The 142,528-nt window shown below is 38.1% G+C and overlaps 13 protein-coding genes across 15 annotated transcripts in view; 8 read left to right on the top strand and 5 right to left on the bottom strand.

The window, feature by feature from the left end:
- Positions 1–24,963, top strand: part of lrfn2b (leucine rich repeat and fibronectin type III domain containing 2b) — a 51,151-nt gene extending 26,188 nt beyond the window's left edge. Inside the window, exons 2-5 of one of the 2 annotated variants that reach the window (XM_087813215.1) lie at positions 6,165–6,260; positions 8,797–8,891; positions 18,416–19,806; positions 22,955–24,963. In XM_087813215.1, the coding sequence (XP_087669341.1) occupies positions 18,422–19,806; positions 22,955–23,918 (2,349 nt within the window). In that variant the 5' untranslated portion in view covers positions 6,165–6,260; positions 8,797–8,891; positions 18,416–18,421 and the 3' untranslated portion in view covers positions 23,919–24,963. Of the gene's footprint in view, positions 1–6,164; positions 6,287–8,796; positions 8,892–18,415; positions 19,807–22,954 lie in introns of both variants that reach the window. The other variant, XM_087813214.1, reaches the window with a different exon arrangement.
- Positions 24,964–32,255: 7,292 nt separating this feature from the next.
- Positions 32,256–35,049, top strand: LOC148062086 (ankyrin repeat domain-containing protein 9). The gene has a single exon (XM_087812656.1). It carries the CDS (start codon positions 32,750–32,752, stop codon positions 33,596–33,598), a length of 849 nt encoding a protein of 282 aa, XP_087668782.1. The 5' UTR covers positions 32,256–32,749; the 3' UTR covers positions 33,599–35,049.
- A 5,017-nt stretch (positions 35,050–40,066) lies between these two features.
- olfcb1 (olfactory receptor C family, b1) lies at positions 40,067–43,001 on the top strand. Its single transcript, XM_087812829.1, has 5 exons — positions 40,067–40,271; positions 40,456–40,747; positions 40,858–41,703; positions 42,153–42,368; positions 42,638–43,001. The coding sequence occupies exons 1-5, from the start codon at positions 40,072–40,074 to the stop codon at positions 42,767–42,769; spliced, it is 1,686 nt and encodes a 561-aa protein (XP_087668955.1). The 5' UTR covers positions 40,067–40,071; the 3' UTR covers positions 42,770–43,001.
- Positions 43,002–47,812: 4,811 nt separating this feature from the next.
- Positions 47,813–51,900, top strand: pcare2 (photoreceptor cilium actin regulator 2). Its single transcript, XM_087779064.1, has 2 exons — positions 47,813–49,068; positions 51,804–51,900. The coding sequence occupies exons 1-2, from the start codon at positions 47,813–47,815 to the stop codon at positions 51,898–51,900; spliced, it is 1,353 nt and encodes a 450-aa protein (XP_087635190.1).
- A 10,728-nt stretch (positions 51,901–62,628) lies between these two features.
- znf292b (zinc finger protein 292b) lies at positions 62,629–78,039 on the top strand. Its single transcript, XM_087812380.1, has 8 exons — positions 62,629–62,847; positions 65,052–65,206; positions 65,306–65,387; positions 65,478–65,613; positions 67,285–67,487; positions 68,638–68,774; positions 70,497–70,638; positions 70,730–78,039. Exons 1-8 carry the CDS (start codon positions 62,683–62,685, stop codon positions 77,738–77,740), a joined length of 8,031 nt encoding a protein of 2,676 aa, XP_087668506.1. The 5' UTR covers positions 62,629–62,682; the 3' UTR covers positions 77,741–78,039.
- A 1,960-nt stretch (positions 78,040–79,999) lies between these two features.
- On the bottom strand, positions 80,000–84,386 carry gjb7 (gap junction protein beta 7). The gene is made up of 2 exons (XM_087813152.1): positions 83,875–84,386; positions 80,000–82,994 (listed from the first exon to the last, which is right to left on the bottom strand). The coding sequence occupies exon 2, from the start codon at positions 82,976–82,978 to the stop codon at positions 82,175–82,177; it is 804 nt and encodes a 267-aa protein (XP_087669278.1). The 5' UTR covers positions 82,979–82,994; positions 83,875–84,386; the 3' UTR covers positions 80,000–82,174.
- A 1,375-nt stretch (positions 84,387–85,761) lies between these two features.
- Positions 85,762–86,474, top strand: smim8 (small integral membrane protein 8). The gene is made up of 2 exons (XM_087813205.1): positions 85,762–86,002; positions 86,083–86,474. Exons 1-2 carry the CDS (start codon positions 85,871–85,873, stop codon positions 86,239–86,241), a joined length of 291 nt encoding a protein of 96 aa, XP_087669331.1. The 5' UTR covers positions 85,762–85,870; the 3' UTR covers positions 86,242–86,474.
- A 506-nt stretch (positions 86,475–86,980) lies between these two features.
- Positions 86,981–93,536, bottom strand: LOC148062080 (regulator of microtubule dynamics protein 3-like). Its single transcript, XM_087813204.1, has 12 exons — positions 93,009–93,536; positions 91,582–91,771; positions 90,824–90,967; positions 90,099–90,423; positions 89,913–90,015; positions 89,225–89,285; positions 89,078–89,153; positions 88,268–88,342; positions 88,101–88,199; positions 87,967–88,020; positions 87,824–87,901; positions 86,981–87,241 (listed from the first exon to the last, which is right to left on the bottom strand). Exons 1-12 carry the CDS (start codon positions 93,193–93,195, stop codon positions 87,191–87,193), a joined length of 1,443 nt encoding a protein of 480 aa, XP_087669330.1. The 5' UTR covers positions 93,196–93,536; the 3' UTR covers positions 86,981–87,190.
- A 2,075-nt stretch (positions 93,537–95,611) lies between these two features.
- Positions 95,612–99,111, top strand: LOC148062079 (regulator of microtubule dynamics protein 3-like). The gene is made up of 4 exons (XM_087812308.1): positions 95,612–95,880; positions 96,742–96,925; positions 97,008–97,151; positions 98,295–99,111. Exons 1-4 carry the CDS (start codon positions 95,694–95,696, stop codon positions 98,653–98,655), a joined length of 876 nt encoding a protein of 291 aa, XP_087668434.1. The 5' UTR covers positions 95,612–95,693; the 3' UTR covers positions 98,656–99,111.
- A 112-nt stretch (positions 99,112–99,223) lies between these two features.
- On the bottom strand, positions 99,224–106,147 carry rad51 (RAD51 recombinase). Its single transcript, XM_087812307.1, has 10 exons — positions 106,099–106,147; positions 105,647–105,731; positions 104,862–104,999; positions 104,688–104,805; positions 104,517–104,608; positions 103,209–103,303; positions 102,456–102,569; positions 102,250–102,379; positions 102,058–102,179; positions 99,224–99,641 (listed from the first exon to the last, which is right to left on the bottom strand). Exons 2-10 carry the CDS (start codon positions 105,722–105,724, stop codon positions 99,518–99,520), a joined length of 1,011 nt encoding a protein of 336 aa, XP_087668433.1. The 5' UTR covers positions 105,725–105,731; positions 106,099–106,147; the 3' UTR covers positions 99,224–99,517.
- Positions 106,148–106,394: 247 nt separating this feature from the next.
- ddx51 (DEAD (Asp-Glu-Ala-Asp) box polypeptide 51) lies at positions 106,395–114,715 on the top strand. Its single transcript, XM_087812508.1, has 16 exons — positions 106,395–106,521; positions 107,227–107,540; positions 107,646–107,776; positions 109,081–109,231; positions 109,302–109,447; positions 110,143–110,214; positions 110,280–110,386; positions 110,702–110,819; positions 111,896–112,041; positions 112,636–112,819; positions 112,943–113,058; positions 113,125–113,241; positions 114,087–114,188; positions 114,253–114,316; positions 114,401–114,535; positions 114,595–114,715. The coding sequence occupies exons 1-16, from the start codon at positions 106,499–106,501 to the stop codon at positions 114,613–114,615; spliced, it is 1,947 nt and encodes a 648-aa protein (XP_087668634.1). The 5' UTR covers positions 106,395–106,498; the 3' UTR covers positions 114,616–114,715.
- A 322-nt stretch (positions 114,716–115,037) lies between these two features.
- On the bottom strand, positions 115,038–120,310 carry LOC148062076 (cilia- and flagella-associated protein 206-like). 2 transcript variants are annotated; one of them, XM_087812944.1, is made up of 12 exons: positions 120,221–120,310; positions 120,029–120,103; positions 119,245–119,335; positions 118,994–119,182; positions 118,561–118,728; positions 118,260–118,459; positions 118,079–118,198; positions 117,819–118,014; positions 116,877–117,017; positions 115,576–115,769; positions 115,409–115,519; positions 115,038–115,341 (listed from the first exon to the last, which is right to left on the bottom strand). In XM_087812944.1, exons 1-12 carry the CDS (start codon positions 120,308–120,310, stop codon positions 115,120–115,122), a joined length of 1,797 nt encoding a protein of 598 aa, XP_087669070.1. In that variant the 3' UTR covers positions 115,038–115,119. The 2 variants fall into 2 exon arrangements, with proteins under 2 accessions (XP_087669070.1, XP_087669071.1); XM_087812945.1 differs by lacking the exon at positions 120,221–120,310 and having other exon boundaries at positions 115,409–115,531; positions 120,029–120,098.
- A 719-nt stretch (positions 120,311–121,029) lies between these two features.
- On the bottom strand, positions 121,030–140,080 carry LOC148062075 (uncharacterized). The gene is made up of 23 exons (XM_087813200.1): positions 139,886–140,080; positions 139,663–139,749; positions 138,166–138,289; positions 137,986–138,088; positions 136,404–136,508; positions 136,206–136,322; positions 134,898–135,062; positions 133,092–133,234; positions 131,878–131,980; positions 131,146–131,274; positions 130,894–131,073; positions 129,779–130,032; positions 128,795–129,637; positions 128,641–128,737; positions 128,347–128,448; positions 126,698–128,146; positions 125,740–125,862; positions 125,529–125,657; positions 124,537–124,729; positions 124,348–124,472; positions 123,890–124,071; positions 122,428–122,561; positions 121,030–122,213 (listed from the first exon to the last, which is right to left on the bottom strand). Exons 1-23 carry the CDS (start codon positions 139,902–139,904, stop codon positions 121,981–121,983), a joined length of 5,139 nt encoding a protein of 1,712 aa, XP_087669326.1. The 5' UTR covers positions 139,905–140,080; the 3' UTR covers positions 121,030–121,980.
- Between the last annotated feature and the right edge of the window lie 2,448 nt (positions 140,081–142,528).

Raw genomic sequence — 142,528 nt, 5'->3', positions numbered from 1 at the left:
GAGGATCATGCATGCCAAACACATGATGTGCACATTGCCAAAGTCAATTCCCCTGCTCAGGCACTGAATTTGAATGGGCTCAATTGGTTCACTTTTGTGGAAGACAATATGCTAAACATACAGAAGGACCCAACGTTTGTCAATTCGTGCGACACGAGTATTATCTTAACTTGGGCTGAACGATTTACGGCATTTGCGATATAATTGCGATTTAAAAAAATGCGATTACTATATCGTAAAGGTTGAGATTTTATTTAATTTCATTAACACACAAATAACTAATATGATGATGGCAGCTCAGATGAATGAAAGAACCAGACTTGAATGTTTTCAACACATTGTGATATCGGTTCGTAAGTTTGAATTGAGACGAGTGCTGCTAGCGTTTGTATGTGCGCTCACTTCTGGCGTCCCTGCGTATGTGCGCGTGTGCGCAGTGTTTGTGTGCTTATCCAAAGTTTGTTACCTTGTACAATCACACAATTCCAATTGTATAAATTACAATATATTAATGTGTATCACAGGAGATGCACTTAAATATAACAGAGTAATATGATCAAATGTGCTGTAAGAAAAGGGAGAATGACTGACCAGTGCTTGCACTTTTCTTTACTCTTACTTAAGTTTGGATGATTTATTATTGACTCATAAATATAAATATTTACATCACACATTTTTAGCACCTTTTTGCAGGAGTTTTTAAAGTATTTGCAGCTTATATATTATGTCTGTGTACAAGTGTCATAAAAGTAACTAAATAAACCTCAATTTATTTCAATGAATGCTTAATTTGCCTTTATCTTAAAATGGCTAAATAACTTTATCTTAACAATCACAAAGACATACATTTTACTGTGAAGTGAATAATGTATTGCATTGGAGAAAAAATGAATTAAAAAAAAGCGAACATTGTAAAAGATAGTTGCAATATTTAGGAAAATTATCGCAATAATATTATTTTCAATCATCGTTCAACCCTAATCTTGACAAATGTTTTTCTTGTTGTAATAATCCATTTCTCCGCAACAACTAGTCAAAGGATTCCAGAATTAAGCCCGCATCATAACTCGTCTACCACATCACTCCTGTCCTCCAACAGCTCCGCTGTCTTACAGTTCAGTACCGTATCAAATTCAAAATCCTCTGGTTAACATTCAAGGCCATCCTCAACCTCGGCCGCCCATATCTGTTTAAATATTCGGAATATCTATCCGACCTCCTCCGTGTTACCTCCCGCTCTCTCGGCTCTTCTTCCTCCTTACACTTGTCTGTCCCCTCCGCCCATTTAACTACCGTGGGGAGCAGAGCATTCAGCCGCTCTGCTCCCCTCTCCGGAATTCATTAACACTCCAGCTCAGTCCATGGATACATTCCCCCTTTTAAAGTACTAACTCAAAACACCCCTATTTAAGACTGCCTACTCTATCGGATGCCTTGCTTTTTAAGTATATTGATTTATTGAAATTGAGCTTAACATACACGATATATATATAATTCGTTTTAATACCTGTAATGATACTGATGATCGACTGTGATCAGTTGGATGGTGGAAAAAGACAGCCAAGGATTCAACTTGAATCCAGACCTTCATAGCAAAATGATGGAATACTTGCAATTGCAAAGTCAATTGGCCAAAAGTCAGAGGCCTGCAGACCTTCCCTTTAAAACAAGAGTAATCCTATTGTTCTAGTAGCTGCACCTTAACAATATTAAAAAGCAGTGGCAGGCCGTGCATTTCACACATAGGCCTTCAGTGGCACACTTTTGAATCAATCCATCCCTCAATAATACTTTAAGGTTCTTTATACACCACAGGGATCTAAGCATGTACTGTTATAGGTCAAGACGGTTATCATCAAATGAAAACATCAGTGCATTATATCAAAATATCTCTCCCACTAGTCTGTTCGGTTTCCATGCCCACACTTGCTCTGCATTCATTCTTTTTGTTTCATGCATTGTTCTTTCTTTCATGTTAACGAACAACATTAATGAAACAAAACTTGATCGTACAGGAGACAGCAAGAGTACACTAAAATGCCTCAGCATCTGTAAAAGACCAAAAAAGTAGATTTATGTTTGAGATAAAGGGCTGTTAATGAACATCCGGAGCAAGTACCGTAAGGGTGGAAAGATTAATCATATTTCTTACAGGATCCTACACCTAACCTTCTTTCAGCTCTGATCTAAGAAGAAAATATTTTCCATTATAATCTGTCAGTTGACACAATTATGTTATATATATGTTGCCAGATTCCTTGTTTATTCTTTCCTGTCATGTATGAAACATGGGTAGGGAACGTGTCCCACATTCTATTGACAAAGATTGGCCCATATAAATTGTTTTATTGGCGCATAAAACAAATTGTCCCTAATCTTGGTCCTAAGTGAGTTGGAGCAATGTAAAATAATAGCCTTGCAGATGTCAGTAATGTGTAGTTGATGTTATTTCAGTCAATAAATCTGTCTTTAAATGGGTCAGCGGGCCATCACTACTCAACTTCCTCCCACAGTCCAAAAACATACAGGGAAGCTTTTGTAGCCGTCAGCTGCGGATGTTTCCGATCAGTTCTAGCTGGGTGTCTGTCGCTGACGGACAGACACAGGATGGAGTGGCAGAGACATCATGTTATTGACAAAAATGTGTCAAAAAGTATTATAAAATTGAAATAAACACTGTTTTAATAGGAAAATGCTTTAGAATAGAATAGAATAGAAAAGCTTTATCCATCCCCAGAGGGGAAACACACTTTCACAACAGCGCAGTTGAAAAAAATAAAGTGCAAGGAAAAAAGAAATATTTGTATAGTTTGCAACAGAAACCTAAATGCATCCAATCCACATCCAGAAAGACGTCCAATAACCATGTGTGTTTGTTCCTGAAATGGTGGAATGGAATATTCAAATATATTATATTAGAACATTTGAATACCGATGGAGCTCAAACCTTAACATTGTTCATTGTAGGCCATTGTAGTGCAAGAGGACAGCTAGCATATGATAAAATGCAGCATTAATACCCTGTAATGGACACAATGATGGGTTTCCAAGCTCTGCTAATGAAGGCTCTCAGTTATTTATGTGCAAAGTAAAGTATAATATGCAGGGATGATGAAGACATGAAACAACAGGAGGCTGACCTATGAAGCTAATACACTTATAACAGACCTGCCATGGTGCAGCAGTGAGTAGGATTAAGGCTTATCACATGTGCTCACATTTATATAAAGTTAAGCCCCCTGACTCAGGAGTCATACACCCTCTGCTGGTGCTGGACTAAATCTCAAAGTTACTCTGTACTAATGCTGCTCTGTATTTATGCTATTTACCAGTACCTAAGTAAAACTGCTTGTGATTCTGCGATTATTATTCATTTGTTTTATGACCACTAGCTTTTCTATATCACTTCTTTTCCTGACAAGATTCTGATCCTACTTTTTGTTCAATGTGTTGTGACTTGTTTAAAAAATGTTTAGTTTCATAACATGAAAAGAAGAATAAAAAAGCTCCATGAGCTCAATTTCACAGAGCAGGTTTAGAAAAACCCTGAATTTGTTTTTTTTCTGCAAATGAGCTTCAACTCAGTCTTTTCAATTTCACAAAGCATGTTCATTATACAATGGAGTCGGTTAACATGGCCAGAAAAAAACCCTCATTGCTTTCAGTAGTAGTTAGCAAAAAATATCAATCAGGAGAAGTTAATATGATCCTGGATGTTTGTTTTCTATTACCTGATGTGTTGCTTTACTGTATATTTCACAAAATATGGTTTAAATGATGAAAGTTCATCTTGTCTCACTGTATTGATAGACAACCTTAGTGGGGTTGGGACAAAGATGCGCCGACCAATTGACGTTGCTCACATAAGCTGCAATAAAACAATGATTACACCTGTCAATAATGTTTATTTCTCATTTACTAGCAGCATCAGGGGTCGTTTTTAATGGCTGCAGCAAAGCTTTAATTAAATCGCAACTTTCTCAGATTATATTTTTTTTAATTTTACACTATTTAGGAAATAATATTACTGTGCTATAACTGTTTTGTTCTTGTAAACAAAAACAAAAACATTTTCTGCAAATTTGTTGACTTTGTTTTTACATATTATCACTTTCTGCATTCTTGTACTTATGTAAATGTTTTATTTCCAGTAGAAGTTGAGGGGGTGTGACGCTTTTTAATGGTTGCACAGGTTAACCTGTTGATGAGGGATGGCATGTAAAATTCCATGCTCTGTAGCTTTACGTCAGGAATGATTAAAACCCATTTTCTGAAATCAAAAAAAATCTTGAAATGAGAGTTTTAAGTTGGTCAACCCACAGGCTTGTTAAACATGCTTGAAGCAGACCATTACACTCAAAATGACAAATTCATTGATTGTTGTTGAATTAAATGTTAACTTGATAAACAACTGTAAAAACATAGCATCCTGCTAAATTATGAATAAGTGCTAGTAAATTCTAAGAAATATTTAAAAACATGCTTTACATGGTAAAAGGCATTACAAAAAGAAAATTGTAAATGGAAATATTCTCTTGAAATGTTATTTAAATTAAAAATTGAAACTATTCAATATTCAAGGGACCTGCTCAGGATTGACTGGTGTGATTACTTTTTGTTGTAAGATATCGTGGTGTAAAGCTAGGAGATAAATAGGTCAATTCTATTGATTAATCCTTCTACAGTACAAGAGCCAGTACGTTGTGAAAGTAAGAGGAGTCAAAGGAAAGGTCACATTGCATCCGACCATTTTTCTGCATTACTTTTTCATTGTTTTTTTTATTTTATACACAATTGTTCATGGGGTTATCTAAGTTGACAAACATTCACATACTGTGATTTTAGATTTATTTTTGTAGGCAACTACTCAGCAGTCTTCAAACAACAGCCTCCCGACTATAACATCCTGTTCAAATGATTATGGCCACTGTTTGTCATTTTCTGATGCTGACAGCAAACATGCTTTGATTCCGCAAATCAAAGTTTGATGAAAATTGAAAGGGAAAGCTACTTTGCGATGACATGACAAAAACCATTATGAATGCCTAAATAAATTGTGTTTCCCCCAAGCAATCAAAACTGCTTCAGATGTGGCATGTTCCTAGTCTGTTGTAGTCAGCATCAAAAGAAAAATAGAAAAGTAGAAAGAAGGGTGATAATTTGTAAAGTGCAAAAGGGTAAATGAAGATTTATTCTTCACAGTCCACTGACTTGGCTTGCCCAAAGTCGTTCTTACTATATTTGACTCACCAGCATTGTAAAATACACATTTCTGAAATTATAATTGCGGGTAAAAACAACAACGTGTGAAACATCACATTAAATTGCAAAAAAAAAAACAGCAGAAAAAGGGTCTCTCTAAAAAAAACACTCTCCCCTAGCATCATCTTCCTCCTTCAACATCCCCACTTCTCTTGCTCGTATGGCCAACTGCAGTCTGCCCCGAGAACTCCTTCCTACCTAATATCTGTAACATCGACACACCGATTGTTATTAAATGTCACCTGCTCATAGCTTTTCTATTTTCCTATTTAAAATTAATAATTTTAGCGTATTGTATCTTTTCTAACTTATTAGCTTGTGTCATATTATTTTACAATTTACCTAATATTATTGCTATTATAAAATGGCATCTTTCTTTATGCTTCTGAAACCAGGGACTGCGTGTCCCGTGAAGAAGCAATTGTTTTCAATGTGTGTCGATCCAACCAGTTTGAAGTGCCCTGATGTAGCTCTGTAGAAAGTCAATTATAATACAACAAATACAAAAAACATTGCATGTAATCTACCTGAAGAACTAGAGAAGCTTCCTGGGGGAAGAAAAGTGTTGAAAATGTGTTTAAATGCATTAGTTACATTTCAGCAGAATGCTATTGTCGACTTTATCACTTTTAACTCACCTGTGGATCTAACAGTGGAGTTGAAAATAGATATGATGGATTTTCTTAATAGGTTGTATTTGTTTTCTCCTTTGATTCTTGAAACAACAGATTTATCAATGCTCATTAAAATTTAAAAAAAAGTGGAGATGCTTTTTGATCAATGAACAATGATGTGAACTTCTTTTTTTACTATTATGGTCATCGATTTTGAGACTATTGATGCAGACAATCATGTTTGCTGTTCATGTCTTTATAATGTTCTCACTGTCTCTACTTCCACAGCTGCACTGCAATGAGGAAAATTCCAGAGCTGATGACCCAGCAAATGTATGCAGATGGAGTCCAGACCTCCCTCTCCTAGTGGTCACCCTGCCTATTGTGAGTTTTCTACACACATGGAACAGGTGAGGAAAATATGTCAGTGGGAAATGTACCTGCTATCCTGTGTATTCCTTGTTTACCACCATCCAACACCCTGCTGTGATGGGCTATACTGTCTCAGGGGCTGCTCTGCACAGTCTGCAACGCAGGTTCTTCCTGTTGTGATAGACCCCAGTTTCTATTGAGCTTGGTGGTGGTCATGTGCAGCCTCTGTGCTGTCTTCAGTCCTGCCTTTATCAGCCAGTGGTGTGTTTCTGGGTGCCATCTTGATGATATACTCAATAACTTTTTTCTCAGTGACAAAAGTTTCTTTATGTGCTACATCATGTAATAGGCTTTCTTGGAATCAATGTAGGCGGTGCACAAATTCGTGTTACCGGACTTGTTAACAATTAATAATTGCTTGGCTCCTCTCATGTCATTTCCCTTGTATGCTCTGAAGGTATTGATCCACATTCTCATCCATCTTAGCTACCATGGTGCCGGATAAGAGCTCTTATGTGGTTATGAGGCAGCTAATTTATGCTTTCCCTCTAGTACCAAACCCGTACCTGCCTTGAAGAAAACTACTTTTTGCAAATGTATTAATAGAAAATTAAAAAAAGAAAACTTTTCAAAGCCTTTGCCATGAAGCACAAATAAACCTGGGTCCACTTATCATCCTTTGGATGTTTCTATGGCTTAATGGGAGTCCTCATTTAGTCAATTTAGTTGATTGGACATGATTTCAAAAGGCAGAAAATGTATTATATAAGGCTTCTCTGGTTACAGGGCATGTCAGAGTACAAGTCATAGCCCCAGTGAAGGGGAAGTGAAGTCAGTCGGAAATACATATCACTGCAAGGCCCTCCAGCAGAGCTTTGCTGATGGTTTATCTCCAGGGACAATGCACTCAACACACAGCAGGTGGCAGGCTCCTCTTACCCTTAAAAAAGGGTCTTTCCCGTAATATAGCCTTCAAAAGACCTCTGCCACGAGGGGTGAAACTAGGTGGCGTGGCTGATGGACCTTACATTCATTTGTATGAACAAGGTTACGTTAGGTATTCAGGATTTTTACTTCATGCATACTTCAGCTCTCCAGTAGAGCATTGATGATGGGTTCTTTACTAAGCCAATGACAACAGGCGAACATGAACATGGCAGGCCCACAAGCGTCAATGAGGAAGAAGGATCTGTAGCCTGGAGATAGGCCTTGTTAAGGCGGAGGACCAAGGAGGAGCATTGCAGGTCTTATTCACCTTAAACTCGTGGTGGGCACAAAGACCCATCTCTGGTTTGCCACCAATTGGTGCATATCCAAGCAATTGGCTGACATGACCCAAAATTAAAAGCACTGAGTAGCCAGTGCCTTTTCACATATACTTCTACCATTGAAAACAAACAGTCTGTCCATGCGACTGAACCCCTCCAGTGGCCTAAGATAGGTAGAAAGTTCCATCACCGCACACAAATGATGGAAATGAGCTAGGCTGAATCTCTGATAGGCCGCAGTTATAAAGCTCCATACAGAGGTACATTAACAGTCTGCAGGTGTAAAACCCGATTTGGATGCCACTGGCTGAATCACACCTACTGGTGGAAACAACCAACCACAATACCGTGTTGAGTTTTTCTGACTTGTCTAAGAAACCATCTGAATACAATATTCTCTTCATATACCTACGCTATATGCCTGCTCTTTGAAGTATCAAAAAAGGATCTACTGAGAATATCTCAAATGCGCCTAAATTCTTCTCCAGCCTTTTTAGTAAATGTGTGCTCTTGAAAGGCTAAGCATTCAAAACCACCAAATACTTTAATTTCCCCCGTGAAAGAGGTGCTTGATGAATCAGAAGTATGCCGTTTATATTCCATACAGATATGCAGATATACAGATACAGATATCATGACTCAGCTAAATGTGCATAAGAGAGTGAGGAGTCTAACAGCTGCACATTTATTTATTCATGAGATCTACCAACTATCAATGTCTCTTTAGCAGCAGCAGCTGAAAGGTTCATCAGAAGAGAGGGAATATAAATGATCTGGAGATATGGGCGGGGGGGACTTTCAACTTGAAGATTTACTCTTGTTTAGGATTTATTTCGTAGGGAATTCCTTTATGTTCCCAACCTGGCAAATACCAAGCCAGCTAGGATAATCTTGGGTGTAAAAATAATGGGTCATATTTTTATATGTGTTGTGAAAAAAAATATTGCCAAAAGTAGCTTTTTAATTGTTGAACAATATGTGACCAGTTCAATCATTTAATTCTTGAAAATGTGAAAATATGAACAATTAATGCATATTTAATTATTTAATATTGTTGTTTTTTTGTGTGAATGTTGGACCTAATCTGGCAAAAAGGAAGTTCTCTGATTGTATGTCAAACGCCTTCCCAAAACTCTATATAGTCCAGTTGACGTGCTTTGGAACCATTTGGATAACACTGCTTCATGTGCAGCTATTGGACACCCTTTTTTTCAGAGCAGCATTAGTCTATTAATTTATTTGTCTCAACCTGATGGCGTCTTTCTGTTCTCTCTTGTCAGGTTATCCAGTTCTGTTGCCGCGATGGGAGTACAAACATGAAGACTGTGATAAGCAGGGTGAACCTTGAGTAAGCCTATGGCAGACCGCAGTACAGGTGAGAAACTTGAAACTAATAATTCTAAATAATAATTTCTCATTCATGGTTGATGCCACTTTTTGTCAGTCCATCCCAGATGAGCTCAGAACTTGCTGCTTGCGTGTGGGGATCTCATGAAATTGTTGGTCTGAAAAATTCTTACTTTAAATTATTCATTTTTTACTCATGCAGTTATTCACTTAGTGGAGAACCTTGACCAATCCTTGCCTATTAACAACTAAGTCTATCAGGAATGCTCTTTTATACCTCGCCAGATTTTAATAACCTTTGCATTTGTTGAAATTGTGTTGTTGTTTTATGTAGATGACATAAATGTAACCACTGATTAGGGCCTTTTCAATACTCTGTTGCATCAGATCATTTAAATGGTTAAATGTTACACCTTGTGGATCACAAGTACATATTTAAGTTTAACACAACTATACAAGAAAAATGTAATGGATGCATTGGGACGCATCCTCAGCCATGTATACTGGGATCATTGTTTTTTTTCAGGTAAGCAGACCATGGATCAGCCTTCTTAATCCAAAGACACCTTGTGTATTTTTCTGCGGCTTTGCTTTCAGATTGAATGGCCCTCTTCTTGGTCACCCCTGTCACACCCTAGGATTCATTATTATCATAAATTATCATGCCATTGCTGATATGGCGATTATTATTTCTATGATTTAAACAGTGATTGTAAGCATAAAGATTGATTGACTGAACACAGTGGCCACCATGAAGCAAATAGCTGGGCCTGAGAGCCTCAAAGGGTCAGTTTATATAATAGATATGAATAACTATCCTGAGGAACAAAGAGAACACACAATCCCTCCATGCAGCTCAGCACTTCTTTTCACTTCAAGGATTTTTATTTTGTTAACTTTGCGTTCTTCGCTACCTTCAGCACGATTGTAACCCATTTAAGGATGGTACAACAATATTTGTCTCTGTTAAAAACATCAATCTTACACTGTTTTTTAAAGTTTAAACAACATTGCACAAGTGAAGTTGTGCCTCACCTACATAATGAGTATAATAACTAATTAGTATATTCCCAATGGAAGGATTTCATTTATGTAACACAATCTGAACAACTGTCGTTTATACTGATTTAAAGTTTTGAAAAAATTTGGCTCTTCAAAAGATTTATGTATATATACATTTTTATTGAAAACCATTTTTATTTTTCATATAACATTTGTTACAGTGTATTGCTGCTCACTGGAAATATATTTATATTATTATGTGTTTTTCTTCTCCTCGAACAATCCTTCATCTCACTCATTAGGTTACAATGCCTCTGTATAAAATTAACTTGGACAATCTTCAAGGAATACAGGTTTTAATTGTATTGTATACAGTGGTTCTGCACATTATTCCTACCCTTCCATTGTTTGGGTGTTTAAGTTGCTTATGATTGACATTAAACGATACCTAAGGATCTCTCTTTTGAAACCCATTTGTTTGACACTGACACATTATATACCTTTATGATTGTTAAATTATACATATTTTTGTCATACCGTCAACTTGTTAACATTTGAATTTTTTCACAAGTACATTTGGAAGAATTTAAGATGTTCTCCTCTCTGGTCCATTATGTTATTAATCTTGATAGGAGTATTGCTGTACCAGCTTCGGCTCTTTCATTTTCAAACCATTTCTAAACCCATTTCTGCAGAGTGTAAACAAAAGGTGTACACATTTTGCTAATGAAATTGCTTTTTCGCATTGTTTGGAAACTAAACATTCTTTGAATATGAGGCCAGGGGTGTTCTTCGTCTGCATTGCTGACTATTGATTTGCAATTTCCTTCATCCAAAGATGGTAGATATAGACCACAATTGCCACAAAGCTAACCAATGTAGAAAACCTTTTTAAATAAATTAAGTTGAGATACTGTTATGGCTTAAAGTGGTATCATCTCTGATAAAGGGAACAAGCTAAGTACAGCCTGATGCAGTAGGAGTATTGTTTCTTCTTAAATGGTTATACTACTATACTTTTTTTATATTTACTCAGGTAAATGTAACAGAGATCATTTAACTTGTTACAACCCATTTCTGACAGTCGCTAATATTGCCTCCACCTTCCAGGCTTTCTTTAGCTCTTCTTTGAGCCCATGGTATTTTTATTGTTTTCATGTTACTTTTTATATCACCCTATGGTCTCTCTATCACAACAAATTTCCTCTGTTGCTTTTCCATGATCACAATGTCCGTTTTTTTCAGTCTATATCTGATAGTCCCAAAGGATCTTGACTCAGACGTTCTTCATCACCTTGGGAGGTGCTTCCCATCTTGACCTCTGGGTTTCCTATCAGTCCAGTCCAGGGACATCAGTTCTGCACAGATGTCCCTGGAGACTATACTTGTTACCTGGTAATGATATTATATTAACGCTTTACCTGCCTCTTACATCCTACCGTTGGTGGGATTGGTAAGTGATGGAGGGTTTCAGAGCCCTCTTTTTAAATCCTATACTGATCTTTCCTAGTGTGCTAGATCTGGGTCTCTACTGCTCTGTTGTTCATATCAGCCACTTCAGCCATCTGTCACTTGGAACATGTGGAGGTTTTTTCTCTGATGCTGGGTCATCTGGTTTCACCTTTATCAGTTTCCATTGTCTGAGACTAGTATCGGCTCTAATATTCATCCACTCTCTGCTTCCTATTGCACAATGTCTATAGTCTCTGTGCACTGGGCTTAGGGTGGATCCCTTCATGTAACTGGAGCAACTAGTTTTAACATCTGTTGCCTTCATTTTTACTTCTTTGGCCAGTTAACTATTCCAGAGGGAAATATGATCTGGCTATAGCTGTTATTTGACCAAATAATTTTTCTGTAATTGATTACACTCTAAGACTACCTTACTATATTCATATATTTGGCTGTTGCTGTTTCCTAGTGACATTTGCCTGTGGTATGTTAATGTATGTTTAGCTCTTCTCCATACAGGCGATTTAGCATAATAATAAGTGTAATTCCCTCCAAATATACAACCTTCCCTTTTTCCACCATTTGGCCAAACTCATCCAACCCAAACGACTTTTTGATGTCACTACCCTAGATCCTAAAACGTTCCTGATCTCTGCGATACAGCCCTTGATATTTCCTGAAAACATTAGTGTAGAGTTGACACGGTTAAGCAAAGATCATAGAAGAATAATGAATCATCAGCAGACCTACATATAACAAGGGTATATTGGATACAATAATGTTGGATGTACAAAAATGTTAACAGTTCCATCAAGAACAGATTATATGAAACTGAAAAAAAAATCACAGTGATATTCCAGTTCCATTTAGTAAAACAAAGAAATCCAAAATTTAAGTACAAATTACAGGGAAGATGAAAAACCTATTGGGCATCTTATATATGTGACGTATGCTTTTAAAATAATGAGGTAGATTTTTTTTCATTTTTATTTGTTTATTATGTATATGATGACTGACGAATAGTCATGCTTTTTAGTTCTACACTTGACAATTCACACTAGATACTGATCAGCATATTCCATCTGGGTCTACATCAATTCATCTCAAACATTAAACTCCATTGTAGCACAAAACTTCCATTTAATGGCAGACAGTAAATTAATCTCAGTGAGCAGTTACACTGTAAGACCGTGGTGTTCCTGAGCCCCACTGTTCTGCTGTCACAACAGGAAGGAGTCCACACTGCTATTTTCAGCACATAGAACTAAGTTTCATTAACAACACAATAGAAAAGCAATTTCATAATGTCACTTTTTCCAACCAGGATGATTAATCTTTAAGAGGTTCTGACCTGTTTCTCCAAAGAGAAGATGAGAGAGAGGAGGGTGTAAGGGTAAAAGCCGGAGGTGGGACCCATACGTGAAGGGAGAGAAAGGGCTATAATAGAGTGCAGCGGAGCTATACGTCCAATATATTTTCCTCACTTCTTTCTGTTAGTTAGGAAAATAGGTTGGTCTTATCCCAAGCGGCTCACATGAAACCCCCTCTCTGTCACTGTTGATGAATGAGAAAGAGGAAAAATAAATCAAGTCTCACTGGAACCGAAATCGGCACTGAATCAGAGGGACACTTTGTGTGCTACTTTGCTGATAAAGCGACTGTAGGTGAACGTGAGTTAAATGCCAACCCCCTATTTATATTTGTAGATGTAACTTGAAAGACTTCCATAACTAACTTTTATCATGGAAATGTATCAGAAACTTTGATCTCCTATCTAAAGAAGAACCATCCAACTTATTCATAGGATTTAAGGGTTCATTTTTATTTGCATTCTATTCACTAATAGGAAAGTGAAATTTGTTGTTGTCAAAAGTTAAAAATGGAGCAAGAGAAAACACCAATCTGCTTGGGTCCAGAAGGGAAAACTGTATTATCAGAGTTTGACATTGAGAATGTTACACCAGTTTGAAAATGACAGCGGTTTTGAGTAAGAAGCACAGAAAGCCCTATTTCCCATGATTCCCATGAGTCTGGTTTCTGTGTAGAGAGGGAGGTTTCAGTAGGGGGAGAAAAGGATGTTGTTTTTGCATTATTTAGATGCAGCCTCATAAGAGACATCATTGTTTTCTGATTCAGTGTGATTAAGTTAAAGCAGGCCTGTCAAGAGTGATTTTCTTTTTCCAATTTTTCGTCCTTGTGTTACCATTTTCCTCTTCACACCCACCGTACCACTAGCCTTAGTTTCTTGTTTCCTTTTTGAAGCACTAAATTACAAAAGCGTTTCATGAAAATTCATGAAAATTCGCAAAGAGAAAGTCCTCCCTTAAGCTTGTGAGTGTCAGAACCTTCTGACAATCACCATTTCATTCCCAGTTTTACTTTTGTTTACTTTAATAAATATGTGTAAGTTTAATAATGAGTTTGAGGGTAAGTGTAATAAACAAGACCCTGTCCTCGGTTTTGTCTGGCAGGAACTTGACCAGGTCAGAATATTCTGAAAGATTGTGTTTTATATTTAGCACATTAATAAGAGGGTTGTTTTTTAATGTTTTCAATGAATAGCGGTGAATATTAAAGCTAGTCATGAAACTCTAACCTAATACCTATTTTAATGGCAGAAACTGCAGCCTACTTAACCACGGTGAGGTTACTAATTCCTCTCAGGGGTTTGTGTTGAGTGTGCATGTGCATATTCCTCTATGATGTATTTATACATTTAAATATAGATAATCATAAATAAACAGACATAATCTAACCCTTATCTTATAGAATTGAATATGACTCATAGTAATGTACTTTTTTCTATAAATCGTACACATGAATTGTAGATCTTTCAACTATAATTGGTCCTTTCCAGCTCTAGTCAAATAATTTATGAAGAAAAATGAAACAGCTTCATCTGTGTTCAAACAATTTTTAACTAAAAATAACAATTTTCAGCTGATCAGGCAAGATGTATTCAGATTGTACTTGATTTAGAAGAACAAAAAGAGGGGCTTCAGGTCTCCTGACAACATGCTGCCATAGTGCATACAAAATTAATGACGAGAAAGAAAATGGATGAGAATATGGAGCAGCGTCAGTGGGCGTGAGATAATATTCACTGAAGCTGTTCCCAAACAAGCACACGTGATCATAAATTCTCTCTATTACCAATGTGTTTATTTTACCGTTCATTTATGCTTATAATAAGACAAACAAAAGTCTCCCAAAAAATAAGACAAGGATATATGAAGAAGTGTTTGTAGCGGTTGGCTTCCCTGTGACAATTATGGAAGACTTGAAAAGACCGGTGTTTACTGGGTTTGATTCAGGAAGCCTGAGTAAAACCCTGCGTATATTAGCTCATAAAGGTCCCTGCTTCGAAAAACTTTCTCCATATTCATGAAGTACACGGAACACTTAGATAGATCTGATAGTAAACACGTGAGATTTTGATGAATTTAAAAGTTAAAGCAGCCCATGGTAATGAATAATTAGCATAAACCTTCGCCAATGAATAGACAATGATGACCATATAAAGAAGTGAAGTTGATCCTGACATTCAAACTTATTTTTCTGAAGCAAATATTGAAATAATTTTGGGTAAAGTTTATAAAAACATGTTATTGTCTTAAGTTAGAAGTGGGGTTAAAAATATACATTTTATTTCTCTTCTGTCCATTGTGAAGCTCAGGGATTTCACAGATGTTGTCCTAACCGTAACTGTCATATCAGTTTTAAATATACGCACAATCCAATTAAATCCTTTACAGACAAACCGCTGTAGCTAACATCTGGCATTGTCGACGAAGACTCAGCAGAATACTCCATATGAAACTAACTTTCACCGCCCATAATCTTGCCTCTGTAGAACAGAGAACATATTTCAGGATAAACATAAATGATTTGAGATGAAATAAACACACAAAAAACACATCAAGTCACAGGAGGAGGGATCTCACAGTCCAAAATATCACCTACTAGAGAACATTGTTGCATTATTGAGGAAACCTGTCAAGAAACTACCTAACCATTGTTAAGATATTTTATTATTATTATTTTATAAACAATCCTTATTAAGAAATTAAAGAGATATATCACAATTATAAACATAATCTGGATTTTAATCTGTTAATTGTCAACTAATTTAACCAAATATGTTTTATTTTTTGTTTCGATCATATTTTTCAAACGCATCTGCGTATTGTTCACCTAACAAAGCGCAATGTGAATTGAATTGTCAATTTCTAATAGTGACAAATTATTATTTTGCACATGCTCAAGAACAAGCTTAGATTGTTCAAGTATCTAACACAGATCAAAATACAGTAAATTTCCATATATACATTTTATACACAAATCCGTTCTGCTCCCGCTTTATTAATGAGACCCAATGTTTTTTTTAAACGATGTCAATGGACAGAATGAAGCCAAATAAATCAAATGTGTCAATCCTCCTCCTTTTACCTTACAAAGCTTGCAAAGTTTTCAATAAATTAACAGTACTGTTTTTGTGAAAATTCAGTATGAAGACATAAAAGATGCTCTATACTGGAGGTAGGTAATAGTGCAAACAGATGAACAGTGACTGATAAATCTAAAGCTGCTATGTCCTCCCCACCATCGGGGCCTGACAAAGGCTTGGGGTTTCACAGTTTGTGAAAGTGAGAGAGAGAGAGAGAGAGAGAGAGAGAGAGAGAAGAGGAAGTTAGAAAATAGATTTGAGAGAAAAATAGGAAAAGCATCAAGATTCTCCAGGGGTGCGTGTTACATCATGTGGGTGTTTCCGTGACTGTGACAGCTTTATTTGCAGGCAAGGATATTGTTAAGTGTCCCCAGGGTTTCTACCTTCAAACACACAACCTTCGTCTAGAAGTAGACGCTTCCTTTGAATTACAGGACTTATTACTGACATGGGATCATGTTCTGATTTACTAAAAATGGCACCACAGTCTTTTATAGAAATGAATAGGGTGACAATAGGTTACCTCCACTACACAATGTTGCCAGACGGATGAGGACCTGGTCAGACAGCCATCTTAACCTACACTTGGCACTTAACAGGTCTGTGAACTAAAGAACTGACAAACATTTACCGGGATGACAAGTGTCTGTGACAGCTCTTTAATCTAATCTTGGTGTCCAGCTGCGGAATTTTTTGCAAGCAGGGGTAATGTTCAGTGTCCTTTGTGTCTACCCATGCTTCAAACAGACAATCTTCCTCTGGGAGTAAATGCCTTGCAATCTTCTCGGGCTTCTGCTGATTTGTAGTTTACCCAGATGCACTCATGTTTAGGTTTACAGGTTCCCCACGCCGTCAAGTTTCCGGATAGTCCTTGCGTGTGAGTAGTTCTGATTGTGATTTGGTCCCTCTCCAGAACTGTGAATACAGTGAATACAGATATAAGACCAAGCCCACTCATCGCCCTTTTTGGTTTCACTGGAGAGATAAAAAACATAACGTCTAACAATCAGCGTCTGATTTTCTTCTGCTCTGTCTTGGCCCAGAGGGCAATCTTGCTCAGGTGAAAGGACACTGCCCCGCCCACACACACTCAGAGACGTCATGTCGTGCCTTGAAATAGAAAAAATACGATATGCTTCAAAAAAATTACAGAAAGCATTCCATGACACGTAGGACTCTCTTGTTGAATTATTTAAGACCTTGTAAATATTTGCAGATGCAAAAACACTATAGCATACACTTCATAAATCCACCTGCAAATTAAATCTGATACACCTTGTATCTACTGAAGCTTCTGCATTTTACATATTCGTATTGATGCATCTCAACATTCCAAGTATTTAGACATTTGCCATATGAATTTGTTTGAATAAATATTTATTTTCTAACAATCATGTATCGGTGATTAAAATAAATAAAAAAATTACAAAACGCAAAGTGTATCTTTAAAAATTTTTTATCAAATATATATATTAATTATATATAAATATTTTTAAATTAATTTATTATTTAAACACTCAATCATAGAATACTTTTTCTACATCTCAAACTTGATGGTTCAGCACTAGCTTCTTATGAGTACGTCTCCTGCTCCTCTTCCACTCAATGTTCTTGTGTAAATTATTCATCTACTTTCTCTTCATCAGCTCTTTCTGTCTTCTCACTTCCATTCTGTCGAACCTTCTCCGGCTCACCTGGCTCTCCCTCTTCCTGCTCTTCCTGTGCTATGAGAGAAACCGTCCAGGCTGTTGCTCCTAAGCTTTGGAACGATCTTCCTCTCCCTCTACACTTGATGGATCTACTGACTCCTTCAAGAAACATCTAAAGACATTTTTATTTGTGCGGACTTTTCCTTGATTTTCTGGAACTCCTGTGTCGTTCTCTGCGTTATCTTGACCTTTTAAGTATATGTTGTATTGAGTATTGTTTTGATTGTTTAAGCGCTTTGTGACCCTGGTCTATAAATATAAATTACTTACTTCCTTACTTACTTGTCGTTTTTATCAACTGGGGTTCATGTTCACCTATAGAGACCTATAGGGAAATAACATTTACAGCATAGTAATCTTCTCTATTTAGCAGACACAAATGTCACGTTGCTAATCCTAATCAACTGTAAAACGTGTCATGTTGTCAATGTGGGTGGAAAACAGCATAACATTGTGTGAGAGTAAATCATTTGGTTTACCTTATATTTTTAGGGACTATCACAGCAGCCTGAAGACTAGTTAGAGACCTGGCATCTCCTCGACACAAGTCAAGTCGGCAGAAAGTTGCAGGGGATTCAAACATGTCGACGTTTTCAAGTCTCTATCGGGTCTTGATGTCGCCTTAATGAGCGTGCAGGTCTGGTTTCGTCGCTCCCTTATTCTGAATTCGGTGATTTAAAATAGTTCTAATTAAAGCGCAAGTGCATAAAATCGTACCGTAATCATTTACATTCTCAGAAGCTTCAGAGGAGATACAAAAAGTTTGTTGCATGAGAACCGTAAGGTACACGGATGCACGCAGTGATACAACAAAAAATACAAAAAGGTTTTTGCCATGCGTCTGCATTACCTGTGCACTTATGATTTTGTGGACATTCTATGTCATCTACTCATCAAGCTTGAAACTGCAACAACTGACATGCTTTTCTCTTCCTCCCTCAGGTTTCAATGTCTGACTCTACCATGGACCGCATCATCTGCTACCTGCTGGTCCTGGTAGCCACAGTGATGATCACCCATGCCTGTCCCAAGTACTGTGCATGCCAGAATCTGTCAGAGTCCCTGGGAACGCTATGTCCCTCCAAAGGCCTTCTTTATGTACCAGCAGACATAGACCGCAGCACGGTAGAACTTCGACTTGGGGGAAACTACATACTCCGCATCACACAGCAGGATTTTGCCAACATGAGTGACCTGGTAGACCTAACCCTGTCCAGAAATACGATTAGCTATATTCAGCCTTTCTCTTTTGGTGACTTAGAAACACTGCGATCACTTCATCTGGACAACAATCGCCTGTCTGAGATTGGACCTGATGACCTTAGAGGTTTGGTCAATCTGCAGCACCTCATCTTCAATAACAACCAGCTAGGGTACATTAATGACAAAGCCTTTTGGGACGTGGCTCCTGCCTTAGAGGACCTCGACCTTTCCTACAACAATTTAAAGTCTTTGCCCTGGTACTCGGTCAAACAAATGATCAACCTGCACCAACTCAGTCTGGATCATAATCTGTTGGATTTTATTCCAGAGGGCACCTTCACCGATTTGGAAAGATTAGCTAGACTGGATCTGACCTCTAATCGACTACAGAAGCTACCCCCTGACCCAACCTTTGCACGTGCCCAAGACTCAATCATTTTGACAACACCCTCTGGCCCCCAACTCTCTCTGAGTCTGGGTGGTAACCCACTACACTGCAACTGTGAAATGCTGTGGCTAAGAAGACTTGACCGGGATGACGACCTGGAGACCTGCGCCTCACCTACAGCACTGAAAGGTCGTTACTTTTGGAATATAAAAGACGATGAGTTTTTGTGTGAACCACCTTTGATCACGCAGCACACTCACAGAATGCTAGTGTTGGAGGGCCAGACTGCAAGTCTACGTTGTGAGGCTACAGGGGACCCATCCCCAACTATCCATTGGATCTCTCCTGATGACAAGCTGCTTGGAAACTCCTCGCGCACTGTGGTCTTCAGTAATGGGACTCTTAGTATCACTATCACCACCACCAAAGACTATGGCACCTTCACCTGTATTGCTGCTAATGTAGCCGGGGAGTCAATGGCTTCTGTGGAGGTCTCTATTGTCCAGCTTCCTCACCTCAATAACCCCACCGGGCAACCAACTCAACCCAAGTCCCGTCTTTCTGATATAACAGGTACCTCAAGAGTCAGCAAAGGAGTTTCTCAACCTGAAAAGACTGTGTCAGTCTCAGAAGTGACAACTATGTCAGTGCTTGTCAGGTGGACAGTGAGCGAATCAGCACCCAAAGTTAAGATGTACCAACTCCAGTATAACTGCTCTGATGACGAGGTGCTGATCTACAGGTAAAGCCCCTCGGATTATCTTTCCTTTTTTGTTTATAAACTCATTGTTGTAATTGGAAATATGCTATATATATTGGAATAATGTAAGTCAGTAAGCGTAATTATACGTCACACTTCAGGCAGTTGTGAATACTCTTTAAACATACAATGTGTCACCAAAGAATCCCCAAATATTCATGGAAATACAAATTTAGAAGGGGACCTGTCTTGTAGAAGTGCTCGAATTTCCCATACCTTAAACGGTCTGTTTTTAACAAGATTCTTAGTCACACTTATGGGCCCAGTTCCACCACGTAGGCTTGATCAGTACAATGGGGAAGGATTGATCGACAGGATTATCAGTTTACCAAACAGATAGCAGCAATGATTCTACATTCATTCACAAGCAAAAAAGAAAATTAACTTTTTTGAGTTTTACCCTCAAAAATTCCCCCAAATCCTTATTTTAATTTCTTTTTTTTAACCATCATGGCTCATAGTCATGATGTTGACATTATTGCAAAGTAGTAAAGTAAGTTTTCTTTTGAATTTGTTGACTGGATGTCACTTGCGAATACTTTGAAATATCTATTCAACTGTGGCCTGTTTTTACTGACGACCTTTACTCTGTTTCCATATACTGTATAGCCATTTCAATAAGAATATTAATACAAGACCACTAAGTTATTTTTACATTTGCACAAACCATTGCCATGGCCTGTCTGAAATAGGTGTTGTAGGCATTGATTTCTTTCTCTTTTCATAATATTGCATAAATAAGCAAAGCCCATGGTCTGCAATGAATTTAAAATCCTTTAAAAACTATTTATACAGCCTGAAAATGGAGGTTCTTACAGTATATAGCACACGTGTTATTACCAAGGTTGGTCATAAATATATTATTGGATAGTTCAGGACAACTACATCCTCCTCCCAAGGGACATGTCCTCCTCACGTCACATGAATTACCCAGATCTTGTGCTTGGCTGAAACTTGCTGGTTAAATATTGTATTACTCCGGATGTATTGTAAGAGTTGACCTAGTGACTAATAGATCCAGGTCTTCCAGAGCATCAGAGAGTCCTCCAGTAAAATCTAGTGTCTACATTGGCTTTGCCAACATATAAACTAAGAAGATGTCCTGAAGCTAGTTAGGATCTAATGAAAAGATACTGGATAAAATGAGTGTGTTAGTTTCAAAATATAATTAAAACATGTCTTCATTCTGTTAAAGTATACTTTGAATAATGAAACCGAAAAAGATAGTATAAATCAATTTAGTATTACCATGGGTCTTTTCCACTGATTCATGTGCATGACTCAAAAAGTATATATAATTCATAGGCAAAAGAAGCGTATTAAGCAGATTTTTATTTGGAATTCAAATGAAACAAGCATGATCACATTTCCCAGCAGGCATTCAATATTACAGAAGAAAACCAATAAATCAATGGTGTGGCCTGGTGAAAAAGAAAGTCTGAAAAATCTATAGAGATAATGCTCATCCCCCATTTGCACTTCAGCAAAAGACAGTCAATGCCTCTAAGTATAAAGTCCACAGACATTAACAGAACCGTGTAATGGGATAAGATGTTTGTGATGGGAGCTCTTTCTTTTAATTCTATTACCTTGCTTAGATTAATGACATTGATCAGCATTTTCTGGTAAACACAACTAAACTTAATTTGGGTGTACAAAGGTGTGAGTTCAAGATTTTATTATTTTTATGAATTAAAATGAACAATTTCCTGAATCTGTAATTAATGAATAACCCTTGAACAGCGAAATAATGCGCATATAGAAAAAGGTTCCCGAGGCTGAATAACTGTTGTCCCATATCCCAGGAATCTAATTATAATTGTGTAATGAAGTGTAGTAGAAGCTGAGAGATGAAACATTTTTTGAAGAAAGCTGCCTCTCTTGTTGTACCCCTGCATGACTAATTTGTATCCCACCAGACAAAGATTTTTCAGGTTCAGACAGATCCTTATAAAACTACAGTAACTTGAAATTAATACAATCTTTCTTTGAATTCCATTTTAACACGTTAACACAATTATTTAAATTAATTCATTTTTGCAATTACATTTATGAATAATTTTATGAGTGTAGAATTGTTAGGAATATACAATGAGTTTGTGCTTTTTGTCTTTTTTCCAAGATCATTCCTAAAGTGATAGTTTCATCCAAAATTCAAACTTCTCTAATTTTCTACTCACCCTCATGTCGACTAAGGGTTGGGATTATTTTCATTGCTGCTCAAAGTAATGTTTTCTTTTTTAGAGTTATAGACAAAAATGTATATCCATTGGAATGAAGGAATTGACAAGCGATATAAATAGGATGTACTCCTGGTAAATATCGTAAGCACTTCCAGAGCGCATACATTCTATTGTCTACACTGGAAGCGCTCACAATATTTATGTATCGCTTTTTATTCTTCAAACATCATAAATGGTCTTAAATTAAAGGCTAATTTAATTTTTCCGGAACAATTTGTCCTCTTGTCAATACAAGATGGACATTACAGACAAGGATCATGGAGGTATTTGGATGTTTTTAAACGTCTTTTCCGAGGAGATGAAGATGAAGACAACTGAACATTTGCTTAATTGAAATAGATTTTTGTCTATAACTCTTAAAAGGAAAAGATAAGACTAAAAAGAATCCCAGCCTTTAGACAAAATAAGTGTGAGTTTGTTTGCTATAAAAAGAGACAAATGATTTATTTTTTAGATTTAGTTCTGTTGTTCTGAACATATTCACAGAAATGTTGTTCTGTAAAACCTTAATGAAATTACTCTTACCTGGTCCAAACATCTGTGAGAGGGACCATAAAGTTTGGTTGCCGTGGAGACCAGCCAGAGGTAAAAGATTAGGTAGTCAGGTCCCTGGATTCCTTTTCCAGCTTTTGGGACATGGAATGTCTTTTCTGGAATTGCCCAGGGTGAAAGCGGCAAGCTATAACTTTGCTGTACATTAGAATTTTACCCCAGTAGGTGATAGAGTAGCTTTCTTATTAAGCAGGTATAGGTCTTTACTTTCTGCACCTACACACTGAACAGCATTGTTCCCAACCATTTGCTTGTTTTTTTAAGTTATATGCTATTATTGTACTGGATTCAATGCCTCAATTTATATTATTTTAATGACTACTCTCTACCTGCAGGATGATTCCAGCCTCCAGCAAGACCTTTCTGGTTACAAATTTGGTGTCTGGGAGAAACTATGATTTGTGTGTACTGGCTGCCTGGGATGACAGCGCAACTACACTCACTGCCACTAATGTTGTGGGCTGCACACAATTCTCCACCCTAGAGGACTACGCTCAGTGTCGTTCTGTATCCAGTCAACTAGTTGGAGGCACCATGATCTTAGTCGTGGGTGGCATCATCGTGGTGACTCTACTGGTGTTTATCTTCATCCTCATGTATCGCTACAAAGCCACCTATGACGAACCTGCAACTGGAAAGATAACCAGCGTCAGTAACACCCACTCACAGACGAATGGTGGACGATTCGGGCAAAATGGAGTCTTGATTCCCCAGTCTCAGCCACAGCCTGAACCTAAACTCCAGGCCAAAGTAACACTGCAGGATGAGGTGGTAGAGTTCAAGTGTGGTTCCTTACAGAGCAGCCTCACCTCCTCATCTTCTTCCTCCGGCTCCACAATCGTGGGCTCTTACAGCCCAAACAGCACGCTTGCAAACATTCTAAGATCAGCTCCCACCATTCCTCGCACTAATCTGGACAACCTCCTGGGGGCTTTAACCTCGCTGGAGCTGCGAGGGTCTACGGGCCGGGACCAGGCGTACCCAAGTCACACTAACAAAGTGGTGGAAAAACCACCCACAGACCGCGAGCCGTTGCTCAGCAGGACAATGGACTCACGTTTAAGCCGACTGCTCTTGCTTCCTTTAGACTCAAAACCAAAACGGAGCAAGTCTTTTGACATGGGAGATGCATCAGCAGCGCCTGAGTTGTGTAGTAAGTCACGCAGACTTAGCAGTATCTGGACTAAAAGAAGCTTCTCTGTAAATGGGATGCTTCGACAATGTGATGAGGACGCGGAAACATTGGGTAGCGAAGGGACTGTGGATAGTTCTGAATGGGTGATGGAGAGTACTGTGTAGAACACCTGATACTGACACTGATAAGTTTCTGTTCTGCATGAAAAAACTCACCGTTTTTCCCACCACTGACTTTCCAAATAAGCTTTGATATTGTTGACTGTACAGAGACATGATCAGAGCCTGACAAGTTCCTATGTTCTTTTATATATACATATATAAAGATTCTTTAAAAATATTGTAATCTACAAAGTGTTTTTTAGTTTTTTTAATTATATATATATATATATATATATATAAATATATTTACTTTAAATTCAGATAATATATTTAAGAAGTCACCTGCTCCTTGTCAACTCTTGTACTGTACTGTGAGGATGAAATACCAATCATGAAGAAAAAGAGTAAGCCAAATGACTGAGGATGTCCCAAGATGAGATTGTGTATGTGTGATTTAGTTGTATATTAACTGTGTCTATCTTTGTTTTGTTTTTTATGGATACACAAATTATTGTTATTATATATTTTTTATAATTTGTATTCGCTTTTCTACATTTTTCTTTTGCATAACATGGTCCAGGTAAGTCTAGGTTGGAATTGCATTTTTATAAACAGGAAGGGCAGCAGCATTGATGTTAAGATTTCTAGAAATAAAGCATGTAAAGTTAAAAACAAAAGCAAAAACATGTCCTGTAAAAAGGAGTTTCATTTTCACCTTAAGTGTGATTGCTTTTTGAAACTTGGACTAGCATACTGGAGTGAGTCAATCTTTTCAGTAGTGTCACCTATACAACAATGGATGTCACTCTTGAGAACCTCCTGGTCAAACTGTCAAGGGACAGCACTGTGCTTACATTAAGCAAGTCGATTTGGAACACAGCTTTTTTTAACAATCCATTTTTTTCATAACTGAACAGAATAACTGAGCAGTTAATTTAACAGCGTCACCATTCCTGGGCAGTCAAAAAGCAAGAGCTGCAAAAACGTTTTTTCATCAGGTATGTACAGGTTGTATGATATTGCTATTTCAATATAATGTATGGGAGAGTTGGTTTGTCATTGTTTTAGTGCTCTGAAATAAAATAAAATTATACAGGAAGACCGCTTCCATCATTTTCCTTTGTTGTGGTGTTTTTTATTGCTTATATGATTGAATGCCTTTAACTACACTAGACCATTGCTACAGATATTTAGATTTTAGGATGAGCAACACATGGTGTCTGGTACAACTGGGAGATTGTCAAACAGATGCAATGAGACAAAAAGGTAAGTTTTTATTGCTAAAATAATCACAGGACAAAGACTGCTCTGACTAAGCTTTTTCACCTTTGTCCATGATTTGATGTAAAAATGTTAAAATGCTTTGATTTGCCTTTTCTCGAGGATTTGAGGTGTATGCTGAAGTTGGCATCAGCTCTGTCTTAGGAAGTGGGGAGACTCTTGAGCCAATATGATTTCTCGGCTAGAATCACAACCAGGGACAGGAAATTATAGTTTTTGGCAAATTCCCAAACCAAAAAGAAATTTCCAAATGTTTTTATTAACCCTGCCATAGTAGTCGCTGAAGCATATTTATTTTCTAAAGTAATGATAAGATCTTGGCCAACAACCTTCTTCCCTAAGTAAGAGCATTGAAGAAGGGTCGTGGCTGAGTCTCCCAGCATGACGACTCGAAACAAACAGCCAGGGAATCTAAATTTGGCTCCGTAAGAAGCATCTCAAGGTCCTGGTGTGGCCTCGCCAGTCTTCAGAACCCAAGAGAAAATCTTTGGAGCTGAAAGTCTGTATTGCAAAGAGAGAGCAGAGCTGGCCTACACTTAAATCTAGAAATCGGTAGACAAAAACCTCTGATCTCTGTAATACCAGACAATGGTTTCTGTGCCCAATAATAACGTCTGTTTTTCGGATGTATTAGACACTTGTGTAGTGCAATAAAATGCATTTGAAATCATACATTGAAGTGTATCTTTTTCTTTCATTTGGGCCCTAGCACAGATTTTATTCAGGACACAATCTCCATAAATATTCACATTATTCAGCAAGAGAATGTCAAAAAACAACTTTTAAATTCTAATCAAAACTTTTAAAATGTCACACAAGATCTCAATGTCAAGACCATAAGTCAAATGAAAACACCTTGGTGCTGCAAGGTGTTGATGCCAATTCTGTTTTTCCATGAAGAAGGTCTCCATTTTGTGTTACTGGATGAAGATATAGACCCTTCAAACTGTAGGTACTTTTTTGGTATTTTAGAAAGGAATTTGATACAATTATAAACAAGGGAATTTTATTAAAACACTTAAATTGACCACAGGAGTTGGGTCTACATTTAAGTTCTCTGCCTCATCACCTCTTCACATTATTCTTATATATTCAGTCAGTACAGTTGTTTGAATTTAAATAGTTTAAAACTTTATTTTCTTATAGCATGAATTTGGCGGTACAAGTTAGTTATGTATGGAACTGAATGGTTGACTTGGAAAATGTGTTCAGACTCAGATTAGTCTAGACTCAAGGCTGATGACAAATACATAGAGATTTATTATTCATCAGATTTTCTTAGAAAACCATACCAAAATGGAGCATAGCTAAGAAAAAGGAAAATAAAGTGTACAGAGTGGTGGGTGAAACAGACATGTACACAGCAAGGGCGGCACAAACTCCCCAGACAAAGGGTTAAACAATAACTCAGTAGTTTTAACATTAATTTATGGAGGACTTTGACAATTCAGGTGAAATCACCAAAAGTTCACACTCAGGACCCCCTTTTCAAAGGTTTTTGAAACTGTGTTTTGGTGATTCTGTCACATTGAAAATGTAATAAATGCGAGATCCAATAAAATAGTTCAATTATTTTTCCCCTTCCGTCACCACGTAAAACATAAAAATACATATAAATTATACACAGAATGTAAACCCGAATGTTAATCCTAATACCCAGTTTATCAATTTGAAACGAGCTAGAAGCAACACTGACCCTGTGTGGTGAAATGACAGTACTGCATCTGATATGTCCTCATCAGTGACGCAGACCTTTATGAACTCATACGTTTGTTTAGTGCTGACACTTTTATTCAAAGCCGGGAATGTTGAGGTGGTTATATTAATTCCAATGAGTGTGTGTTTAAACTTGCCTTGTCCACTCTGTGGTTTGAACACATCACGAGCTCCCCAAGTCTTGATGTCAGTGTCTGATGTGTGATATCTCCTTTAATTTGAATGCTGACGAATACACCTTTTTAACAGCTCAGGTGAGACATGTTCACAGTTTTAAAATATTATAGACTCTATATCACATGCGTTAGTTACACACCACACTGTTAAACCCTATTATAGACAGAGATTAAAACCCAATAGTGATAAAGTTAAAAATGTTCTACTATTATCTTCTTTCAAAAGATAATTTTGTTCACAATTTAGTTAGAAAACTTACCAGACATCAAATTTTAACTCAATAATTCAGCATATTGAGCAATTAAAATGTGAGGACTATTGATAATATTTGACATCAGTGTTTTATTGTTTTACAATTTTAGTTCATTTTATTCATATTTTTGAAGGGAAGCCGGAGTGCCCGTGGAAAACCAAAGTCTTGGCAAAGGAGAACTCACTCAAAGAAAGGACTCTGAACCTGGAAACTTTGAAGCAACAACAAAACCACTTCATGCAGTCTATTTATCGTCATATTCGTGCTTTGTATTTTCACTCAATATTAGTTTGCCTCCTCCTATATTTTACATCAATGGCTTTCTTCATATGGCTCCATATTTCTAATGGATAGTTTATCGTAGTCATAGTTTAAAAAGGGCATTTTTTTGTTTAAGTTAAGTTAAATATTGTCCAAGTTATGATTCGAAATATTTACTTTTCAGTGCAAAGGTCCTTATGAACTTTTGAAAATGTAGATCTATATACATTTTGTTGGGCACAACTGCTTGTTAACTTAAATTTCTAACCAGCCAATCACAGGGCAGCAACTCAATGCATGTGGGCATGTAGACATGGTCAAGACGATCTGCTGTGGTTCAAACCGCGCATCAAAATGGAGAAGAAAAATGATTTAAGTGACTATGAACGTGGCATTGTTGTTGGTGCCAGACGGACTGGTCTGAGTATTTCAGATACAGTTAATCTCCTGAGATTTTCACGCAAAACCATCTCTAGGGTTTAAAGAGAATGGCCCGAAAAAGAGAAAATATCCAATGAGCGGCAGTTCTGTTGGTGAAAATACCTTGTTGATGCCAGAGGTCAGAGGAGAATGGCCAGACTGGTTCGAGCTGATAGAAAGGCAACAGCCATAGCAACAGATTACTATAGATATTTAATGAATTTTGATAAATATATATATATATACAGTATATATATAAGTGTGTATGTTTCATCTGCAATAAAGATGTTGCTTATGTTTGTTTGCACTTTGTTGCCAAACACCAGAGTTACACATCATAAACCAGGGCACAAGAAACACAGAAATTCGAGTAAATTGCAGCTAAACTACAAGCTTTTTTTGTGCAATAAATTAAGGGGGAACAAAACAACAGCAAATCACTCAAAGTATTGGCCAGGACAGCTAACAGGGAATACTTGAAGCCGAGCCTCAACAAAGTGTGCTTTTGATTCATGCTCAAGAGAGCACAGATGCCACAATTATGGTGCAGCTGTTCATTTTTTCGCTGTATTGAGGAGCCACTTGATATGATGAGACTTAAAGGCACGACTATGGGTAGAGATTATTTTTGAAGCTGTGTCTGAGGCAGTTGAAAAGATGGGGCTCAAATACGACAGTCACTGTGCAGTAACAACAGATGGGGCTCCAGCCTTCAAACTAACAAATGGCATCACATAAAACAACTTGATTCTCTCAAGAGACGCAACACAGGAAGAAACATGAGCTCATTCAGATGTGTAATGTACGTTTGGACAGATTATTTCTTCAGAAGTGAACCTGGAGTTGTGTCAGTGGCTGAAGGACAGATTATGGAGGCAATAAAAACAAATTTCTAAAATTATTTGAGCTCATTTACTACTATCTCTGGCTATACGGGAGCCAAGATTCATACACTACACTACAAACTGTTTTATAAACACACTGTTGAGAGAACTTCACTTGAGGGTCACGGTGACCAGTATAAAATGAAATAATAAAACAGAAATCAGGCTCTGGCTCAGCATATTTGGTCTGTGATTCGTACTCCTTTCTCCTGCTATATTTAGACAAGTTAACAATATGGTCTGTGTTTTTCTCGGTAGGGAAGTTTTGACAGCATGGAACCGGGAAGTTTAGAAATGATGATAGGTTAGTTGTTACATTAATCCAAAATAACTTGACTGGTGTGCATCAGTGAGTGGAAGTAAGAGTTTTTTTGTGTTATATTGGATAAGCTGTAAATGTTTGTTTTTATCTTAATTAAGATGTTGTTACATATTTGACTCCAAAAGTCGGAGTTGGTGCTCATGGAGAGGTCTTTATCCCATTTTGAGGTTGGTATGCACATAGAGGTAGGTGTATGCCTGGTTCAGGACCGAATATATTCTGGATATTATTTTCTTTGTGCTGGGGATGCTTAGTATTTTATTCACTGGAATGGAATCTTCTGACGAAATATTTTTTCTAATTATTTGTAAAATTGAAGAATGCAATTGAATGTATTCTAAAAACGTCTGAATTTGTCATTAAATTTATCTACAAGTTCAGAGAAGCCTTTGAGCAAGTTTCCTTGTATATTGTGTTACAAGTGTAACACCCTTTTCTTTCCTGCTGCTGAAGTTTATCATTTTTTTGTTGATAGTGAGATCTGGGTTCAGCCAGATGGGTGAGCGGATTAAAGGGGCTATTTTTTGGGAGTTTGTGATTTTTAAGTAAGTAAGTAATGGTTATTTGTAAAGCACCGTTCTAGACCGGGCACAAAGTGCTGTAACAAACAAAAACAATACACAGTTAAAATATATACTTTAAAATATCCAGACACATAAGACGAAGGATTTCTCTCCTCTGGTCCGGAAGTGTGTGAGGAACCATCAGCACATTCTGATCACATCAGATCACTGATGTAAAGAGGAGCCTGACCATTAATAGCTCTGAAAGTAAGAAGGTTGTCCGCTAAGCCTTTAAGGTTCTATTTATGGTTTAAAAACATTAGTGATTTTTAATAGTCTGTGTGATAAATGGAAGATCTGGTAGTAGCAACAGTAGTTACAATGAGCTTGTTCTGTATCAAGCCAGGAAGAGTCAGACTTTTGGATCATTTGTAATGTAATGTAGTAAGTAGTTTTGTAATGTAGTTAATTTGATTCTTTATTTTTCCAATAGACTTTGTTAACTGCAGGGTTTAGAAATTTGAACCAAGAACAGTTCAGAGTGATGGGAATCATCATGAATAGAATTTATTTTTGGCAGAATTTACATTTTGACTGTTTCTACTCTAAGTGATAAATGTAATATTGTCCAGCGATTCAGGTCATCCTGTATCCTTTGAAGTAGTGGAGAGAAACAACTCTGATAAATTAGAGGATATGTAAATTGATAAATAATTAATGTTTTCTACTGTTAGACAGTGTGGAGAAACCTTTTCCTTATGGAATTGCAAACTCAAGTTCATTCAATTAATCAAAAAAAGCACAAGAGCAAAATGGATGAAAGGAGGGGAGAAAGGGACATTATATTTTGAACATGTAGCTAGAGCGCGGCAACAAAGACATCAAACTGTAGAACTACAAATGCATTTCCAAGAATGTACTCACAAAGGATTGTTCAAGGTCAAGATATAACTACAAAAAACAAAATCTTTCCACAGAAGCCGCCGTGAATGTATTTAATCGAATTCATTCCTGGATTCCAAACATTGGATTTATGTGAATCAGGACTGAAGACTGAGATTTTGATTGTTTAAAATTGGCCTGTGATAAATCACCAGATACGGACGGACTTGCAACAAACGAATGGTTCTAATGGTGTATAAATGACAGTCACGAAGCGTGAAACTAAATTTAAACAAAAAACAACCAAATATTTTCATGATTGGAGACCAATTATTTAATTTTGCACTAAAATGTTTTTTATAAGAAGCAAGACACTAAATCTGGCTTTTTAAAAAAAAAAGGTAAATTCAAAACAATGCAAGACTTTTATTAGATCAGATCGATTGCAGTGATGGTATATTTCAATTCATATTGCTTATTATTATATAGGGTTATACATATCATATTATGTTTAATGCTTTTGATTCTCTCGAGCCTCTCGTATCGTCTTAAACGTCCCTCATATCAACTGTTAGAGTTCTTTAAATTCCAGTGCCATGATCAAATTTGGAGTATTTTCAGTGTCTGTAGAATTATATTCCATATATTTAAGTTGCCATGTTAGGTTAGCCAAATGCCCTCTGATCTTACATGTAAGTACAAAAGTTGCGATATCAAAGACTTTGAAATAACGTCCACAGCATCAAAGTCAAATCCATTACAAATATAACCAAGTTTACCCTACTGTGTACAGTTAGTTGAAATATGACACATGTTTCTAATCATTTGATATTGTGTCACAAGTAACAATAGTTAGTATATTAATTGCCAAATAAAACAACACTTACAACAATCTAATATTAACTGTTAAGACAAGGATTGACAGGCATTTACTTCTAAAACTACTTTTAAAATGTGTATTATTTCATCCTTGTTTAATCAAATATATTTAAAAAAGCCAATCTGGTCAACAGTATAACATTTTGAATCTACAACTACATATATTGTATGTTCAAGTATTTAACATATTTATGGTGAATGTGTGATAACCTTATGAAATAAGTGTCACGATCCTAAAAAGTAATGTTTGCTATTTTCATGTAAAATCGAGTTTTGACGATTAGTACAGCATCTAGTGACCCTATGGAGCCGCCATAGCAAACATGGCGGATCGGGAGATATCATTGCGCATGCGTGCCCAATGTCACTGCTCGATTTCCGACCCTGTGCCAGATTCCTACCGTGATTCATTTTTGTGACGCCATTTGCTTCCCTGCGTCACAAATATGCATTTTCACGCATTTTCGAGTTGTTGGATACATCTAACGTTGAGCCATTTTAGATTATTTATTAACGTTGCCGAATACAGTGAAATACGGCCACATTTAAAAAGAAAAAATAGAGGAATATAGCATTTGTGTAACTTTTCTGGACTGGGTGTTGACTTTACGTTTATTCTAATGATTTCACACGGGTGTTGTTACAGAGCAAATTCTATGAAATAGTCGCAATTTTTACATGATTATTTTTATAACATTAACTACTAAACGTTTAATACGTTTTTTAATGACAGCGACTGTTAAACGTCTTATTCGAAATGCCGTATTTCAATGTTAAACATTGATTTTGCTAAAACTGATCACAGAAAAATATATTATTTAATCAAATCGTAGTATTAGTAGGTGTTTTTTACTTATCAATGATGATGTTGGTTTTTGTAAGGTAAGGTAAGGTAAGGTAAAACTTTATTGATCCCTCAGGAGGTCTCCTTTTTCCAATAGTCAATACATACAGCAATTTAAAAAAAAATCAAAAAATCAAAATAAAATAAGAACAAGAACATTAAGAGAAAGAACAAGATGACACAAAAAACAATTTCCCGAAGGAGAGGGATCGATAAAGTTTTACCTTACTTTACCTTAACTGCATGAAAACGAGAATATGTGTCAATAAAGTTTTTTTCTGCTTCTGTTTCCTTGTGCAGCACGCATGCGCAGCAGCTCCACACTGCAGCACTGGAATGCTAGAGAGCAGAGGTCGCACACTGGACCTCTCATGGAGACCCCTGAGCTCCAGAGTCACCCTCACTTCTAACCATGACTTCCATCGAGTCCGGGCGACGTTGCTGAGCCGCGGGGACGTGTTGAGTCATTGAAATGGCTTCGACGACCGGGTATCCGGAGCACCATCGGAAATCCTTGTCGCTGCTCTTCTACCGGGCGGTCCGGGACCTGAAGCCGGTCTGGATGTTGGAGGAAATGCGGACCATGGAGACCTTCTACCGGGGAGAGAACTCCAGCCTGCGGACGTACACGCCCTCGGAGGCGCTGCTCTACGCCATTGTCCACGACCACCAGGCGTACGCCCAGTACCTGCTGAGCCAGTACACCGAGGAGGCTCTGGCCGAGCCCGGGGACCGCTTCTGCTGCTGCGCCTCTCCCGCCCCGCACCTGTCCATGGCGGTCCGCTACGACCGGCGCCACATCCTCGGGCTCATCCTCCACGAGGCCCACCGGGTCACGAGCACCCCGCCGTACGCGGACCGGGCCGGGTGTTCCCAGGAAGGCAGGACTCCTCTCCACCTGGCCTGCGAGCTGCAGCGGCCGGAGGCGGTGCTCATGCTGCTGGTCCGAGGCGCGTCTCCGGTGGCGGAGGACACCCGCGGCCTCACCCCGCTCGACGTGCTGCTGGAGAAGCTCGCGGACTCGGGGGTCCAGGGGGGGACCGAGGAGCGGAGGCAGTGTCTGGAGAACCTGCTCGTGTTCATGCCCCGGGTGGGGTTTAAGATGCAGGCGCAGCTGAGCAGGGAGCCGGAGCGCTGGGTCAGGGTGCTGGGCGAGGAGACGGTCCAGTACCTGGCGGGCAGGAGACCCCCGTCGCTGTTCCTGGTCGCGATGCGGACGATCCTCACTCAGCTGAGCCCCGAGAGCTTCCCTGAGAACCTCCACAACCTGCCCATCCCCTCCTGCCTCAAACCCCCGGGTCTACCCGAACAAACGAACTGATGGTGAAGAAACACTTGAGGGTTGTTAAGGGAAACCAATAGCCATATGTTTTTATTTCGCAAACCAGAATATATATATATATATATATATATATATATATATTCATATTCAAGCACTGCTGTTTTTATTACGAAACTTGTTCTATTCCTGTTTTGAGCAAATAATAATGGATTTAAGGCACGTTTCAAATGAAATGTTTAAATAAATCAATTACAAAATGTTTTATTGATATTTGCAGAATGGGTGCTATCTAAATGTGTTCTGGCAAAATGGTCTCTGTATTTTGTTTAAAAAAAGGGAAATGTTAACATGAGTCAATAAAAACTCTGCATCAAGGTGTTGGCGCCCAACCAAATAGTTTTTGCCTCATTCAATTTCTTTCAGATGGAAATAGTCCTAATGGCTGCATAATCTGTAAAGAATGTTTTTGGCAATTGCTGCTACTTTCTGGAAAGCCACACGTTTACATGCTGTCATAGAATTTGTTTGTATTGTATTTACTTTTTCCTTGGCACCAAGGCTTACCAGAATGTGGTCAGAAATTGACACAACTGAGCCAAGCAATTCGTCCTGGAGATAAACAACCCTCCAGGGATTATTCCACCACTGCATGTCTCATTTAGAGTTGCTCACACAAGTGCCTATTTCCCCCTTTTTTAATCTGGAATCTTCGTGCAAGTCCACCCATCTACCACTTTGTTTGTTAGAGGCCTTGGAAGTCCACACGTCTCCTTCTGAATAGTTTGAAACTTAAAAGTGTCTGCAAACATTTGACACATTTCAATTTTTCTCATTTAGTAAATGTAAATCATTTTTCATAATCCTATCTAGCATAAACATTTTTAATATTAGCCAACATAGAGTCAAATATAAATCCTGAATTGCAGTGAGGACTGAATTTTGTCACCCTTTTATATTGATCTGCTTGGTACTAAATATTCCAATAAATAATAATAAACAAGTTTTTACTATTTAAAAAAATAATAATCTATTCCTATAATCATCTGGTATTTCGTGAGTTCGGGGGCAGGAGTGGAGTGAAAGTATCTGGATGTTGGTTCTATGTTAGTCTTTGTATCCTTTGTCTTTGTTGTTTTTCTTTGACCTATGTTCTTTATCTTTATCTTTAGACTTAGATTGTGTCATCTTGTTCTTTCTCTTTATGTTATTGTTCTTATTTTATTTTGATTTATTTTTTATTTTTTATAAAAAAATGCTGTATGTATTGGCTATTGGAAAAAAACAATTTCGATCAATAAAGTTTTACCTTGCCTTACCTTACCTTATTTCTGTCCTTCGGTATTTGATAATGTTTTACCCTCCTCCCATCAATCATGTTATTAATCTCAGGGAGTTTACTTCACCTCTTTTTTGGACGATAAAAGTTCTTTATGTAATAATTACCCCTTCCTAACATCCAGCTTTACGGAGACTTGTTAGGTGGAATTAATAAATTTAGATCATATATTGTGCATCTTCTTTTATTCTGTCGCAACGAAAGTTTCTTTGTGTTTCCAACACCAGCAAAAATGGTTTCTTACATGTTATCTGATGCTACTATAATGATGAACTGTTATACACTTTGAGGATGCTCAAGTAGTCATTTTAGTTTTGTTAACCAAAGGAATGGCCGGTGGTAGTGGAACAATGGTTGCCATACAGCTAAGTCATCAATTCTGAATTGGAGTATAATTGTGGTTTCCTGTTTTGTTTTTGAAAGCCCAGTAGATGTCGCTGCCGTTTAATAATATGTTTCGAACGACAACAACAGCATGCTGCAACCTTGAGCGAATACAAACCATATTCAGAATATTTTAAGTTGTTACTAAAAGTATAAAGCTCGACCTACAAATGTACTTATTATAATTTGTATTTTTCCTTTCTTCTTTTAGTACGAAATCCTCTCTCTGCTTGTGTTCCCTCCTTGATCCGAGACTCTGAAAGGATTTCTCCAGTTAATGACTAGGTTAAAACTACCCACTCACAATTACATCTATATATATACACTACATCTAGCATTAATATTAGGGAAATTCTCTCTTTATACCTCAAGATCAATTTTCCAGACAAGTTATCTCAAAATATAGCTCTAGTCTAGGAATTAGCTTTCTCCGGGTACCTATGGCCTGGAAACAGTTTCACCAATACTCATTTCTAGGTAAGACTACTTGAAACCAACCCCCCAATAGTTATGCACTATATAAAATACATTTTAATTCTAATTTATTATGTAATTAATCATGATATATTTCATTCTGAATTGCCTGGGTCATCATGTTGATCTGCTTGGTGCCAGATATTCCAATAAATAAATAATGATAAATTACTGAAATAAAGGTTTTATCAATAAAGAAAATTAATTCCTATAATAATATAATATAAATAATATTCCTACTTTAATCTGATATCTCTGTCTTTTGGGCTTTAATAATGTTTTACTTTCTGCAAAAAATGTCAGCCATAATTCACGTTGTTAATCTCAGGCTCATTTGAACATCTCTTGTACTTGCCAAGAGTTTGCGGAACTTCTTTTTCAATGACAAGATTTTGCTGTAAAAATCGCCCTATTTAACACTTTTTAAAACCCCTTTGATTGTGACTTCTAAAAATCAAGCTTAACGCAGCCTTGTTGGGTGGAATGAATATATGTAAGTTGATTTATTATGCATCTTGTTTTATTATTTTGTTATGTTCTGTCACCTGTCACACATGTTATCTGATGCTACTTTGATGATCCTCTCACATTCTTCTCGATAGATCGATAGCTATATAGATGGGTAGAACAACTAAGGCCAGATGGTGGCTTGTATTTTAATTCAAAAACAAACTTTTATTCACTTTGAGGAGGTTCAAGTAGTCAATTAAGTTTTGTTAACCAGACAAAGGAGCACCTAGTAGTGGAACAACAGTTGCCATACAGCTAAGTCATCAATTCTGAATTGGAGTATATTTAATTGTGGCTTCCTAATTTATGTTTTTCTTTCTGAGAGCCCAGTAGATGGCGCTGCCGTTTTATACTATGTTTCGAACGACAACAACATCATGTTGCAACCTTGAGCGGATGCAGACGACATTCAAAATATTTTAAGCTGTTTCTAAAAGTATAAAGCACGACTTCCAAATGTAATTATTAGTATTATTTCTTTCAGTAAGATATCAATTGTTTTGTTAGCTTCTGTACCATCTTCCGTCACATGACTCTTATAACGTTTCTTTAGTTAATGACTATGAAACTACTCATTCATAAATGTATATGAACACTAAATCTAGCATTAATCTTAAGGAAATTATTTGTTTACATTTCCGTATACACAGGATCATTTTTTCCGACAAGTTACATTAAAATATAGCTCTAGTCTAGAAATGAGCTTTCCCTGGATACCTCTGTGGCCTGCAAACAAGTTCACCAATACTAAATCCTAGATAAGAGAACTTAAAATAAATGTTGAAATCATAATGCAGTGTAAAACATACATTTTAATTCTAATTTATTATGTCAGTATTTATGATACATTTCATTCTGAATTTTGCTTGGTCACCCTTAAACTTGATCTGCTTGTGCAAAATAATAAATAGTAAAATAAATAAATAATAATAAACTACTGAAAATAAATGTCAGCTGAGCCCTTACAGCTTCCCTGACAAACCTCCACAACCTGCCCATCCCCTCCTGCCTCAAACCACCGGTCTACCTGAACAAACAAACTGATGGTAAAGAAATACTTGACGGTTATTAAGGAAAACTAAACGCCATATGTTTTTATTTCGCAAACCAGAATATATATGTATATTCAAAAACTACTGACGAGTTTCCAGAAATTTGTTTTATTCCTGTTTTGAGCAAATTATAGCAAATTTAATGATGTGACCTCGTATAAAGTTGTTCTCTAGATGAAAGGGTTAGGGGTTTGATGAGGACTATTCAAACGTTTCATATCTTTAAAGTTAATGATAAACACTTTGTGATTTTATAGTTTACGTACAAAAAATACAACATCCTGTGTTTGCAAACAAACCCAACATCCAACTGAGCAAACAAAGTCTAAGAAACAGTGACATGTTCTGTTCCACTAACAGATCAAAACTGGTAGGACAAGTAAAAGAATTGTTGGATTCTTTCTCCAAGTGTGGGGAAACAGAAACAATGTCACGGACACGAACAGAAACACAAACATGTTCCCTCCCACAACTGGTTCGTAATCACAAATGTCCAATTCTAACACACACACACACAAACACAACACGTGTGTATATACACATGCAAATAAGTCCCTACTCTCACACAATCTGGCGTCTTACTGATAAAAAAAATGCCAACAGCAGGTTGAGGATCAACTAAGGCCAGGTGGTGGCCACCAGAACATCCTTCCGTCTTGGAGAAAAAACAAGTCATCGGAAGCAGATTAAAAGTGGGGGTGTGTTTACCAGGAATCAGACAGCTTGGTTCGGTAAGCAAGTGGATATTTGTTGTGTGATGCACAGATGTAAAGTGGGCGTGATCATTTGTTGAGCTCAGTTCAGTTATCTTCAGTGTGAATGTGTTTTCTTCAAGCTGTAATTAAAATAGTCTACTCTTACTATTACTATAAATACTCTTCTATTAATCATCTAAAGACCAAGATTTGGCTGTAAATCAATATTCAACATATAGAAACTTTAAATTTAAAGAGCAACCAATCTGTTGATTTAAGTGTGTCTTATCTAGATCTTGGACCTCTATTGTACTTATCAGTATGTGTCTGTTTGTACAAAACTTAAATGGTCTGTAAACCCCTATATACTCCAACCACACCCACTATGCTGTGATTGGTCAAACATAAAGATTTGTCACCATGCATAATGAATCACAAAAGTCTCCACCTTAAAGGGACTTGTTGTATAAACAAAGCAGGGTGTTCTTCGTCTTTTCATCGTCATCAATTCATCAATCTTGGAAAGGAGAAACACAGGAAAGTTGGCTTTTGTCATTATTTGGCCTTTAAATGAACATTTTAAAAGGATAACAGGAATTGGAAACAGAATTATATCTTTCCAGTTTGTCTAGAAGGAAAAAAAACTAAAAGTTGGAATATTTTCTTGAATTTTCAAGCCAGTCTATTTTGAAAAATACAATTTAAATATATATATATATATATATATATATATATATATATATATATATATATATATATATATTTAATGAAGCAAGTAAACGCCACCTCTAACCTTGATAAACACTAACTCATATAAGCTTGTGTTTGTTGAAGACCTTTGGAGTACGATAATTAAGGCTTGTGAAACTGGGATGAAACTATAAAAGCAACCTACCAGCTCTGTTACCTTAAAAAATATTGAGATATGTAAACTCTATCATTCTTTCTCACTTGGATAAAAGTCAAATGTGTGTCTTTAAACCAGATCTTAATTGTTTTAAGTAAAATAATTAAGTCAGATTCGTGTCCAGACACGTCATCACATCAATAGAGGTGTGATAACGTGTCTAATAAATATCTAATCTTATTAATCTGACTGTACGACTGTAATTGTTATTTACAGTAGGGAAGTTCAGAGCAAAGAATTCCTCACAGTTTAAAGCTTTTCATCTTTGCCTATTACAGTTTTATTTTCAACTAACTGGTGTCTTAATAGGAGTTTTACAAAATTTAGTACATTTTCTATAAAAAAAAAAAAATTCTGAAATTCTGTATGTGTTGCACTTTACTACTGCTTATTATTTTTTTGACAATAATATAATAACTTAGCTTATTGGTCAAAACTGGGCCTTGGACATGTCTAGAAAAGTAGTTGATGTCATGAAACCATCACCAATCCAATTAAAATAAATTCCTAAAATGTTTATGAATACTTGTATTTATGTTTACAAATGTTTCACTTCCAAACGTGTCATTTAATTAATCGCACAAGCTTCCGGACCAGAGGAGAGAAATCCTTCCAGGCTGTTGCTCCTAAGCTTTGGAACCATCTTCCTCTCCCTCTACGTTTCATGGAGTCTACTGACTCCTTCAAGAAACATCTTAAGACGTTTTTATTTGTGAAGGCTTTTCCCTGATTTCATGGGACTCCTATGTTTGTCCTATGTGTCTCTGCCTTTTAAAGCATGTATTATAGCTGTATATTGTTTTTGTTTGTTAAAGCGCTTTGTGACCCTGGTCTAGAAAGCTGCTTTACAGATAACTTTCTTTCTTACTTACTATTTATTTTCTCTGTGTCATGCAAACTTCAACTTAATGGTTCAACTCTTCAATCTAAATATACATTTAAATGAAATGAAGAAAAACGTGATGCTCCACAAGAAATACTTGGTACTTCCCTGTTTGAAAAAGGAATGCACACAAGTTCCTCATTTCTCTCGGGGAAATACAGAGAAGCTCGAGTATATTGTGTCCTCTGAATAACAGGTTTTAAGCTCCTCCCAAATCATGTGCAAGAGGATAAAAATGCCGCATGCTTGAGTGTTTACCACTTTAGCCAAGATGAGATGCCTCTTTATTTTGTGGTGTTTGCTGCCAGCCATGCTGATACTAGGCTGCATGCCTACTCCAGTGAAGGCATGTGACACGATTTGTGGGGCGCAGGCGCCTGGAGATATAATTATTGGCGTATTGCTTCCCTTCTATCGAAAGGTGGAGTCACTTCATGAGCGAACTTCACCTGATGGCTTCGTATGCTCAGAGTGAGTAAACCTAATTACATTTTTATTTTATTTTCGTAATAATAGTTGTACAATGATGGGGCACTTGAGGGACAGTTTCCAAATAATTATAAATTTAGTAAATTAACTGTTGTTATTGTAATAAAACAAGATCATTTGAAAGTACAAACATGTGAATTTATTCAACTTGTTTTGCTCTTTTCAGTTTTGACATGGTGTCTTTTTTGCATTCCTTGTCAATCATTCATGAGATCGAGAAGGTGAATGCAGAGAGAGTCCTTCCCGGACTACAACTTGGATATATCATCTGTGACACATGCTCATATGCAAGCAAAGCATTAGAGAATATAGAGCATATGTTGAGACTGAACATCTTGCACGAGTCAAACTGTGACCACACAGAATACAGGCCGGTGGTCAAGGCTATTTTAGGAGCCCGGTACTCGGAGGTCACTGTGGCAGTAGCACGACTGTTGAGTGTCTATCTGCTTCCTCTTGTAAGTAAGCAGTTTTAAATATTTATTCCTTATTCTGTCTGGATCATAAACAAAAAAATAAAACCGCATTTAACCGCATGTTCTCAAAGCCTGTGTCTGTATCTTTTAAGGTGAGTGCCAGCTCCTCGTCTCCAGCTCTGAGTGATAAGACAAGCTATACATCTACTTTGCGCACAATTCCCAGTGATGTCCACCAGACAGAGGCTTTGGCCAAAATCATGGACTACTATGATTGGAACTGGGTAGGAGTGGTTTATGGGGATGATGATTATGGTAAAGCTGCCTTTCAGAGTTTCCAGAAAAATGCAGAAAAAAACAACGTGTGTTTGGCCTTCCAAGAGGTCGTGCCTCATTATCTAGGGCACCAGGACAGCACTCATCGAATTCAAGATGTCGCGGATAAGATCCGCTCTTCTGCTGCCCGTGTAGTTCTGCTCATTCTGAAGGGACAGTTGGTTGAGCTTCTCTTTCAAGAAATGATTCGAACAAAAACATCGAGGGTTTGGATTGCAAGTGATGCCTGGTCCAGAAATAGAGAACTCGCCCATATGAAAGACATTAACCTAGTTGGGGACATCTTGGGATTTTCCTTTGTTGCGCGCAAAAACGAGCCTTTTGACAAATACCTTCAGAACCTGAGAGTAGCGCCGGGCAGCAACAACAACTTTATTGAAAAATATAAAAACCTGAGGTTCAATTGCTCCTCAGAATGTTACTCCACAAAGCGTCCATCCTACTGTCCAACACTTACTCAGCAAGAGGAGTCCGGATACACTTGCAGCATCAATGACCCCCAAGGACAAAATGACGACTATCTAACGAAATATCTGGACTCAAGTGAAGTGCTCTCCGACAGGATTTCGGTGTGGGCAATCACTCATGCACTAAAAAATCTGCTGAAATGCAACACATATGAATCTAAATGCAGTGGAGAAATTAATTTCCCTCCGTGGAAGGTAAGAACTAGATCAAATATTCTTCTATAACATCTTGACCAGGTACCTTACAGTTCCTGTACATAAAGTTTTTTAGTTACATAGAAACAAGAAATCTACCAAAATTGACTATAAGACTAATTATCATTTTGAATCAGAAGTGTTTCTTTCACCACAGTCAGAAATATGTAGCATAGATGTGGAAAGCCAATAAAAATACAGTCACGGCATTGATGAAGGACTGGTCAGAATGGTCATGGAGAAGCTACAGACCATCACCAGAACATCTGGCTGTAAATAGCGTAGTTGTTCATCATTTGACAATCTGTGCAAAATGCATGTTAAATTGTGGCCATCCTTGTTTCTGTCTTAATACTGTCTTAGAGTCAGTTTTCTAGAACATCTGCACACTAACATAGATGGAACCAAACAAATATGTGTAGATAATGTATGTGTTCCTGTCCTTGCAGCTTCTACAAGAACTAAAGAAAGTTAAATTCCAGTTTGAAGGCGAGGAGTACTATTTCGATGAAAATGGAGATTTTGTCAATGGATACGATCTGTTAATATGGGAAAAGGAAGGGAAACATAGAAAATTCACAAGAGTCGGGCGATACCATGTAAAGGATGGAGAAATTGAACTGGACACACTCAGCTTAACCTGGATTTCAACTGGTCAAAGTGTGGTAAGTCATTATGCCTGATGTTCTATTTGACGTCATTTATATAATTAATGAAAAACATGAAGAGATGGACTTTCTGTAGTTCATGTAGTTGGAGTCTGTGTGTGGTTTCCTGAGGATGGGGTGGAATAAAAAAAAGAATCACTGCTTTTGTCATCAATATGGATTCTAACGATTCTAACGTCTTTATACTGTGTATCATATTCAAAACTGCATTTATTTCTTGAATATGTTTAAACAACTCTCTTTCATCTTCCCTGCCCTTTATTTAGACGCCTCAATCGAAATGTTCTGACAGCTGTCCAAATGGGTCCTTCAAGAAGATTTTAAACGTGTCCTGCTGTTACAGCTGTGCATTGTGTCTAGAGGGGACCTACTCAGATGAAAGTGGTAATATTTGTTAATTTAAGTATTGTAAAGTGGTTCCACAAGTTAAAGTATAGAATAATTTGTTTATTGAACTGTATACTTGTTAAATGATCTTTCTTTCAGACCTTGCTGACTGCAAGCCATGCCCTAATGGAACTTGGTCCTTGAAAGGTCGGAGTAAATGTGAGCCAAGAACAGAATCTTTTCTCCAGTGGCACAAAGCATATCCTATTGCAATGGTGTCTGCAACAGTTTTGGGCATTTTACTGTTGTTTTTTACACTTATAGTCTTTTTATTGTACAGAGATACCACTCCGATGAGAAAGGCTGAAGTAAGACTGTCTTGCATAATGATGGGCGGTCTCGCAGTGAGCTTTGCAAGTGTCATATGCTTTATGGGCAAACCCAGTTTACACATTTGCCGAGCACGACAGTTTATGTACGCTTTGGGCTTCACCCTATGTGTGTCGTGTATCCTGATAAAAGCCTATCGTACCTTCCTAGCTTTTCTTCCATTTGGCCAAATCACAAGTAGTTGGCTTTATAAGATCTATAAACCACCTGCCATTATTATTATAACAGTGGCTCTGCAAGGTGTCATATGTTTATTATGGGTAATCTTTGATTCACCTGACATTGACGATACACCACCATCAGCCCAAAGCATGAAGAAAGTTTTCCAATGTAAAGAAGGAAAAACATTTTTTGGGTTTGGAATAATGCTAAGCTACATCGCCCTGTTAGCTTTATTTGGATTTCTGTTGGCTTTCAAGGGGAGGAAGGTCCCTCAGGAATTCAGTGAAACAGGCTACATCATTTTTAGCATGCTGATGTATCTATTTGTCTGGGTGTGTTTCATCCCAATCTACATTACCAACAAAGAAGAGCGTACTCCTGTTCAGGCCTCAGCCATTCTAGTATCCACCTATGGAATCATCTTCTGCCACTTCCTTCCAAAGTGCTATGAGGCATTCTGGGGTTCACCCACAGACACAATGGCAAGAATTCTTAGGAGATGGAGAAACGATGGCAATTCCCTCTCTGACCATTCAGGCCCAGAATCAGGCAGCAACACAAATGCGTCCATACAAAATTTGGGAATTGACACAGTGGTAAATATTTCACAGAATCCAAGTAATACCAGCCTTGCTGACTCAGGGATTATCTTTGATGAAGAAAAATATAGTAATGAGGGCATGCCAAGAACAATTATCAAAAGGAGAAAAAGGAGCACCTCCATTTAGAGTTTCAGTTAGGATGTGAATTAAAATGTGTTTTAGATAGATAGAATAAATATAGAATGTTGTATTCTGTTTTATATTTGTACATATTGACAAATGCATCCTTTTATTTATCAGACATATGGCTTGATTTTTTTCATATCTTGGACAGTGAATTGATTTTTTTCTTGACCAATTTAACAAATAAATACAATAAATGTCACTGATTATGTTGAACAGCTTTTGTCACTATATTGCTTTGAACCCCTTTATGCATGAGTCTTATTATTAAAGTCTCACATCAACCATTCCTTCCCATTGTTTAGCTATTGTAAGTGAAAAGGACAACAAAAGATGAAAAAAATGTTTATTGTGTGTGTTATAATGTTAATAAATGTATTTCTAATATTGTGTGTTGTACAAAGAATATTTGTATTCACGTACAATGTACGAAAAAAGTACAAATGCCTTCAGGTCTCCTTGACCCCAACACAAGGGTTAAACTAATACAACAAAAACTTTAAGTCCCAGGCAGCATTTTTCTTACATTATTCATTTAAATGATTTATTTATACCTAACACTACATTATTTATACTAATAGAGTTTCTCTGTGTTTACATTAAATAATACAAAAAAACATAACAAACTTTATTCGGATCATAAAAACTTGTAAGACTTAATGAATAACTTAAATAATGTGTTCTTCACTAATTTAGTAATTCTAAAAATAAAAACCCAACCCTCATCCAAATTTAGTAAACCAAATATTGAATCAAAGTTCACATCATAATTAATTTAGTTTCTTGTTTTAAAACAAATAAAAAATAATGAATAATGAACATAACTTCTGAGAGCCTTCATAAATTACACCACAGCCTAGCTTTTAATGTACTGATCTTGTGTGATCCCTTACTGCATAGTTTGATTTTTTTAATCTTGAATTGCTGTTGCTATCTTGCAAATGCAGATTCATTGCAAAAATGCATCGTTTAAAAATGGAAATAAAAACCGGTCAAAAGCACTGACGAGATAAAGAATGTTTTATTTTTCGATTTGACATCCACGTGATGTATTTAGTGTTGGTTGTTTATCTGTATGAGGAACATGTAGTCACGTGCAGGTTTGTCATAGATCGATCTCTGTGACATGAAGTCATTGAAGAACTGAGGATTACAAAGCTCTGCTTTTGTATCACCAATGTTTTTAATTTGTTGTTCCTTATTGTTCACTCTAAACTGAAAGAAGCTATAAACGTAGTTTTAATATAAAAGAAAACAAATTATGTTTTTTCCGAGTACACAAACCGAGCCGTTGTTAAGTTGATCATTAATTTCTAAATTTTTCTTTATATCTATTATTTTGATTTTTTTTAATTGCCTTTCACATGGAAGATGTTTTTTTTTTTTAAAGAATGAAATAACAAAGAGTTTAATCCTTGTGTTATCTCAGGGTCAAGGTGATCCAAAGGACCAAAAGAATTGCAATTGCTTTATCCATTGTGTTGCTTCAACCTACGACCTCCCTGACTTCCAGAAATATATATGCAGTGGTGGAGGTTGTTCCCTCTTACCCTTCAATTCAATTCAATTCAATTCAATTTTATTTAAAGTGTCTTATCATAACAAAGTTATCTCAAGACACTATACAGTTGAAATAAGACTACAGTTGATTAAGGAAAAATAGATCCCAGCAATTCAACAAAGAGCAAGAAACAAAACACTGTACAGTGAGCAATGGCGAGGAAAAACTTCCTTTTAGAAGGCAGAAACCTCGAGCGGAACCAGGCTCATTGTTGACGGCCTGCCGCTTTGACCGGCTGGGAGGAAGGATGGGGGGGTAGACAGATGGATAAGGAGAGGAGTGAGGGAGGATATAGTGAGAGAAAAGAGGAGAGTGTAGGAGAGTCCATGGGGGTGCTGGAGAGAACTCGGGATCTGATGACGTGGTGAATATCCTGGATCAGCAGCAGCTCTGGAGGTGGATCCCTGGATCTTCAAAACAATAAGTTTCCTTCAAAATGCCATGTAACAATTTTTCAGAATAGTGCACCAGTTGATTTGTGATTGTTGGTATCACAATGTCATCTTAACTGTTACAGGAATTACTTCCTCCATTTGGTTTAAGTGACATCACAATAGTCTAAATGGAGATGCATAAGCAGATAGGTTAAGATTTTTACGGTAAAGTGGCGTGACGAGTGAGTTTCCCCAAACTTATCTTATCTCAACATCAACAACTGTGAGAAAATGAGGCACTGACTAAGGGTGTTAGATTGTGTAGTATTCTGCTGATGTTAATTGTTTTGTTATTTAACAAAAGCAAAAGTCTAACATAAGAGCGGCAAAAGGCACAAATATTGAGGCACAAAGGCAGCGGCCAACTACCCTGACTAAACATTAGAGAAAGACTACAAAAGTTCAATACACAAACTCAAAATGCTGCAAGATTATGGTGGACACAGGAGGGTTTTACACACACAATCAAGAGATCAAGGGCTAGACGACGAAACAGGTGACACGGATCAGAGCAATCCAATCATGAGCACAACAACATGACAGAACACACAAGGATTGGGGCTTCACAGTAAAACCAGGAGGTGAGACATGATGGCACGTATATGACACATGTATGTTTGTGATCATGAATTCCACATTAAGTGCCTTCAAACTGCTAATGCAAAGAATGCTTGCATTTATATTAATGAATTGTTTTTTTTGTTGTTTTTTTTACTTCATTTTGTGTGTGTGTGTATGGGTTGTAAAGACAATTGCAATCATAATATTAATTTTAAATGTTTAAATTGTCATTTTAACATAGCCTGATATACAATTCACAGTTTTATATATGTATTCGCAATACAAATAAAAACAGTGTGATTTATGTTTTTTTTTAAATAAAATGTCTGTAATTAACTCTCAGAACTGATTTATTAGTATAGCCACTGATGTACATGTAAAGTTTATGGTTTTTAAAAAGTCTATGTTAACAGGACATCATTTTTTGGGGAGGTATTTTCAAACGTTTGTATTAATCATGTCTGTCTGTAGCTGTCTGTAGTTTTGATTGTCTGTTTCTGGTCTCACAAGAATGTTCTTGACTGTAATGACTAATAAAGAACAAACAAGCAAAACAATGCTCTTGACACTCTTTGCCTAAAAAGGTACTTAACATATGATAAATACATTTCTCAACATTTTAGATTTATTACGAAGTATGTGCCTTTTTCATGTGATGAGCAATACCTTTACATTTTTGATTTCCATCAATGTGCATGTAAACTTTGTGAAGTGAACGCTAGATACAGCTGAAAGCAACAGCTGACAAACCCTGTCCAGGCCCTGATTAGCCTGATGCGCTTAAGGTATTACATCTAAATGTGTGTGTGTGTGTGTGTGTGTGTGTGTGTTTCGATGCACTTACCACAACCATCTGTCCAAGCTGAAGAGGAGAGTGGAACGGGACCTGGAGTTTTTCTTTTCAGTGGAAGATACAGCACTGCTTGTTTTGGATCGAGTTTTTAAGGATTTTTTTTTTCTTACAAGCCATATATGTGCATTACAAAGGACAGTTAAGCTCTACGGCCACATCTTTCCTGGAATAATTGGATCCAAACAAGTAAGGCTTGTTAATAAGTTTCTATGACCATTTTTTTTCTACTTTTTGTGACGTTAATTAAATCCATCTTGGTTTTTGATTGACTTCGATCAGATATGGGTTGCTCTCCCTCCAAGGGAAAGCTTTTTTCAAAACCACCAAATACTGAATCAGAGAATCCACCCTTGGTTCAAGACGTACAAGAACATTTTGAAATACCAGAGAAAACCGAGGACAATGGATCTACAGAAACAACCGAAACAATGTGTCAGAGATCTACAGATAATGGCCCAGAGAAATCCCCAGAAGAGAGCAACAAATCTATTCAAGGAGAAAACGAAACTAAGCCTTCAAATAATGACGTGTCTAATAAGACTGAAAAAAGGAAAAAGAATAAAGATAAACAAAGAGCCAACAGGCACCGGAGGTCGTCCTCAAATCAGGCAAAGTTCGAGTTTCCACCACAGATGATCAGAGCTCACCAGGCGGCTTACAGCTACCTGAATCCAAATGTCTCCAAATATGAGACACTGTTGGGTCTGCTGGATCAGGCAGCCCAGACCCAGTTGAGTCTACAGCCCATGATGTCTGCGTTGGTGATGCGCTTTGAAGAGATAAACCAGGCTCTCGAAGAGATGGCAGAGGAAGGAGAACTGATGTTGAAGGAACATGGGGAATACATGTCTTTTCCTTCTGGGATGTTAGGTTCAGCTATGATGCCCACTAAATCAAAATCAGGTACAGTGTACCACATTGATCCTCCCCCCGACTTGTTACAGCAGCTCCTCCATCATTCAACAGAGAAAATGCGACTCGTTGGAGGTTCTGCCCAGGCATTAGGGGACACCTCCCTTCAAGAAGCAACAGATTATTATTCTTCCCTTTCTAGAGTTTTGGAGGAAAAGCTGCAGACAAAGCAAGCTGTGGAGCGGAGATTAACTCTGGTGCTGGCAAGGGTTGAGGTTGCTGCTATGAGAAAGACGAACCCCGAGGATGGATCTCTGCACAGTGAGGATAGTGGTATCGGAGGAGAAAATGAAAGTTTGACAGGTTCTGAAAAGCACCGTCGCCACAGGGGGAGTGCTGGTTCTGGAAGCTCTGGATCAGTGGTCCACCTCAGGAATCCTTTGGGCACCCCCCCTTACAATTCATCGGAACTTGTTGAGCATAATGAAGACGACGAGGTAGAAGAAGACAACAGGGAGGAGGACGAAGAGGACGAGGAGGAGGAAGATGAGGATGAGGATGATGGCGGACTTAAACGAGAAAGATCAAATTCTTCTCCGCCTGATCCATGTCACGCTATTATGTACATGCGTGCCAAATACATCCAGCAAATGAAACCAACAATTAAACGTCCTATGACAGCAACGGCTGTGACCAAATCTGAACTTTCCTCCTCTCGTGATCATGCAAACATCTCAACAGAGCTGCAGAGAAGTCAGAGGAAACTTGATCAGCGGATCAAAGAAATGGCCAATATGAAAGAGTTAGCCGGGCCTCACTACGACATTTATAGGTCTGGGTTAAGACGTAATTCACTCTCTGGTTCAGGAACAGCACCAAAAGTCAACCTCAGGATTAGTTTACCTGGTACCTTACCAATGATAGCACCACAACCACCTAAACAACCGTCCGTGAGAAGGCTGATTAACACGTTTAGTCTAGGGGTCGACGGCAGACCAGGACAGAGTCTTGCCAATGTACCACATAATATAAGAGGGCCAAGAAAAGTAAATGAAGATGGAAACAATGGAAACAACAATAACAATAGCTGGCCTGAAAGCAAGGATGATATGGATGTTGACAATCTGCCACCACCTCCTCCAGAGGTACTTATGGATGACTCCTTTCAAAGTATGACTGGAGTGCAACGTAACAGAGAGGGTTCTGTTGATGATTCACTTCGTCTTCCAGTGATAAACCAAAAGCCAGTTGCCTCTCAGCGTTTAAGAGGAGGCATTCAAAATGTTGAACTTCTCCCGAACAGACACAATATGGGGCCAAGATGCCACCCAAATACAAAATTATTAACACACAATACAGATTATGACCCAGACCTACCTCCGGATTTAGATAGGGCTGAGTCAAAACAACTCAACTATCAAGCTTGTGAAATCCTCCATCTGCAAAATGCATCCGTCTCAAACAGTTTCAGGAGCCCCTTGACCACATCCTCTGGAATTCTTCGTGAGGATATGGCTCCAATCCTGCCGATAACAGCGCCACCTGTTTCCAGAGTGAGACTTCCACCATCTTGTCCATCTGTTTGCCAGAGACATCCAAGTCCACCTGTTTGCAGACCTCCATCTCAACCAAGTTCTCTGAAAACTGAAGAAATCTTTCCATCAGTGTCTTTTAAAAGTGCTCGATCAGTCTTCTGTCAGGGTGAGTCACAAAACGATTCCAGAGGAAGAACAATCACAAGAAGGAACAACACCAATGTTCGTCGCATCCAATCCGAACAACCAACATCGAGGAAATAACATCCACTTGGCATTGTGGATAAATGTAAGTAGAAAGCACATGAAAATATCTGAATAGAAATCTGTGATACAACAAGGTACAAGTGGTTACAAACTATACTGGCATAGTTATATAATATTTCAACACTCCTACTAGACAAGTTAATATCTTTGTAGAGAAAATCAAAAGCCCACTGTGAATGTGTGAATGAAACTTGTCTTTGGTATTCTGAAATTAATCTGATATTTTTAAATCAATTACAATCGGGAAGAAAAAATTCTCTAGCAGCAGAATTTTGGAAATGATCGGAGAATTAAAGTATTTAGATTAACTTAAACTTTAGAGCAGGTATTTAAAATCTCTATAACCATCCCAACGATACTGAACTGAACTGTTTGAGTCGGACAAATAGTGAAGAAAAGTTAAATACTCCTGATATTTTAAAAAAACGTATACACAAAGAAATATTCATAAAAGATCCGGCCAGCTTATTCAATAATTATTTTAAGTAGACAGATTTCGTTTCTTGTTTGTTTATATTAAAGGTATCAAGTATGTGCATTCCTAGCAGATCGTTTGTAAAACATTGTGCCACCTTGCAAGTTTTTCCACCTCCATGAACTACTTGACATGCACTTATTCACAAGTGAAACAACATCACATGCTAGACATTTATTTATTATTTCTGTTGAGTTATTAGGTCAATGACATTTGACCTAAATATGTACTGAATCATTCGGTCAATACATAAAAATACTTAAACTGCAGATTCTGGTACAAATTAATCTCTAGTTTATGAAGGATGATGTTTTTTGATTGATATTTTCAGATCATTATCGGAGAACAAAAGTTAGGTTTCATGTTCATAAATAAAAAGTGTCTTGAGCAGTTCAGATTCATACTCCAGTAACTACCAACACGTCTTAAGCCTCATCAGTGTTGTTCTATTTGTACCCTCTGAACCTGAATAACAATGATAGTCTTTCTTTTAGATCAAATCATTTACCGGTTTTGTTGTTGTTGAAAACAGATTGTGTGTTATCTCCGATCAAGATAAATAAATGGTTCTGGTTTCTGTGGGAGAAACAGTGGCCTGGTGTTACTGAGATGGAAATCGTTCCACAGTGTCTAGATAGTTACATAGGTGAATGTTGCAAGGTCCTCTTTGAAGTAAAATGCTTTTGCATTGGTTCATCATAGTTTTCCAATGTACTTTTAAAGTGGTTTTCCATGGAAGTTGTTCTTTCTAGAATAACCTACAGAAACTCAAGGTACTACTTAGTAAATATCTGTTTATTGTTAGTGATATTCTTCTTTCTGTACTGTAATGTAAGTTCTCAAAATCAATTAATTCTATGCTATTTAAATTTTGCATCCCTCCTTTATTTCTGTCCAGTCTCTGAACTGTACCGAAAACCTTTACATTTTACCAATATTCTTGGAATCCCTCTGTGTTTCTGCATTGTTCTACTGAATTATTGGCCTTGTGTTCTGAAATACCTTTTTGGTCTGGTCGCTCCAGAAAGTAAAAACTTTCAAATGGACCTTACAACATTCAAAGGCATGAACACTTATTTTCAATTTTTTAATGCAGTCTATATTTGAACAAAAGTATTTTATCTCAAAATCAGACCTTACATGAGAATGGCCTTTTAGCAGCTCACTTCAAGACCTCGTGTAACTCAAAATCTAATCCTAATTGGATTACCCTTATTTCACAATACACCACCCGCTGCCTTTAATCCACTCTTGTTAAAGTCACATCCCTCCTTTCTTGTTCACCTACAGGGAGAGCAGCAACACAAGGTGTCTTCTGCTTGGGTACAAGCGTTACTGTGGTGAACATGCTCGGCTGGTTGAGAGGAAGAAGGGCAATATGGGATGAAGAGGATCTTGAGGATTTTGTATGCCTTCAACTGTGCTCTGGAAAATTACAAGAGGGCTATTTGAATAGAAGAATACATGAAACGCCTTCATTCACTTAAGGACAATGTTATCAAATATATCAAAGAGTTGCTGTGGCAACAATCGTTCAAACTGTGTTTGGATGTATCTGAGAAAGTCCATATTATTTTTTTTGGGCTTCTTAAACCTCCTTGCAGCCTCTGTAAGTGCTGTGTATGAAGAGTGTAAGAGCCTTAGCAAATGTATATCAAAACATATATTGTTATATTAATTGGATTTTCTTTTTCACACGTTGCAAAGTTTTCATTTTTTAAGTGTTCTATCAATGATAATCCAAGACAAAAAAGTTATAGAATCCTTAAAAATGGGTTGTTTCAGTTTATTTTATTGTTCAGAATCTGAGTATGTATACATGCGTAGTGTAGTCAAACCATTGCTGGATTTAGGAAGTAAGTCCAGTACGTAAACATACTAGACTATGTTTACATACTGGACTAACTTATTAATGAGTGATGTCACTTCCTCCTTCGTGTTTCTACATGTTTGTGTGATCAAATCTTCTGTCACCTCCGTGTTATAAATTTTGAGGCTGACTGAGCCCTGCTTTCTGATTTTTTAACTATAACTAGTGTACCTACTTTTCAACCAAAACAGAAATTTTCTTTTATTCTCAGCTGATCCAGAAGACTTGATTTGTGATTTGAACATTGATCACATAGGCAGAGTTCTGAATGAGGAATTTTAATATATTTTTGTCATGTCTGGTACATTATGCTTTTTGTGTTGGAAGAAAAATTAATAATTGGAGGAAGGGTATAATTGAAGTGAACAACATTTGCCCAATAATTCTATGATGTTAATAGAATATTCTTAAACCAACTTATCACTTCTATAATTCTTTTTATCTAAGATAACTTCCTAAAAAAAATCAATATCATAGCATTCATTTAAAACTTTGATCAGGCATTTGATTTAACTTTGTTGATTATTTTTATTATGTATGACTATGTATCAAATAAAGTGTTTCTCACTCTCACCTTGTTTTTTTTTTTAACATGTCAGCAGCAGACCAGGGCACAGTGTCGCAGTGGTTAGTGCGAACGCATCAGTGCGCAAAAGAAAGAAAGAATGTTGCCGGTTTGGATCCAGGTCTGGAGTAAGCCACCTTGTGACCTTTCTGTGTGGAGTTTGTATGTTCCTACGGAGTTCCCTGGGTTTACTCCAGTTTCCCCCCACAGTCCAAAAACAGACAGAGGTTGTCCGTAGACTGGTGTCCTGTCCAGGGTGTCCCCCACCTCTCGCCCAATGAAACTGGAATAGGCTACCGCACCCAACTACCCCCCAACTAGGATAAAAAAAACAGAATTGTTTTATTGTAATCATCTCTATTATCCTATAATCCAGATTATGATCTAGTTTATTATTTCTCTATTGTCTAGAGGTGTGTAATGACCAGAACACATTTAAGCCTAGACCTATTCTTTAAAGGGCAACTAGTGTCAAACTCCAACTTTCCTCCCGTCTTCCTCTCCCAGATGCATCATGTGAGCAGTAAGTAGATCAACTGAGTAATTGTTCTCTGCTGCCCTCTGGTGGGCTCTGGGAATTGGGAAGAAGGAGGCTCGCAAAACTGCAAATCCGGGTCTGGTCTGCCCGAAGATGGATGAGATCTGGGACTTCTTGCTGAGAGGGTCTGCCTCTCCCATGGGTGTGGGGCCTCCTGTGGCAACCTACGGACCCTACTGCTGTGTGAAAGGGGTGGACTGGAGGCAAGGGGTCCCGGAACCCTTGGACGCAGTGCGAGCCGCCCTCAATCCTGGAGCTCGGGTCTGACCAGGCCGCCCTGTAACTCTGCCTAGGGCTGAAGACAGGTTGACATTCTACCCAGGGGGTGGCAGCCTCAGTCGTTCTTTTGCGGGATGTTGCAGCGGAAGACATCTGCTCAGCCGCTTCTTGGGCGTCCACCTCAACCTTCGCTAAAGCATATTTCCTCGACGTAGCTACAGGATCGATAGTGATGCTGCTGTCAGTAGCGGCGTCCAGCTGGGCTTACATCGACCTGGTCAGGCTTTACTGGTTTAAACCAGTAGCGAAGAAGATAGAGGGCAGAGCACCAAATGGTAATTCCAATTCGTATAACCTAAAGTTATGATAACTCAGAGGTTTTCTTCACATGATCACGTGATCAGGGATACATTCTTAAAAACACAGTTATATTTATACACCATCACATGATGACTATTTGTAAAATACCTTTATCTTACGAATGTAATAAGAATACGCTCAAAGCCAAACACGTTAATCAGTTGTTCTGCAGGTGAGCCACAAATTCTAAGGACGCTCAGAGACGATCAGACCAAGTGACGATAATGTGAAGTTACTGATTAACAGTTTTATTCTCGTTAAACTTCATCTGAAGATGTTTAAAATAATCCACTCGCCTCTGTAAACACAGTATTATTGTTAATTACTGTGTATGTAAAATATAAACATTTATACTGGAGCACATCTGAACTCATTTACAAGTGTGATTTATGTCAGGAATGTTTAAAATGAACAAATATAAACTGTTAGTGCAGTTTGAATTCATGTTTTCATTTGTTGTTGTTTTTCATGATCACAGAAAGGAGAATCTCAGGTCTTGTGATTTATTTAAATATGATCGACATATTGAAATGGAGGCATGGAAAGGGATGAACCCGTCTGAATTCATTTTTGATTTTGATGAAAAAAGGAAAAGGGCTCAAATTCATGACACGCACAGATTCTTACATCTGAATATATTTTTTTGCGCATCATTTGGGTTCGAATCAATGACTATTTTTAGTAGGAAATCAATGCAATTCTTAGTACATATGAGTCTAAACTTGTCTGCAGTGGAGGATGAGATTTAACACGACATGCTGACACTGAGCTTAAGACCAGGTCTCATGGACATTTTTGAAAGTTACTCTCAAAGGAAAAGTATCTTCTTATGAGGAAATATGCTCCTCACGGACTGAACTATTTGAATCTAGTTATTTATGTAAGTCATCATTTTTATGAAGATGATTAAATCCACACATCCTTCCATCATGACTGATTGTCAGTCAATTCAGTTCATTCAGTGCAAGTCATCTGAGTAAAGTATTTACTAATTATGTTGAGCAAATTTGATGAAGGCAGATCTTTTGAACTTGATCATTATAAAAGTGGCTCGCAAACCGAAAAAGGGTGGGCACCCCTGTTCTAAAGAGTGACAACAACCGACTCAGGAAACACACACCCAGCTCTTCCAAACACACATTTATTTCTGTGCACATCCTTGTAAAATCTGGTGCAGACGTACGTTTTAGTGATGAGCATTTTTCCCCAGACACACCATGTTACCATGAATAGGTTGGGGAGACCCTTTCCCATTATTAAAATGAATCACAAACAAAAGTTTTTTATTTCCTGACAAAAAAAGCAAAATTAAACATGTTTTAATGTATGAATGGAATGTGCGTAAGGTTTGAACTATTATGACTATGATAAGCGCAAAAAATATATGCTAAAATAACTATATAAAAATATACAAGTAATGAAACTGTGGGGCAAGGTGATCGATAGCACAGAACACTGAACAGATGAAAAAGACTTCACGGAGATAGCAACCATATTGGTGTTTTCTGTGGGACACAAATGATGAAACAGCTATGCACCCACAGATAGCTAACCGTGGGAGCATAATGGAAGATTTATATTTGGTCAGGGCTGATATGGATTTGTAATTAGACTTGAGAATACATTATCATAGCCATACAAAATCACCCAAATACTTCACATCCGGTCAGAGACTGAGGAAGAGAACTTTGGATGACCTACTTATATGATACTGCTGTCATTAAAGCATTTGTTTGGGACACAACCGTTGGCGACATTGCAAAAGCTGTACGGTGCTTTAAGGCTAGTTGGTCCAGACATGATGGTTTTTGAGATTTTAATTTTGTTTCAATTGTCTTAACAACGTATAATTAATTTATTTCAAACATAGCTGTCTCATAATGTGCATCCTTAGTAAATGTAATGTTTACAAAGTCATTGATGTAATTAAATACGATTATTTTTTATTATTTATACTTCTATTATTTATGTTGCTGTTGTCATTTTGATCACAAGTATTATTGTGTTGTTCTTATTAAAAAGATTATTTCCACTGTGGTCAGAGTAATGAATACAAAACCCATAATGTTATGGTCCCCCCAATGTTGTACTCTTGAAGTGTGTACACCTTTACTTTTTTTTTATATGTTGATTAAATAAATATTATTCTAATTATTGTTTGTATTTTTATTTTATTTTTTTCATTATTAGATGGATGGATGGATGGATGGATGGATGGATGGATGGATGGATGGATGGATGGATGGATGGATGGATGGATGGATGGATGGATGGATGGATGGATGGATGGATGGATGGATGGATGGATGGATGGATGGATGGATGGATGGATGGATGGATGGATGGATGGATGGATGGATGGATGGATGGATGGATGGATAGATAGATAGATAGATAGATAGATAGATAGATAGATAGATAGATAGATAGATAGATAGATAGATAGATAGATAGATAGATAGATAGATAGATAGATAGATAGATAGATAGATAGATAGATAGATAGATAGATAGATAGATAGATAGATAGATAGATAGATAGATAGATAGATAGATAGATAGATAGATAGATAGATAGATAGATAGATAGATAGATAGATAGATAGATAGATAGATAGATAGATAGATAGATAGATAGATCAGCAACACCACACAGCAACACAATGACGATATATTCATTAAAAAAACAATATATTATATTATAATTATTCCATTCGCAGTGGTTAGTGCGAACGCATCAGTGCGCAAAAGAAAGAAAGAATGTTGCCGGTTTGGATCCAGGTCTGGAGTAAGCCACCTTGTGACCTTTCTGTGTGGAGTTTGTATGTTCCTACGGAGTTCCCTGGGTTTACTCCAGTTTCCCCCCACAGTCCAAAAACAGACAGAGGTTGTCCGTAGACTGGTGTCCTGTCCAGGGTGTCCCCCACCTCTCGCCCAATGAAACTGGAATAGGCTACCGCACCCAACTACCCCCCAACTAGGATAAAAAAAACAGAATTGTTTTATTGTAATCATCTCTATTATCCTATAATCCAGATTATGATCTAGTTTATTATTTCTCTATTGTCTAGAGGTGTGTAATGACCAGAACACATTTAAGCCTAGACCTATTCTTTAAAGGGCAACTAGTGTCAAACTCCAACTTTCCTCCCGTCTTCCTCTCCCAGATGCATCATGTGAGCAGTAAGTAGATCAACTGAGTAATTGTTCTCTGCTGCCCTCTGGTGGGCTCTGGGAATTGGGAAGAAGGAGGCTCGCAAAACTGCAAATCCGGGTCTGGTCTGCCCGAAGATGGATGAGATCTGGGACTTCTTGCTGAGAGGGTCTGCCTCTCCCATGGGTGTGGGGCCTCCTGTGGCAACCTACGGACCCTACTGCTGTGTGAAAGGGGTGGACTGGAGGCAAGGGGTCCCGGAACCCTTGGACGCAGTGCGAGCCGCCCTCAATCCTGGAGCTCGGGTCTGACCAGGCCGCCCTGTAACTCTGCCTAGGGCTGAAGACAGGTTGACATTCTACCCAGGGGGTGGCAGCCTCAGTCGTTCTTTTGCGGGATGTTGCAGCGGAAGACATCTGCTCAGCCGCTTCTTGGGCGTCCACCTCAACCTTCGCTAAAGCATATTTCCTCGACGTAGCTACAGGATCGATAGTGATGCTGCTGTCAGTAGCGGCGTCCAGCTGGGCTTACATCGACCTGGTCAGGCTTTACTGGTTTAAACCAGTAGCGAAGAAGATAGAGGGCAGAGCACCAAATGGTAATTCCAATTCGTATAACCTAAAGTTATGATAACTCAGAGGTTTTCTTCACATGATCACGTGATCAGGGATACATTCTTAAAAACACAGTTATATTTATACACCATCACATGATGACTATTTGTAAAATACCTTTATCTTACGAATGTAATAAGAATACGCTCAAAGCCAAACACGTTAATCAGTTGTTCTGCAGGTGAGCCACAAATTCTAAGGACGCTCAGAGACGATCAGACCAAGTGACGATAATGTGAAGTTACTGATTAACAGTTTTATTCTCGTTAAACTTCATCTGAAGATGTTTAAAATAATCCACTCGCCTCTGTAAACACAGTATTATTGTTAATTACTGTGTATGTAAAATATAAACATTTATACTGGAGCACATCTGAACTCATTTACAAGTGTGATTTATGTCAGGAATGTTTAAAATGAACAAATATAAACTGTTAGTGCAGTTTGAATTCATGTTTTCATTTGTTGTTGTTTTTCATGATCACAGAAAGGAGAATCTCAGGTCTTGTGATTTATTTAAATATGATCGACATATTGAAATGGAGGCATGGAAAGGGATGAACCCGTCTGAATTCATTTTTGATTTTGATGAAAAAAGGAAAAGGGCTCAAATTCATGACACGCACAGATTCTTACATCTGAATATATTTTTTTGCGCATCATTTGGGTTCGAATCAATGACTATTTTTAGTAGGAAATCAATGCAATTCTTAGTACATATGAGTCTAAACTTGTCTGCAGTGGAGGATGAGATTTAACACGACATGCTGACACTGAGCTTAAGACCAGGTCTCATGGACATTTTTGAAAGTTACTCTCAAAGGAAAAGTATCTTCTTATGAGGAAATATGCTCCTCACGGACTGAACTATTTGAATCTAGTTATTTATGTAAGTCATCATTTTTATGAAGATGATTAAATCCACACATCCTTCCATCATGACTGATTGTCAGTCAATTCAGTTCATTCAGTGCAAGTCATCTGAGTAAAGTATTTACTAATTATGTTGAGCAAATTTGATGAAGGCAGATCTTTTGAACTTGATCATTATAAAAGTGGCTCGCAAACCGAAAAAGGGTGGGCACCCCTGTTCTAAAGAGTGACAACAACCGACTCAGGAAACACACACCCAGCTCTTCCAAACACACATTTATTTCTGTGCACATCCTTGTAAAATCTGGTGCAGACGTACGTTTTAGTGATGAGCATTTTTCCCCAGACACACCATGTTACCATGAATAGGTTGGGGAGACCCTTTCCCATTATTAAAATGAATCACAAACAAAAGTTTTTTATTTCCTGACAAAAAAAGCAAAATTAAACATGTTTTAATGTATGAATGGAATGTGCGTAAGGTTTGAACTATTATGACTATGATAAGCGCAAAAAATATATGCTAAAATAACTATATAAAAATATACAAGTAATGAAACTGTGGGGCAAGGTGATCGATAGCACAGAACACTGAACAGATGAAAAAGACTTCACGGAGATAGCAACCATATTGGTGTTTTCTGTGGGACACAAATGATGAAACAGCTATGCACCCACAGATAGCTAACCGTGGGAGCATAATGGAAGATTTATATTTGGTCAGGGCTGATATGGATTTGTAATTAGACTTGAGAATACATTATCATAGCCATACAAAATCACCCAAATACTTCACATCCGGTCAGAGACTGAGGAAGAGAACTTTGGATGACCTACTTATATGATACTGCTGTCATTAAAGCATTTGTTTGGGACACAACCGTTGGCGACATTGCAAAAGCTGTACGGTGCTTTAAGGCTAGTTGGTCCAGACATGATGGTTTTTGAGATTTTAATTTTGTTTCAATTGTCTTAACAACCAAGGCTAAATAACAAAAAAAATAACTGTACAGATAAATACAAGTTAAAAAAGTGCTTAGCATATACTCTACAATACAGTATATTTACACACAACGTTTTTTGACAAAAATAAAATCAGATATCATTTAATTTAATTAAACTTATTTATATTTAGTTATACATCTTCATATGTATTCACATTTAGTTACATATACATAGTTTTCTCCCACCGACATTTGCTTAAACATACATGGGAAGGTAAATAGGAATACAAAACATGTTTTGTGTAAAATAACCTCCCCCAAAAAATGTGCAATTATATTTTCTGTTGAGAAGCTAAAGTCTGCAACCTTAGAAATATTCCATTCTTATACCAGAAGGTTTTTTCCTCTCTCAATACTAATACTAAAGGATTTTCTTATCTTAACACTTTTGTAGCCAAATGTCTGTCAAGGCTACAATGGCCATCAACCACCTGACCAACCAGAGATCAAGAAAAATTCCCATTTTGTAACATCGCTTTGCTTCAAGTCCCTCATTAAGTCCCTGCTACACCCAATAGTTAACCATTTAAATGAAGATGAGAGTAAAAAACACATTTTGCTGTTATTGGCTTCACACAAACTTTCCTCAAAGAAATCATGACTGTTCACTTTTAGATAATATCTTCTGGATAAATGGTTTGTTTGGTTAGGTTCTAGTTTGTAGTGATATAATTTGCCATATGGTTTGCATAACTTTCAGCTAAGATGGGGAAACATGACTTTACAACAGGATTTCAGGATTATTATTATAATGTACTGTATGTATATTATATTAATAAAAAGAGCATATATAAAAGGATATAACACTAAGGCCCAAAATGATACAAACATAGAATAACATCATCCATTCACTTTGCTACTGCCCCCAAATTCAGAGTTATAAAGTTCTGTGCTACATTCTAATATCACTTTGAAAAAACAAATGTGGTCGGATTATTATCTCTTTTCACAAACACCAATTAATTACAGTCATTTTAGCAATCAGACTTAACACTTTTGATAATGAGAAGAAACCAGATTTGGTTTAAAGACACACATTCTACTTGTATCTGAATCTTTTCTGAGCTGTTATGATGCTATTATATCTCCAGTTTCACAAGCTGATAGTTATCTTATAGCAAAGGTTGCCAACAATAACAGTTGGAACAAGTTATTATCCTCAAGGTCAGAGGTGGCATTTACTTCTTCAGTCCGGTGTCTGGCACGAAGACTTCTACTCCCACATTCCTCAGAAACTCATCCACAAACTGGACCTGTTGGACTCAACACCTCCCTGTGATACTGGCTGTTTGACTTCTTGATGGGGAGACCACAGACAGTAACACCTCCAGTACCATCACACTGAACACAGGGCCCCCCCAAGGATGTGTGCTGAGCCCCCTCCTCTTCACTCTGCTGACCCATGACTGCACTCCATCATCCAGCTCAAACCTCTTAATGAAGGTTTCGGATGACACAACGGTGGTCGGTCTCATCAACAACAGCGATGAGATGGTCTACAGGAGTGGGACAACAGTTTCCACATGAACGTGGAGAAGACTAAGGAGGTCATTGTGGACATTAGGATAGTGCACACCCAGCATCCGCCACTAACCATCGATGGAGCTGCAGTGGAGAGGGTGAGCAGCACTAAGTTCCTGGGTGTGCACAACTCTGAAGATCTCTCTCCCCCTCCTGGACATTTATAACACCCGCATCACCAGCAAGGTCAGAGAGGACCACAATTTCATCTACGCTGTATGTCTTGCATACATGTATATTTGACAATTAAAGAACTTGAACTTGAACTTGACCATTCTTACAATTGCAATAATGAAAATACCCATATTGATACGATAATAATGTATGTTAGTATGTTTGATAAACATACTTTATCACACATTCCCATTAGTCACATTGATAACGTATAATTAATTTATTTCAAACATAGCTGTCTCATAATGTGCATCCTTAGTAAATGTAATGTTTACAAAGTCATTGATGTAATTAAATACGATTATTTTTTATTATTTATACTTCTATTATTTATGTTGCTGTTGTCATTTTGATCACAAGTATTATTGTGTTGTTCTTATTAAAAAGATTATTTCCACTGTGGTCAGAGTAATGAATACAAAACCCATAATGTTATGGTCCCCCCAATGTTGTACTCTTGAAGTGTGTACACCTTTACTTTTTTTTTATATGTTGATTTAATAAATATTATTCTAATTATTGTTTGTATTTTTATTTTATTTTTTTCATTATTAGATGGATGGATGGATGGATGGATGGATGGATGGATGGATGGATGGATGGATGGATGGATGGATGGATGGATGGATGGATGGATGGATGGATGGATGGATGGATGGATAGATGGATAGATAGATAGATAGATAGATAGATAGATAGATAGATAGATAGATAGATAGATAGATAGATAGATAGATAGATAGATAGATAGATAGATAGATAGATAGATAGATAGATAGATAGATAGATAGATAGATAGATAGATAGATAGATAGATAGATAGATAGATCAGCAACACCACACAGCAACACAATGACGATATATTCATTAAAAAAACAATATATTATATTATAATTATTCCATTAATGTAGTTTTAAGATGTTTTTTATGATTGTACTTTTTAAATTATTGTCTAATACTATGTTTTCTGTATGTCTTAATGTAGTGTGTATCTGTGTTTATTGTTTTTTTGGGAACTGTGTCTGCTAAATTAAAAAAATGTAGGAAGAATAAAGATGTGACAAACAATCATTTTTGTCTCCTAATTTCTATAGAATTGTGGCAGCATGTCATTGAGGGGAGTACTATTAGCTATTTACTTTAGTGACGTCATGCATTGTGACGAGGATTCGCAGTCTTCCCAGGGCCGTGCGCGTAACCGGAAAAGACGCAATGGAACCCCGGGGAGCGCGTACGTAGCTGTGCGTGCTGTGGACGCGCCGGAGCTGTGTGTGAAGATGGCGGACGAGGAGGCCGAGCAGGACCGCAGTCCTGAGAACAGCCACAGTGAAGCGATACCTACACTCCAGCTACGTCTTACAGAACTGCAGGAAATACTGGTTAAAAACAGCGAAGAGTCGCCAGACCAATCCTCAACCGAGTATTGCCAGGAGTTGTGTAGGGTGAGTTGTTTTTTTGCTCCTTTGCACACAGAAATGTAGCACACGCTAACCAAGAGTCTGAGGTCTGCACAAGCTAACATGGCTTTCCGAGCGAACACATTTTAGATGTTGTTGTCTTGTGTCGCACATATGGTTCGTCTTTCTATTCGAGCTGCATTAAGAACAAACAATAAAAACTCGGAGTTAACGTACGAGCTGCTCCTAGCGTTGTATATTTGCGTGCGCGCGCATGTGATAGTAGTTCCTGTTTATTGGATCTCTTCTCTCTATTTCCCCCATAATAAATGAAAAAGACAAAGCAACTGAACTTTTAGACAGGGACGCGTGTTTTTGAAACGTAAGAACAAGATTAAATGCATAGTAAAAACGCTTTCCCAGTACATGTTTGCGTCCGTCAGGCCTACGTGCTGGGCGGACACGACGGTGTTCACAACAGTGGAGCACAAACGCATCAATATGGTTTGTTAACATCAGATCGTGTGAGAACGTTTATCCTCCCAGGACACATAGATCGTCTGTAGCTTCGATGGCAGATGGAAACGTCAGAATGGTGAAGTCGCAGGGCGTATCTGTGTTAACATCATGAGTTTCATTGTCTTTGCCCTCTGAGGCAGTCAGTCATTTTGTAAATTGATTCTAATTTAATTGAACGTTTCATGTGTTTCCAAAACACACTGCTGGGTTAGTGCACTTATTAAAACACACTGGTTTAGTTGAACAATAACTTATCACTAGATTTGACACTGGAATTTGATCAAATAAATACTAAAACTGCCACTCCTGTGTAGCCACGAAATAACATGCACACACATGCATGCAAGGCCACTTATTGTTAGCCTATGATTTTGGAAAATTCAGTTTAAATTTGAGAACATTTGTGCTTGCCAGCAGTGCTCATGGATTTAGTGTTTGCTTTGCCTTCTGTAGTGTTTATATAAAACCATTTTTAGATATGAACCTCCATCCTACTTTAATTTCAGTTGTACCAAAAAGTGAAACCTGCACCACCTATATCAGTGCAGCATATATCGTATGAGCATTGTTGATACTTTAAATTCCTTTTTAGCAACGAAGATGCCTTGATTACCCTGGAAAATCACTGTCTATATTTATTTTTTCTACAAAATATTTGATGCAATGTTTGTAGTTATTGGTGAATTTAGTTGCCCAGGAGAACTCTGCCTTAAATATGTGTTATCCTGTATTGTAAAAAATAATATCAAGCTCAACCATTGCCTATAGCTATCATGCATTTTAGTTGTGCTTCTGATATTTTACATATACCTTGGCATGAAGTCTCAATTTACCTTTTTATGAGTGGTTGATTCTTTTTTTTTCACACATGTTCTCTGTTATGTCGTCCATGTTACCCCACAATCCAAGGGTGCTTTGATTTATAAATAATACTATAGTTTATGGGAATGAAAATACAATTTTAAAATGTATGTAGCAGAACTAGAGTTTGTGGTCGAACCCAAAATATGATGTGAAATACGATTTTCTTTTTCATTATTTTTTTTTCTCCTTTAAACAGAGCTTGTTAAACTTCTACATAACAAAATAAACTGCCTACCAGAAAATACAGTCAAGTTTGCACCATCTGCCTTCCTCCTCTGCAAGCTTTTTTCTTCTTTTTGCATTGAAGAAAAACTAACGTGAAAACCCAACTCTCCTGGCTCGCATTGTTTGAAGGCTCTTAAAAAGATTTAAACTGAGAAGGAGCGCTAGGATACGGTTGTTTATCAGATGCATTCTTGACTGCCTTCTTAGGAGAATCTTAAGATCAAGCCAAAGAGGCTTCGTAAGATGCTCTTTTGAGGAGCTGTCCCCCGCTGTGGTGCTGAAATATACTCAATCGATGACAGGAAAATTTACCCTGCCCTCATAAGCACAGGGTCAAGCCTAAAGGCCTTGATACAATGCGACGATTATCGGGCATCTGGCGCCGTCGAGCAGTACTGTGTGGTTGGCGCACTGATACCTGTGGTGTGTCTCCCCCAGTCAGGAGTCGGCGTCCTAGTCAGACGACAAGAGGAGGGTTCACGCGTTCAGTCTTTCGTCTTCTTCAGGCTCAATGGTCAATCTGATTGGTTGGGTGCTAGCTTTCGCTAGCAAATCGGCGCAGTTCATTTTCACATTGACAAGATGTGTTGTTTGAATCATCACTATTACTCATTATCTGAAGGACTGTTTTTTCTCTGCAGATATTTGTGGAGTATGCAGGCCGCTGGAATGCAGATGAAGAGCCACTGCCACTACTGGAAGTGTATGTTGTTGCCCTCCTGAGTTACACCCAGGCTTCCTGCTATCTTTCCCTTCAGTGTGAAAATGCTCCACTTGTTATTGAGAGGCTCTCGCTGTGAGTGTACTTATTATTCATTCTATTTATTTATCAAATTAAACGTCAACAGGGTTTAAAATATCTTTGTTGGTTGTGTTTCACTTGTTTGACATACAGGAGTTTTGTAGAACTACTTCTCACCTTGAAAGAAGATGCTATTCCTGAAGACGTTTGGAAATATGTCCAACAGTCTGTTAAGGTAAAAGGTCTCATTATACTTGTTTCACTCTTCTCTCTTTTAATTGAAAGAATAATGATTAATGATAATGCCACTATTCTGCTCCTTCAGACTGCCCACATTAAACTGCAGGAGAATGGAATTGGTCAGCTTGGCATTCTCTCGTTACTGGGGCAGTATGACGGAGTGTGGACCAACACAGTTCTACAAGGCATCTTGTCTAATGAGAGGCCATCGCATGAAGAAGGTAAGGCTCAGAACAGTGTTTTAATTTGAGGGATTTTAAATACTTTATTAAACGCATGTTTTTAGCTTATGTATTTATTTGAAATCAAGATGAAGAGGAAAATCTGAGAGGAGATCTCTGGAAAAACTACTGTCCATCATGGATGAAGACAGTCATCCTCTCAACACTGTCATCAGTGAGCAGAGAACCAGAATGAGTGCACGCGCTCCTTCCGAGATGCAAAACAAATAAATTCAAGGACTCATTCATTCCTCGGGCTATTAAATTGTACAATTCTGAGTTTTGGGGGCAGGAGTGGAGTAAAAGTATCATGATGTTCTGTTCTATGTTAATCTTTGTATCCTTTGTCTTTGTTATTTTTCTTTGATCTATGTTCTTTATCTTTATCTTTAGACTTGGATTGTATCATCTTGTTCTTTTTCTTTATATCTCTTTGTTCTTGTTCTTATTTTATTTTTATTTATTTTTTATGAAAATTGCTGTATTTGCTGTGGCTAATTGGAAAAACAATTTTCCTGAGGGATCAATAAAGTTCGACCTAACCTAAAATCAAAATAATTTAATCGAAACAATCAACCCTTGTATCATATTTGGTTGAAATGGGTCATAATAATAAATCGAAATATAGATATTATAAAGGAAGACAATTTAATGGCAATGGCTTCTTTACTGTTCAGTGACGCCAACAGTTTTAAACTACACATAAGGACATTAGGAATTTTCAAAAGAATCTTCTTCTGTTACTCCTCATTGTAGCCTCTCCTTGCATGATGGTTCTGATGGCTCACATTCATTTCAGTGTCAATATACATGCCAGCAATTTGAATTTTCAGGAATGATGACACTTCCATATCTGTCGGATGCACTGTAAACTTATTTGGCCCATCCACCTACAGTGTACATCCTTTGTAGCTTGAAAAACAGTGACATTAACCACCACCAAGGCAAAATAGTAGCCCATGTAAGTAAGTAATATTTATTTATATAGCGCTTTTCGAGTGAGGTTAAAGACATGGTAGATATGCCACCAGTACAGCGTAAAGTTAAAATGAAGCTTAGTACTGGCCTGGATGGTCTGCAACACCCACATGATTCGATTTATTGCATCTTGAACAAGAGATGACATGGCTTTCCAAAACTCTCTAGTTGGCTCTTTTTGGAATTTTCAGGAAAACCTTGACCTAGATGAACTTGCACCTGCTGTATGCAGCATCATTTTAAAATTGTTTACAGAGCTGTTGTGAGTATTTTATCCTTGCATTGTCCTCCCTTTTAAACTTTTGGTTACTTCAAATTTAATGTCTAAAAGCTGGCAAAAATGTCTCTCTCATCCCATATCCATGACTTTAAATTAGTGTTAGTGGGTTTTTTTTGTCTTAGCTGGTCCCTCCATCTTCTCCTTCTCCTAGTCTTATCTCCACCTCTCCAACTTCTCCTCCGCCTCCGTTACACTGCCACTATCAATCACAATATTGTTAGAAAGCATCATTGTCCATGGAAACCCCTTGCCTGCTAATCCATCACCATGACATGCTTGTATAGCTAACTTCACCCCTATTACACTTAGACATTCATATAATATCTTGTGTAAGTAAATTAAAAATGGATGAAAAATGTGGTGTAAATCTTTACAGCTTTTTAAAGATTAAGAACTTTTCTGATCTTCCACAGTGGAGGAGTTCCTTCGGCAGGAGGGACCAGTGTTGCTCCAGATGAGAGTCAAGCAGCTGATGAAGCATTTAAAGATGGATAAAGCTGCACTGCTTGCAAAGACGTGTGCGGATTGTCCAGCATTTCAAGAAAGGACTCACTTTAAATCATTGTACCTCGTGGCCCTCTGTTCTACCACTGACCAGGAAGGCTTGATGGAAGAGGTACAACAATGCTATGTAGGAATTTGCATCTTAGACAGTTGCACATGCTTTCCTTTTAAAAAAACAAATGCACAAGCAATTGCTTCTTTAGGCTAGGTGAACGACCTCCCATGGCTTCCCGAAATGCATATGCAAAAACACAAATGCCGTGGCAGTCTATTTTTTTTTTTTATCTGCTCTGGCAATATCTGTTCATACTTCTTTGATACTATTTTAATGAAGGGGACTGTATATAAATGTATGCTGCGAAAAAAAAACAACTTCACAATAACCCAGTCAATTGTTTTCTCATCAGAGTTAATTATCATACAGCTGTCACCCATCGCTTCACTAGCAAATAAAAAAGCAAAAAGTCAGACAAAATAAACATCTTCTGTGCTAAAGTAACCCTCATACAGGCCTAGGTATGTAGAAAAACTTAGCAGTTGCAATGAATGAAGGGGGTTCTCATGACCTTCTGTGTGATATTTAATTGGAATTTAATGACGGGTATGCAGTGGAGGCAGCCCAATGATAATTGGCTCACCACTGAAGAAAGAGAGACACTCGAACTTTCATGCGTATTAAGTTTCTTTAAAGTATTGTGTAACGTTTATAAACTTATGTTATCGATTGAAAAAATAAAAATCAGAAGATCTGTTTCTGGTGGAGAGTAGAGATGATCATGCTCCATTCCAGTTTATTATAATGTTCCATACAGTCCGCCTCCTTCTAAGGCTTACAGTATCTTTTGAGGGTTTGATTATTAACAAATGATATGTCCTGACACGTCATTTCTATCAGCAAATGTTTAATAATCTTAAATAAATCAAACGGATCCAGAAGTGTCAAGTCATGGAAGTCAACTGAACTCCTCCGTTTATTATTAATTTTAAGAACGTCTAAACATCAGGTAGTAAAGGTCTGCGGTCACACACCTTACACCTATGTGTCTTTAGTCGAAGGTTGTTTTTTTTTAGCAGTATATAATCCGTAACATCCATTTGAAGTAACTGAATTATTTGGTTTAAGGTTGTGTTTACCACTTCACCCACACTTTATATAAGTGCATAAATAAATTAAATGACAGGATTTGATCGCTCATGTAAAGTTATAATGATGTGTTATTGTTCAAATTCGCATGAAAGATTAAATTAAACTTTTTGCACAGATCGAAAAAGAGGATTGTCAGAATGCATTGGAGATGATCTGCAACCTGGAGTCCGAAGGAGATGAAGCCTCAGCTTTAAGTTTGTGCTCCGCTTTCCTCACAAGACAGCTTCTCCAAGGAGATGCATACTGTGCTTGGTAAGTTATTAAGTGAATTTGTTTATTTCTTGATTTTACAGTAAAATATTTTATTTTTAAATACTGTGACGGAATTTGAATCTATTGAAAAAGATGGAATTTAGTTTTTCTGCCATCTGTTAATTTTGATGCTCTTTTGTAAAAGGTGAAGAGCTTTCTATTATAATTCAGGCAGTAGCATCATGAATTGTTTAAATTGTTAACAGGAAACACTTAGTTTGTTATCTCCTCCATCACCAGTTGTCCCTCCTCTGAAAGTGAAGTTTTACAATTTGACGGCATCAGGGATTAAGCTGCTTGAATCTGTTTGGCGTTGCTTTGGGATGAACAGCCTTCAACTCACCCAGCTTGTCTGTGCACTGATGACAGTGTGTGCAGGTTGCTGGCATCCTCTATTACAGCCATTGTAGGGCTGTGTATTGGCAGAATCTGGCGATACAATACGTATCACGATACAATATATTGCAATGTTTTTTGATACTGTAGGGACAACGATGTATTGTTTCTTTAACAAACAACACTTTAACACTTTTTCTGGCTAGAACAAAGGGCAAATACTTTCTCTAATTAAATGTGAAAGTTTTTGTAGGGAAGTGCTTTACAAAATATCAAGAAATGAAAACTTATATTAACAATGAAGTACGTTAACAAACTGGAGCAACATGCAATATCAGTATTGTGTTTAATTTCTTAACTTTAAACTCCGTTTTAATGCCAAAATGAGCCCAAACATCAGCTTTAAAAGCTGAGGTTTAATATATATATAACATTTGAAACAATGTTTTACTTTTACTTATTTTCCAATTCAAAGTTATTTTGGTTATTATTTTTTTGTAAAACAAATGCATGATTTACAAGTAAGTTAGGAAACCGTTTAACGGTGTTATGATTAAACAAAACTCAATTTCTTTGTGTCATGGCCCTGAAGTATGTGACATTTCAATCTAATTGAGCGTCCGTGTGATGACATCACATGCAAGGAACTGCACTCAGCCTTTATTCAACCAGTATTAAACACAAACTCACTATTTGTTGGATTGAGGCAGATTCCAGTGATGAAGTCAACATTAAGTTAATATTGACTTTATCTTTGGAAGTGTTAATTTAACACTAACAAGAACATTTGCTGTTCTGTAGAAACAAAGAAACTTTCAGTCAACTGCATGAAAGTCAAAAATAACAAAGTTAACTGCTTGTTTTTTTTTTATCTTTCTTGTTTCGATCTCTCATGTTCTTATTCGTGATGCTTCTCCAGACACTTGATAAAGTTAGTGATGTTGAATCCTGTGGAAGGATTTCTCCTCCAAACATCGTCACACTGCAGCAGAGACCCTGCTGTTGTCCCTGTTGGCTCTGTTGTTAGCAGGCGTGTGATGTCAGCGCAAACATTTTTTTTTTTTAAATATCGATACAGTGCTATTGAATATCGATACATTATCGGGGAGGGGGAATATTGTATAGATATTTACTTACACCCCTAGTCGTTTATTTAAGGATCATCTCTCTGCAACTGTCACCTAAGGGTCCAGCTTGCACACAACTTTAGAGCCAGCTCAACTGATCAACTTGTCAAACCTTTTAGAGTTTTTGTTTGATACATTACCCCTCATTTCCTAAGAATTCCCGATATTGCCTGCTAAGAACAGCGTACATTTAAATCGGGAAAAGGATACTCAGATCTTGTATTTTTGACTTCGTGGTGATACAATTTGTCTCTTCTAGGGAGCTCACTCTGTTTTGGAGTAAACTGCTGAAACGACTTGTGCCGTCAGAACAATCGTTCCTGGAAAAATGCCGCCAGATGTCTTTACTTACTAAATCCGTGTTCCACATTCTTTTCCTCATCAAAGTTGTCCAGTCAGAGGTCAGTAATTGAGATTTTAAATTCTATACTAAACTGTCAATCCAGGTTAGATAAATGATTTAATTTTGTTCATTTCTTTTTTGTTTTTTAGATGGAGAGTGTTGGACTACCAGTTTGCATTGAAATGTGCATTAGAGCGCTGCAGATGGAATCAATTGATGGCAACACGAAGGCTACAGTTTGTAAAACCATTTCTTGTTTGCTACCCACTGACTTGGAAGTCAAGCGAGCCTGTCAGCTCACAGAGTTTTTACTGGAGCCGACAGTGGATTCTTATTATGCTGTTGAAACCCTCTACAATGAACCAGATGCAAAACTGGATGAGGAAAACATGCCTGTCCCAAACTCTCTTCGGTGTGAACTCCTTTTGGTCTTTAAAACTCAATGGCCTTTTGATCCAGAATTTTGGGACTGGAAAACCCTTAAGCGCCAGTGTCTAGCGCTAATGGGTGAAGAGGCATCTATAGTTTCCTCAATTGACTTGCTCAATGACGAACCTGAGGAAGAGGAGGTTGAGTTTTCCAGCTATGGTGACATGAAAGAAGCTATGGAAAATATGGTCAGTGGAACCTATGACCTGAATGATGTAACGGATGGTAAAGAAAAGAAACGTGAAATGAAGAAACTGAGGGAAAAAGGTTTCATATCTGCCCGCTTCAGAAACTGGCAAGCTTACATGCAATACTGTGTCCTATGTGACAAGGAGTTTCTCGGCCACAGGATTGTACGCCACGCTCAAACTCATGTCATTGGGGGAGAATACACATGTCCAATATGTGCGCAAACCTTTCCCTCAAAAGAGACACTGCTTCCCCATGTAACTTCCCATGTCAAAGCGTCCTGCAAGGAACGGCTTGGTGCTGTCAAGGCCCACAAAAAATTAACAAAGCCTTCGCTAACAAAATCTGTTACAGCTTCTTCAAACTTCAAGTCTGAAAGTAACTACCATGAAAATGGAGGTTCACAAAAAATGGACACATTGCTTCAGCCCCAACGCTACAAAATGGACATTAACGAGATAAATGTTTGTCCAGTGGGAGACTGCAAAAGGAGTTTTAAGTTTTTCAAAAACCTCATTGCTCATGTCAAAACCCATGTGAATGATGAAGAGGCGTCCTCTTTTTTGGAAATGCACAAGAAAAAGGTTGTGTGCCAATATTGCCGTCGACATTTCATCAACGTCACGCATCTTAACGACCACTTACAAGTCCACTGTGGGGTGAAGCCTTACATCTGCATACAGCTCAACTGCAAGGCTAGTTTTGAGTCCAACAATGAACTTTACGCTCATAGAAAAATTCACACCGTTTTCAAGGCCAAATGTATGTTCCCCAAATGTGGGAAAGTTTTTAACGAGGCCTTCAAATTATACAATCATGAAGCTTGCCATTATAAGACCTTTACTTGCAATGTAGCAGATTGTGGCAAGGTCTTTCATTCGCAGCAGCAGCTTGAAGTTCACGTTTTAAGGCACACCATGCGTGACACCACCTCCGCCAAGAAGGACCTACAAACTCCAGAGCCTGGTCCTTCGCTTATTAAACAAATGTTAACTGCACGTCCTCAACCAGATAACTTAAAGACTGAGATGGCTGAAGAACGGAGAGAATTGCCAAATGCTGATGAGTCTTTGCTGAAATTTGCCCCAAACATTGGTCATCATATCAAACCAGAATTACTAGATTATCCTGTAACTACAAATCCGATGCAGGGTTCTCTTTCCGCTGTCATTCAGCCTTTAAACTCCCATTCCTCTGAAACGAGCGTGCACCGAGAATTTGCAGCCTGTCCTTCAGCAAATTATGCAATGATCCCCCAAGCCAGTGTTCACCCTCATCCAAGCCATACAAATTCAAATATGCAGCACAACTATTTTACATCTGCTTCACCTAACCAGCCACAAACCTTTATGAATAGTAATGCCACAAATCCTTCAGTTTACAATACAAACGTTAGAAGAATATCTCCTGCTCCATCAGTGACTATGTGCAATAGCAATGTTTTAAGGGCAGCAGCCGCGTCACAGAGGTCCCAACAGCCTTCTTTGTCCCAAACATTGCCTCCAACAGGCTTGCTAACGGCCCAAACACAAGCTGCAATACGACCTCAAATGTCCTCATCCTTCAGTAGTACGGCACCAGTCACAGTGCAAAAAGAAAGATTTCACTGTGCTTTCCAAACATGTTTTAAACATTACAGCTCACACAAAAATGTCATTAAACACATGAAATCAAGTCATTCTGATTTCTATGAACAGTGGAAACTCAGTCGCAGTAAAATCAAGACGACTTTTGTCATGGTAACGATCCCGTCTCCTGGTCAAGTTGGCTCAGTTCTAAACCAGCAAGGAAACATGCTTGGTCCAGGAGTTCAGAGGCAGAATGTCATCCAATCCCCTTCTTACAGTAATTTTGCAGCAAGCAGTAGTCATTCTAATCAACCCCTATACAACCAGTCTCATAACCAGGCTACATCAATGCTAATGAACACCATCAAAGGCCCCACAGTCCCTCCACAGTGTAGAATTGATACCAATGTGGGCCCTGCAGATGTCAAAGTGGAAGATGGGGCAGAGTGGAACTCAGTTAATCAAAATGATCAAATAGAAAAGACTTCCCAGGTCTATTCATCAAACATTCAAGGTTTACTACAAGTTGATTCCAACTCATGCACTCTTGCACCAAGTGCCATTTCCTCCACTGCAACAGGTTCAGGAAATGTGAACGTTCTGCAGCCTCCAACTAATCCCATTGCACCTTGTTCATCACAGATGAAAAGTGATTCAGATTCGGCAATAAGACCAGGTAACAATGGGTTAACTCAAAATCAGCACCAGCCCAGAATCCCATCTGTGATTCAAAAGGATGAAGGTGGAATTCACCAACTTATGAGTGACTCCTTCAGCCCCCAAAATGATCCTGATTATCATAACCGAGTTAAAAGGAGCAAAAGATCTAAGTGGCCAGCCATACTGAAGGATGGGAAATTTTTGTGTTGCAGATGCTTTAGGGAATTTAACAGCACAAAATCCCTTGGTGGCCACCTGTCTAAGCGTTCAAGCTGCAAACCCTATGATGAATCACAGCTCAATGCTGACCTTCCGTCGTCGTTTTTGGACCTACTCAATTCAGAGCCCCCAATGAATCCTTTATCATATGCTCCGTCTTCATCTTATCAGAACAAAAATGATCCTTTACTACCAAGAGGATCAATCGATCCAAAACCTTTCACTCCTGTTAGTGATTCAGCAGATAAGATGACGGACTGCGATAAAGGTCAATCCACTGAAGACATTCTTAAACAAATCATGAGGGATTCTAATATGGCCAATCCCTTTTTGCCCACATCAAATACACAGCAATGCTTCCAAATGCCCAGTGTTTCTTATGGTGTGTCTGAGCGCCTGCCCGTAAACTCAGTCATCCAACATACAGAGAATATCCAGCCAAAGCGTAACAGCAGTTTATTTAGCAAAACTGTCTGCCAGCAAAGTGTTAAAACGTTCACTACTGGTGAATTTCCGGATATGCATCTCTCACGAGCCAAAACGGAAAGAAATATGTCTGACGGTCCCTTTGTTAATCACGCAGAAATTGCATCAGCAAGGATGACCCAACGTGAGACTTGCGGTTTTGGAAATGCAAGTCAAACACCAGGAACAGCTATAAATCCTTTGGAACTAGCAGGGCTAAGAGATAGTCAAGCTGGCCCAACAATGACATGGGGCAGCCAGGGGGTAAGCCATATCAAAACGGAAGAACCAGATGTTAGGGAGAGACTTAGGGAGCAAATATTGTCAGGAGCCTTTCAGCAAAGAAGCCGTTTACCAGACACTAATGTTGCAGACACTAATTTTTCTTTTACCCCTGTGAGCACGTCCAGTGGTCTGTTGGTCAGTCAAATCTCTTGTGATTCGGAGGCTGGCACGCCTATTAAAACTATCCCAGAGAGAAGCCCCAACACATCATTCGTCCCAAGAAATGACTTGTGCAATTCTTTCCTAAATCAAGTGTCAAGTGATGACAGCACACTCACAGCAAGCAGCACAGATCTTGATAGTAACCCCAAATTTCCCTTTTTATCATTGAGCACTCCTAACAGCTTTTTCCACAGTCAAACTGCACAAAATGAAAAGACTTGTGAAGCAGTTAGCAAAGACCCTAATGGAATCACAAACTCACCATTTGTCCCTGAAAATGGCTTTACTAGTAATTTTCTTGGTCAAATGGCCTGTGTTGATAATGATTTTCCAGCAATCACTACAGAGGCTAATATCACAAACCAACATATTTCTGTGAGCAACTCTAGCAATCCTCTTCTTAAACAACTGGTATCTAATGACACCAGCTGTACCTCACGAGAAAAAGCATGTTCCTTTCCTGTTAACCTTGAACAACTGCTTGGCACAGAGAGTTTCAGTGCTTTTAGGGAGTCCAGAGCACCCATGCAGGAACTGCTAAGCCCTGCAGGTAATGTTTCAATGGATGCGGATACAGAACCAGTCCAGTTGTCAAGTAGTCAGCTTCAATGTATGTCTGAAATTCAAAATGCTTTTGAGCGACTCAACCTTTTAAGAGAGTTTACTGACGGCAGTCCAAGTTGCAGAAAAACTGCTGGTCATGACCAAGAATATCTTGATCATGGTGCAAACAAGTCACAGTCCCCTGTGAAGCCTGTTCCTCTGAAACCATTTGTTTGCAACAATGGCAATTGTAGTTTTGGAACTATTTCAGGTGAATCTTTTTGGAAACACCTCTCAAAAAGCCACAACTACACACTTGATATGATAAATGAAATTAAAAGGAAAAATGGACTCTATGCTCCTTTTAAGTGCCTCAAATGTAGCAAAACCTACACCCGAAACTCCAATCTGCGTGTTCATTACCAGTCTTATCATAAGTTATCTGCAAATGAAATCACAGAGTTGGATACGAGAAGGAGGAATACCAAAACTGCAGAGTTGGTCGCACTTCAAAGCCAACTAGTCAGTAGTGTTAACCTGTCCAAAGCCCTCAATGCAGAACACTCAACCAATATTAAACCTGAACCTAATAGTTTTCACAATGAAGTAAAACCAGAACACCAACAACGTGCAATTTTGCCCCATTCCAGCATGGACGTGAATAAACCCAATAGTTTAAATGACGGCTTCCCTTCTGATGGATTGGCAACCTTACATCCCACTACTTCAAACACTTCCATGTCAACATTTAACTCGACACAGAGTGGACCTGTTACAGAACTCTGGGCCAATCGACAGAGACTTCTTCCAAGTATACAGCAGCAGTATACAAGCAGACCTCAGCTTGAAAATAATTTGTCCAGTGTTTCTGGTCCCCGTCCTCCAACTGTTCCCTTTCATTCTCCAGCTCCAAAGTCGTGGCTCTCGGATAATTCATGTACCAACAAACCCAATGTTCCTTTTAAAAAGAAGGCAAAGGAGAAAAGATCAATTTCAGATGATGATGCAAATAATCCTTACAGACCCTATCGCTGTGTTCACCAGGGTTGTGTGGCTGCTTTCACTATCCAGCAAAATCTCATCCTGCACTACAAGGCTGTTCACCAGTCTGCCCTGACAGCCCTAGAGGTCAATGAGGAGCAGGAGCAGAATGACCCATCAGATGCGATGATGGAACTGGAGGATGAAAATGACGAAGGGTTAGAGATTGATATGCCTCTAATAACAGAAATGAGATGTCAAGTGAAGGACTGCTCCAGAGTTTTCCAAGATGGTTCCAGCCTATTGCAGCATTATACTCGACTCCACGAGTTCGGTGTTGAACGAGTCAGTCGTTTCTTCTCCACCATAAGGAACGGAAAATTTGAATGTGGCTACCTTGCCTGCAAGGCAACGTTCTCTTCCTATTGGCCATATATTGCCCATGTGAAAGAACAGCATAAGGATTTCAAGATTCGTAACCATGAAAGCCTAAATGGCTCCTTCAAATGCGAGATTGAAGGCTGCGACCGTAGATATACAACGAAGTCAAACATGCTGAGACACGTTATGAAGATTCACCCCAAGTTCTACCAAGGCAAAAGCCAAATAATTAAAGATGAAGGGATAAAGAAGAATCCAAGTTCCTTTCATCCTCAAATCACAAAGACGAGCAACGGAAAGGAAAATATTGAAACCAATAAAAAATTACCACAGAAGATGCGTGATGTTAAAAAGGGGAAGAAAGATGTCAGTCACTGGACAACTTATGGGAAACCTGCTCTGAAGTCTAAAGTGGAGGCGGCAGCAATTTGTGACAAACCGTTTGCCCTGCAGTACCCCTGTATGCTTAAAGGTTGTGAGGCAGTCATGAAATCTGAGAAGCGCATATTGAAACACTACATGGGTCATGGCCTGTCAGAAAAATATCTGGAGCAGCAGAGAAGTGGCTTCATTTTCTGTAAAAAGTCCCCAAAGTTCAAGTCCCGCCCTCAGCGCAATGAAGAGTCGAAATCCGAAAATGGCTCAGAGATGTCCGATAATGACTACCAAACTGATGAGGCCTCAGAGGACGGTGCTATGGTGGATGGATACTCTAAACCTCTACTACGAAGGAGGATCCCTTCTACGAGCGAGATTCAAATACCAGTGGAAGTCAAAGTCGAGGATGAGGTCCAAGAAGTGGTGAAACGCAAACGTGGGCGCCCAAGGAAAATTAAACGCACTAATGAGAAGAAAAAGAAAATGTCCCACCCACTCAATGACCAGATGGATCCTCACAAACAGCCCAGTTGCTCCTCTGTTTCCTTAACGGAAATGGTAACGGGACCTACTCCTTTGGCTTCATTTAAACCCATGGGATTTGAAATGTCTTTTCTCCAATTTTTGGAGCAGACCAATAAACCTGAGGTACCCTTGGTTGCAAAGGTGGCATTGACTGACGTCTGTAAAAGGGTACCAGGTCTGTTCACCAAAGACACGTGTGTTCTATTCCGAAACCCTCAAGATTTAAAATCACTTGGCAATGTCAGAGTAATCATAGACAAGGCCTACTTTGGAGCGTCCCACAAGGTGCTTAAGCAGCTCCAGGACATGCACCCCAAAGTTGTGTTGAAACGAACCTCAAGCTTGAAACTTTTAAATGAAACTGAACTGAGATAATTGGTGCCCTTTTTATTTTTTTACATTTTGCCTACTAAATTAAAATACTTTAATGTTTTGTGTGTATATACACACGTTTAGATGTTAAGCATGTTCTTATTTATTCACCACACAGTTTGGACTTGGCTGTGCTGAATACGAACCTGGACTTTTTATAATCCCTGTGGGACAAAGGACATGGACATTGTGATGTTTATAGATCAAAATTGTTGTGATGTGTTCATGTATATAGTTTGCAATCACCCGAAGCCACCAGCAGTCTTACTGAATTAAACCAGACTTTGCTTTTTTTACTATTACTTCACTTGTCTTTCTTTTCCATTACAAGAACCTTCAAAGTGGGATTACAAATGCAGAATAATTAAGTGAAAAATGGGTTTCCACATTGAGAACAATTGGTGATGCTTAACTTGCAGTTCAGTTGCAGTTCATTCATATTTGTTCATGATTTGTAGTAATCTCAATATAGACAATATTACATGCGTTATTTAAAGACTTTTGAGGATATGATTTACAAAAGTGTAAATTAATTTTTTTGAAATATATTACTTAGAAATAACAATTTTAAAAAAGTTTGTATTTTTGGTATCAAAGAATACATTGTTTTAAAGTGCATAATGAGATTTTAGCGATTGTACCGTAGGGGAAATGATAGTCTGTTAAATCTGCCATTTTTTATTAATTGACATATATTATTACATCAGACATGTCAGGACTGGGGGCACATTGGGGCCCTTGACCATTTTATTCTGCATGTTTTTAAGATTACCAAACCCAGATTACCAGTGCTCTGCATAGAACCGAACGTCATAATGTGGGCCACTAGCAATGTAAAGAACGATATCTATTGAGGTCACATTTAGTGTTATAATCCTGTCATCACTGTATATTAGTTGAATTTGTTATTAAACTTGTTATTTCATGTGGAAAAAAGTTACTTTAATTCATATTTATTTACTAAATGGGCTTTATTGGCATCAAATAATTACTGTACCTCTACTTTGTCTAGAATAAAGAATTGTTGGGATGGTATTGTACAATAAAATTCTGTTTCCTATCTAGCAGCAAATAATAGAATGCACAATACAAAAAAAAAATTAGAATAGAAATTTACAAGTAAAATATAACTGCCTATATGCCCAGTATAAATTACCTTTTGAAAAACCTATTTCCAAGATTAGACCCAATCCAAAACCAAAATTTTGATGGGAAAGAAATACCAGGACAAAATGCACACCCACGGGGCAGAGTCAGGATACTTGGAGGTTTCTCTGGATTGGGAAACTGAGGTAATAGTACCAGTTTTTAAAAAATATTGGGTCAATTGCATGTGTTCCAACTCTAGGGGGATCTCACTGCTCAACCTCCCAAAAATGCAAAAGTATTGATTTACAGGTTGATACATTCTCCTCACCTGTTGTCACAAACTTTGACCTGCATGTCAAGAGAAGATTACCGGGAGAAGAGCCAGAACACGAGAACCGGAAGAGGTCTTTGGAGATGGAAGTCTGGGCCTCTTTGCTGCTGCTGCTGCCCACACAAGCCATCCTCAATTAAGTGCTAGCTCCGGGACGTATTCAGATACCTTTCAGTTTTTCACATTGTCATGTTGCAACTATTTGCTAAAATGTATATTTATGGTTCTTGTTCTGAGACACAGGGCACCCAATGGTGTTTGGAAAAAACACAAGCTTTAGAGATTTATTATAAATTAAATACTAAATATCACATGGCCATTACTCTTCAGGCCCTTTGCTCAGTATTGAGTAGAAGATCCTTTTCACCCAATACAGCCGTGAGTCTTCTTGGGCCAGTTGTTGAAAGGTAATCCGAGATAACATTGTGGAAATTGTTTTTTCAAAAGCGAAGGAATGATTGTAAAAAACGAAAACGTTTTCATCATGTAATCCAATACTAGTTTTTAATCTGGACCATAAATTCAGTTTGTTTTGTTCAGAACATTTCAATAGTATATATAGTAGTATGACTAACATTTTAGGATTTCAAGCTCTTTCATTAAGAAAATGTAGCAAAACTCAAATCATTTTTGTATGAATCTGTGTTTATTCTTTTATTTATATTTTGCACTTGTTTTGATCAGTTGTTACACTGATGAAGAAGATAAAGTAGACACAGCTACAGAATAAAACTTTCAGTCGGGTAAAGTAAAATAAATTAAAATGATGTCCCTGTGAAATAAAAGCCACTGAGTTGAACAACAAACAGACATATATCAAAGAGAGAAACATTACGCCAGGACATGAGTAATGGCTGATGAAGCCTCTGCTTTATTATCTTTGGCTCTGTTGTACTAATTCAATGAAACCTGACGTGATTTTCACAGAGGGTGCCATCTAGTGGTCAGTCTAGTGGACCGGCTAACTGTATCAAGACAGCATCAGCTCCCTCAAAAGACCTCGTCAACCCATCACTACACACAAGAACTATGTTGCTTCTGGTTACACTAGCAAGTAGACAAAGTATCAGTTCAGAACTCAGTTCAAATAAAAAAAACAATTGCACATATTTTGCAATGAGAAGAGTGACATACATACATACACCTAAAAGAAGAGCTGAAAATGCTGGACACTCCTACTTGGATGATTGGACATTTGGCCTTTTATAAAAGTATTTGTTTAAGGATTTTCCAAAATATCCACAATGTGTTTGTTTGTGTTGTGTCTTAAATGAGTGATAATGAAATGGATCATACATAGGAGAGGACGTTTATGTTCTTTTTGTGTTTCGTCTTAAAATTAAAATAAAAAAAATACTTAGAGTGATCCACTACCTATTCTTTACGTGGCTCGTAGGCAATATTGTGATATGTTGCAAAAAAAAAATCTAATTATTTCCGAATGTATTCTTTTGATCCAGATATCATTCTTTTAAAACAAGTGTAGCTTCTTTATGCTCCAGATGTAGTGTGTTCATGCGTTCCATACGACATATTAAATAACAAATGTTTATTGCTCCTAATGCATACACTTTAATTATGCATTAACTATCAATGATGACTTACTAAAACAATGAAACATCACAAAATGGTTTTACATTTAACAAAATAAAAATGATAATAAAAACTCAATATAAAAATATATAAATATTATATAAATGTATTTCAATTTGACCAGTCACTTTTATTAAGGTAAGGTAAGGTAAGGTAAAACTTTATTGATCCCTCAGGAGGTCTCCTTTGGGAAATTGTTTGACTGATTGAATTATTAGTGCTTCTTTAACTTTTTACAGGTCACATGAGACAACACCTTTTTTTTCCCACTTTCAAACATTTAAATAAGAATAACTTGAATATGATGTGTTGGACCTCTATGTAATGTCTTTGTAAGTTCCAAGCTGTAATCTATTTAGTAAATAAATGTTATATAAGCAGTATTCTGTATTTTTGCTGTCAAAATAGATCTCGATCATAAAACAAAAGTTATCTCTGCTTGTGTTTGATTCCTTAAGTTCAATTGTGAGATGACAAACACAAATCCCGAGTTCTCTCCAGCACCCCCATGGACCCTCCTACACTCTCCTCTTTTCTCTCACTATATCCTCCCTCACTCCTCTCCTTATCCATCTGTCTTCCCCCCCATCCTTCCTCCCAGCCGGTCAAAGCGGCAGGCCGTCAACAATGAGTCGGGTTCCGCTCGAGGTTTCTGCCTTCTAAAAGAAAGTTTTTCCTCGCCATTGCTCACTGTACAGTGTTTTGTTTCTTGCTCTTTGTTGAATTATTGGGATCTATTTTTCCTTAATCAACTGTAGTCTTATTTCAACTGTATAGTGTCTTGAGATAACTTTGTTATGATAAGACACTTTAAATAAAATTGAATTGAAAATTGAATTGAATTGAATTGAAATCATTGTCACTAAGATCTAAAATATAACAACCGTTTTCACGCACACACTGGTGGGAGTAGGATTCGACGGAGCCCACATGCTCATGGACACAACGACACAATCATATCTAAAGCTTGGGTTACATTTGCAACTTCTATGCTGCTGTCAATTGTGTCATCAAATAAAGTTACATTACAGGCATTTATTAAAGCGTCTGTTCTATATAAAATTAGATGACGCCCTCTGAAAAGAGAACAATTTGCCCGTGACTTACTTTCATGATTTGAAATGATTTGATGAAATGTACGTATTTAATATTTAGTGACTAAATATTTTGAACATTTATGTTACACGCCAAAATTAAGCCATTTTAGCATTTAATTAGTTTAAAATGACTATAATTATAATTAATTCTGACCATTGAATCGCCATCTCGGGTTACCTTCATGTGCAGGTTCATTTTTAACAGCCTTTTTTATGCTTGTGAAAAAACAAAAGGTATTTACAAAAAGGTTGTGAGTCTGATGCCTGTGAGTGTGTTTGTTCTGTCAACACCGTGAAAGTTCCACAACGAGATAGGAAACAGTTCCCTCAGCAAATCCCGGCTTGAAGGGACTGGACGGACTGGTTTTCAGCGGCGGATGGCAGCTGTGTTTTTTTGTCGTCTGTGTTTGCTGGGAGCTCCATGGAAGCGGCCATGTTGACAACAGAGGCAGGCGAGCGTCTGCTCCCCGCCCTCTCCTTCACCGGAGTGTATCGCTTGGAGAAACACTTCCACACCCGCTTCCACACTATATAGATCAGTTCCGCGATGTTCAGGGCGATACAGAGGATGGATGTGACTCCCATGATGAAGAGGAAGATCTTCTTCTCCGTGGGTTTGCCGGTGTAGCAGTCCACTGTGTTGGGGCAGGGACTCTGGCTGCAGCGCACCAGCATGGGAACGTCGAAGCCATTATAGACAAAGTAGAAGGCCAGTAGGAAGCCCACCTCGAAGAAGGTCTTGCAGCACAGGCTCAAAACATAAGTGCAGAAGAGCCCCCCATCGATGCTGCCTTTGTCGGCGTATATCTTCCGATGGAGCTTGGCCTCACGGTTCTCCCTGTAGGCCACGTGCAGAGCCACCAGGAGCGACGGGGTGGACACCATGATGAGCTGCAGAGCCCAGAGTCGCACCTGAGATATCGGGAAGAAGTAGTCGAAGCAGGCGTTCTCGCATCCAGGTTGCCGAGTGTTGCACACAAAGTCCTTCTGCTCGTCCTTCCACACCTGCTCGGCTGCAGCCACGTACACCAGGATCCTGAACAGAAAGACCACAGAGAGCCAGATGCGCCCGATGGCCGTTGAGTACTTGTTGACCCCACTCAGCACGTTCTCCAGGAAGCCCCAGTTCATTTTGTTTCTCGGTCACCTGAAGCAAAAGATACTAGTCAGTCTTAATTCCACTAGTAAGTGTCTTGACGTTGAGGATGAGGAATTATCTTTAATGAATCTCATAAAAAACAGTTTCCCCCAATCAAACCCGCGACATCAATGCGTGCGTCGGATCATGTTATTGCCATAATAGTCGCTGATTCCTCCTGACCACTACCTGATTCTGTGTAAACTTCCGTCATGAAAAACAAAGAAGTGCAACAGAGCCTATGACGGATTCCTGGGTCATTATATAGTTGGACATCTGTTCAAATAAACACTCACACCGGCACAAGATTTGAATCATTTTTTAACCTTTTTTTTTAGTTTTTGGAGCTACAGAAAGAACATTTTGAAAATATATCAGTGTCAATATTTTATTTAAGTAAATATAAATTATAATAAATAATAATAAATAATAAATTAAAGTAGAGAATAGTGTGTTCTGGCTTTTCTTCAGTAAGTGACGCCTATAAAGGCAGAATAATCTGTTAATTTACTTACTAACAGATGGAAAAGAGACAGTTGTATGTTTCTTATGTAAGCGATGATCTTGAAGGAGCTTGTGTTGTTTCTCTGTGCAAGTGTGGGTTCAAACTGACACCTTGTCCTGGGAATGTTAGAGTTCCAAAGGCATGAGGGAAACTCATTCTCATCTGACAAATGTGGTGAATCTAGAAACGAGAGTCACTTCTCTTTATCAACTCACATATAAAACTCTGTTTTTCCTCGACACATTGTGATCGTCTGGGACCTGTTTACTCTTCTCGTTCACCATGTTACGTAAACTGTCTTAAGATAACTCTGTTAGGATTCGACAATTAAAATAAAGTTCAATTAAATTGTTCCTATCTTCCCAAAGAGATGAGTCAACTTACCAATGGAGTGTGACATCAATGTTGCTCCTTTGGTCTGAACCAATCTTTCACCTGAACTTCAGAGCAGCCAGAACACTTATTGATAGTCTCGCTTTGCAGGAAATGATGATGAATCCTGTGTGTTCTGCTTCTTACCTGATGAGCAAACACTTGTGTGTGTGTGTGTGTGTGTAAGGATTAACCCATGTTGTGGGAGGAGCTCAGCTGCTCGCACATGTAACTTTGATGAGAGAATAGTCATCCAACACCCCAGTAAATAAGAGATGCAGCATCAGCCTAGACGACAGCCTTTCCACAGTTTCATGAAGGCCAACAAAAAACTATCTAGAAAGTGTTTCCCAGTATAGTTTATCCTAGCATAGTTATAGCAACTGCATAATGATCTTACATCGCTCTACTCTCACTCAGTGAGTTCCTGCTGAATTTGACAGTCAAATAAAGTTTGCATGAGGTCGTAGCCATAATCCAACAAACAAGCCAACAAACACGTGGCAATGAGTAGTTGCTTTTAGATAAAAATGGTTGGATTTTTGGTTCTACAGAAGAGTTAGGCAGGTCATTTAAAAATGTATGTGTTTGTAGAATAAATTGTGTTCCTGAGGTCACTTGTTATTTGAAACTGTTGAAGGCAATTATACAATTGTTCTCCATCATTCATGAACCAGCTAATAGTAAGATAAAGCGTGATGTTTATATGTGCACAGTATCTTGTTTTCAGGCACATGACTGCATTCATTTGCAACAGAAGTGTGTGATCCATGTAAGTTGTGTTTGAAATGAATCAATAGAAAATAGAAATGCAGCTCAATTACAGCCTTTTTCTTCGTTTTTATTTGTTTTTAGGATTGCGCAGTGAGGAATTTCAGGCTTCTTTAATTATGATTTGCACTAACTTGTCTAAATTAATGTGTGGACAGGAAAGGATCACACAAGCGAGTATCTGCCGTCAATTTCAATACGTTTGTGTGTCTGCAACTGCTGCTCCGTCTGTGTCTGACCATGTGTGCTGGACGGATACATTTAGAGTTGATTTTAATCTAAGTACAACATACAGATAAGGGTTAAATAAAGTGGCAAAATGAATACTATTGCCTGTAAAACAAAATAGTTTTGTGATTTGTGAGTACCTGCCGATGTCCATCTTGGTTTGCCTTTTTTTTTTTAAATGGCAACTTTACAAGGACTCAATTTAACATTATAATTGACATATCAACTTTACATTGCTTGGTTTATTTTACAGGATTGTGCAGATTTTTCTGGATCAAGTACTGACAATTATTTGACAAGGTCTTTGCACCTTCACTATATAGATAAAGAGGTTCAATATTAGATTAACCATACAATATGCAGCTGTAGAAACACCATGTTCTACTATTGACCATTAAAGTCCAGTTCGTTGTTGAAAAAAAAAATGGTACAATTTTCACAGAGCCTCTTAAACCATAAAAAATAAAATGTTAGTAGGAAAACAACTGTTTATATCTTAAGTTACGCTTCTGTGGAACGTATTAATCATACAGAGAAAGTAACTAAATATTGTGGAACCAAAATAAAATCTTGTGTTGTAATTTTTAAGACAAACTGAAGACATTTTAATACTAAGTAAGGTCTTATTTTAGATTCATGAATTGGATGCCTTGTGAGACTTTATGAGGATCTGCAGGAACTATAGAGAAATATACATGATCTACTAGCGTTCAAAGTCATAACATTTATTATTGTGTGTAATTTTATTCAATAGTCTAAAATTGTGCTGTTTTTGACACAACCATATATATTACCAATAGTGTTTTTTATCATTTACGGTCAAATGTGTTTGGATATGTTTTGCTTTCGTATCCGGTCAATTCTGTCCCTTTCGGGATGCCGTAAAAACATTGCCACTGCGCATGCGTGTTTGAATTCCCGTATATCTCCTCCGGGTCGTATCCTCCTGGTCAACACTAGTTCGAACAGAGTGACTCCTGGTTTCCTCCGGACATATTTGGGTCGGGACATGGCAGAGAAGGAGGCGGGTCGAGTCGAGGGCGGGAAGGCTGCGGAGAAAGACTTCAGGACTCCAGGACTTCGAGGAGCAACGACCACCACACTGTTCCGAGCCGTCAACCCGGAGCTCTTCATCAAACCGGTGAGTGACAGCCCTGACCCTTTGACCTACCAATAATATAACTGTTGTATTCATCGTGGGGTACTTTCTCCACCCGACAGAATAAACCGATGATGGCTTTCGGGCTCGTGTCCATCACCCTGTGCGTGGGTTACCTGGGGTACCTGCACGCCATGAAGGACAACGATCAGCAGATGTACGAGGCAGTGGACAGTCACGGAGAGAGATACACACGGAGGAAAACTTCCAAGTGGGAATGATGGACAGATCAAAGACTTGGACGTTGGAATCAATGAAAACATACTGGACGTTTTCTTTAATTAAAAATGGGGTTCCTCAGGGTCACAGCTTGGACAGGGAGTTTTCAATTCAGTGACAAAAGAAAGTATTTTAGTCATAACTGGTCTGAAAGCTGTTTAACATTGACTGGGCAGTTGAGTTCAGTTTCTCGTGACCTTGAATAAACGAATAAAGGTTAAGGATAGTCTCAGAATGTGAGTTCATTGTAAAACAGAGTCATGTTGTTTCTATTTACTGGTTGTTGCATCTGTTTCAAGTAGTTTTCTCACAGAAATCCAACATAACAAACAGAGAAAAATGTTTGTTCTTAATAACTACTACTTGGATCACAGTTTCAAGCATCTGGACTAGCTCGGGCTCTGAGGTCTGTGGATCAGAATCTACTTATGGTTCCTCGCACACGGTTCAGGACCAGAGAAGAAAAATCCTTCCAGGCTGTTGCTCCTAAGCTTTGGAACGATCTTCCTCTCTCTCTTTGTTTGATGATCTACTGACTCCCTCAAGAAACATCTTAAGACATTTTTATTTGTGCAGGCATTTCTTGATTTTCTGGAACTGAATATTGTTTTGATTGTTTAAGCGTTTTGTGACTCTGGTCTGGAAAAGCGCTGTACGAATAAAAATTACTTACTTACTATTCTATTAATGCACTCAAAGCTGCAGTATATTTTTTTAAACATTGTTTTTTTTCAAGGGCAGTTTTTCTTTACTGATGAAATGTTTCATGTTTGAAATGTTTATTATATATATATATATTTTCATCCACACACAAAGACACTAAATACAAAATACGTTCTATAAGTTCAATATGTTCCTCAAATAAATGCAAAAGCAAACATTAATAAAGCTCACAGTGACAAACTGATGGTGACTGACAGAAGGAGCAGCCAATCCGCTGCCTTCCTCCGTTTACTCGTTTTTGAAGCCAAGCTCGGCCTCCAGCAGAGCAGTCTCTTCATCCTGCGAACGCAGTTTAAATTAAGTCAAATCAGTGTTCTGCTTGGAACCAAACATCCTAACTGTGACGCCTTTATTTGAACAAACTGGATCGCCTCGTGATAAATGATTGGCTGATGAAGCTTTCAGGCTGCTAGAAGGCGCTCCACCCTAAATTTTGTGATTTCAAAGCACCTTCACAAAGAGTTCCACCTACAGAACGTTGTGCTCCAACTTCTCAACCACTAATGTGTTTCCAACGTGTTGTCTTGAGACAATAGGTAAAACAATGGTTTTATTAGTTTTGTAGTTAAATACGAAGAGTAAATTTAAAGGTTCTAGAGTTCTGCAGCCTATAGACACCAATGTGGCTCGAAAAAAATAATTTAAATGAATAATAAGAATTTATATAGATTTTACTTTTAAATTAGTAATCATCAGATTTATCTACTGTCATTGAAATAAGGTAATCCTGAACATTTCTAAATAGAGTAAAAAGCTCACAACTTTCCAAAGCATCATTGTCTATTAGGAATTCAACACTCCTACATCTAACACTGCGTAATATTTGAGAAAAGAATAGTTATTTTTCTGACTGTAACTTACGTGACTGTTACCGGGCAGCATCGCAGCCAGCTTCATCCACTTAGTCGCCTCAGGAAGGTTTCCCAGCTCTTTGTGACACTTTCATAGTAAGAAACACAAAGTCAGAGCACAGATAAAAAGCATCAGGACAGCTGAGGGGTCACCTTGGCAATGTAAAGCCTCACTGTCTTTGAGGACCCTGGACTCAGTTCTTCAGCCTGAGGAGAGGCAAGTAGAAACAAACACAATGCAACACACTCTCATAAAACACTGAAGCGGACGTGACAATGTTTTCTACCTTCAGGAAGTTATCGAGGGCGTCATGCAGGTCAGCAGAGGGGGGGCACGGGTACAGAGCTGCAGCGGCCTTCTTCTCTAGCCAGTCCAAAGTTGCTACCTGCCAACACACAAGTAGAAATGATGAGGAATGATTAGGCTGGGTCAAAGTTTACCTTTATTTTTTACCTGATAGCACCACCTGCCCAGCAGGAAGAAGCAAGTGGGATCATCTTTGAGGGCCAGCGCTCGATCCAAGTGTTCCTTAAACCAGAATATGAAACATTCAGTTCTTCTGGAACCGTTGATGTGGCCCTCTTGAGGTGAAGATCATGCAATAACTTGCAGATTCATTACTGGTTCAACTCTCAATATGATTATTGGATGAAGTATCGAATATGAAATAATATTTGGAGAAAATTATGCTTAACATCAGATTTCTTTCATAAATACAATATAAAATACAATTTAAAAATCATTTTACCATTTAATCTAAGGGTAAAGGTACTATCTACTATTTTGCTAAAAGATATTTGTACATGTTGTTTTTTTAACAATTAGAAAAAGGTTATTTTTATATAATTAATCTATAATTTTCACAGATTTTACTCAATGGCCACAAAAGTTGTGTCTTCTGCAAATAACACACAACGATTCATTGTTTGGTTCACGTCACACAATTTTTTATTTATAATGTGAAATATTTGTCTCAGGGTACAGATCCTTAACTCCATCCCACTTTGGTTAAGATATCAGTGTTTTGGTTAAGTATGTCAAAGTACTTTTTTCAAATCCTGAAATATACATATTGTATGATTTTTGTTTCAATTGCAGATGTTACAACACTAATCAGAAATGGCAAAGAGGTTGATCACTTAATGCTAAATGGGTTATCAATATTGTATTTAGGGTAAGACTGTGCCTATAACATGAAATATGATCATTGACTAGGTATGTTGTGAAGCACATCATGGATGTGGATGTGTACATGAGACCAACCTTGAGAATGTGACCACTCTTCATCTTGCTGTGCATGCTCTCAGGCTGTGTGATCAGAGTGCTGACCTGAGCAAACCTGCAGGAACCAAAATGTTGGTTTATTATACCAAAAACTTAACGGAACCACTAATACGCCTTCGATCTCACCATTTGTAACACTCAGCATTGAGGCCGTTTTTCTTCAGAGCATGCTCCGCCTCCTCCAGACCTGCAGAAAATACCAAGACTTGTTTAAGATGCTGTCATAAATAAAATATTTTATTGATGAAAACAGTTCTGTTTATTACCATATTTGTTGACACCATCCACCACACCGTTGAAAACGAGACACTACTTTACAACAATAAATGGACGGTTCCCTGATACTTTTTCTTTAATAGAAGTATATTGAAGAAAAGAGGAAGTAAAAATGTCTGAGATGCTAAGAAACATTTCAATGATGGATCATCAAATTACCGAAGGATTTTGATGCAGTACAGTGTTCTCTTCTTCAGGTGAAACTAGCTGACAAGACCAAGGTAAACTTACTTTCAAACTCCAGTAGTTTCATAAAAGAGGTTCCTGAATGTAAATATCTTGATATTATACAACCAAAGATAGAAATAATGCCTTTTTCTCTTTAGTTCCTTTTGCTTGGAACATGTTTTTATCATTATTATTCATAATCTTTACCTGTTTTCATGTCGTTTGTACTGTATGTTGTTACTATATTCTGAACTTTGCTGCCTCTTGTAGCACTCATTGCTACGCAACAAAATAGTTCAATCTGAACAGAATATTTGTGGGAATTTCTTTTCTGTTTCAATCAAACTCAAACAAATCAAATAATTGTTACCCTTCTGTGCGTAGGACCGCCTCTCTTGTTTGGTTTGAGCAGAGTTATACATGTCACAGTAGGCACGAGCCAGTCGCCACAGAAACTCCCGGCTATCTTCGTACTGTAGGAGCAAACAAATGAAGAAGATTGATTTAAAACATAAAAAAGCCACATCCCTGTTGCTACTCGGGTCTGATCTCACACCTCAGTTTTGTTTTCCAGCAACAGTCTGTAGCCCTCTGCCTTCAAACTGGCGCTGCCTGTATGCAGTATGTCACTCTGGGCCAGCAGCAGGGCAAGGTCTACACTGGGAGCCTCCTTCAGGTCCAGCGGAGCCTTCTCCTCGTGCTCGTCTAGATCTATGGGACCTTCATCTTCATCTTGGGAGGCTTCCTGGCGTAAGGTGAGGACGGTTGCACAGCTCTGATCCTCCTCCTCCTCCTCAGAGTCCTGCTCCGGTTGTCTCTCGCCCTCCTCTCTGTCAGTGTCTCTGTCTGTGTAGTCGGACTCGGCGTAAGCTGTGGAGTACCTGAACATACACATGTACAGTCTTGTTTCTTTTTTTTACATTAACACATCACTGTTTGGCTTCTTTTAAGGGCTGGACAATCTATTTTTAAAGCAGGGTTAGGATCTATAGGAAGCATGTGACCATATGTGAGTTGTTAATGTATTAATTTAAAATAATTTGGTAATAATGTAGTATATTTCTTAATGATGCTATACAGTAAATATTGCTATTTTCCTATTGATTTTCTTTTAAGTAGAATATAACACTCTCCACCCCCATGTCTGGGACCTGTTTTTCTCTCCTCTTACATAATCTTTTTTAAACTGTAAAGTGTATTGAGATAAGCTTAACATTTTAAAATTGTAATCTACACAAAACGACGACACAGATGTGTGTTGGTTGTGTTTTCTTGACATACCCTCCTTCGCTAGTTTCTTCGAAAGTGCTGGCTACGCCCTGGCTGGCAGTGAAGTAAATAGAACTGGAGCCATTGGAGTCAGTTCGCTCTCTGTGGATGAAGTGACGCCGTCGCCGGCCTCTCTGGCTTTCATCGACACCCTTTCTGTGTCGGGTGACAAACAGTAACAGGTCACTCAGGGTTTCCTTTGTTCCACAGGCCAGTGCACGTTTCATAATGAACACAACTATACATATAACAGTATCTAAAGGAAATGGTGTGGATAAAATGTCCAAATTTAAAATAAATATAAACATTGCTGGTAATGTTAGGTAGGACTTGATATTGAAGGTCAACCATGAACATATAAATACAATTTCAGCCAAAATATGATTTATTCTATTATGTTGGCATACACTGACCTTGTAATAATTTATTTAACTCTTTCAAAACCAGGCCTGTTGACTAGGGGTGTGTGTTGGAAAGAATCTAGCAATGATGTGTGTCACGAAACAAGGGCACGATACCGTATGTTGTAACACTGTAGGAGCCAAAGAAAATTCAATAATACTAATAATTCTATTTATTTTAATTGATATATTACATTTTAATATATTGATAAAGTATTATGTAAAAATATGATCCTGATATATCGCCAGAAATATTTGATCACACCTCAACTGTTGATATTGCAACTCATGACTCTTTTGTGAATAAACTACAATGTCTATTCTTTTATAAACGTATATGTCCTCTCTCTGGCTAAAACTGAATCTTACTTGACATCCTGAATGATCTGAGCAGCAATATCCTGCAGGCCGCCTCTCAGCTCGGCCACCTCAGACCTCAGCGTGGACACACAGTTCAGAACCTGGTCGAGTTGGTTTCTGATTCCCATTTGCTGCTCTGGAGAAAGACCCTGGACCGCAGCCTCCACTGCTGCCAGCGCCTGCTGCTGAGCCTCTGCTTCTACGAGCACAAATCCATAATCAGTCATAGTCGATCGCTGTGTAATGTCAGCATTATATTCAGCAAAAATATAATGGCATGGCCTGAGTCTGTATTAAAAGTAGCCCTGGGCAGTTTTCTCTACAACAAGGTGGTCCCATTTAGTTTGTTTGACTCTTTTTTTTTCACTTGACATCTTTACATGTCAAGAGCCACATGATGAAATCCTGTCTTTATTTAAAAATAAAACTCAGGTTGGACTTGTATAAATGGGGCTGTGTGTACTATACTATATATGACAATACATGGGAAACAATAACATATATTGTGATACTGTGGAAACAATTATATATGTTGTGTTGACACTGGCAATTTAGGATTCTGATATTTTTAGTATTGCCGAGGACTTTCAGACCACGAGTCTTGATGAAGTCTTAGCTGATTGAATTTGTTTTGAAAACCAAAATATGTCCAAACATCAGCTTTAAAAGCAGCTTGAGTCGACTGTATCCTCTCATCCTCAGTCATTTTGGAAGGTAATTAGTCCTTTAGCTGCGAAGGATGTAATGACTGCTGTCATCTAGCAGCCTCTAGTTAAATTGCATAACAAAAATGAACAAACTTTGAATTGAATTAAAAAATATATGTATATCAAATTATTGTATTTTAAACACACTTAATTGAAATTTTAAATCATAAAATAACTACGATAAAATGTGATTTGAAGTTTTCAATGATTTCATTTGTTTTGAGAATCAAAATATTTCCAGACTTTGAGTAAGTCATTTTTAAGTAAGTAATTTTTATTTGTATAGCGCTTTTCTAGACCAGGGTCACAAAGCGCTTAAACAATCAAAACAATATTCAATAAAGTATACATTTTAAAGATCAAGATAAAACTGATAATACAACAGGATAGCCGACTGTATCCTCTTGTCCTCAGTCAATGTGGCTTTTCAAGGTTCCTTTACCTGCGGAACGTGTAACGACTCCTGCCATCTACCGAAATATATTATTACAGTATTGTGAGGGGGAAAAACACAACAGTATAGATATTTACTGTCACCCATAGCAATAAACAACACAGCAGAAGGTAAACAATTTAGTTTCACTTTCTGTATCAAATGGGGACCCCTCCATTAATCTAAAGAAAAAGGGCCATCAGAATAGAGTCAAAAACATGTTTTGATGGAACCAACAGGGATGTCTCACAAACTGACAGAGCTTTAACTTGAAACCGTTACAATCCCACACCTACCCTGAGCGTCCAGAGCGCCCTGCAGCAAGGCAGCGGCGTCGAAAGGTCGAGGGTTCGTCTCCAGCATCAGTCTCTGGCGCCTCCTCCTCCTCATCTCCCGGTACATGAAGAAGGCGATGAGACCCAGACCCGCCGCGGCACCGACCGCTAGCCCGACCACCCTGGTCCTCATGGCGGCGTCAAGCATTTCTCCCGAAACGTGTGGACGACTCCAGGTGCACCGTGTTGTGGATCAAAGCGCATGTGCGTCTCCAGCGCGTCTACATCACCGCTTTAATGTTTCTTTTTTATCTCGTTTTGTCACCAAGGAGCTCGAAATATGTCACGAGTGACGCAACACTACCTCCACCACTGTGCCCACTTCATGGCGTCGCCATGTTCTCGCATGTTCAGTCACGTTACCAGATGAGATCCGTTTAAGAATGTGTCGTTTTTTCCAGAGAATTGTAGATTCTTTTAAAAAACCTCGTAGACACCTACAGTCGCTGCATCACTTGATGTCGAGGCTGAAGAGTCGAGCAGAGAAACAACTTCCGCTTTCACCTGTCAAAATAGCAGCATGGCGATTAAAATCGCGAGGTTCAAGCGAATCCGTTTCACAATCTAATGAGCGGATGATAATATGATTTAATATAATTAATAAAAAATTTTTTTTAATGTATTATTATTATTTTTGTTGAGGTCGTACTTTTATTTGTCACAGTGTGTATGCGTTGCTGCCATCTAGCGTTTAGGGGATGAATTGAAACTCAATTTAATTAGGAATCCGATTTAATAGAAACACAATAAGTACCGTGTCGTGTTGTTCTACGATATGATACCAAATTAATGCATTAACAAATGCAAAGCTACGCGAACTCATGAATGTATTTCACGTTTTTATTTGTTCAGGCTTTTCCTTGATTTTCTGGAACTCCTGTTGTGTTATCAGTTTTTATCTTGATCTTTAAAGTATATACTTTATTGAATATTGATTTGATTGTTTAAGTGCTTTGTGACCCTGGTCTGGAAAAGCGCTATACAAATAAAAATTACTTACTTACTGACTTACTTTATCAAAAGGAAACAAATAAACCTTGATTGTTTCATTGTATGTCTTTCGGTGACAATAATTTAAGTCAAAACTTTTAAATGGTGGTTGCAAAATAACATTATATGATCAACAGGATTTATTTCTATGATCCATCTCTATGTACTTTTGCTACAGGGTGGTAGAAAAATGGCATATTGCATAGAGATTTGGGAGATTCTTTTTATGATTAAAACGTGAAGTTATGTAAATCCGTATTTTTGTGCTGTAAGTTTATAGTTTATATGAAGATTGAACTAAATCAAATACAAAACAAACCAATTATTAAAGAATCACTTTGTGAGGTTCATTTTATATGGATACAATTAAATATTTTGAATAGATTTAAATATTGAAACAACAGCACTTTATTTTAAAATAGTTTAATTTTTCTTTCATAGTATTGTTATGGACATGCGATATTCACAAGAAAGAGGGGGAATGGACAAGTGTAAAACAAATATATAAATACATAAGTTGTACTTTAATTTGAACCACAAATGAGTAACTATATAAATACATTTTGAATTTAGTTCGTAAGAACGCAGGTTATTTGTTGGGCTATTCATACTGATATCTTGTGCACTGTTGTTTTTGTACTTTTTAAAAATCAAGGGTTACCTTAAAGATCAAAAAACTATTTGAACACAATCGCTGTCTGTTTTCATGTCTTTACAAGAAGGAGCTGTCCCGCCTGCAGTTAATTCAGAATTCTGCAGCGAGAATTCTAACCTGCTCAAGTAGAAGAACTCACATTTCTCCGATCCTTAAAACTCTTCACTGGCTTCCAGTTTCTTTCAGGATCAACTTTAAAATTCTGGTTCTTACTTTCAGATCTATTCATGGTCAGGCTCCTCCTTACATCACTGATCTGATCCAGCCTTACACCCCAGCTCGGGCTCTGAGGTCTGTGGATCAGAATCTACTTATGGTTCCTCGCACACGGTTCAGGACCAGAGGAGAGAAATCCTTCCAGACTGTTGCTCCTAAGCTTTGGAACGATCTTCCTCTCTCTTTGCGCTTGATGGATCTACTGACTCCTTTAAGAAACATCTTAAGATGTTTTTATTTGTTCAGGCTTTTCTGGAACTCCTGTTGTGTTATCAGTTTTATCTTGCCCTTTAAAGTATATACTTTATTGAATATTGTTTTGATTGTTTAAGTGCTTTGTGACCCTGGTCTGGAAAAGCGCTATACAAATAAAAATTACTTACTTACTTACTTACAGCACATACAACCCCCATCTAAATGTATTGTGCAATTCTTTCGAATGTGTCCTGGTTTTGTAGAAGTTATCAAAGCATAGAAAAAATAATGACTCCATGATGTGTCTGGATCCAAAACTCAACGACAATGGCTTTAGGATGAGTCATGATTATCAATATTATAGTCAAAGATGGATCAAAGGAGGTGAAACAGGTTAGCAGCAGAAAGAAAGCCATCAAAGGCGATGAAGATAGTTAAAAGTGAGAGGCAGTTATTCATCCTGAACGTGGACCCCTAGTGGAGGTCATCGGTTGTATAGAAAGTGAAGCTATGCTTCTGAACTGGGTTCACTTTGACCAAAGGAACTATAGTAGTGGTTAGGAAGGAAAAAACGTCAACTTGTGGGACACATGATCCTCTCAAGGACCTCATTGGTCGGACTGGCAGTCGGAGCCACCGCAGGTCTGAGTCTAGTGGCCTTCATTCTCTACCGGGAGTGCAACAGGAGGGGTCGTAGAAATAGGTCAAGCAGGACTGCAAAAGTGTTTGGCTGGGATTGTTGGAATCGCACACCATGGGACAAGTACCAAACTCAGGGTATTTACCAAAAATATATTTCATTTTTATCCGTTGTTTATTTCTCATCTCAATCTCATCTTGTCATTAATATACAACAATAAAAATGTTGGATACATTATATTATATTCAATACTATAATCTAACAATTTACAACAATAACCTAACATTTAAAACCGGGATAGAATAATTTCCAACTTTTATTATTATCAACTTTAATTAAATATTTTCAACTCATAGAAAACCATTTTCTACTATAATCAAACATTTTTCAACTGTTTATAAAACAATTTATAATTGTAACCAAGACATTCTAAACTGTGATCACTAATTTAACTATAATCAAATTATTATTTCAAGTTTTTTTTATAATTAATTAATTATATTACTTATTATAAATACTCATTATCACTATGTATATATTTTTAAGTGTGATCAAACTATTTTTTAATTGTAAACAAACAATTTCTAACCAATCAAATCATTTTAAACTGATCAAACTTGTTTTTTTTAGAGATTGGAGCAGACAGAATAACATTATTTATTTCTGCCACTTTTTCATTCTTATTTATTTCACTGAATTAAAATTTACTTCAGACTAAATTGATGTTTTTTTAGTGATACTTCTCATTACTGACATTGTCTGTCACGTGAGTCATTTAAATTTTCCCAATCGAAGGTTTGTGGAGGTGGAATAATTTTATATTCCTATGAACCTTTATGAGGATTTGTTCAGATCCATCTGAGAACAAATGGTGTGATAATTATGATCCATCAGACAGTGGAACCTTTCCCCTTAGAAAACATTTGAATGTAGTTTTAAATCCACAAGAATGTAGAATTGAGCTTGATGTCAGAATCAGACTTGTGACCTCCGTGCAGACGCCGACCTGCAGGTTCTTCCCTCAGTGGAGGCTGTGGTCCAGGGTCTGTCGCCCGCTCAACAGCTTGAACTCCGCAATCAGCTGGACCAGGTCCGAAACTTTGTGTCCACACTGAGACTGGAGGTGGCCGAGCTGAGTCGTGGACTTCAAAACATCGCCACTCAGATAATCCAGGACGTGAGGTGAGTCATCAGCCAGTGTCGCCTCACGGACTCTGACTGGAGGTGCAATGGGTGGTCTGACCTGTCACAATTTATCATTTAGAAAGGGTGTGGGGGAGAACCATAGGGGGCCCCGCTGGCCTCACCTTGTCCACAGAGAACAAGAGGACTCCTCTGGCTCCAGTTCCTCCAACCTGACTGCCAGTAGAGCAGTAGCCAGCACATTCACAAATAAGATTAATAGATGGTACGTCTTGTTTTCATTCTATCTCAATATTGTCTTATATTTGTGTTTTTCTTTCTTTACCAAACAAATTCCTTTCCCTCAACATTAGTTTTACTCTTATTGTTGACATCCCTGATATATGTATCTATTCTCATCTTAAACAAGGGCTTCTTTATAGGTCACCATATCAACATTAATCTACTTTGATTTTGTAAAAAAAAATGTCTGGCGACACATTAATGACCTGGCTGGTCGCATTTGGCCCCCAAGCCACTCAAAATGAGAGAGGGGGAAAAGGGGAGACAAATGTGGTCTAGATTCACCAGTTGTACCCGTGACTTATTTTTGTACATGGTTTGATTTAGTTTTCATTTCAAATATATTTAGTCCCTATTTGGGAGAGTAAAGGAAATTCAGTTAAAGTTGACTAGCTGGACCAACAAACTGGGGGTTCATGTGGACAACTGACCATATCTAAATAAATACAAAAGTTCTGATCTAGACTCGAGCTTTTGGAGCTGGACTGGAGGGTGAGCGGGGACACACACATAGTCCATGTTTTTCAGAATCAAACCAGGAGTTTCCTTCAACCACAGATTTGTTTGGTCATACAAGTCTGAGTCCGTGTCTTCAGTCAAAATGACAATGAGTTTATGTGATGTCGTCTTTTAACTGTATTTGTTATATCGTTTTGAATACCATTTCAACTGTTTTCTTTAATGTTATTTTACTGTGCTCGTTTTAATTCCTCACTGATTCGATCTTGTTTTTATCATTTTAATGTTGTGCCGTTACTAATGTAGTTTCAGTTTTAACTGAATTATTCTTCAGAATTCTGGTATAAATTAACCTGCTATATAAATAAACATTATTATTGCCGATTAAACTTTAGATTCAGAGTAACTTCTGTGTGTCGTTACTGTAAATCACGTGTGTCAAATTATTGTTCATGTTGACCTCTGAAAATGCCAGTGTTTAAATTAAAGTAAAATACTTTTACAGAGACTTCCAATAAGAGTGAACATGATGTACTGTACAAGTATAGAAATGTTCATTTAAGGAGAACCAACTGAGATAACAAAGAAAGACGGAGCCCAGTTGAGACAGTGTAGTAAATAAACGATTTTAGAACAAAAAGTCTATGAAAGGTTTTCTGTCTTTCAGCTACTCTGCTGTATACGCTGACTCGAACTCGGACAATGACACAGACGGCGAGGAACTGGAGACTGAGGCGGACGCGGATGTTCAAATGCAGCAGGGAATGATGGCAATACAAACAGATGACATTGAGATGAAACCACAGGTGACATGGTTGGGGGTTGAGAGAAAATTAGAGATGGTCCTGGAAGATGTTGGACTTCCATGCTCCTCCTCTCAAGTTCTCCACAATCAGCCACTGATGCAGAAAGAGCAGACCAGTCCAGCGAGGGTGCTGAGGATGCTAGTCAAGGACCCAAAAGCAGACACGAGTCTCCTGCTGGCTCACAGTCGAGCTGCTCGACTGTGGGACAAAAACTCCAACTGATTTAGGCACTATTTAGGCGCTGACATCCACATTGATCTGAGGCCGATAGAGAAACTCAGGAACAAAACATCTTTTGTGATAAAAACAATTCCGCATTCTTCATGTCCTTGACATTTTTCAAATGCTTTAAAGGTCATCAAACCTGGTAGTCGAGCAACTAAAGCTGGGTTGGCAGCGTTTTCTGTCAACATCTGAGGCATTACTCTGCAAATTAAGGTTTACACATCGTGAAACTAAAAATCTTACAGCTTAGTTTTGAGCATCAAGTAGGACATAATTTCTTCTTTAAATGTAAACATTCATGTGTCAGACAACCCAAGATCACAAAAGAGATTCAATGAAATTAATTCATATTGTGCATTTTACTGGAAATAGATATTAGCTTAACAGCCGTTCTTTTGTGTCAAGGCTTGTATGTGACCCCTGTTAATGTCTTGAATAAAAGCTAAACACTGATGTTTTTGTGAGTTTCTCAACAAGTGATTAGGCTGGCGCCACCTGCAGAATATTGCTTTGCAAAGTTTGCTCCCACAAATCAAGCAAAGAAAGTTACAATAGATCAGACTGATAAAGCAATTCCTCTTATAACAAGTACACATTAATCCAAGTGAGAACTTTGAACAAAAGACTTACTGATAAGTTTAATTAACACACTCATGAAAGGAAGCGCTGGAAGAAGGTCAGCGTAGGAAAAACAAAAGACACAGTCAACACTGAAATAAAGATTAAAAATAAGATATAATACAAGGTGGTTTTATCATTTACCGAGACTCAAACACCGAGACCTCAGCAGTGGCAGTTCTGTCCTGGCGTGTGAATGTTACGGGAGCCCAGGGATTGAAACCCATGCACGGGGCCGCCATCAGTCCTTGGCGTCTCCCACTCCATCAGCATTGATGGCAAACATGGCTTCAGCCTCTGGTAGGCAGGGGGAGTCGTAGATTTTACAGATCCTGGTTTCTCCTCGACCCTTCCTCAGGTACAAACTGTGGGCGACAATACAGCCAGATCATTATCGATCATTGAGGAGAGGAAACACATGAGACCAGTTGAGTTCTTTATCTCCAGATGTTCCACCTGCTAATGTAAAAAACATTTGGATACCTGGATAAATAAAGTATAAATAAATAAATAAAGGAAGAAGACATTCTATAGGTTTGGCACAACAAGCAAAGCATGGCGTAAATCCATGAAGGATGGATTGGTAGATCCACCCGTTTGTAACGTTACAAAACAGCAGTCTCTTTATTGCTGGAGTACTCTGAGCAAGAATAAGCAACTCCAGCGAAACTTTCTTATTTGTTTTAAGGACATTCATTTCTCTATTGCTTCAGTGAAGTCCTCTCCTCACAATCAGCCCCTCCCCACCTGCACATGTAGCTAAAAAATAAGAAGATGAGCAAGAAACTAGAGAAAGAAATTCATTTAGTCCCAGTTCAGAAAATAAACAAACATAACTTCTGATTTTAGAAAGACAAGGTTGACCAAAGGACCATAGGATAACAGTAGAATAATAACTTTTTCTTGACAATGTGTGTTAAGGCGTCTTAAAATTGCACATGAAGAAGGGCTGCTGAATTAAAGAGTGACATCCAGACATAAGTGAGACTAGAGAGGCACACTGGTAAATTGAACTTCACTAGATTCATCAATATTTTACCATGTTTAGACTCTGAGGGAAGACATTTTAAATGAACATTGTAGATTGAATTAAGGGATATATCATGTATCCTGCAATTTTATAGACATCTTTCCAAATATAGTATTATATTTTGTCAAAGATTAATCCCGAAAATTCTGTTTTTTTACTTTATTTCTTGAATTTACTAGTTAGAACTTATAGTTTGATGACTTGTATGAATAGAAAAATAAGTACTTCTACTTTCTAACAAAAAATAACAATGACATAACTTTATATATAACACAATTGTGGTGGTGAGGTGGCGGGCCCAACAGCATATTCATGTTTTGGAACCACTCATGCAACCAATATTAAACCAGGGTTTGCCGCTGATGCTATTCACTAGCAAATTAATTTGAAATCATAAATATAAATACAAACAAAAAAAAATAGATTTTAAATACACTTTAGAGATAAGAATATATAAACTTTTTTAAGACAAAGAAGAAAAAAAAGGATATATACAAGCCAAACAGCATTTAATAATAAACTGGCAAAAACCCCAAATGTTTTCTCATGATTTAAGGTCAATTTCTGTTTAAGAAATAATCTATCCAAAGAAACTTCCCCTCACACCAAGGGGCCTCAAGTATTAACGATAGAAAAATACTTCCTAATAAAACCTGATGTCTGCCGTTCTCCAGAAAATACTCCATGCCTTGAAATATTCACATGTAGAATCTGTGCTCACGTACTGTATAACAGATATTTAGAGCACAGATATTTACAGATCAGAAATCTCCCTTTTCCACACCTTTCCAAGCTAGCATCTGAGATTCCAGGCAGCCTGATCATTATACACCTCATGTTTCTTAACAGCTACTTAAGAACTTCTTAAGAGCCACAGTAGGTGATGAAGAGTTAAGGGGTAAAGAACAAGGGTCTCATGTACCAAGAAGTTTGTGGATTTTCTCCACTCAAATCAAGAAAATGTTGCAGGTACAAAAATATTCAGATGTATGTATCGACAGTTCCTTCGTACATCCCAATCAACAAAGAATGAATCGCAGACTTGTTCGTCCCTTTCCACTGCCATAATGAACATATTTAAATCATATTTAAATGAACCAGAGTCCAAGATATTTCTCTCTGCGATCAGAAAAACAAATTAAACATGAATTTAAACTGGATTTACAGATTATATTCGTTCATTTAAAACATTTCTGACATTGATCACATGCTTAAATTTAAATTAGTGCAGACGAGCTCCGGTGTTAATCAGTTTGATAAAACGGACGTGATGTTGTTTCACAATAACGTCTGTGACTCTCGTAGAGAAGACTTGAAGCATCAGACGCTGATCATTTTGTTTGTCATATTATAAAACTATGATAATCCCTTTACATTTTTTCTGAATAGCATTAAATAGCGGATTCAAATATTCATTATAAAATTAATCAATGTTGTCTTAATAAAAAAAGATCATCCGTTTGTGAATAATTTAATATCCACTCGTGTAACTACAAACATGTGTGCGTGTTAATTTTTGATAAATATTGATCGTTAATGTGTCTCTAACCTGAACATGTCAACATGACTAGTGAGGCTGACATGCACCTGAGCAGTAAATAAGGACGTACGCCACATTATAAATTGTCAGGAACTTTTTAACGCCCTTTTCATTATTGATACTTATGGACTTTTGTTTGGAAAAGTATGTCCACGAGGTTTGTGCGTACGACCTTGGCCCTTTGACATGAGGCCCAAGGCCTCCTACTAACCGTGTGGTTGAGGCGTGAGCCATTATGTTGCCACCGATGGGCTTCTTGGGATCCGCAGAGAACATGGCCGCCCCGTCTACCTGCGCCACAACCTGATTTGTGATTACCACAGCAACACCAAACTGGGGGGTAAAAAACAAAAAAGGTTAAAGGACAGAAATCATTGGACTTCAACAGCAGCTGTCCACTCACCTCATCTGCTAGTCTAAGCAACATTCGGAGGAATCTTCCCAAGTGTCCTTGTCTGGCTGACAACTCCCCTCTGCCAGAGTAGTCTGTCCTGTAGAGAGCTGTGGCACTGTCCACAATCAGCAGAGCATACCTAACACACACACACACACACACACAAATAACCTTTCACATCTCCACCTAGGGACATGAAGTTCCGTGTTACTTACCTGGACTCCGCCATCATGGCAGAAGCTTGATACAAAAGCTGGGTCTGATGATCAGTGTTGAAGGCTCGTGCATACGCTACATTGTCCAGGACATCACTGCCGACTAGCCCGTATCTATGCACAGACAGAGAATGGTAAACAATATGACAGAAGTTCATCTTATTACCATCTTGTTTCCAGGCAGGTATAACAAGAAACTGACCGAACAAGAGCTTTTTCCAAAAAAATACACATGCTGTATGTTGTAACTGTGCAGAGAATCAACAGAGGAATCAAGGCAGCAGTTTTAAGGTTCCGACACTGGTGGGAGCCAGAAACAATGTTTTCAATCTAAGTAGTGATGAAAGATCATACACGGACCAGCAAAGACAACAGGAAAAAACCCTGTATAAATTGGAAAGTTTATGAATTCATAAGCCTTGGAAACATATTAGTTTCTGACAGAATTTAGGTAAAAGGGTCCTAGTCAAAGACAATCTGTGAAACACATGAGCGCATAATTGTTTAGTTAGCCTCACTTAGAACAAAGTGTTTACATTCAGTACTTCTTATTGTAACTAAAGTGATATACTGTACTTTTGAATGTATACAAAATATCCTGCCAATTTCAACCTAAAAAAAATAGACCCATTACACAAGTGATTTCTTAAACATTTGATCTGGCAATGTCAGATAGCATCAGCGGCTTAATATTGGTTACAAGAGTGGTTCCCAAACAAAAATGTTTACCAATTTCAGGGACTATGGACTTACCTCTCAGCTACAGCAAGCAGTCTCTCAGGTCTAAACGTGCCTTCGGTGTCAATGTACATGGCTTTACCTTCTCCACCTCCCTGATCAATCGGCAGCTGTAGAAGCACATTTGGAAAGTAAAAATGCAGTCCCTGTCTCAGATTACCTCAACCCTACACATCGACATTTTTCAGAGATAAATTGTGTTTCATTCACAGCTGCTTTGTTTCAGTTTCAATTAATTGATGGCGAGAAGAATAACTGTATAAAGAACTGACTCAAAAATATTAAAAAATCTTTCAGTGGTAACCGCATATTAGTCAGATTGGGTTAAACTGCACAAGCAGTTTGCAATTATTTTTTGTATTTATATCAATGTGTGCTAAACATGAGAAAAATTACGAAATAAACTAAATATTTCTGAAAATGGTTATGAAACAAGTTCGAGAAAATGTTTTGTGTAGAAAGATGGGAATCAATTTCAATGGAAGCTAAATCAGTGTGTATCGTGAGGTATGAAATATCCACAAAATGTGAGTAGCCTTGCATAAAATACAAAATGAAAAGTTTAAGTTGATGTTAAAATTTGACATTTTGACTACATAAAAAAAATGAATGCCGTCAATATTTGTCGTGCATGTTTTTCTCTTTGAATGTTATTGTAGATGGTCCCATATCCAATGTCTCCGCTAAAGCAACTTTTTGGCGACGTTTCTTCAAGAGAAATAACGGTGTAATCCATAAAAACTGTGACAGTGACTTGAATCTGTTTCTTTTGTTTCAATGCACATTAACTTGCTTATTTAAATCTGGAAATATTGCGCTAACTTTACTTAAGTGGCAGACATTCTGTGTTTTGCTGCATGTTATATGACTAGGTTTAAATTGGAACATAGACATAGTCACATGACTTAAGATACATTTTTCCAATGCAACTTAACCTTAATTTGTTTATCTTGCCTCCAGTTAGCTAGCAAGCTGCAAACAATTAATATCTCATAATATAACTAAACTTTTATTAGCAGGTGTACTCACGTTGCAGCAGGCATCAACTGATAATGTGAAGTTATTAGCAACCACATAATGTCTGATAGGACACACATTTTTTTAGGCCATATTTTTGACCTCATACAATTATAGAACAATAATGGATTATTAGACAATTCACGATTACAGCCCTACTTTATTATATATTATGTTTGTTTTTAAGGTTCCATTTTTGAATACATTGAAAGTGGAAAAGAAAAGGCATCACCAAATGTATTCAGTCATATAACACTGAACACAAATGACAAGTATTTCTAAAAAATGAATAAAATCCCAATATACCTGACATGTGACTGCTAGTGTGTGGCATAGCTGCGTTTTCCCCGTCCTGAACTCTCCAAACATTTCAGTAATGGAACCCGTTTCAATTCCTCCTGCACAACACAGTGAGCAAAGGGATTTATCTTGTTCTCTTCATGTTCCCTTCCATAAGAAGTAAAAAGAACTTCATACCCTGTAGGAGTTTATCAAGTTCTTTGGAACCTGTAGAGACCTGAATGATTTCCGCCCTTCTCTGGTGAAACTCTGTAGCAGTGGTAAAGCCCATGGGCACAAGCTTTGCAGCTTCCCCCTGCCAACAAATATAAACGTTAATATTGAACGTGGCTCCCACATTCACCAACTCACCAGAATTTTATCAGCTTTGGTCTCACTGATACCCTTGATGTTGAGCAGCTCCTTCTTGGGGGCATAAGCTACCGCCTCAATTGTGTGGAACCCTGCATCTTCCAGTTTCTTGATGTCACCGCTACCGATTCCACATTGCTGTAAAATCGATTAAGGAGAGTTAACACAAGCAATCTTGAGATTTCTTTGGTCATATTTTAAAACATCCTATAAAATGTTATACATTATATGATTGAAACAGCATTCTATAACCTGCTACATAACACACATGCATTGTCTTATATACAGTCCATAAAGATTGGCAAAAGCACACTTCTCTGCGTATTGGAGCTATACACCATTACAATGGATTTAAATGAAAGGAACAAGATGTGCTTTAACTGAAGACTTTCATCGTATGTGAGGGCGACAACATCCTAATCAGGTGAACAGTGTAGGAATTAAAACAGTTTCTAAATGTTCTTCCCACCTTGAAAGAGACCAAAAGTAGTGGAACAAACTTAACAATCATAAGTCTGCAGTTAAAGCATATCTTGTTCCTTTAATTTTAAATCCATTGTATTGGTGTATAGATCCAATAAGCAGAGAATTAACCCAATGTGCCAATATTTATGGAGCCGACTGTGTAGCATACCTAACATTGAAAACTATAAACAATACTTTTAGTTGTATAGATACGTTTCTGGTATTTCTTAAAGGTTGACGGAGTCCCAGCAAATCAATTTTATTGCCATTACCAACATATATATGTAGCCATCACACAAATCAATCGACCAAATATGCACCTCTAGTCGGGAAAGTGGCTGCGGACCAAAACTTTCCTCCTCTTCCACTTCCACCTGGGCTTCACTCCTCATTGCCATGATCAAACTATGGGGGAGAAACGTGTCATTTATAAACACAAGAAAAGCGATCAAACTAATGAACATGTGTACTGTGCAGGCATCTTCAAAACAAGTCATCTTGTGACTTGAGCTATGTTTCTAGTTAAATATTTATTTGTTACCTGTAATCGACTTGTCATGTCATCCACTAATGAAAAATAATAAAAATGACGTTACTGTTGTGTTGTGATAATGTCCTACTCAGCCGTTACTTTACTTGAGGAAATTAAAGGAAATTAAAGAATATACATAACGCCATAGCTTCGACAACAATACATGACTGTTTTGTCTGTAAATTACAACGAAGAATTAAAGTTATTGAGGGAAATTGTGAAGGTTACGTGTCTAAATACCTGCTGGTTCCTTCTTGCTCCTGCACAGCGGAAGTTTGATATCTGAAACTCCCGCGCACTCACGGAAACAACGCACACTGGGACGTCACTTCCTAATGGACCTAGTATATTAAACTTTTTTTTTCGCAGTTGCATTTTTAAGAATTTCACTTGTAATTTATATTTTTCGTCAGAAATATCTATCATTATGTTATCATTTTATAGTTAAAAGAGACAATTAAAACGGGTAAAAGTTAGCGATGATGTCATCAAAGAGCGCCACGAAGTAATCACATGGCGATGTAACCATGCGATGTTAGAGGGATTCATTTTTCATACAAATCTTGATAAAGCTTTGTTAATATTTACAGTGTGAAGAACTGTAGCGAAAACGATACACGGTATCGTTGACCTGTCAACCATGTCTCTGTTTCAAGTGAACAGGTAGGCTACATTGTCATTATGTTATATGGATCTTCTTAACTTGCTTTTTGTATTAAATTGTTGTGATAAACATAATTTGTTTTACAGTATGGTGCTTAGAATTAAATGCATATAACTATTAAGTTACAAAGATTGTATTCATTAATTGTTCTACTGATGGAGTAGACAGTTTGATATAATGTAGAGGGATTGGAAATATACCAAATCCACATTATTCCTTCAAAATAAATACACAGTTCCACACTCTATTTCAGAGATTATAAATCTCAACTTTAAGTATTAATCATTTGAAGAAATTGTTATTGGAAAAGGAGTTGCAATACATGTTTGTTCAAAACATATATCAACATCTTAAATGTGCAAACAGTTAATCCACATTGATCACATACAATTGCTCTTCCTGTATTTATTTATTCACCATAATACATACAGGTATTTAAAGAAGTAAGAATTATTAAACACTTGTTTTGCTTTGATACCTGTTGTGAAGACGGCAAAGTTGAAACTAAATCGTATTACATTACTTTGAAGATCATCCTCAGTATCTAAAACTGGAGTATAAAATGTATGCCATGTTAGGATTCAGTCAAGCTCCTTTACTACTTTTGTTTTCTGTGTCTCACATTCCATAAATGAATAAATGAAGATGAATGCGATGATTGTCATTTTGAAAGCTTATTATTACCACGTTTTCGTTGCTGTCAGGTATCAAGGGGAGGATGAGGAAGTCTTGGAATCCACTCAATCCCGGTCGCAGGCGTTGCTTGCTAAGCTGCAGCGGAAGGCAAAAGAGAAACAGAACCAAATACCTGAGTCAGCAGAAACACCAGAAACTGCTCGTAAACTGAAGAAGAAAAAAAGAAAAGCTGAAAAAGAGGATGACGATAATGGACAATTGAAAAAACAGAGAAAGTCTACGCCAATCAACCCAACTTCAGATTCGGTTGAGACGCCAGTGCAAGAGCAACGGCAGAAAAAGAAGAAAAGCGAGAAGAAAAAAAAGAACGATGTTCAGTCATGTGTGTGCTTCTTTTAAATTACTTTTAGGTCAGATGTCTGCATGGCATTTGACATAAAGCTCTTGCTTTCACCTTATGTGCTAACCTGATTTTTCTTCATCGCAGCACCACCTCCAGCAGACTCCTCCATCCCTCTGAAAGATGGTGACAAAGAGGAAACAGGAAAAGAAAAAAAAACATCTGAACCATCTGGGTTCACAGTACTGGGTGGATTTGAAAACAAACCAATTCAAAAGGTACAACTAGATATCTTTTATTAAGATCCTTGTGTTTTAAACATAACAAGCGGGTCCTTATTAAAATCCTCCTTGATATTGTACCTCTATTGCACTCATCAGTATGTGTCTGTTTGTACAAAACTCTCTTTTAATTGAAATATTTACATTAGAAAATGTGCCTAAGCCCCGCCAAAGATTGAATCATGTTTACCATAACCATGCCCACTCTGCTGGTCAAAGGTCTCGGTTTGTCACTGCGCGTCATCAATCCCGGAAGTCTCCACCTTCAAGAGACTTGTATAAACAAAGCGGGATGTGATTACAGCTGGCTGGAGTGAACCCCATTATTACACTCTCGTAACCTCTCGTTTGCTGAGATTTCAGACGGGGGAGAACTTTGTAAAGTAATAACTTCAAAACATGGTCATGATGAGAGACGTACTGCATCTTAGAGAGGAAGACTTCAACATTTGAAACATTTGAGTCAGGAGTATTAGTATCAAAATATTAGTATATAGATATATTTATTCACAATACTGTATTGATATTCAATAGCACTGTATCGATTTTAAAAATATATATATATTTTTGCACTGACGTCAGCAGCGGCTCTGTTGCAGTGAAGATAATATTATATAATAATATAATAATAAAAATATGAGCATATGAAGAAACAAGAAAGACAAAACAACTTAACTTTGCTGTTCCGTAGAGACTGATAAACTTTCAGTCGATGCATGAAATTCAACAATAACAAATGTTCTTGTTAGTGTAACTGTTGACCTCATCATTGGAAGACCTGGACGCTCCGCCAATTTAACAAACTTCAGGACGATCAATTATGACACAAAAAATATGTTATTTCCAAATGTATAGATATATTTAACAGCAGTTTTAAAGCTGATGTTCGGACTCATTTTGGCTTTAAAACAGAGTTTAAAGTTACAAAATTAAACACTGACAGATATTGGATTGTTAATGGTTAATGTAAGTTTTCATTTTTGTCAATATTTTGACAAGCACTTTCCTACAATCACTTATACATTTGATTAGAGCAAGTTTATACTCATTTCTTTGCTGTAAAAGCCAGCAAAAAGTCTTACAGAGCCCCTAGTCTGTATATTTGGGTTTTCACATTTCCCTATTATTATTACGTACTAAAGTGTGTATGTATATTAATAATCAATGGAATGGTATATGGGGCTCTCACTTAGTTCATTATTAGGTTTACTATTTGTGACATTCATGTACACTACGGTTTTGTAGAGAGAAATAAATTGATGATGGAAAGCTAATAATAATTCCCCTCCTTATGTGTAAAGGTCCACAGGGTTCTGCCTCGGTGGCTGGCTCAGCCAGACCTCATTCAGCGAGACATTAAAAACAACAAGGTTCCCGTATCTGAAGTCAAAGGCCTTGCTCCTGATCTCCTGAACAAGCTACGTAGCCAGGGAGTGGAAGAATTTTTTCCAGGTAGGCAGTTGACGGATGAACATGCCACTGGTTAAAAAAAAAGCACAGGTGACTGAGATCTTTTCCACAGTGCAAGCAGAGGTGATCCCAGCCATCCTGGAGAGTGCACAGCAGGGTATGCTGATTGGAAAAGGGGGCTACAAGCCCAGAGATGTGTGTGTTTCAGCTCCCACTGGCAGCGGGAAGACTCTAGCATTTGTTATACCTGTCATACAGGTAAGCTTTCCTTACGTCTTAATGAAGTTCCAACTGTCTTTACTTGTTAAAAATTAAAGTGTTTCCTGCGGCTGTGAATATAGTAGGCAGTGGCTGAGACTATGATGAGTTGTTTTCTGTCTACAGCACGACTGTCCAGATTCCTTATTCAATACAGTTACTTGTGTGTTAACTTGAATGATATCTAATCTGGACTTGAGTGTTTATTATATTCGTAATAATAATCCTATAATAACTGTGTGTTTTCCTTCCTAAACTAACATATTGAGGTTTCTTATTAGAATAATTAACCTTTCTAGGGATTCAAATCCTCTTAAAACCAATATGTAATTTTTGTCGCTTACTACTGGTTTTTGGTATGTACTGTTTTGAGTATTGTTTTGATTGTTAAAGCGCTTTGTGACCCTGGTCTTGAAAAGCGCTATATAAATATATATTACTTACTTACTTACTTACTTAATAATTCCTCAATTTTAATTAAAAATCTATGAACTCTTCTGTTTTTAAGAAGATATATCTTTTTAACTATCCAAAAGCAATTTTGTTGTTGTTTTCGTGCTCCTTTGTTATTTTTAAAAGTCAAACATGCAGATAAAACATATTTGTGTGAGAGTACCGAGTGTTGGGAAATCTGGAGAGTTGTGGGAGTGTTCTCTTCCCGGGATGAAAACCTTCCATGTGTTCTTCATCCTCAGGCGCTGATGAAGCGAGTGGTGTGTGAAGTCAGAGCGCTGGCTGTGTTGCCGACTAAAGAACTTGCCCAGCAGGTGCTATTTAGAAAATGTAAAAATCGATATAATGATGGTAATAACAAGACATTATTCCTGGTCAGGTGTGTAAAGTGTTCAATTTGTATGCTGAGGGAACGTCACTGAAGGTGGTGATGCTGGCGGGTCAGAGGTCACTGGCAGCCGAACAGGCTTCGTTGTCAGAATGCAGGTAATTGTACATGCTGATCTTTTTTACTTTGCTTCTTGACTGAAATGTCAGGCCTGGATGTACTGATGTGTTAGTAATGGTTTTGAGGAATTCAGCCTATGGAGGTTCACTCTCAGTTGACGCTGTTTACCGCAGGCTGGTTGTAGCTTTCACATGCGGGGCTCTTTGGATGGACTCGTCAAACTTGAAGGATCCTTAAAAAAAATGTTATTTATCTAGCCTAGCCAAGATGGTACATCTTCTCCTTACATGTCCTTGTCACTGAGGATCATTTGAAACGCTTCTGCCGACCTTAATCTTATCTTCTTTGCACAGGTCTTCCAGAGAGGGATCCACACGCAGTTTGGCTGACATCATTGTGGCCACTCCGGGGCGCCTGGTCGATCACATCAATGAAAACTCAGGCCTCAACTTAGAACATCTTCGCTTCTTGGTGAGTGAGTCATGCACACACAGTTTAGTCCAGTATCAATATCCATTTTTATTTACCTTCATTTTAAGCAACACAATTTAAATGTGAGCCTTGATTTAATAATGTAAACCATTGATTTTTATGGTAGTCAAACCTGTTTCACTAATTCCAATATTGTTGCCTTATACACTCAAGAATCTTTCTGATTTGCATTTACATGTAGTTGCGGAACTTTTTTTGTATTCTCTGCGATAGGTTTGGAAAGTTATGAATTTCACTGCTAATAATAAATAAAATCAAACCTGTAAAAGTGTTTTTCTCTTGGCAAACTGCATTGGCGTAATTTCCGGGTTATAATTTCATATAAATAAAAATATATATTTCTCTGTTGATGGACACCTACGACTTAATTAACTAAAATTGTTCCATTATAAAACGTAAAATACAAACCACTAATTTTCTCAGTTCATTCCTCATCAACAAATCCCTCAAATTCATCTTCAGTGTCCGAGTTTACAAGTTGGAGAGCTGCGTAAATAGCCCGACAATCCAGTGTGTTGTGTTTTTTTCATTGTGAGGTGAGTGGCTGGAACAAACTCTGTGATTTGTGAAATAAAGCCAAGAACACTTTTAACTCCATCTACTTCTTGAGTTCTTCATACAAAATCAGACTAAGGCAACTGTAAAGCTACAAGCAGTGCAGCTGTGTGGTTTACCAAAGTCGTACTAAAACATTTTGCGTTCCTTTTTTTTTTTACAATTGCGCCATATTTATTCAATGAATCTTTTTATTAAGTTTTATTCTAAAAAAAAAAAAATCTGTGTTTTATTTTTACTACACTTTTGCACCATAGCCATTCATTTGAATTGAACCTTTGTAATGCCATTTAAACACATTTGTCTTGGTCAACGTCAGGACATTTTACCACATTACTAACTATTTAGTAAACACATTTTATCTTCTTTTTAATCGCTTAAAATGATGCTTTATATGTTTCTGAGAGTTATTATTATTATTATGATGATAAAAAATTAATTGATGACAATGTTTCAACACAGCTGTTTCACCTCGACTGACACTGAGATCTCATCCGTAGATTATCGATGAGGCAGACAGAATGATTGACGGCATGCACCAGTCCTGGATTAATGAAGTGGTCAAGTCAGTCTACAGGACAAGGGACGGAGCAAAGGACAAGCGTCTCTTCAGAAGGACTGAACCAGCATTTGTCTCGGCGGACAGGTCGGTGGCTTCTCTTGCCTAACCAAAAGATACTTTGAGCTGACGATAACGATAAAGAAATTAATATTTAACTTTGCATTCAGTTGTCGTCATTCAGATTTTTTTTCTCCAGCTTTTAGATCACCCGAAACACTTAATAGTTGATGAATGATTGGGGAAAAGCTATTTGTGCATTTTTAAACAAATAAGTCCATCAATAAGATTATTACTAAATATATATGTGTGAAATGATGGCAGTTTTCACTTCTTTGATATTGGCATAAAGGAAGTGTACAAATTACTGTATGTGAAACTTTTTCCTGCATTTTGAATATGTTTTATCAAATCAGAGAGAAGTTCCTACCTTTAGTAGAGACATTAACACTTGCACTACAGAAAACAAAACATTAATAAAATCCCTCTTGTTATGTTTAAAACATAAGGTGAAATAGAACAACTTCCGGGTTGCATCTGATTCCCTTTTTCACCGAGCATTACAACTGTTTATGGTTCATCAAAAATCTGGATAAATAAATGAGAAAGTATTAGTTTGTCTTGTTTACTTTTATTTAAACAAGCTTAATGATAGATTACTGGCTGGTGTCTGTGCCGCAGTCTGTCTCCTCCTCAGATGCCGCTGCAGAAGCTCCTCTTCTCGGCTACACTCACGCAGAACCCAGAGAAGCTGCAGCAGCTCGGTCTCCACCAACCACGTCTCTTCAGCTCAGTCCACCACATAGACCCGTCCACTGGAGCCCACCAGACGCAGGAGCACTTTGACTTTCCTCAAGGTTTGACGGTAAAAAGTGAAAGAAAAGTGGATCTCTGCCAAATGAACTGATCCTGTCCATAGTTATTTTTGTCAGCTGATTCATGTTTAGATAAACTTAGTTTCGCTTACAAAGCATGTGGATGTTTTCAGGAGTACTACATGCCATGCACGCTAAGCAAAAAACCTCTGTACATCCTTCACTTCATCCTTCGCTTGAAGTACTTCCCCATCCTGTGCTTCACCAACTCCAGAGAGGCTGCTCACAGGTAACACGCACACACGCACACATAAAATGGCCACAAACTCATCTTTTTGTGGTTGCTTTCTGTCAGACTCTACCTGCTGGTCCAGCTCTTTGGTGGAATCCAGGCTGCAGAGTTCTCCTCCAGACTTTCCACTGCTGAGAGGAAGAAGACGCTGAAGAAGTTTGAACAAGGGAAGCTCCAGCTGTGAGTCTTTTACCCCTCTCACTTAATTATGTTTCTAGAAGCAAGTCTCAATGCGATTCTTCAGTTTTTAATGCAAGAAAAGACGATATTTTCCTCTTTTTTTTTTTTTTTACATCTTCTGTAATGCTTGGTTTAATATTGAACAGTTATGACTAATGTAGTCAATTTTAGTTAATTGTGTATTTTATAAGGTGCCTTTTAATGTACAAGTCTTTTGTTTTATTTATGTTTATATTTATTTATACTGAAACTTGGCACTGAAAGACAAAGCATGTACAATATATACTCTGTAACAATTCGGTCGGTGCCACAAATGAACTGAAGTTTCATACCCGGCCCAACAGCAACTGTGATTAAGTCAATTTTGCAATTGTTGAATCTATCTGTCTGTCTATTGATTTACACACGATGTCTCTGCCATGGCTCATGGAAATATATTTTCCATCTTCTAAATAAACTTCTACAAATGCATGCAACAACCTCTACGGGCTGTTGCTATGGGTTACCTCTTGAAGCAGCCTGTAGAGGGCAGAGCACGCATGAAGTACAATGAAGGGAACATTTCAAAATACCATGAAAATGTATGTATGCTCCTATTACTCAAAACAAATGAAATTCTGTCTTACTTTGAAATGTAAACATTATTTTAGAGACCAGAGCCTTAGTACCAGTGACTATCACTTGCTAGGATGTGAAATGGTCTAAAATGATATTCATTATGGTCTTAAATCTACTTGTTGAACCCTGCAGAGAAGCTTAAATGAAGATTTAAATGATCTGGACACTTCTTGTCACAGCATGTTGTGATATGTGCCATGAAGTCACTGTCAGTATTTCCATTAAAGGTTGATCAGCACGGATGCTGCTGCTCGAGGCATCGACATCAGTGGGGTGAAGTATGTTGTGAACTACGATGCTCCCCAGTACATCAGGACCTACATCCACAGGTGAGTCCCCCAGAAGATAAGTATGCGTTCGTCCTCGCCTGACTCTTGAGTCTGACTCCTGCAGGATTGGAAGAACGGCCCGTGCTGGGAAAGCAGGTCTGGCCTTCACCTTCCTCCTCGGAATCCAAGTGAGTCTGCAGATGAGAACATCAGCTCGTGTCTGAAAAGCAACACACGACTTCACAAGTTTCTCATTGATTTTGTTCCCTCAGCGAGAGAACTTCCTGAAGATGCTCAAAGACGCCAGAAGTCCTGGGATACAGAAGCATTTCATCCAAGATCAGAGCTTGACAAGTTTGGAAGCCAGATATGCTGAAGTGCTGCAGGAGTTGTCAACTGTTATAAAGGTACCGAGTCACATCAACTGTTTAAAGATTTTACACTCATCATGTTTGTTTGTCTGCAGGGAGAACAACTTAGAAAATAAATGCTTGCCAGGACTGACTTGCCACTGATCCACAGATTTGTGACTAAAATGACTTTTTTTTTTCTTTTCTATTCAAATTGCTAAATAAACTCTACAGAATACATTTTCCTGTGGCTCATACTTACTAGTACTAATTACGTATTTAAACAGTATTAATTATTTTGACATTAAAGACAAGAGATTCATACATGTTTTTTAGTTTTTACTTCATGATTAAAATGATCAATAAACTTAAAACTGGAGTATTTGAAAAATAAATATTTATTCATATAACTGAATGCAAATATACTGGAGAACAGTCTCAAGATTATTCAGATAAATTCAGGATCTTCTTCTAGTCTTACCTCTTAATGATTTATCTGGTACTCATCAGCAGCTACACTCGGACACATTCAATCATGAATCTGGATTTAACGATTTCCCTGTGATTTTATTGAATGACCCCTGAGAGGCAGCAGAGGTCAACCGAGTTTTCAAATGAAATGACTGGAGAATAGTCATGTTTCAATCTTCCACATGTCTGGTCAAGTCTATCTTCTGCATGCCGGCCAGTCTTCGTCCCCTCACACCTGCCAGGTAGACCTGAGGACGGGGGACGTTGCTGTGTCCGTCTCTCCTGGTCTGACTGCCGGTTTCTTTCCGTCTCCACGTCTGACTGCAGTTCTCTCTTCTCATGTGACTCGCGCCGGTCTGAGCCGAGTGCGTGGCTTTAGTGCGCAGGTTTGTCTGCAGAAACACCTCGAGTCAGCAACATGCTCTCACGTATCTGAGCCCTCGACGTGGAGGCACTGACCAGTTGGATGGCTCTCCTGCGGAGCTCCCACTCGTTCCAGTGATACGAGCGCTCCAGGTGGGTCTCCAGCGGGTGCACGTCAGTCTGGGTGCTCATCTCACACCTGGACTCCTCACTGAGGGACTGCAACAGAGAGAGGTTTGCAGCTGGACATGGAGTGAGATGACCGGGTTGCAGTCGTGTCCTCTCACAGGCAGAAGGTGGAGCTGCAGCAGGTGGATCAGATCAGGAGACTGCTTTGCTTTCTCTTCCACCTCTGAGATGAAGTAGTTCGGTCTCCTGGCAAACATCCGAGCAGCTTCTCCAGAGGAGAAAACGTAGAACTTCTTCATGTGCCTCAGGACCCCGATCGATGGATTTCCTACCGAGGAATAGAATCAAACATCAACATAGGTGTGAACTTCTCATCAAACTCAGATTTGACACAAGCAACATCCTCTCAGGAGTCTCCTGCATTTACTCTTCCCAGGCACCACTTGAATTCTATACACATAGATATAGATCTTGATATATATAGATATAGATATAGATATATATAGATAGATAGATATAGAGATATAGATATCTATCTATATCTCTATATCTATATCTCTATATCTATCTATCTATATATATATATAAAAACACTCTGTTTTTTCCAATGTTGGTCTGTGAGCTGCTGCATGATGATCAATCTATCTCAAGAGGGTCCATGTAACTATATTAAGTATTTTGTATAGATTTACTCAAAATACTGTAACATAATCTTCAACTTCAGACTGTAGAAATTCCTCTAGCAATTTAATTTTGTATTTATTTCGATTTTTCATTTCAATATATAACCATATGAGACCAAAACACGTTTGTTTTTCCTGATTTTAACTATTTCCTTTCACATTTTGAATTACATTTTAAATTAATTTAAAAATAAGCTTGTTATACAGTAAAACATAATGCCATAAAAATAAAAAGCTTTTTGTTTACCCTTTCTTTTCATTTGCTTGAAGTAAGTAAGTCAATTATATTTGTAGAGTTCTTTTCTAGACCAGGGTCAAAAAGCGTTTAAACAATCAAAACAAAACTCAATAAATAAAATGATGGAACCTCACAACAGTTACAGTAGATAATGTGGCCCCAGAGGATACTTGGTTTATATTCCCTTGGGTTCACTCTGCAGTATTCACACAATACAAAATCCTTCCAGGCTGTGGCTCTTAAGCTTTGGTACGATCTTCCTCTCCCTCTGTGTTTGATGATCTACTGACTCCTTCTAGAAACATCTTAAGACATTTTTATTTCTTAACCTTTTAGAGTTTTTAAATTTGTAGGTATTTTTATTTTTCAAGCGCTTTGTGACCCTGGTCTAGAAAGGTCGCTTTACAAAAAAACTATTACCGGTACTTACTTACAATTGAGGGTTTTCTTTTTTGCTCTTTCAATATCATTCCTCGTCCATCAAATATTTGATAGTTCATAATGACAATCTTACCTGGAAGTAGAAGACCATCAAATGTCACAAGGGTGTATCCACAGAATCCATCATATTGCAGAGGCAAATGAGGTACATCCTCACTTGTTCCAGGAAAAATCCAGTCCTGCTCCTCCATCTCTTCAGGGTCGATGCATTCAGCTGTTAATAAAATACAAGAATCACATATTTAATAGTGGTTAAATGTTGGCAAGAATCTGGTGATATGATACAGTATATTACGACAGAGGAGCCTATCCCAGATTCTACGGGCGAGCGGTGGGGGACACCCTGGACAAGACACCACAGAACACACAAAGACAGATAACCATTCACACTCATACGTATGGACTATTTCCCCAAGTTCCCAATCAATCTCTTTATGTTTCTGGACTGTGGGAGAAAACCAGAGTGCCCGGAATAAACCCCGGCAGCACGGGAAGAACATACAAACTCCACACAGAAAGGTCACAAGAACTGACAAGCTTCTTGCTGTGAGGTGATCAACTGCCGTGCGCCCGGAAACAACAATACATTTGTAGTATTTCCCTAGTACTTGACTCTGGTGTTGCAATATTTAATTGCCAAAGTCGTAACTGCTTTCATTTGTTTTTAAACCAAAATACGTCAAAATCAGCTTCAAAAGCTGCTGGAAGGGACTGTATCCTCTCATCCTCAGTAGTGCCAAGATCATACTCCAATTCCTTGTTCCGTAACTACGAAGGATGTAATGACCACCGTCATCTAGCGGCTGGAGGTTTAACTGCAACACATATTAGTTGTAATTGTAAATGATTTTAGTTTATACAAATTAATTAAAATTTAAAACAAAGTACTGTAATTTAAAAAAAAAGATTTCTACAGTTTCCTGGAAAAATATTGCAGTATATTGGTGGATATTAACTCTTGTATTGAGTTCTGTGACAGACTGTTAAACACTTGAATGTTTACCTACATACATACCAGAGCCGTCCATCATCCTCAGAGCGTCCGTCTTCACCTCCGAGCCCTCCAGCAGCTGGTCCAGCTCAGCTTCACGCCAGGTCTGGGTCTCAGTGAGGCAGGTCTGCAGGCCCGACATCACTCTGCTGCAGGTGCCAAGAAGCTCCGCCTCTTCCTGAAGTCCGGACCACAGTTTGGACAGGATCTGGAAGAGCGGCTGCACACAGCAACGAACGAACGTCAGGCTGTTTGTTGGCATGTCTGTTCTTTCAAATGCTTACAAACACTTTGGTGGTCGGGACGGATTTCATGGTCTGCACAGTTTTCTGCAGCAGCTCCAGTTGGGACCAAAGTCCCCGTCGGAGCTCTTCTTCGTGGTGGACGCCCCTGCGTGCATCTGACTGATGGAAGAACCTTTTAAATGCTGACTCAGCACAATACTAGTCACAAATGCAAAATCACCAGCAGCAGCTTGAGAAACTGTTCTTGCTGTCTGACGCTGTAAAGAGCTGCTTTGAGCACGCTCAGAGGAACAGCGCCACCATCAGCCCCCGTGACCGTCATCTCCAACGCCGCCGTGTATTTCCACGCCATACCCTGTGATGTCATCAACGCCTTCTCCAACTCCTTGAGCACTGGAGGATTGTGGTGGCTGGTGGATACTGGAGACAGCCAGACAAACGAAACAACCACGAGGAGAATGTCTTGAATCAATGACACTTTCAAACTTATGGCGAGTCCCTTCAAGAGTCGTGGTTCTTACGTAGTTCCTTTAAGAAGGTCTCTTGCATGCTGGTTTTGCTGGTTCTGTTATAAAGCCAGACCCCTACGACCACGGTGGCCAACTCCTTCAGCTTTCTTTCCTTGTCCCTCTGGAGGAGCTTCACGAAGGTCTCCAAGCTGGTCGGGGGGAAGACACTGTGCAGGGCAGCTGGAGGAAACAAAGAAAAGATCGAGACAGGAGACAACAAAACACTTTTTTTTTCTCCAAAACAGTAGTTGCTGCAGATCTCTCTCAGACCCCAACAGACACACAGTCCATCTGTCTGTGCTGGGGTACAATCACAGACCCCTGGCCCCCATTTCAAATACATGCAATTTTGAGAAAATGTAAACCATGTGTATTTCTTAAATAGTAGGAAAAATTTCCAGGATTCCATATCCGTTTGTTCATTGTAAGGGTGCGCTCATGTTACCTTTGACCTCTTTATTGATGATGTCATCAGCAAGTGAGGCCATTCCAGAACTCAGCAGCATGTAAGAGACGATCTGAGCGTAAAGATGGTTCAGGTCTTCACTGCTCCTGGCTCTGCTCTCCACGATCTCTCTGTTCACACACCTCAGTCGGAGTTCTTGAGCTTCGTGGATCTTCTCCAGCAGATCGTCTGTGAAGACACATTATTTGTACACATTTCGCATCAAATCGAAGACTCACAGAGCAACTTACCTCTTGACGTGTATTCTTTGGTGAAATAACTTTGCATTTTGATCGTGTCCAGACAAATATTGCTCTTATCCCTGAGCTCTTTTAACACCAGCTGCAAGATCCAAAAGAGTGGCTATTAAAAACAACATTTTCTGACATCAGTTTTGAATACAAAAAGCATTACAAAACATCCAAACAGTGACTGTAAACTGACTTTAAATAATATATATTTTGTAGCAATGAAGCCAGAACAGTTTTCTCAAGACCCAATAGCTGATGATACAATGAAAGGTATTGGCTGAACAAAGAAGAATACCTTGAACTTAAGTAATAAGGCTGTGGTTTTCTTGCCTGCGAAGCTCTTAGATCAGACCTGGGCAAAGTGCGGCCCGGGGGCCACATGCGGCCCTTTGACTGTATTTATGCGGCCCTTGTAATGTCAAAGTATGATCATGTATAAATGGTTCTAATGCAATATAAAGTTATTTTTGTATTTATTCATTTAAAACACTTATTTACCTTTTCCCTCCTTTTTGTGTATACTTTTTTGAGTATATATTAATCCCTCAAAATATTTAAAGTTAGTTGAAGAAATGTTTTGAAAAAAACTCAAGAATACAAGAATAAAATTGCAGCTTATTAAGCTTAATAAATGTCACGGCCTAATGACACTTGTCCTTTTTTTAGGGATTTTCTCGTCTTTCTTTTTTTCTCGACGGCCCCTAACAAAATTCACAGAATTTAATGTGGCCCTTGAAGAAATTTAATTTCCCACCCCTGTCTTAGATGGAAAGTTTCAACTCACCTGACTAACTCTCGTCACCTCCTCCTCGGTCAGTCTTTGGTTCATATCTGTGGACTCCACGACCATTGACTTCACCTACATTAAGATTGACAATTATTATTATTTTTATTATTATTATTTTAATTGGCGAACATTCGACTCGTGTTCTTAAATAGCGCACAAAAAGTGTCGCAGTGTAACATGGTTACTGACCAGAAAAAAGACCACCGATTCCGAAACTTCCAGCCCACTCGCCGCACACTCTCCAACTATTTGGACGGTGATGTGTTCGAGCGTCGACATCTCTAGTTTTCCTCCTCAGCCGTCTTTAGCGGGTCTCTTGCTCAAGATGGCGTCGACCGGTTTGTTTCATCACCATGGCAACGCTGTGCACCCTCCGCCATCCATATTGAAAACAAATGACTAGTATGACTAAGTTGTTGTACGGGGGGCAAACATACTCTTGGGTCCATTTTTGTTTTGTTTGTATTTTTAAATTCTTGAGTAACAAAATACTAGAGGTAAGTTGGTCAAAATGGAAATTTGAAATAGGTCTTAACGCCACAAATAATACTTTAGAACCAACACAGGAATATTATCGTTATTAGAAGAACACGTTTCTTCTATTTAAATGGTAACTGATGTAAAAAAAAATTTAAAAAAAAATCACACATTTCAAATGTTGAAGTCCCTCACCATGACCCTGTTTTGAAGTTAATACTTTAGTCTGCCCGTCTGAAATGAAATCCCCGCGAACGATAGGTTACGAGAGCATAGTCCATAATGGCACAATAATGGCTTCACTCCTCCATCCTGCTGTAATCACACCCCACTTTCACGTCCCTTTGAGGTGGAGACTTCCAGGTTTGATGGCACGCGGTTAAATAAACATTTTTTAAATAGTCCCAGCCAATCACAATAAGCCACAGCAGCGAAGGAAAAGCTTCTGCTGTGACTGGGGGGGGCGGGGGGGGGACATGCAGTGAATACAAATTTCAAACTCTGTAGTCGTGAAATTCAGATATTAAATATTTATTGTAAAAAAATAAAAACATTACATACATAGGAGTGCTGAAGGTGAACTGCTACACTTAGGTAATGTAACCAGCAATCACTGCCACTCCAATGAACATGTCATACAAACTGCTGTAGGACTTTAAGACAAAGTAAACACACAAACAAAGGTTGGAAAAGGTTGTAGCTGATGGGGTAAACAAATGTTTGACATCACTGGTCAACACGATGAGAAACTGCTGTGCAGGCCTGAAATACACAAACCATCTCCTCCTAACGTTATAAAAGTCACAGCAGTAAAGCGGAGAAGATGAAGTCACACAGAGAACAAAAACCACACAATCACTGACGTGCAGCAGCAGCGTTTCATCGTCACACCAACATGATGTCAACACAAGACCATATAGCAAACGCAGTACAAAACCTTTATCTGGACAGTAGACATGCAGTTGTGTGGGATCAACCCAGAGTGGCACATGTGATGCTAAACGCAGACAAAGCTGTAGTAGCTTAATGGCAACAGTTTTGGAAATCAACTTGACTCACTGTTGTCATGAACCAGCACAGAAACATCTCAAACATTTCAAGTGTCAGATAAAGACATTTATAGATACATTTGAGGCACTGAAGTCAAGAAGACACATTTACACCGATCACCATCAGTCACAATATTATAAAATAATTATATAGAACTTACTTTAAAAATATTAATAAGATATTAGTGTTATATAGATACTGGTATTAGGGAATGTTTTGGACGAAAAACAAAGTCCAGCTTTAATTCAAGTCCATTCACCACTTATGACGACAAATAAATTATTGAGGCTGGACAGAAATCCTGTGGCAAAATCATCACTTCATTGCCCTCCGTTTGGAAAATCCTGCTGGGTGGAGAAAATCCAGGTGGGGGGAGGAGCATGTAGATCATGGCTATTGCACTCGACATCCAGGCATGGCTTTCAGAAGCATTTCCTGAGGACTATTTGTGGTCCATACTCTTGATACTCCTCCATACTGATCCAAGCGGAGCAAAAGCTCTGCATCGTCGCCAGCACAGCCCCTCCTTTCCACACTGAGAAGTCTCTGTCTGCTTGGCTGCTGACGCACACCCTCCTCAGATTACCGCCGGGGACCAGAGCTTCGAGTTCAGATTGGAGTCTCTCAGGCAGGCCTTCCAGCAGCGTGTTCCCACCTTCACCAGAACAGAGGATTTGATTAAGTGCTGTGATGGCTTTAAAATCCAGACGGCATAATAAAACACCACCAACATCTGAAGTGATATTTCATCCAAAACTCAAGTGGCATAATTTCCCAGTCTGTCTGTAATAACTCAAAAACACCAAAAGGAGGAAAGATTATGTCACAACAGGAAAGAGGATAGGATTAAAGGTTCTATAAATTCATACCCGACAGAACAACATTTTCCAGCAGACAGCGCCGCAAGTCAATGTCTGAGCCGAGGACGGACTTGTAGACGGACTCATGCATCCCACAATGGTCTCGTCCAATCAGCTCAGGCTTGAAGAGAATCTCAGGGGCCCTTTAGAAGCAGAAAGAAAAGTCTGTTTAAACTTGTACAGTACATCAGTGATCACCAACTAGACAAGATCTTCCCTCTGGCCTGCAGGAGCATTTATAATCCAGACCTTTTAAAGATTCAAGTACACATAGATTATTAATAGAACAATGGTGTGGCAGAATGACGCAAACAGACATCACACAAACCATAAACATCTTTACCTTCATGCTATCAAGTATGAGATAAACAAACATGGCAACCTGATCAGGAAAATATTAACCCTTGAACCAAATCCGTAATGATGAAGTGTAAAAATCACTTCAGTGTTATGCAACTTTCTGGGAAGAACCAGTTGACATTGATCCCACATGTTGAGGTACATTGGTCAACTTAGTCTGATGTCAAACTATGAAGTTACATGGCATTTCCATGTGACTGTATAGTATCAGACCACTTCTCCACTCAAGTTTAAATCTAGGATCAAATCTACTCATTAGTAAAATATATACCAAAAATGTTCCTTTTGGAAAATATCCGACCCTTGGTCAAAAAGTCCTCTACTAGATTCCCCTCCCTTCATTAGGATGATAAAAGTAGTAAAACCTGCAGTGTTTAGGCCTAAGGTATGTCATTATTTAAAGAAGTCTCAAAGTTAAATAGATTGTGACCCCAACAGACTACCCCACAGAGACCAGTTGACAGCGCAATGTCATCTAAATAAACCCAATTTTCTTCAACTTGAGCAAGTTATTGTGTACATTATGTGTGTGGAAAATCTTGTCGTTTACCTTTTTTGTCTAGTTTGACTCAGATACCGTCTTGGTACAGAAACATGCCAACATGGGTCATAAAATCACTTAGTTTACATGAAGTTGTTTATGGCTTTAAATCAGCCGTTTTACTCGGTCACCTTCATCAGTAATAGTAATAGTGTTAGTGGCGTATCTGGTGAGTAATACTGTCATCATGGCAAAAGTGCCGAAAGAGGCTTGTGATTGTCAAGTGGTGCCAGAATGTTGTTAGGCAGGATAGACCAGCCATTCATCGGGCTGGAGGCCAAGTACAGGAATTCAGTGAAGACAGATATAGTGGAAGATGAGGCAGAAAGAAAGTCGTTAAGAGTTAATTGAAAGGTTTACTCAGGCTCTTGCGCTTGAGGGACGATGAAGGTTTATCACCAGGAAACAGAAGGACTCTGTGGGGGAGTGATTAGTGGCAAGATTGTGTGAGGGGGAAAAAAATAATCATTAGGAGGATATAAGAAAGAAGGACTACAATTAAAAGGATCATCTATGACTCTCCAAGCTGGTCAATCATATCAAGTATTCATCGGTCAATCAGTATATTACCTGAATCTCTCAGTGTCGAGGGTGACAGTTTGGCCATCTGGCATGGTGAAACTGTTTGACGGTCCGCCTTGAGCCATCGAGCTTTTGTAGTCCAGAGCCACACAGCAGCACTTTTCCTTCATCTCACGCACAATCTCCAGCTCGGCACTGGTGTTCAGAGACAACCCCTGCTCTTGGAGAAGCTGCAGGCATAAACCACCCAAAAAAAGAAAAGTGTCAAAGAGCATGTGGCCAAACACCCAGAAGCATCAATGTCTCTTGTATGAAGGGCAAACATGAAAAGAAATCATCATTAATGCATGCAAAATCTATGTTGAAGTTAATATACAATCGTCACAATCCTGCCCACATTCATTTATAGCTCACTTCGTTCTATAGATAATACTTTTCAAAAGTTATTTTCTGTGGTAAATGCAGGTACATTCGTTTTCTTCAATAATAACATTTGTCTTCAGTACCTTTCGAAGATGCAAGGTGACGTCACGACCTGCCAGAGGCAAGCGTTGTATTGCATGAGGTAGAGAATATCCATCAAACACTGGCACGCTGTGGCTAACTCCATCTCCAGACTCAAGTACGACACCTGATTGGTACAAGTGTTTTCAAGTTAAAGGGAGTATTCGCATGAAAACCAGCTGCAGTATTACCAGTGCATCGCCCTGTTGAGTAGAGTGCCAAGACCGACTGCATGGCCATGTAGCAGTAGGGAACATTGAGAGACTCAAACATAACTTCCACGGTCCGCTGTCGGTTGTTCAAAGGGTTCATGGCTGGTTCGGTAAGCATGACAGGATGATCTTCAGGATCCACTCGCAATTGTTGGAAAGCATGATGCCAAATCTGAAAGAATTTTTTTTTTCAATACATTGAGTACATGAGTATGTATAAATATACACAAGTGGACAATGTAGTTGATATACTTCTGTTAATAAAAGAAAAGCCAACAACCATTAAATAAACAACTGTGTAATTACATGGAGGCTTGAACCTGTGCAGGAAGATTGGTCTCGGAAGGGTTTTTTTGCAACAGGATAATCGTTCAAAATGCACATCTAAAAACACCCAAGGATGGCTAAGAGCAAAATATTAGACTATTCTGAAGTAAGCCCTTATGTGGAATTAGCCTGTGACATTTTAGTTATACAAAGCAGATCCTTGTGCCACAGAAAGTGCCTCAAAGAGTTATACATGAGGTAGAACACAGAGGACACACAAATTAACAGTTTTTTATGCATTTAGTAAAGACGTAGAGGGAATTTCCATCAACCACATGATAAAACTACTGAGGCAGATGAACACCTCAGTAAAACAGTTAAAGCCATTTAATTCTCAACCTACTGATATGAAAACGATGAAGAAATGACTTCAAAGAGCACTCGAGGTAAAAAAATAAATGATTAACATGACAAAAATAAAAAAGGAAACAAGAATAAAACATGATGTTATAATATTCATTTTTGTGGTCAAAAATAACAGATCACATAACAGGCCAAGTCACTAAAATCAACAAAAAAACAAATTATGTTTGAGAGAATAATCTTGACACCCCGTTTTAAGAATTTCAACAGAAATCCACAATCTTTGTGTCAGCGGTGAAACCTTCAAAAATCAAAACTGGTAAATGCTAATGTAATCTCACCTTCTCCATTTCATCCCAGTTGCAGACGATCCCATTCTTCACAGGGTGCCTCAGAGCAAGGACGCCCCTCATGTGTTGAGCCTCATGACCAATATAAGTATCCCTTTCAAAGCTCCCGTTCATTACCTCCTTCAAAGAAACGCATGCAATGTCAAAAAAGGTAAGGTTGGAAATTTGGAGGGCAAATTCAAAAATACATTTTAGCCCTTACCTCATATTTTGGCTGCCCGATAATAGTAGGGAATATGACACTTGGCAGGTCTTGATTGGCTAGTCCTGCCTTTACCAAGCCAGATCCTGTGTCCAGAACTATAGGACTGCTATACTCGGACATCTGTCAAAATGTTACAGAAAAAGATTTTGATCGTTATAAGGAAATGTAAAATACCTCACTCTTGAAACAACATAAGGTTTTTGGTAAACATTCGCTTTAATGGGATGGCAGTATAAAGTAAACTACAAATTTCCCGATATTAATGCTACATTGTAATAAACTTGAATTCCACAATTGAAACCATAAGCGATAGCGACTGGTTGTTTATGAGACTGCAGAAGCTTAAACATGTTAAAAGTTCAAGCTAGCAAAGCTTTGTCCCCGATTCTCTTATTATTCTTCTGTTGATGACTTTATAAAAAACACTTCTGCCAACGTTTATTCCTCAATTTGGCTACCCAAAGGAAATCGTAATTATTATTTCCAACAATCAATAACTTATGTGGTCCCTTTAATACACTTTGATAGGATGGAACCAATCACGACCCAAAACAGAACTTGCCATAATTAAACTCAGTCATATTTAGAGTTTTGTTAAATTGGGTGTGTGACATGGCGTGTGTGACACGGTGTGTATGAGCACCGAAAACAGTGTTGTTTTTCCATGTCTAGTTAGCACAGCTCATGTCTGCTCTGCTGCCATTATGGTACAGGGACTTATACCTAGACTTGCACTGGAAGTTGCAACAATGAGTTTTTGTGTTACTCCGATCTAGGTTTTTTTCTCCTTCAAAAGACTAGGGGGATAGGCTTATCTGGATGATCAAAATTAAATGCCAGTAAGGCTTTTGAGAATGTTTACTTGTTCCATGAGAGTTTGATTTTGTACCTGTAAACCCTTTAGAAAGATTTTTCTCCAAATGTTACATAAAACAAAGACGAAAAAATTCAATACCGTTGTTGTACGCACGTCCAACAGTGCTTGAGACACTCCAGATCCAACAGGGGGCAACTTCATGAGCTCCAGCACTTCATAGCCATTCTGTAGGTCTCCAGCAGGCATTTTTCCATCATCTTGACCAAACTCCATTTTGACCTTTTCATTCAGGGACTCATCTAGGTTAACTAAACTATCGAATGTACCGTCAATAGATTTAACAAAACCATCTGCAGATTCCACATTGTCCACTTGCTGACCTGCAGAGTTGTTGTTGTTGTTGTTAATCAGTTCATTTGGATTTAGAACAAACTCCAGATCAGCCCCTGATGTCAAACTTGAGAGCTCTGTCTGGTAAGCGTGACCTTCTTCTACTGTTCTGTGAAGAACTAGTGACTGTAGGTCACCATGAAGTTTTTCTTGAATTCCCCCACTTCCAGGAACTGGATTTCTTCTTGGCATTGGTACCGGAGGAGTGACAGGGGTCTCTGCTGTTCCAAAAGCACCATCATCAGGATGCTGTGAACTGAGGTTATCATCTGAGCAGCACTCATCAGCCACTATCCCATGATGCATGTTCTTCTCACAGTCTTTGAACTCTAGCAGAGTAAGAGAGCTGTGCACTGTTTCAGGGCAATTTATAGCGTTTACTTCGGACTCAAAATCATCATTAACAGCGGTTAGAGTTCTTATTATTATCACTCCACTTTTACACCTGGTGTCAGGCAAAATGGGTGAATCTGAACTGTAATTTGTACCACTGGGTTCTGGTTCCAATTTGTCCTGAGGCAGAATTCTTTCTAGCAAAGGTCCCTCTGTGTCAGAGTTTGAAGTTGTTGGAATAAAAACCATCTCAGTGTCTGTTAGATCATAATCTGCACACCCATCCTGATCAACAGTCCTATGTAAAGTGTCAGGACTTCCTTCTGCTTCAGCCACTTCAGACTCACTTGCATCAAGTTCAGGAGGATTTTTCCCTTTTTTTGTCGATGAATGTTTACTCACGGACATTAGCAAGTCACAAAGGGCCCGATCTTCAGAACTTCCAGTCAAAGTCTTCTCCATTATGGAAAGCTTGACCACTTTACTGGCTGTGGTCTTGTGCTCAGCTTTTAAACTGCTCTCCAACATTTCTACCTCACGTTTCTCTTTCTGCAGCCGTTCTCGAAAGGCCTCCCTCTCTTTTTTCATAACTGACGATCGTCTTAAAATTGAAGTTTCATATTCTAATGATTGAATGTTCACGTTTTCTTCACTTTGTCTGAATTTGTTGAGTTTTACGTTCTCCTCCATAATTTGATCATCCAGATCATGAACCTTTTTAAGCTCCATCAACAAGTCTGGGGTCATGGTTTCTCCAGCCGATTTCATCTTTAATGTAAGAGATTCTTCAGAAGATCTGGATGCTGGATCATAGACTCCTTCAAGCGAGAGAACACCAGCATCGGCCAAATCACTAGAGGAAATCTAAAGAGAATAAAGAAGAAAAAAAAAAATGTTTTGTTAACATTGCTAGATTATTAAATAGTCAAAACTTTCTGTTTATCAACATAAGGTGTATGGATATCAACTTTCATTTATAGGTGACTCACAATAGAAAAATATTTTGTGAAATAGTAAGTCCTTTACTAGTTATTGATTGGCACAATTTGAGTCAGGGCACTTACTATAGCCATCCTCTCTTCAGAATCCCATGCAGGCCAATGATTCTCTTCTGACCTCACCAGAGCATCAAGCAGAGCCTCCTGAACCAAAACACTTTCTTCCTCCTGTTCAATTAGGTTTAAAAAAAGAAAGAAAAATATAGTTTTAACTACCCTTTGTATTGGATAAAATGAGGGGGACAGAGCAAGTGTAGTTGGATTCAAAATTGGGTTGCATTCAGAGTTGAAACCTTGAAAATATACAAATAAAAAAAATGGGGGGAATTCAGCAAAGACCGCAAAATAAACTTTACAAACCTCGAGTATTTCCTGAGCACTGCCCAGGATCTTCTCCACTTCTTTCAATTCTTCCTGCTCCTTTATGTCCCAGTTTTGTAAAGAGAAATCTACCACACTAAAACAAAACAAAGTTTTCTAAATTTGTTATATATACACAAATTACTTACATTACCTTTCAGTCAGATCAGGACTCTGATTGTGAAGATCATAGGAATCCCACAGAAGAGTAGGAAAACCCTCTGTGCTGCAGCCAGAGTGGTCTGGTCCATCTGTGATGGTGCTGGAGAGGACTTTGTGTATGGGACTCAGTGGAAAATCCTCTAGACTGCTCTGTGTTTGAAGGATCTTTTCTCTGCTTTGAGGCCCTCTGCCACATGTGTTGCTCATGAGTTCATTTTCAATAGTTTCGTCTTTGGCAGATGAAGGCTCCGAGGGAATGTCCAACTGTAGGTCTACTTGAAGAGGTGTGGCATTCTGGATATTTGTGGCTGTGTGAGAGTTCTCCAGATTATCCAAGGGCAGGCTGAGCCAGGGATTACTCAAAGGGGCTGCTGCGCAGTTTACTTCATACTTCAAGTCAAGGGAATCTGTCACTTTAGGCATGATCTGAATGCTAGCTCTGGAGGGGTTTTCCACAGTCATCAACTTCTCTTGAGGATCGCTTTGGTGGTCTTGGGGATGCCTTATACAAGGCTTCCGATCTTCCGCAGAAGGGTCTTCCGTAACTTCATGTGGTTCAAGTTGAAGGAACCTGGGTCGTCCCGAGTTAAATGAACTAACAGACATTTTGCCTTGAGCCAATACTGTACCAGATTGTATTGTGGATGTGCCCAAGTTATTCCCTTCCCTAGATGACTCACTTTTAATTCCGAAATCAGAGAACGATGGATCTGGATATGCCCCCTTTGGTGAGGACTTGTTTCGCAGAAGCTCATACTGCCACTTTAAGGCAAGCTGGAGGTGAACGACCTCCACAGGTCCGGAAGCAATAAGGAGCTTCCTCAGTGTTTTACAACTAGATGAAGGAAGAACAACAATGTTAAGTGGAGGATGTGGCAGACATTCTTAAACCTCACTAATTTATTAAGGTTAGGAGAAATCATTTTTGCATGGTCAGGTCTGTAAAAATTGACCAAAAACATCAAAGTGATCTCACCGCTGGGACATGAGTTTGCCAGAATGTTGAAAGTAATGATCTGGGATAGTGTTTGACAGGTGAGCCAGATGAACCAGTTCTTCCAGTTCTGGCGGAGGATACTTCTTCAGAAAACTTGATAGTCTCTGCCTCCACACTGGCAAAGTACCACTGACTTTGTCCTTCTGCAGTCTGGACACACAGCCACCATTTGCGCTAGCCAGAAGTTCGTGAAGAAAGTTCTCACAGAGTACCAGAGTATGCCAGCGACTGGCCTGAAGAAAGTGAGAAAGAAATGTTAAAAATGGACATTGCGCCAATAATTTGTCATCTGATCACCAATTAACGAATCAGTTAAAATATTGTGAATATGAAGCAAAGAGGAATGAAATCTAGTTGAGGCAGGATTGAATGAAACCTCTTTAATCCAGGATAATAATAATAAACCTGGATTTTGCTTTTTTGAGCTAGTGGATATCTGGTGCATCGCAAAGTTCGACAAGTGATTGGAATCTTGAATGCATTACAACATCGTGTGGACATGACCCCCGACTGAAGTGTTGACGAAGCATGGTCGTAAACTGGACACCGTCCTTGCTCAGAATGACCTTGACCGTACCATCTTGGAGCGGATGTGAGCTCGGCTTGATGTGTAATTCGGACATTTGGAATCAACAGAGAGACCAGTGAAAAGACTCAAGGTTGTGGAAAATTTCAGCCTGTCCTCCAAACAAAGCTTTATCTCGATATGAACTCCCCTAGTCTGGCCTTAGCACTGACCATTCCTTCCCATTTGTCTCGCTCTGTGAGTGCTTCTGTGTTAAGAGGTGCATTTTTTTGTGTCCCTGCACTGCTGCCGCTTCAGGAGCAGAGCAGGGATAACCGTTTTTCTCCACCATGACCCCACCTTTTCTAATGCGATTCAAGTGCAAGACAAGTTTTTGTTCATGGCTGCCTCTTTGATTGTCTCACGTTTTTGCACAGCACCACATGTGAATTTCTCTGTGGGATTTCTCTATGGAGATTAATGAAGTACATTTGATTGATGGATTGATTGTGGAGAACTTTGGGGACAAAGTGTGTTTGGTGGATAAAAAAATTGAAATAACTAAAGTGTCAGGTCAACCTGAAAATACCTTGTTGTAGAAGCGATGGTATTCAGTTACAGTCTTCAGTGTTTGGAGAATGGCATGGACAGTTGAGTGCAGTTTCTCCTTCAGCCTCTCCAGGTCCAGAACCCAAACCTCTCGAGCGTAAAACTCAAATAGCATCTCACTCAATGTGTGGATCACATCTTCTGCACGACGTACAAGGGTCTGGAAAGATAAATCAATTGGTTAAAGCATGATGGCACATATTGTGGCAAAACTTTAAAAACTAAACTTTACCAGTGCAGGAGAGTAAAGTGACGTCTCAAAGTCTGAAACCAATTTGCTAGCCTTCTCTGGATCCTTTGAAATTTCCATCTTATACGGCTGGAGTTTCTTTTGGAGGAAGATTTCAATCAGCTCAGTGACCTGGAAACGCACAGATCATATGCTTAAGACATTTGAAAATAAATAGAATGAAGAAGCTTTTGTACAGGCTTCTTTTCATTTAACTCATGCTAGAACTTTAACACCATTATGGGGCGTCATAGCTCAGATGGTAGAGTGGTTGCCTGCAGTCCAAAAGGTTGCAGGTTCAATCCCAGCTCCAGACAAGCTTGTGACATTGTGTCCCTGAGCAAGACACTTTGCCCTGATTGCTCCTGATGGCAGATTCGGCGCCATGTGGTGCAGCCTACTCCCATCAGTATGTGTGAATGGCTGTCAAAGCGCTTTGTGACCCTGGTCTAGAAAGGCGCTATATAAATAGAGATTATTATTATACTAAACTAAACTTATTAAATGCTCAACTCTGGAATTTCAACGGAATGCAAACAGTTTTATCCTTTACTCCCAAGCCAAGATTTTAAATTAATTTGTGCCAATTATTGTTTTGAGACGGTTGAAAGTACTTCTGTGTTAAACATAACACCATTGATTTGACCTGAAACTGTAGTAAATGGATTATTTATGTCATTTTTTATTGCAAATGTTTTCCCAGTGCTCTGACAAGAGTCCCCTTCCCAGTCGTACCTGTAGAGCATCTTCTCGAAGCTGGAACACATTGAGCTGCAGACGGGCTTTCATAAAAGCCTGCTGCCACAGCTGCTCCACCTTCTCCAAAGCTGACACGATCCTGCAAAATGCTAATGTTACTCAATGTCTCCTGTAGAAGAGTAACCTTTTAAATAAACCCAATAGAATAGAATTACAGATTTAATCAGAAGGCTTACATTCCCCTTAAAAAGCCACATCTAGATGAAGATGTGTAGTTTTACAGGATAAAATAAGTTAAGTTTGTGTTAATTGTTGCTGGAATATATAGCGTTGATATCGATAAAATAACATTTTTTATACAAAAATGGTTGAATTAGAGGGGTAAATATCCAGACATATACAATATTCAGATTTTAATCTACCCAAGTTATAAAATAATTGTGGCAGTAAACACCATATGGCACTTGTTTCGATTATACACTGCTCCAAAAAAATAAAGTGAACACTTGCACACAATGCAACTCGAAGTCAATCACACTTCTGAGAATTCAAACTGTCCACTTAGGAAGCAACACTGATTAACAATCAATTTCACATGCCGTTGTGCAAATGGAATAGACAACAGATGGAAGTTATAGGCGATTAGAAAGACACCCCCAATAAGGATGGTACGAGGGCCCGACGTCCACAGGTGGGGTTTGTGCTTACAGCCCAACATGGTGCAAGATGTTTGGCATTTGCCAGAGAACACCAAGATTGGCAAATTTACCGTCCTGTGCTCTTCACAGATGAACGCAGATTTACACTGAGCACATGTGACAGAGTCTGGACGCATTCACCACAGACTGTCCAGGAGTTGGCGGATGCTTTAGTCCAGGTCTAGGAGGAGATCCCTCAGGAGAACATCTGCTACCTCATCCTGAGCATGTCCAGGTGTTGTAGGGAGATAACACAGGCACATGGAGGTCACAAAAATGACTAATCCTCATTTTGACTCTTTTTAAGGACATTACATGAAAGTGGAATCAGCCTGTAGTGCGTTTTTCCAATTAAATTATAAGTGCTCATGACCTCTATGGTTAATAAATTTAATTTCCATTGATAATTTTGTCTAAGTTTGTTTTTAGCACATTCAACTACGTAAAGAACAAAGCATTTAATAAGAATATATTTCAGTCATTCAGATCCAGGATATGTTGTTCTAGGGTTCCCTTTTTTTTTTTTGAACAGTGTATATCAGAATGTCATACCTGTTTTGGTTCTGGAGCATATCAAAGGAGGTTTGAGTGAAGAGTGCAGTCCCAGCCATGGCCTGGTAGCACTGCTTCTTTTCTGGGTGACGCAACTTCTCCAACACATTCTCACAGTGCGTAAGGAGATTATCCAGGCCCAACTCCCTGAGGGGAACAACAACCAAAATCAATTGGTGCACAATTTGGTCCTAAAAAAAATATTCTCTCCCACTTAATGATCTTTCTAAAACGGTTTTGTAATTGCTGTAATGCTTGCAAATTTAAATATTCACCTTAAGCACCAATATCCCCTTACATTATTTTACACAATAAATGTATACGTTTTAACCTGCTTAATAGCATAATTTTCTTGAGTCATTTTTAAAGATGCAGCGATAGGAACTATATCATTTGAATTAATTTTGGAGTCAGGCCCTATATAGAAGTCCAACACATCTTTGGTTTCCCAGGGCATCTCTATTAACAGCCCCCGGGGGGAGGGGAGACATCCCTACATATCATACTATACAATTTAGATTGTAACATGTGTAAAGTAATTTTTAAATCAGTTACTTGGATAATTTTTTTATAAATGCTAGGGAAAGCCATTATGCATCGTCAATTTTTTTTTCATTATTGCCTACATAAGTGATGCCTCGTTAGATAGAATATGCAAGATAATGAAAAAAATTATCCATAAAAGTGATATAGTGTACGTTTCATTTTTGGTAACAAGAACAGCATTTTAAAGTAGGAAGTAGTCCTGAACTTATAGTTCCGATATCATCTAGAAAGTAAAAATAATAGTATAAATGATTAAATAAATAACAATTAAAAAAATAACGCTATAGAAAAATGTTGTCTCTCATACAGTACATGTGGTCAAACCGGTCATACTAACATTATGCAAATCAGACGTACCCCTTTAAACAACCTGAACCATAATTCATTTTGCTCCATTTTGACAGGTTTGCTAAACTGGAGGACTGCATTTCCTAGATGGCCACAACCGCAGAATGACTTCAAAACCATTGTTCAGTAACAAACGGCTGAAATCACAGATATTACACTATGAATGCTAAAGATAATTTGAATTATTATTATTTTTTTTTTAAATCAATACTCCCATTATCTGTATTTGTAAAATGTTGCAGTACATTTATTAAAACATTTTTGCATTTGAGCTTATATTTTTATTGTTGTTGAGAGCAGCATTCATTTTTTTTCTGATAGATTTCTAAACACTTTCACATTCCATTTTCTGGATGATAATCTGGATGAGTCAGAGGTGGAATAGTTCAATATTTCCATCACAAAACTTCTTCAACTCAGATGGCGAGCAGCTGGCAGACCTCCTTATCTTGAAAGTGTGCGTTAATAAAGGTTGTGCCATCAACTTGCTGGTGATGGACAGTCGGTAACAGTCATTGGGAAAATCTTGGAAAGGTTTCAAGGATCTGTAAGACCATATGGGCCCGAAGCCAGTTCCAATGAAATCCCCGGTCCACTATATGGTCGTTTGTCTTGAGATCAAATAATGGGATTAACAATTTATATCTTACAAAATGCCTTGGATGACAGACCGGCGTCCTGTCAAGGGTTTCCCTGCCTCTCGCCCAAAAGAAACTGGGATAGACTATAGGCCCTGCGATCCCAATAAGGGAACAAGCGGCACAGAAAATAAATAAATTTAAGAATGACACTATATCCTGGTAATTATACTACAGAATAAAACCATCATAAAATAAACTCAAATCCGTCAACTCAGTCTTGACTTTTGTCAATTTTGACAGCTAACAAAACTAGTGTTGAATACGTTTCAACTTGCCTCCTGAGCTGCTCAAAAATCGACTCATTGGTGAAGCAGAAGTTTTGTAGCTCAGTAAAGTTGGAGGGCAGGGGCAGTCTGGACAAAGCCTGGAGCCTGGAGATATATCTTGGTAACTTGAGGACAACAGAAACAAACTCCTGGTCAAATCCATGAATTTCCTGCAAAAAGAAAACAAAAAACATTTGTAATCCTATTCAAGGAAAACAAGCAAACACTTATACTTGTCAAACAACAGATTGAACAAGTTGAAGGGAATAACAAATCCTTTTATCTTTCTATCATCTCCAACCAAAGCTACCATGGCTATATGAGCAAAACAAACTACATTTGATGCCGTTTCAGGACAAATGAATGCAACTTCCACTCATTATTGTCACTAAAAGTGAATTTAGATGTTTGAGTAAGTACATCCTCCTACATGCCTGCAACAAAAAAAATATATAATTACCATGCATTCAGTACAGAATGTTTCTAAAAACAGCCTGTATTTTGTAGCTTGGCATGTAACCAGCATTTCAATGATCACCATTCTTTCCTTTTGAACAAAGGGATAGTTTTTTTTCCTACTCAACTAAACCAGTTCAGCAGCTGCTGCAATATCATTGTGATATAAGCAGACGGAGCGCTGTGTTTTTGTCAGTGGGGTCCAAAATTCCCCACTTGATCATGGTTGAATGTATAATCCACATAGGAAGTAGGGCCTCCTTTCAGTTGCTAATAGGGTCAGCTGATGACGCCAGCCATTTGACCAAGCTTCACCAAGGTAACAAACAATAGACGCCAGCCACTCTAACAGTGATGACGAATGAGCCTTGACAGAAACATTTTGTGGTCAATGAACTGTTCATCATCACAAGAATTAAACATTTGGAAAGAAGAGGGGGTATAAAGAAAATAAAATGCAGGAGTATCACTCTTTAAATCATTCAAAGTAACAATATTTAATCTTGCCGCTCCCATTCCAAATGTGCTTAACAAGTCAGCCTTGAAGTAAAACTGGAATGAAATTGTTATTTAATCATTCACACACAGGTGTACATTTCTAAACATTTTCATTTTATAATATCTAAGGTTGACCATGCAGTAATCGGGCAAATCCATCTTTTTATTTTGTTTGACAATTGCTGATTGTTCACTGATCTGCCAGTTGTGCTAGCCTAACCTAAAACCTGTCATCATTGAAATGGTATTGCCTTGAACAGAGCTACGGAATACAACATTTCATAAATCTTCATAATTTATATTATGCAAACACAAGCATTTAACAACAAAAGAGACTGAACTGATGATCAAGCGCTCACCTTAATGAAAGACACCCAACTGTTGTGACAATAAACAAGGTAGCCTCCAAGAGCTGCGGTCAGTTGACTGCGATCAATGTAGTTGCAGATCTGAGAGACTTCTTTCAGAAGGACTTTCTATAAACAAAAACAAAAAAATTAAAAAGAGTATCCTCATCTCATGCGAGTCTCTGTGTGTGCGTGCGCATTCATTCTTGCCTTGGTAGTTGTGCAGGACCTCGCCAACAGTCGCAGTAGCAGCTTTACCATTTCCTTTTTTCTGGGCTGAATGATGTAAACTGTATGAATAGTTCTCTGCTGGAGCTGAGAGATAAAATGGAAACTGCCAGGTCAGCAGTTTCAAGTAATATCATTTATATTCAATACTTTAATAAACTCTCAGCTTCATACAGTTATAATATAATAACAATTAAAAAAAAAACTTGAATAGTCCATCTATAATTTACCTCATCACTTAAACATCTCTGAGAGTTTATCAACCTTCATTATTACTTGGATTTTTAACATCTTATACCTTTAAAAAGATGTTAAACTATGGCCCCAAATAATAAAATGTTGATTATGAATTAAAAAAATAGAATTTAATATCCACTCCAGTATAAGCATTTCAATGTCATATAAAGTCCAGTTGTTGACGTTTGTTTTTTTATTAAAACTCTTCTTTTCCCTTGTGCTGTTCATTTTAGGGGTCGCTACCTCCTTCATCTAACCCTGTTCTCTGTACCCCCCCCCCACACCAATCAACTTCATATCCTCTTTCACTCTTAATCTTGTAAAATTGACAAAACTGCATACATGGGATTTTTTTTAACAATAGAACAATAACAGAAGGAAATAAACCACATAAACCTGTGTATACTTGTAATAGTAAGAGGGTCATTACAATTTAACTCTAATATGTGCTCCAATCATGCGATTGTCTGGTTACACAAACACTGTTCTAAAAGCTTCTGTTGTGCTGAATGTAGCATCGTACAATGACGACCATCTCCAGCACCAGCTCTCAGATGCTAAGTCAATGTTACATAACTTTATCCTGCAAGGCAGTCACAAGCAAATCCATTCCCTCGACCACATGCTCAAAACTCCTTCTAATGCACTGCAAAGATTGTAGTATAACAAAGTGAGTGGTTATAAACAGCAGGCATATTAAAAAAGTCATCTTCCAGAAGTGTTGCTGCATCAGCAGTGGTCCAACCACAAAATGTCACATGTTCATACCAAAAATGTTTTTAAAAAGGCAGTCTGTGAGCAGTTCTGATTGAACAAGTTCATGAGAAAGGAAAACTCCAAGCAATTTGATTCCCCCTTGCTTTGACCAGCTTTTCTTTTTTTTGTGGCGTTTAAGCAATGGTAATTGTTGGTCATAAACATGTTCAATTGTGAAACAGCAGTCAATTACTTTTAATATATTCCCATGGTTAATATTACTGTGAAAACATTTTACAGTTCTAAAATGAATTGAAGTGTCATCTTTAATGCATGATCATTAAAATTACTATAAAAATGATTTCTGTGTCATGGAAATATCAAACTTAAGTTTTGCCGGAAAAAAAAATATGATATCATAATATAAACGTAGTTATCATCAGTGATTGTCGAAATTAGTTAGACAAAAAAGGGATCATGGAAATTAATATATTACCATTAGTTTCCCTGGAGACATTGTCATAAAATAGAAAATTGTAAGTAAGTAAGCAAGTACATCAACAAGTTTAATTTCAGTTCCATCTACACAGAAGGTCAAGACAAACGTAGTGTTTTGGGAAATCGCAAATACCTCAAGTAGAAGCACCGTCTCTGCAATTAACGTGGTGGAGGTTGCAGAGGCATTCCTTAGGTCGGCCACCACAGACACCAGACCATTTTTGTCTTGCTTCTTCCTGTTAATACATCGGCATTACTAGAATTTAAAAAATGTAGAACTATTCCAACCGTACCAACAGCAGGGTTAGCTTACTTGTGCAAACAAAGGAAGTAATTGACAAAGTCTACCACTTCTTCTTTGCTTATTACAGAGCCAAAATTGTCCTGTTTATCAACCGGGAAGATCACCAACGGGCAGCCGTGTTGATCGAAGGCACCTGTAAAGACCAATAACAAAGCTGCCATTAGTAGTAGGTCGGCTCATCAATGCACCACTTAAAACTCCTTATGTAAATGAATACCTAGAAAATGGAAACCTAATTTTCCAAAGGGATTAATAAAGTCAATCTAATCTAAATTGGACAATTATTAATCTTGATTTGGATTTAAAGGATGGATTTCCACTTTGTCATTGTTTTTTCATTTTATTAATTACTAGGGAACTGCACCATTATTCTTTTTTTCTGTTTATCAAGTTGGCTACACTGCTAGGAGAACTGGCATTGCTTCACCCAATATAAACAGGTGAAAAATCAGCTGGGATAAATGTCACTGATCTACCCCATCATGGAAAATCAAGTGTTTTCTTAAGATCATTAAGATGACATTTGGCAACTTCTCCTTGAAAGATCTCAAGGTACAATATTGAGAAGGCATTACCCTTAATCACATGATGGCAGGAGGGATTTTACATAATTGATCTGTACAAATACAAGAAAAGGTGGGGAAAGAGGGGAGTAAAATATATCAAAAAAGTGAATTTCTGGAATTTTGACCCCATTTCTGAAAGCAAAGTGGAATGGTGTGTTAACAAGCCGTCAGTAAAAAAAAAAGGTCAACAGTGCATGACTAATGGACATGGCAGTAACTAATAAAAAATAATTATAGTCCAGATATATTTAACTATTGCTATTGTAATGTTTTGTAAAGGTCTATTGAAGTAGCTGGCATGAACCGCTACAACCTAGATAAAAGATCAAATAATCTTGTGAAGATATAAAATGATGGTCCATCTTTGACTCTGTGTAGAGTGATCCCTTTGAGGGATCGGCACAAACTGCAGCTGCTCCTTCTGTTATTGTTTATTCATGCTGGTTTGTGAGTGTTGTAACAAACACAAAACGAAAACATACAATGTGTCAAAACATGTGACCAAGATTTTAGACTGAATAACCATTAATGTAATGCGTTTATATTACATTACATGAAAATTATCTTGAATTTTTTACTCTAGATCCATTTTAAAACAGACCCAGATCCCAGGGTTGATACGAGATAAAAACGAATGAATACAATCTTCATTTAATCCCAATCATTAGTCATTTGTTTAATCTTTTAAATGGGTAGAATGTCTGAAGAAAGAGAAAGTTGAAGTGATAAAAAGATATTAGTATAATAAAACAATGCTACTTTTTCACCTACAAATACTGAACCGACTCTTGACGAAACAAATGACATTCATGGCAATTATTTTGAGAGAATTATATGATAAGTAATAACTTTGAGATATTCATAAGGGGATACTTTGAAAAATATGAGAGAATAGTTTTTTATATTCTCAAAAACAGCAAAAAACAAAACAAAAACTCACCAGGGAACAACACAGATCCAGAGCTCAGCACGTGATCCTCCGGCAGCGCTGGGGAGGGAACATACTCCTGTCCCGGGACTTGCACGCCTGAGAACGGGGGAAATGATTTTTTTTTGCTAGTATGCTTCACTTAAGAATGTCTGGCAAAAATCCCACGTATCCTCGGAAAATAACAAGTCTAGCATCTTCATAAAGAGCAGCAGAGACCATTTGTTACACGTACCTGTGACTCGTAAACTCATGTTAAACACCTCGCTTCATGTCCACGTTTGCTTTCGTGTCCTCTGGAAAGCTTTAGTCCGAGTCTTCCGAGTCGCCTCTCTGGTTAACTCAGAAGCGCAGAGGAGAAAACAAACGAGCCAACCGCGTCCGCTCTGTCAGTGTGTCCGCCATGTTGACCATCTCGAGTTAACTCCAGTGTGAGTGATCTGTGCCGCGCGCCTGTGTCCACCTCTCTAATCAGCTGCTGAGAAGGGGGCGGGGCGTCAAGAAAACCTTTAAAAACCGTTTTACTATATCTTATTTTTATATTTCATTTTTTAAATGCTACTGACAGAGTAAGTATTAAGAGGAAAGTTAGTATTTAATTAATGCAATTGGGGTTCAGAAACTTCCCCCATGCCAAAGCCCCTCAAACATCGATTACAAGCCCTAAATCAGACCTGGGCAAAGTGCGGCCCGGGGGCCACATGCGGCCCTTTGACTTTATTTATGCAGCCCTAGTAATGTCAAAGTATGATCATGTAGAAATGGTTTTAATGCATTAACAAATGTATTTTGTATTTAGTATTCAATTTCATTTTCACACAACACTTACCTCCTTTTTGTGTGTATATTAATCCCTTAACACATATTTATTAAGTTAATTGAAGAAATGTTTTGAAAATACAAGAATAAAATTGCAGCTTATTTAGCTTTGAAAAAAAGTCACGGCCTAATGACGCATGTCCTTTTTTTAGGGATTTTTTCGTCTTTTTTTTTTGCTTGACGGCCCCTAACAACATTCACATAATTTAAATGTGGCCCGTGAATAATTTTAATCGCCCACCCCTGCTCTAGATCATGTTCCGACAACAAACAGTTTCTGGTCAGTTTTCTGCAGTTTTGAACAAGAGACATGTCTTTATCAAATACAACACCCAGGTTTCTCAGGCTCAGTTTGACAGGCTGACCTAAGTCACCCAAATACTGACTCAACCCTGGAAGGTTGACATAGAATGTGACATTTTAACAAGAGTGTGATTACAGACTATTGAAAACTTGAGAATCCAAAGATCAAGATAGTTTGTGTGTGTTTGTATGTTCAGGGCAAATGGTTGCAAATGTATATTTTTTATACTATTTAATTTAATATAACATTCCAATTTTCCCATCACTCTAATATTCTAAGCACCCCTAGTGTGCCCCACTTTGAAAACCACTGGTTTAGGTTACTATGCTTACCAATATTTACAATATATACATTTCAGGGGTCACCAACGTGGTGCCCACGGGAAGCAACGAAGAAGCTCTTGGGCCTATCCAAAAACATTTTTTATACATCTTATTATGTATCTTGAGGTATTCGACCGATGGGCTAATATAACACCTACTACTTACCATTACAGTGTTCAAATTCAATATCAAATCAAATTCATTAAAGGTCCTTGGCCAAACGTAAACAATGACAAGTACAAGTACTGATCTAAACACTGTAATGAATATAAGCTGAACAACACCACACATGACTTTCATTGGTAACTTACACAACACTTCCAGTACTATATTTCAAATGGTACCTTTTTCATTAATGTTTTCATCTGCAGATCCATTTACTAGAGTTCTATATTGGCAATTCTCAAGTTTGAATTGAACATCTCCTTAGTTATGAGATTTGAGAAACAAACTGCGTTTAAATGTGTTTTTTGGATGAAGGAAGTGTAATCGAATTCCCAGTAGAGCATGAACTACTGCATTGCTTTGTGACAGCGAGTCACTCATTTATCACTTATTTTCTGTGGGAAATCATCAAGCAAACACTAGACCGGTCTGGTTGCATTCACTAACACTATTGTCATGCCAAACTTTGGCTTTGACCTAGTGGTTTGCAGCAACAGGGGTCACAGCAAGGTTCAGAGTAAAACAATTAAAAAAAATCCTTTAGATTTTATTTCTCGTTTTTATTTCTGGGTGTTTTTATTTCTCTTGCTGCTGTTAAACCGAATTTCCCCTCGCGGGACTAATAAAGGTTTTCTGATTCTGATTCTGATTCTGAAGCAAGAAACGTGTGACATATATCAAGCTTGGAGACTGAAAATGTTTTGTGATAGTGTGGCAGTTTAGTTAGAAATATAATGTTGCATGAATGAATTATTTTATTTCAAAGCTTAATGTGGTGTTTACCATGGTGGCCCTGATGTTTAAAGTACAACCACAAACTACTATTTTGAATTTCTGAATGAAACAACATGGTAAATAAATTCGCATTATGCTTGTTTCTTTTTCATCAAATGAGGCTCCTTGAACTGACAGTCTATTTTAGAAAGGTTGAATCCTGTGAACCTTGGGAATATGGACCACCCATGTTATTTTTTCTCATCCAGACAGAAACGTATAAATGTATACTGCTGAATGAACTATTTTTGGTTTTTCACCATATAGTTTTTTATGATACATAAGTTAGACACCTGGAAAAGTTGTGTTTGCTTCAAAAGCAGTCATGGGCCAGAACTCAAGATTTCCCACAATGCTTTTTTTCATATTAAATGGGTAAGTTTTTTGTTGGCATTGCTAGTTAATTAGGTTTGTGTGACCTTGAATAACAAAAACTACAACAACAACAAGTAGACAATTCCCCGCCGGGAAGGCTGTGCGCTTTGTCCAGTGA

The sequence above is a fragment of the Callionymus lyra genome, chromosome 17 (genome assembly GCF_982586985.1).
Source record: "Callionymus lyra chromosome 17, fCalLyr1.hap1.1, whole genome shotgun sequence".
Lineage (NCBI taxonomy): Eukaryota > Metazoa > Chordata > Actinopteri > Syngnathiformes > Callionymidae > Callionymus > Callionymus lyra.
This window is presented reverse-complemented; position numbering and strand designations above follow the sequence as displayed.

Bases quoted from the DNA above. Each gene is read 5' to 3' on its own strand.
- olfcb1 (XM_087812829.1), top strand. From the start codon at position 40,072: ATGAGATGCCTCTTTATTTTGTGGTGTTTGCTGCCAGCCATGCTGATA. The intron at 40,748-40,857 runs GTAAGTAAGCAG...GTATCTTTTAAG, and splicing joins GTGTCTATCTGCTTCCTCTT to GTGAGTGCCAGCTCCTCGTC. The intron at 41,704-42,152 runs GTAAGAACTAGA...CTGTCCTTGCAG, and splicing joins TTAATTTCCCTCCGTGGAAG to CTTCTACAAGAACTAAAGAA.
- LOC148062080 (XM_087813204.1), bottom strand. From the start codon at position 93,195: ATGCTTGACGCCGCCATGAGGACCAGGGTGGTCGGGCTAGCGGTCGGT. The intron at 88,021-88,100 runs GTAGAAAACATT...GCCTCTCCTCAG, and splicing joins CCCTCGATAACTTCCTGAAG to GCTGAAGAACTGAGTCCAGG. The intron at 87,242-87,823 runs GTAAGTTACAGT...CTGCGTTCGCAG, and splicing joins TGCTGCCCGGTAACAGTCAC to GATGAAGAGACTGCTCTGCT.
- LOC148062075 (XM_087813200.1), bottom strand. The intron at 135,063-136,205 runs GTGAGCGCTTGA...TTCTTTTTGCAG, and splicing joins GTTGGGTGTCTTTCATTAAG to GAAATTCATGGATTTGACCA. The intron at 124,730-125,528 runs GTGAGATTACAT...AAATTCTTTCAG, and splicing joins ACTGGGATGAAATGGAGAAG to ATTTGGCATCATGCTTTCCA.
- rad51 (XM_087812307.1), bottom strand. From the start codon at position 105,724: ATGGCAATGAGGAGTGAAGCCCAGGTGGAAGTGGAAGAGGAGGAAAGT. The intron at 104,609-104,687 runs GTATGAAGTTCT...TGTGTTGTGCAG, and splicing joins ACTTGATAAACTCCTACAGG to GAGGAATTGAAACGGGTTCC. The intron at 102,570-103,208 runs GTAAGTCCATAG...GTCTGTGCATAG, and splicing joins CTGCTTGCTGTAGCTGAGAG to ATACGGGCTAGTCGGCAGTG.
- LOC148062076 (XM_087812944.1), bottom strand. From the start codon at position 120,310: ATGTCGACGCTCGAACACATCACCGTCCAAATAGTTGGAGAGTGTGCG. The intron at 118,729-118,993 runs GTAACATGAGCG...TGTTTCCTCCAG, and splicing joins CATCAATAAAGAGGTCAAAG to CTGCCCTGCACAGTGTCTTC. The intron at 115,520-115,575 runs GTCATCTCACTC...TCCCTCAGTGAG, and splicing joins GAGGACACGACTGCAACCCG to GAGTCCAGGTGTGAGATGAG.
- ddx51 (XM_087812508.1), top strand. From the start codon at position 106,499: ATGTCTCTGTTTCAAGTGAACAG. The intron at 109,232-109,301 runs GTAGGCAGTTGA...TCTTTTCCACAG, and splicing joins AGTGGAAGAATTTTTTCCAG to TGCAAGCAGAGGTGATCCCA. The intron at 113,242-114,086 runs GTGAGTCTTTTA...TTTCCATTAAAG, and splicing joins GAACAAGGGAAGCTCCAGCT to GTTGATCAGCACGGATGCTG.
- LOC148062086 (XM_087812656.1), top strand. From the start codon at position 32,750: ATGGCTTCGACGACCGGGTATCCGGAGCACCATCGGAAATCCTTGTCG.
- smim8 (XM_087813205.1), top strand. From the start codon at position 85,871: ATGGCAGAGAAGGAGGCGGGTCGAGTCGAGGGCGGGAAGGCTGCGGAG. The intron at 86,003-86,082 runs GTGAGTGACAGC...TCCACCCGACAG, and splicing joins CGGAGCTCTTCATCAAACCG to AATAAACCGATGATGGCTTT.
- LOC148062079 (XM_087812308.1), top strand. From the start codon at position 95,694: ATGATCCTCTCAAGGACCTCATTGGTCGGACTGGCAGTCGGAGCCACC. The intron at 95,881-96,741 runs GTATTTACCAAA...ACCTCCGTGCAG, and splicing joins GGACAAGTACCAAACTCAGG to ACGCCGACCTGCAGGTTCTT. The intron at 97,152-98,294 runs GTACGTCTTGTT...TCTGTCTTTCAG, and splicing joins ACAAATAAGATTAATAGATG to CTACTCTGCTGTATACGCTG.
- gjb7 (XM_087813152.1), bottom strand. From the start codon at position 82,978: ATGAACTGGGGCTTCCTGGAGAACGTGCTGAGTGGGGTCAACAAGTAC.
- znf292b (XM_087812380.1), top strand. From the start codon at position 62,683: ATGGCGGACGAGGAGGCCGAGCAGGACCGCAGTCCTGAGAACAGCCAC. The intron at 65,207-65,305 runs GTGAGTGTACTT...TTTGACATACAG, and splicing joins GTTATTGAGAGGCTCTCGCT to GAGTTTTGTAGAACTACTTC. The intron at 65,388-65,477 runs GTAAAAGGTCTC...CTGCTCCTTCAG, and splicing joins ATGTCCAACAGTCTGTTAAG to ACTGCCCACATTAAACTGCA.
- pcare2 (XM_087779064.1), top strand. From the start codon at position 47,813: ATGTGTCAGAGATCTACAGATAATGGCCCAGAGAAATCCCCAGAAGAG. The intron at 49,069-51,803 runs GTCTGGGTTAAG...GTTCACCTACAG, and splicing joins CCTCACTACGACATTTATAG to GGAGAGCAGCAACACAAGGT.